Genomic DNA, 121,896 nt, shown 5'->3' with positions numbered 1-121,896 from the left:
GTGTCTTCACATCTTCTAAGTTATGGACGTCAGTCATATTGGATTAGGGACCGACCCTATTCCAGTATGATCTCATCTCAATTAATCACATCTGCAATGACTCCATTTCCAAAGAAAGGCACATTCTATGGTACTGGGGAGGGGGGTGGTTAGGACGTCAATGTATCTTTTTGGGGGAACACAATTCAACCTGTAACAGATGCTTACATAAAAGCATTTAAGTAGTAGTAAACAGTGAAAAGTCTCCCTCTCACAACCCAGGCCTAAGCCAATCCATATAGGGGATTCAAATGGCCATAGACAATTTCAGGACTGAATGTGTGACTAAATGTGGGCAGTACGACATTAGGCAAGATTTTCCTTTGGAAAAGAAGGTTCCTCGATCTTCTGTAAGCTCTTTCTGAATGGAGTGATGTGCAGATGTATACTCTGCAAGTGTTGCAGCCTTTCTGCACTGTGTGGGGAGCCAACCTTAGAATGAAGATGAAAACATCCTTGATATCTTGCTGAGCTGCTGAGTCAAACTGACTCAAGCTTGCATACCACCCACAAGTTATAATAACCAGGACACCTCTTTCACCGGTAAATTTGAGTATTCTTTCACTCTAAGTCCTAATGGATAAAGGGTATCATTAGGAAGTGTATAATCATTTTCCATTGTTTCAGTGTTCAGAGTAATTTTTCATTGTTAGGAATTAAAGAAAAGATATCCTTCTACAATGATTATGGATATTAGGCATGGAAGATAACCTAAATTGGAAAATGTCAAAGAAGAAATAAGAGTTTTATGTATCCTTTGGTTTTCCTTTCATCACCAAAGATGTTGGAACACAGATAATATATGCAATACTTCTGTGCAGAATTTGTATCAACAGAAGCACAATGCCAGCAGAGATGGATTACTTTGTATTTATCCATTCAAAAAACCCCATCAGACTGTGAGAATATATGGGCAATATGTTGTCAATATATATGTCAATATATTGACAACAAAACTATTTGAAAACTTGAATTTTCCCCAACATAAAATCCTTGACTTTGACAATGCTATCGAGTGGCTTATCACCCTTGACTATGAGTTGAGTCCATGAACCAGCAGCATCAATGTCATCTGTGAGCTTGTTAGACCTGCTGAATCAGAATGCAGAGTTGAACAAGGTCCCCAGGTGATTTATATGTACATTAAAGCTTGAGAAACAATGGGTTATTAAATTGTCAAGAGAAAGATGCATTGACAAAGAAAAATCTGTGAAGCTATGCCCCCTGAAACAGTTAAGTTAATTTGCTGCTTCTAGTAAAGTGGTAGCGCTCAACCTTGGATGGTAGAATCACCTGGAGCTTTCATACCTTTGCCAAGGCCCAAGGCAGAACCTAGAACTCGATCAGAATCTTTGGGGTGGGGCGTAGGATCGGCAAATCATTCTATGAAGTCCTCAAGTGATTCCTATGTACAATCAGTGCTGAGTTTTATTAGTGTAGAGCAAGAGCAGAGAAGGAAGAATTATGTTTAATGGGTACAGAGTTTCAGTTTCGCAATATTAAAAAGTCCCAGCGGCCTGTTGCACAACAATGTGCATACACTTAACACTACTGAACTGTACAATTAAAAATGGTTAGGATGGTAAATTTGATGTTATGTGTTTACTGCAATAATATAGGCAAAATCATTCAGATAGTCAATTTAAGGAAATTATTTGCTTTAACATAAATGGATATGTTATTTTAATTTTCAGAACAAGTTTGTTTTGTTCTTTTTATTATAAAAGGGTTTTGGAGGGGTGCCTGGGTGGCTCAGTCAGTTAAAGGTCCAACTCTTGATTTCGGTTCAAGTCATGATCTCTGGGTTATGGGATCGAACCCTGCATCAGGCTCTGTGCACATCAGGGAGTCAGCTTGAGATTCCCTCTCCCTCTTCCTCTTCCTCTGCCCTTTCCCGCCCTCCCACCCCACTAGTGCTCTCTCTCTCTCTCTAAAATTAATAAATAAAATTAATAAATAAACCTTTAAAAAGTAAAAATTAAAAAATTCAAAGGGTTTTGGGTATAATTATGGGTTCACCAATATAATAAAGACAGTTTTTCAATCAATTAAGTATTTCAAAATTGCATGATTTAAAGTATTTTAGACTGCTTTTTACTGAACCAAGTGTTCGGGTTTAATCTTCGTTGTGTATACATTTCTCTCTGCACCTTTCTTTATGTGGCATGAACAGGTCTGTCAGATGATCCCTGAATCAGGCAAAATTCTGTTATAACACCACTTTAAACCACAGCTACCTCCAGCATGAATACCCTTAGTTTTCATCAGATTCCCAGAAAGTCCTGTTCCCCTAAATTAAGACCTCTTGTTCTCAGATGGTGCCCCTAATGGGCACAGTGCCCTATAAGGGTATTCCCATGGAACCCTAGGTATACTTGTATGAATTATCTCAGTATAGCATGCAACTCTTTGTCACTGTCTCTCCAATTAAGACTTCAAGATCTTTAAAACCTAAAAATGTTTCATATTCATCTTTATATCCCCAGCACCTGCTTATATACCTGAGCATGACAATGTATTCAATGAAACATCAATAAACACATGACTGAATGAAAGATCTCCATAACCCCTTCCACTTTATATACCATTGATATTTTGAAAGAGGTGAAATGTTTTCTATTGGCACATCATCTGGAAGGATTAGAGCATGGCAACAGTTAAAAAAGAAAATAGAATTCCATTCCCTTTCTTCTCAGGTGATGTAGTACTCATATGGAATAAAGATCTAAGTTTTCTAGGCTAGACAGCTTACAACTTTTCCTGGAATTCCACTCTCCACTACAGTGATTCCCTACCAACAACAAACATTTCAGAGAATTTTAGAGTGGGAAGCTAAGCTAAGGAACAGAGAAAAAAGAATTTTTTTTAATTAAAGCTTATCTCAGATATAAACTACTATCAGTTACAAACTAAATTGAGTTTAAACTAAAAAAAATCAAAAACAAAAACCAGGAAAGCCAGGGAGCCACTGCCCAGAAAGGAAAGGTGTATGCAGGATAAGGAGTAGGTACCTCTTCTCCACTCTTCTTTCAGGGCAGGCCGAGTAATAAGTACAAGCGTCCTGTTTCTGTAGTAAAGTGTTCCTGTCCTGGGAGCTCACATGTCCAACAGTCACTTTTTTCCTCTGGGATTCTTTTTCCCATGTCTAGCAGTGAGCAATGTTTTCAGGTACAATTAATGAAAACCTTGATTTCTGTTAGAGGGAATTTTTTTTTTCCTGATGTAATAAATAGTTCCAGGAAAGGGTGGGACTTAGGTTTGATATAGCTGCACAATAAAACAATTCTGTAGGCTATAATGTCAGATTCATTCTAAAGCCTAATTTCCCGTGATTTTTAAATTAGGGCCACCTACTTCCAGCAGGACAGGAAGAGCCTCTTCCTCACCAAAATCTGAAGTTGTTTTAGGTCCTCAGTCCCATTAGGCCCAACTTAGGTCTGGCGCTCACCCCAGACCAGTAATAGGAGCTAGCAAATGTGTTACTGTAACTGGCTCATACTGTTCAGGACTAAGCTCTGGAACTGAGGATAGGCTCTACTTTCCCAATCATGTGAGCTGTAGGAAGAAGTTTCTTGAACAAAATGAGAGTTCAGGTACAAGAAAAGAAAGAAATCAATGTGGAAAAGGCAATCAACAGAATGCATCTCACTTCTTTCCCACTTCTGACTGGCTATGTAGCACTAAATGTTTTAGCTGATTACTAATGGCACGCTTTTCTGGCCCATAACCCTCCTTGTACGTTTGGGGTAAGTGACGGCTGCTGTGAGGACATGCAGAAGCAAAGATAAAGTTTGAGATGCTAAATAACTTTCCTAGCTGAACTCAGGACCATTATGTTGACCTCAGTTGTGCACATAAGCACTTCTATCCAGTGTAGCTATTCACAAGCATAGCTCAGGAAAAATGGGAACAGCGAGGGCACAGCAGGTCTCTGACTTCCTGCCCTTATGACCCTCACTTTCTGACAGTGCCTGCTACCCTACTGAAGAAAAAGGCAAGACAGGATTATTGAAATAAGAACCCAGAAAGTGGCCAGGCCAATGGCACAGCAAAGATACTCAACACGGTAAGGGTTTATAGAACAGGGCTATTTTGCTGAGGCAGAAAGCAATTCAAGTAACAGATCCAGGGAACCCAAAAAGGGAAAACAGAACAAACCAAAGGATTCAATTAGGTACACAGTTTATGGATCAGCATTCTTTCCATTACACCATACTAGCTTTGGCAGTAAAAGCGTAACTTTCTCCAGATGGGGTTACCTAAGAAATAGTTTTCATTTTCAAATTCTTAGAATGGATAGTAATGTTTCCACAAGTTTGAATATAAGGAAGAGAAAGGATACCTCTCAGTATCTGGTGCTGTTCAAGTTTTAGGAGAGAGAGAGAGAGAGAGAGAGAGAAAGTAAGTTTTACACAGCTTTCTAGCCTGGACAGCTGACTTCTTTTTGCCTTTATTGGGAAGGACAGGCAGAGAAATATGTTAATTAGACCTCTCCTAAGACTAGGAAAAAACTGAGTGTTCAGTTTTATATTGTATAAAGAGATGTTACCAGGGCAATAAAAGATTCACTTATATATTATTAGAATTCTAAAAGGATCTGCACATTTTGAAAATATTTGTAACAAGTGTATATAGTATTAACTTGCTTGTGTGCACCCTTAAATTGTCTAACATTTTTTTCATACCGGGGACAATACTAATAATTATACTTTATGGGTTGCTGTGAAGGATGTCACCATAAATATGTATTGATATGGATATTTGTGTGTATATGTGTTTCAAGCTGTTTGGCAGAGAGCTGGCAATCAATAAATGGTACATATATACTACACCTAAGCTGACTTGCACACATTCCTTAGTTAAGGGATTAGGAGAACAACAGAAAGTTTTGTGCCTGAAAACTGTGGTATGCTCTGTTCTAAAACAAAACTCATTTTCACTTCAGTGTGGATTTGAGAGAAGCATGTTTTTGAGGGTAAGCTCCGATTTATAACGAGGAAAGTGGTCAGAGGAATGTGCTTATGGGCAAACATTACTGAATCATGAGAGAGTAGCAAGGCCATCATTCCCTTCCAACTTTGGCTTTTCTTGTTTGTAGTAAGTAGAAAAAATATACTGGAGTACAAAACTCACTTGCAAAGAGGTTACTTGGTGTATATAGATTAATACTTTTTGGTTGCCTCTATAGGTAAAAAAAAAATATGCAACGTGCTTTTTTGTATTATCCTAACTTTCCTACAGATAAACTATTACAATTAAATTCTATTTACTTTTTGATTGCCCTTGTTTTTCAATTTAGTTCCTGTAGGAACTAAAATGTATTTTACACATGGTTGTTCTTTCAGAACATGTCACAAGCAGTTTCAATGCACCTAGTGAGTGACACATACTGCTTCCAGATCTCTATAATTAATCCTGAAATGATACCATTTCCATTTCCAGAAATTCTGAAATCTTTTCTATTGACATTTCAAGGAAATAGAGTTCTATCTCCATTTGTAATGGATTACTAAAACAGGAGGTAGCATAGTATATGGACAATCATGAAAAGCAAGATAAGAAAATAATAACCTGTATTTTCTAAACCCCATCTGCATCACCAGATCATTAGGTACGAGCATTTTGAAGGCATGGAAGGAATTAGCACTTCAGAGCTGCAAGCATGAAATGCCACTTTCTATAATCATCTCTTTCTTTCAACTCAGATCAAAACTTCCATCTCACTTAAGGATTTTAAAGCAAAAAGAATCAGAAACATTCCTTTTGGCCTATATCCTTTTGTGTCTTCCCCTCTCCTGACATTCTCCTATTACTCCAGAATTCTTATTTTTCCAAAAAAAGAATAGGTTAAATTTTTACCCCTTTGAAATGTCTCATTGGACCCCTTAAAAATCACTTTTTAACTGTTAAGTGAATTTTCACTTATTTTTAAATTTCTCAGTCCCTAAGGAGCATCATATACCTTAAGTTATTTTAGTTAGAATTCTATATTTTAGCTTTGCCTAGGGTTAGAATTACAAATGGCTTAAAGGCATTTTCAATTTTTTTCAACTACTGGCCTATGCAGCATGCCTAGCTTTTTGAAAGAAATATGCTTTTCAGAGAAATGCCCTAAAATTTTTCATATTCCTATAGACTTACACAATTTCAGAGAAGTTCTCTAATAAAATTTAAATTAAAATTGGGCTCAAAGACTTTCATTTTAATGGTCTCACCCAGATGCTCTGCAATTAATTTCCACAGGAGCTGCATGTTTACAGAGACTTGTGAATCCTGACAACCTTGTTTATCTGTTTGAAGCTAATTTTTTTATACTAGGTTTTACTAAATACGATACAATAAAAAGACTATTTAAGTTTTTTGAAAATTTAGACCAAAATAATGTTAGATCAATTCTGCCTTCACTCAAGTGGTAACTCTAAGGCAGGATTTCTCAACCTCCGCATTACTGACATCTTGGGCAGGATCATTCTTTGCTGTGGGAACTGTCTTGCACACAGCAGAATGTTTAGCAGCATTCCTGGGCTCCACCCACTAGATGCAAATAGCACCCTACCTTACCCTCCCCAACCCCAATTACTTCTCACAACCAAAAAAAAAGTCTCCAGATACAGTCAAATGCCCCCGGGTAGGGGTGGAGGCAGAAGGAAAGCAAAATGTCCCCAGCGGAGAACTGCTGCTCTAAGGCATGCTATTTTGGGCATTGCTACCTATAATTCTACAAGCCTCGATCTTTATTTTTGCCAAGGAGGCATATAATATAAAGTGAAAACAAATGTGGAACCAAAATGTCCTGGCAGAGAAAACATATTTTGAAATATAATCAAATTAAGATTATAATTATAAACCAGCCAGTTTCTGTGCAGCAAGGTCTGATCTCAGCTGAACCTCAGCTAATTTCAAAGTCATTTCTCTATAAAGGGCACCACTCACTTTTAGGTTCGTCCCCAACGTTTGCTTCTTTTCTCTCTGAAGTTCTTTTCTGTAGGGATGGATGTTTTCCTTTCTGTCTGATAAAGCCGCCACACCACTACTCTTTTCTTTGCTTGCTTCACAACTTTGCACCAAGTTGTTTCCAACCTTAACTAAGGCAGAAGAAAGAGAACCAAGGGTAACCAATTCCTTCTCCAAAGTTAATGCCAAACGATCAATTAGGAAATCGACACTTCCTAATTTTAGGTTTTTGAAGAAACAGTTTATAGGGAGAGCTGTGATGAGATTATGAAGGCACTGGAACAAAGCTGTTTGATTCCTGAAAAAAAAAACAAACACAATATTATAAAACTTAGGACAGCACAAAGCAGTTGTATACAACTTACTATAATAATTAATACTCACTTATAAACCCTCCCATCATGAATAAAAGCAATAATGCATCCATGTGATCTCTGATATTATTCAGACTATAGCAATCAAATGTACATATCCTATACCAAGTCAGTTAACATTCATCACTTGCTTCCTGATTAAATTTTTTCTCTGAGTAATAAGATTAATATTATATTTTTTAAAAGTGTCATTGTAGGGGAAAGGTGAGTGGAAATCGTAAAATAATTATTAGGCCCTAATTAACAACAACAAAAAAAGTCAAAAACAAACAACAAGTTAAAACAGCTCTAGTTTCCACATGAGGCCACCTGTTCACTGATGCCATACCAGGCAATGACCTGGACATGTTCCACAGTGACACAGATCTCTACTGTGGAGATGGTTCTTGGACCAAACACATATGCACTAAGTTCTCCGAACATATTCCAACTTGATATGCATTACCTGGAATAGACTATTAAATTCCCTTCAAATGGTGTTCTTTGTTTCCACTTGAAGAGTGTCCCATAGAAACTTCCTGGCCTTTTGCAAAAGCAAATTTCTGGAAATTCTTTGATTACTTCACATTTCATGTGTTCTAGAAGCCACATCTTCATTGAAGTCAGGGAATAGCTGGATGATGTGATTTGAAAACAAGTTCTGTTAAATGCTGTGAGAAGTGCAAAGAGATCTTCCACGTGTTCTATAAAAAAAAAAAAAACATGTCACAAGCTCTGTCATTTAACTGTTCATTATCAAATAAAAAGAGTTCTTAAAATTTTCTAATTCAATTAGGTATATTAAAAAGTACCAACAAAAATTACCTATAGGTTTCTTCTTTGGAAATATCAGCAGGTATTGCCTACTTGAAAGATCTTCTAGACTTAAAAAAAGTCTGCCACACTGAATATAATGATCTTCAGAAGAATTACCATTTTCCCTCTCCCTAATTTGTAGCAGCACGGTGCAACAAAAATTACTGAATGCTAAAAGTGGTGAAAGAGATGTGACAGCAGTAATGACCTGTCCACACTCTCTCTTAGATGACTGTTCACAAACAAAGCTTTCCTCTTCCTTTTCCTCTTCCTTTCCCTCTTCCTCACTATCAACAGTCAACTTGATCCTTTTGGATTCTGATCCTATTTCACATGGCACTGAGCATGGTGCTGGGAAAAATTCTCTACTCAACTTGATCACCCTATTTTGACATTTAATAAGCCGACAGCTGGAGCTATGAGCTTGATCCATTAACAGGGATAAAGTCACATGATTCAGGGACCTGTAAAAAATTCAGAGTTGAGTTGAGTCTAAAACCTCATTCTTTAAAATCAAAGGGATGATTAAATGCTACACAAACAACATTTTATTCTCTTTTCCTAATAAACATCGTTTCAAGCATAGAGTATAGCAGAGAATCAAGTGTATAAGCCAAACACATTTTTAAAGATCCTGTAATAGCACTTTTCTTGAAATAGGAAAGCAAAAACACTAAATACACTCAACTTCAGGAAAATAATTTTCTTAAGAGAAAGGAATGGTAAAATAATGCTAGGTTTTATTTTTAAGATAGGTTTTTACCCCTTCTTTTTTAAACAAGAAAAAAAGAGTTAAAGAGTTAAACTTTTTTTAAAGATTTTATTTATTTATTCAGGAGAGACAGAGAGAGAGAGAGAGAGGCAGAGACACAGGCAGAGGGAGAAGCAGGCTCCATGCAGGGAGCCCAATGTGGGACTCGATCCCGGGACTCCAGGATCAATGCCCAGGGCCAAAGGCAGTTGCTAAATTGCTGAGCCACCCAGAGATCCCCAAGAGTTAAACTTTTAATGAGTTTATTTTGGGTCATAGTTTAGAACGCAAATGACTCTAAAGTAAAAACTGCATTTTATACTCCCCTAAAAGATTTGAATAAAATCTGCTTTTTAATATAAAACATTGTTTATCCCTCAGCAATGATAATATTTGAGATAAAACTGTAAAAGTTAATTTCATGTTTCTATTTATATTTTTTAATATGGCTAATTAGAACATTTAAAATTATTTATGTAGCTTACATTATATTTTTGTTGGACAGTGCTGTTCTAGACCATCAAGATAATGCTATCATGATACTTACAGCTTCAAAGATGTGGTTTTCACTCCAACAACCAAACTGTCATCTATTACATGATACCATATCTTCTCTACTAGCTGTTCTGAATCTTGAAAACAGTCTGCTATCTTTTCATCAAAGGTACAGACAGGATTTTCTTCTTTACCACAAAGAGTAACAAGATGTGCCTTATAGAAAAAACATGTTTAATAACTGATTAACAAAAAACTACCAAATGTGGCAAAACGACAAAAATAATGTAAGTTAGCTTTTAGGCTTCAGAGCTTACAAATCTTAAAATAAATTGTCCTCTATAATATTTTACATTACAGATTATATATAAATCACTAAAACAAAATTTATAGAACTTATATGTAATAACTATCTACTCAGCTTAAGAAGCACGACCTGATTGGAAACAAGATAGGGTATCCAACACAGAGCCAGCCAGCACATAAGCTGGGAATCCATCTTGAAAAATAATCTGACATGTGTCCCAGGCATGCTGAAAATAATCCAATCATTATTAAAGTGACTTATACTAAGCCTATAACTGTAAAATTTTGTATGAATAAAACTGATTATCTTTGGACTGCTGACCAATTATGGGTAAAACTGTATTTCTTTTAAAGATTTTATTTATTTATTCTTGAGAGACAGAGAGAGAGAGGCAGAGGCAGGCAGAGGGAGGAGCAGGCTCCATGCAGAGAGCCTGATGTGGGACTTGATCTTGGGACTCCAGGCCCACGCCCTGGGCCGAAGGTAGGTGCTCAACCGCTGAGCCACTAGGGCTGCCCTAAAACTGTATTCTTAAAAGTCCAGGCCATACTCATTCATTTCTACACACATATGGATTTATAATAACAAACAATAGACATGGTAGAAGGAGGAGGAGCAATAATCATAATTCACAACACTTACTGAATGCTTACTATGTATCAGGCACTGTTCTTAATGCTGCTTGTGATTCAATTAGCTTAACCTTCATAAAAAACCCTAGTACCCTAGGTTGGTAGTATTACCTACATTTTCCAGATAAGGAAAACAAAATACAAGGAAGCTAAGAACATTATATGGTCTCATTCATTTGGGGAATATAAAAAATAGTGAAAGGGAATAAAGGGGAAAGGAGAAAAAAATGAGTGGGAAATATTAGAAAGGGAGACAGAACATGAGAGACTCCTAACTCTGGGAAACGAAATAAGGGGTGGTAGAAAGGGAGGTAGGCGGGGGGTGGGGATGACTGGGTGACGGGCACTGAGGAGGGCACTGGATGGGATGAGCACTGGGTGTTATTCTATATGTTGGCAAATTGAACACCAATTAAAAAATAAAGGAAGCTAAGAACTTTGCCCAAAGTCACATAGCTAGCAAGTAGCAGAGTTGGGATCTGAACCAAAGCAGAATGGTTCCAGAGCCCATCCTCTAACTAAATCATTACTCAATACTGCCCCTCTACATAGTAATTACTGAAAAAAGATATGGGCACTTACATTCTAGTGAACTAAACAACTTCCTATGCCAGTAGCTGTGAGCTTTGAGGCAGGCCATTCATCTGAAACCTAAGGAAATTTTTACTCCCTGCCAGAATTTTTAAAAATAATCATGTAAACAGCCCTAAATAGTACCTTGCACACAGTAGTTTCAGTACAGAAACTTTTAAACATTTCTTCCCCTTTTTTTAATATTGGCAAAATTGGGGTGTCTGGGTGGCTTAGTTGGTTAAGCATCCAACTCATGATTTTGGCTCAGGTCATGATTTCAGGGCTGTGAGATTGAGCCCCAATGTTGGGCTCTGTATCAGGCTCAGCACTGAGCATGGAGCCTGCTTAAGATTCTCTCTCTCCTAAAGGGGAGGTGGGTAGGGGGTTGGGTGACTGGGTGATGGGCACTGAGGGAGGCACTTGGGATGAGCACTAGGTGTTATGCTATATGTTGGCAAATTGAACTCCAATAAAAAAATTAAAAAAAAAAAAGATTCTCTCTCTCCCTCTCCCTATGCCCCTCTTCTCCCTCCTTCCCTCTCTCTCCAGGTCTAAAAATAATAATAATAATAGTAATAATAATAACAATAATAATAATAATACTGGCAAAATAGTTGGGGTAAGTGGAGAAGGGAAACGGGAGACTTTTAACAATGACTTTCATGAGCTTTCCCAAGACACTGGAAATGTAATATAGAAATGCAACATGATGTACCTTTGTCATGCTTCTTACATTAATGGAATCATATTTTGGATCCAAGTCCTCATATTGCTAAGACTAAAAATATAGACACAAGACATAGACTGCTATAAGAACAATCAATCTACAAGGAATACAGAGCTAGGCACTAAGGTGACTTGAAGGAAAAAAATGTAGTATCAAGTTTCTCTATGCCAGCTTTTCTTGATTTATTTGTGACTTTGCTATGTTGTCTTTCTCTGTATGGAATTAATGTGCCTAAACACTACTTTTTATGAAGTCGAGGGAGGCTTTGCTAACTTTCTACATTACTGTACTGACATAAGCAACTGCAAGGTACTTGCAAGGTACTTGCAAGGTACCTAAAGAGTTCTTATTCTGGTCAACCACAAGGAAAATAAGCATAAAATTATAAAAAGCAGATATAAACACTAAAAAAGCATAGCAATTCAACTAGAGGAATAAATACCCTTAGAAATGAACACTGCAACAGACAAAAAGAACAATTATAATACTGATGAAATTATGTATTCATTAATAAAAGGCTGAATAATGTTCTGCATATTCTGTTTAAGAAGAAAATACATAATTCACTTAGGGATAATTGCTATGCAAACTATACAAATAAAAAAGTTTAATAGTTAAATCTTTTGAACAAGACGACTTGTTCCCCCAAGGTTCCCGATAACTGAGATTTTAATATCCTATAGAATAATTTGCAAATTGGTAAAACATTGGCTCCTTAATCCAATATTTTCAAGTCGTAAAAGTCCAGCATTATAATCCCTGCCACTTTGCTTCTTGGATCCACTGAGTAGCATTTTCTAAAATATCCAAATATTCCAATTTAAGTAAATTTTTAATAGCTTGTAGATTTCCAATTCATAAAAATGATAAAATGGTCACATGATTAATTTTACCTTCTCTGCACTTGTAGATGATGTACTATCATCTTTCCCTCGAACCAGGTTTATTAAAGTTTTGTAAGATTTTGAAATAATTTTTTCCTTAACCAAGAGATGCTGCTGCAATTCCTGAACAGAAGCCAAACCAACCTGTAAAGTAGAAAGAAAAACCATTGCCAGAGACAGTTTAAATGAAACCTGACAATATTGTTAATTCAGAACGTATTTTCATCAAATTTGCTTATTAATTCATTTTTCCATAGAAAAGAAGAAAATACTTCTCAGAGCAAAACTACTTTATTTATAAATTTTAAGTAATTATAAAGGAAAATAATACAGCAAGAAACTACAATAGTTTATGTATCAAACTCAAGAATGCCAATGTATGAGCACGCATTTCACCATTGAATTAAGTAATCAATCGATACGAATATGGATGTCTAATCACTATGAATAAAAATCAAGGCCTACCAACACTCCTACCCCTACAGGAAAACTATTTTTCTTGCTGTTGAAACAATTTCTGCTTCCAAAAGCAAAGAAATCACTATGAGTAGAAATGGTCACTTTTAACTTGATACTATTTGAAATCCTGTTCATATAACATCTATAGCAAATGTTAAAGATAACACATAGCCCCCAAACCCAAACTGTCACAAGTTTATTTTTATGCTAATAAACTCAGTGCCTGGGTGGACTCTTAACTATAAGAAACAAACAAAATTTTGCTCTAAACTGGGCAGAGAGTAATCCATTCCTTTTATTATACCAGATAAACAGATTTCACTATTGATGAAACATTCATGAAATGTATTTTGCTACTGAAAATATAAAGCCATGTCATTGAACTGACAGAATCAGTTCATTTCAGATGGATATCTGAGACTGTTTAAGTATTAATCCAGCTCTTAATCTAACATCTTTTCTAGATTGAAAACACAAAATGCATCCTATTTTTCAATCCCTTTCTTTCAAATTACAGTTTAAGTCAGGTAAATTCCTTCGTATTGGTGAACAGAAGTTGGAAAGTGAAGACTAAATTATACCTTACTTCAATTGCACAAAATATGTAAAATGTCTAGCTAATATTTTCAAACTTCATCTGTTGACCTATTTCTGTGGGCTCCACATTATTCACACTCATTTGCTGAGTAATTTGTGAAAGGGAGCTGTACACATGAGGGGGGAGAGCCCAATGGGAGAATGCTGGAGGGGTAGGGAGTAGAAGAGAGGGATATGTGGGCACACTGTCAATGAAGGCACCCTCAAAAATTATCCATGTTCTCTCTTTCCTACTCTCCTCAAAACGCTCCTCACCCCACTCCAGGACTAAATGGTGAATCACTAGACTACTTAAATGTTCCATGTTGTGAAGTTTTGTTATACAACATTAAAAATAACCACATGGCAAAATATTTAAACAGCATGAAAATACTCCTCAACTTCTCTTTCTAGACCCTCAATCCCATTTGCAGAGCCAATAGATTTACCTTTCCAGAAATTTTCTATTAAGGAATGCTTTCTTTCTCTACAAACAAATAAAACCTATCCCAAACCAAATACAGGAGCATACTGCACTGCAGGACACCAAATCTTACTTTGTTGGTCTTTTTACTGGGATCTCTCTCATATATACAGAAGAGGGCATAATACAAAAACAGTCTATAAACTAGTAATGAAGTCAACACCCAAGTAACCATACGCAGTCTACTGTCTATGGGTGCTGCTCGGTCACGAACCTCTCTTTTTCTAATGGAGGCAATATTACCCCGGCCTTTTAAGGTAACTTCCTTGTTCGTCTTCATAATATTACTATCATTGTATGTCCTAAAGAATATTTTTAGTTTTTTGTGTTTTGTTCTTGAACCTTTTATGAATAGAGTCATTCTGTATGTGCTAGGTTTTAGAGTCATCTCATTTGTCGCTAGTAGCTGTCAGCTGTGACTTTCATTGCTCTGTAGTATTCCATCATGACCATACCAGCTCACTTCTCCATTTTCCTACTGAGGAGCATCTGGGTTATGTCCAGACGTGCATGGACTATTACAAACATTGCTGCTGTGAATATTCTGTACATATGTACAAGTTTCTCCAAGATCCTGGTTTCCTCTTTTCCCCTCCAACTGGTTCCAACCAGTTGGAAAATAAATTCCGTTGGGCAAAGAACAGTGAAACAGACCCTGGTTCTAGCTCTGCCTGTCACTTAACCTTTCTGGCTATTTGTTTCCTCATATGTAAAATGGGGGAGAGAGTGTAGACTTGTTCATCTCTAAACAGCCTTCTAGGGGCACCTGAATGCCTCAGTTGGTTAAGCATCGGCCTTTGGCCCAAGTCATGATCCAGGGCTCCTGGGATCAAGCCCCATGTCAGGCTCCCTGCTCAGCGGAGAGTCTGCTTATACCTCTTCCCCTGTCCCTCCCACCTGGCTCAAGCTCCCTCTCTCTAAAGTAAATAAATAAAATCTTAAAAAATGAAATGAAAATAAAACAAAAGCCCTTCTAACACTTGGAAGTATTTTTATCTAAATTGAGAACTAGTGATAACATGTGGATACGTGAAACAAAACGGACATCCAACTATCCCTTATTCACCACTTCCATATGCTCCTGCCCTCTCTGTGTGTTTATTTTCATTCTATGTCTATGCTACCTTCTGAGTAATTTTTTCTAACACAGTTTGGTTTGCTTCTTTGCTCTGCATCTCTTTAAGTCAACTCTTAAACTCCTCTGATGAGACTTTTTATTTCAATGTATTTTTAGTTCATAGACATGCTATTTGGTTATTTCCTGTGAATAATTGCTTATGATGCCTTATTTCTTTATGTGCTTAATCTGTGAGTGGTTCATTTTCTCTGAAAAATTGCTTGTGAGATTTATAAGAAGCCTAGGATAAAATATGCATTTTGAGAGAGGAATTTATGTTTCTTTCTGTCAGCTGTCTAGAGTACTACTGCTTTAGGTTAAACACAAATGCTCCCAAGGCAAAAGTAGCATCAGTTTCTCTGGGTTCTCTCTGGGTTCCAGCCTTTAGTTTGGCCTGATAATTTATTTTTATATTTTCAGCTTTTTTAAGCTGTTAGGGAGACTTTTCCTTTAAGATTTTATTTATTTATGTGACAAAGAATGAGAGAGAACACAAACAGCAGGGGAGGCAGGCAGAGGGAGAGGCAGGAGCAGGCTCCCAGTAGAGCAGGGAGCCTGATGTGAGGCTTGATCTCAGTACTCTGAGATCATGATCTGAGCCAAAGAAAGACACTTACCTGGCTGAGCCACCCAGGTGCCCCGAAGCTTTTAGGGAGATTTTAAGAACATATTTCAAATATGATTTTAACTTGTTTTTATCAGAAGAGTTGGTCCAAATAAATGAGGTGATATTTCTAAAAATCATGCTCTCATAAATTATTTTGGCATCATTTCTAAATTAGTATAAAGACCTACCTTAAAAAAAAAGACCTACCTTATTTTTGACAGCTACATAGTATTCCATAGTTCAAGTATATTATAACTGATCTACCAAACTCCTAATGATATATATTTAGAATGACTGAATTTTATTGTCTATAAATACTATATAAACATTCCCATAAAATCATCTTCGTTTACTCTACAAGTATATCCTTAGAATAGATTCCTAGAAGTAAAACTGTGAGAGTAAAAAGATACGTCCAATTCACATTTTAAAGGCAATAATAATTTTCCTTCTGAAGAGGTTGGGAGACTTTACATTCTCAAGAATACTGTTTCGGAATGAATATTCACACTAAGAAAAATCATGTTTTGTCACTTTTTACAATTTCTATCTAAATAATCTGTCTCTATATATTTTACTTTGTTCAGAGCACAAAAATTTTTAATCAATCTTTTCCTTTATGGTTCTATGCCCACTACGATATTTTATTCTCTATTGCCCACATTCATATCCGCATTCAATAAGCATTTAGTAAATTTACTTTAATAATTAATATAGTTGCAAAAAATTTTTTAAAGAGCCTACAAAGTACAAATATTTACTATCTGGCTCTTTACAAAAAAAGTTTGCCAGTGGTAGAGGAAAAAGCTAAATGACAACACAAGGAAACAGACAAATCCAAAAGGAAGAAAAACTGGCCTGACCTCCTCATTAGTATCATTATAAGAAAGTGGGGAGGGGCATTACTCTAGATAAAAAGACCAATAACATATATAATAATCAAGTGCAAATGTAAACTTTGACCATATCCTGAAAAAAAACACCTATAAAAATATTTTTGTGGCAATTAAAGAGATCTGAGGGGTGTCTGGGTGGCTCTGTCGGTTAGGCAGATGCCTTCGGCTCAGGTCATGATCCCAGGGTCCTGGGGTTGGGCCCTGCATTGGGCTCCTTGCTCAGTGGGGAGCCTGCTTCTCCCTCTCCCTCCACCTGCCACTCCCCCGGAGTGCGCTCTCTTTCTCTGTCAAATAAATGAATGGAATCTTTAAAAAAAAAAGACATCTGAATATGGAATGAATAGTAAATAAGATTAAGAGATTATTATTAATTTTCTAACTGTAATAATACTATATGTTTACATAGGAGAATATCCTTATTTTAGGCAATCCCTGCTGAAAGACATAGAAGTTATAGTATTTGCAAGTTTCAAATGGTCCTACAAAAATGTACATACACATATGCAAACACATTCACAAGTACAGATGAGGGAAATAGAATTTTTTTAAAAGTACAAATAGTTGCATGCACATAAGGACTAGAAATAACTACAGTACTATTCTCTGAACTTTTTGGAATATTTAAAAATTTTATGAATGAAAAAAGGTAGGTTACAAAAGAATATGCATCCTATAATCACATTTCTACATAAATTTGCATATATTCATTTAAAAAATCTACAAGAATACACATGCCAAAGTGTTAAAATGGGTTATATCTCAGTAGTGGACTCCTAGGTAATTATTAGTCTCTTTTTAATATTTCTTTGTATAGTCTGAGTATTTTAGAGGGAATATGCATTACCTTTATACATTTGGAAAAAAAACAATCTTTTTCAGAGAGCTTTATATGGAATATTTGAGGGCTAATTGTTCATTTTCGGAACATGTTATGAATCATCATATTTGATGCTCCTTTAAAAGAGATATTGTGGTATACTGATCCCTAAGACCAGAAAGAATGTGTTTTCAAAAGTGAACTTCATATATTTTATCTTATGACTCACTAAATTTACAGTCCTATTGTAAAAAGTATCATTTTTAGATAATACATTTATAAGTAATGTCACAATAATTTTTAGAGGTACTAACAAGGCAAAGATACTTTGAAATATCATTTTCCCAATCACTGAGTTGCTTACACATTAAGATCCTTTCTTTCAATGTTCTTTCCTTCATTTAGAATAGCACTAACCCAAAAAAGCAAAAACAAAAAGCAAACATAGACACTAACTTTCAATCTTCTTTCCAGAGGTGGAATCATCAAATAACAATTCTGTTCTTTGTCTTCAAATAAGTCATCTTCATTGCAATCCAATGTTTCACTCTAAGAAAAAAATATACTAAAACTGAGATTTTGAAATAAACTGAAAATTCATAAGATTAACAAAATACAATTAAAGTTTATCCAAAGGGCAGTTTTCCATGTTACACACTATTATATAAGAGACAAAAAATATGTATTTTCCCCATCATTTCTTGTAACTGCAAAAAATTACTGAGACTCAGATATCTTATGGAGATCTGAAGCTTCAGGGGTATTATTTCCCTTCTGCCCAAGATCTTAAGATATTATGAACTGTTACTTCTTTTAATAAAGCAGGTTCATTTTATTTTATTCCTTAATTAGTCCAATGTTATTATGTTTACTAGTATAAAACGTGATTTTCAGAAGCAACAATAAAGTTAAAGTGTTACTATCTCTACACTCCAAATTTACACCAAAAAGCATAGTCAATTTGTGTAATATTTATTGAAAGGAGATTCAATGTATAATTTCAAAAATTCAATCTATGTATTTTAAGAGTTTAAAAAGTTTACTGTAAGAAATTACAAATACTGAAACAGTGGGTTAATAGCTTTAAAGTGTTCCAACTTCCTAAGATGGTTCTTAAAGTAATATATAAAAAGTATACAGAACTTACTGAATAGTTTATGTCGCCAAGATCTGTTATTATAAATGAACTCAGGCAACCTGAATTCAAGGAGTCCTGAAAAAGTAGCAGTACTTGTTCACTTCCAAGTCCTAGAAAGTCATCTATCAGTACTGAGCTAATTTTTTCCCACTTAGCAGCAACCTGAAAGAAAGAGGGTGGAAATGGAGGAATAGTATGATAGTGTATTTCCATGCAGTTGTAAAATCTGCTATATTTGCTTTCTTTGTCCTAACTACTAAACTAAGTATAATTGTTCAAATGCAATCACTTCCCTTAACCCAGGTTTTCTGACACGGCCATCGCTCCTCCCTCTTTATTTGTATATTCTTAGTCTTTATTCCTGTTTTTAAAGTAATTGCATATTTTACCCTAAGATATATTTTTTTTAAAGCAGGTGAATATAAATATAACACCAAGGTAAAGCAAAGGCAAGAGCTACAAAATTCCCAGAGTGGCATGATTACCAAAGCAATTTATGAGCACTTAATTTGTGGATATCAGGGCGTAATTCCAGAGTTTTCAATACAGGGCATTTGAAAACTGCTTAGACATACAGAAATCTTGAAGAAGTAGCTTAAGAGGTAAGTCAATAGGGACTTAGGTAAGCACCTTGTGCAAAGGATGATGGTCCTTTGTAGAGAAAGAACCCTAGAACACAATTTCAAGGCAGGAAGGCCAGCCAACAGTTTACATGCTCACTCAGAGTGGCATAGTCTCCCTCTTTGGGTAATGTGTTATTGGCAGTTCTACAGGGTCCAAACAGGGGACCCACTTAAAGTGTATGAGGACTATATTACACTGAATTAATGGGGCACAAGAGAATAGTTTTTCCTTATCCAGGTGAATAAGGGACCTCAGGTAGGTGCAAGTCCGTGATGATAGCCCTAGTCCTCGTATAACATAATAACTACTTACTGAGCTTCCCCTGTGTGCCAAGCACTGTGCAAGACACTTTACAATGTCATTTTCTTTCATTCTCTCGTCTCAGAGGTAGGATGATCCCAATTTCATAAAGACAGAAAATGAGTTCACAAAATTAAACATATTCCTTAAGGTAAGACTAGTAAGTGGCTCAGTTGGAAGTCAAACCCAGGCTTAGTGTGCTCTTTCCATTACCCTGACCCCAATAACAATTATAGGCTATACTAGATGTTTCCCTGCTACCACTTCTGGAAAGGAAAAGAGAGTAGAGAAAGGCAGAAAATGTTACCTTCCAAATAACCTTCAAATAAAAGCACAATATGCTTTTAAAAGATTGCTTTCAAAATAAAATAGGGTACTTTCAAATTACTTTTCTTTGGAAATTGTAATTTATTTATTTGAGAGAGTGAGCGAGCATGAGTGCACACAGGGAGTGGGAGGAAGAGAGAGAATCTTAAGCAGGCTCTGCACACAGTGCAGAGTTAGACGCAGAACTCAATCTCTTGACTCTGAGATAAAACACAATTTCAACCTGACATTTTCACACACACAAACAGAAATACACATACACAAAGTAACAATTCACCTAAAAAAATGGGTGGCTCACTCAGCTAAGGGCCCAGCTCTTGATTTAGGCTCAGGTCATGATTTCAGGGTCAGAGAGATTGAGCCCAGCATCAGACTCCATGCTCAGTGCAGAGTCGGCTTGAGATTCCCTCTCACCCTCCCTCTGCTCTTCCCCCTACTCACACTCTAACTAAATAAAATATTTTAAAAATTAGAAATAGTTATATTAAAAGACAAATAAATATGTAATAATTGTAGCTATATATTTATATATTTCCAAACAACCCAAAGGTTTTATGACTCAAAACGGCAAGGCAAAACCTTTATCAGGTAGTATTCAGATAACTTTAAGAAATAAGAATGATGCAATATATGATTTTAAGTGCAGCACTAAAAATTGTTTTGCTAATAAGACTCCAGGATAAACTCTCTGAAACATATAAATCCTAAATAGGTCTAAGGCTACACCATTTGAATGATTATAAGTACTATACCTGAAAGTTCTTTTTCCAAATGGCACAAGCATCACTGGACCTAAAGGATACGATGAAAAGGTCTCCTCCTCTGCCTGAATTCATAAGTTGAACTGCACAAGGATCTCCAAATGGAAGCTGACAAATACTTTTAGGAGTCCCATCTTGAAATGAAATCAGCTGATTCTTCCGAGTAAGGGCAATCACAGACATTCTTAACTGGTTGTTGACAATCTTAGTTGTACAGACATGCACATAAGTTACTACACTGCTATAAGCAGGAGGGATAATGTATGTATCACTTATTATTTCTTCATTTTCAAGGGAGTATACACAAAATTTGGTATTCCAAATTTCATAATCTGATTTTGAAAGCTTTTTGGTGCAGTCCTCCTCAGATAAAAAACTTGCCTTTGCTCCTAATAAAACCATACCTAGATTTTCAATCTCCCCTGCCCACTCAACAGAGGCAATATTAACAGACACAGTAATAATTCTGCTGGTTTGGGAAGAGATACAGTAGAATGTCTTCACGTGTCTCCATAAAACTAAAGGGCCATCAAGGACTCTTACACCATCCTTCAACTCATGCCTTAGTTTAAAACTCAATCGCTTTTCAAATTTATTGGTTCTGTGAAGAAATAGAAGAAAATATTTGAAGACGTTATTCTTCTTATTGCATTGTATCATAATACAAGGGAGATTGATTCCAGTTCTGTAATCTGACACACAGTTGCAACACATAATTTTTAAATGAGAGTTTTCTTCTTTTAGCATAAGGAATCCAGTAGACTTCTGAACAAATGTTCTTGTTCCTCTGTCAAATACCATTCTCCTGACATGTAATACGGGTATTTTTGCAGGCCCTTTACTTGCAAAATCTCCTTTAGACAATTGAAAAATAAGGACTTCCCCATTATAACACATGAGCATTTCTTGTCTGTCAAATGACATTGCTTGTTTGCTAGTCATTCCACAATATCAAGTCTTTGTGTTGGTCCAATTTTCTTTGTTGTTTTGTTTTGGTTTTTGGTCCAATTTTCAAATGCAAATTGATTGCAGTTGATGCTTTTTTTTAAAGATTTTTTAAAATTTATTCATGAGAGAGAGAGAGAGAGAGAGGCAGAGACATAGGCAGAGGGAGAAGCAGGGTCCAAGCAGGAAGCCCGATGTGGGACTCGATCTTGTGACTCCGGGACCATGCCCTGAGCCAAAGGCAGACCTTCAACCACTGAGCCACTAAGGCATCCCACAGTTGATGCTTTTAAACCTAAAAATGTAATGAGGAAAATTACCATCAAGTAGGCAGTTGAAAAGAAAACACATTTCTCTTTGAGAACTATCACATAAATTATAAATTTTATGAACATTTTTAAGTTTTTTATGCTATCTTAACAATGTTACACTCATCAAAAAAAACCACATCCCAAATATCATTTCTGTACAGTTAAAAGACACAGTTTGCAAACAATGCAAATAACCATATCACATAAGATAACCGAATGTGTTAACAGCATCTATTAAAAGCTGTGGGTGGTCTATTGAAAGTGCCTAAAGACGTTCTTTCTGGTTCAGGGGATTACTTAAGGGTTCTAATTATGTCTCTCTCTCAAACCTACCAACTTAATCTGGTTTTCCCATTTTCTCTTTTCCCCCCAATTTTCTACCCTGTTGACTCAACCCTGGTTTTTTCCTCTCAGCCTTACCCCCTCTATAGTGACAATTCAGTAATCAGTCAGTGACTCAAATTGACTGCTACCACAGCCAGGCACTTGAGATCATGCTTCCCTGAAACAGGAACTCATACAGACTCTATAGCCAAAATAAAAGCCCAGAAAGAAAAATAAGAGATTCTATACCATGGCTTAAAAAAATATCCATAGGAGTAATAGAAATAAATTTTAAATCTTACTTTGTAAAAACAGTGCAGCGTTAGGACCTTAAGGAAGTCACTATTCCTATTCCAAGTACAAAAAACGAGAGAATTAGTAACGTTATAATGAACACAAGAAGTAAATAATAGCTATCAGTTTTTCAGGCTTATAGGCCAGGCACAGCACATAATTTCATTTAATCTTTACGATTGTTCTTTTAAAGTAAGCACTTTTATTATCACATCTTCCAACTGAGAAAACTTTCTTATTTTAACAAAGGCCATAAAATTTTCCAAGGTTATTAACACTAATTGACAGGGGCACTAGATTTGGAAGAGGGCCTCTTTGATTCCTAAGCCTACACTTTTAACTACCACACTGTCCAGGCATATATCCCCTTACACTGAACTCTCAGCAAGGCAACCAGAGAGAAATAGTAAAGTAGAATGAAAAACAAAGGAACACCCATGGCATCAAAAATGGCAAGATCTCATTCTTTTTTGTCTCAGTAATATTCCATTTTAAATATTCACATACACACACAGACACACACACACACCCCATCTTCTTTATCCATTCATCTATTGATAGACACCTGGGACCTATAGGACATTATATAAAGTGAAATAAGAAAAAAATAAATGTTATAGGTTTCCACTTACACATGGAATCTAAAAGACAAAATGAACAAACAAAAAAACCCAACTCTTAAATACAGAGCACAATCCGTCAGAGAAGAGGTTAGTGGGGAAACGGGCAAAATAGATGAAGAATATTAAGAAGTACACACTCCCACTTATAAATAAGTCATGGAGATGAAAAGTACAGTGCAAGGAATGTAGTCCATAATATTATAATAAAGGTGTATGGTAACTATACTTACCATGGTGAGCACTGAATAATGTATAGAATTGTTGAATCAATATGCTGCACACCTGAAACATGTAACATGTCAATTATACTTCAATAGTAAAAATAAAGTTCAAAAAAGAATACAGGCCAAATCTAACTGCAAAATAAAATTACAACAAAAAAGGAACACCCCTTATAGTGAACACACATATAAGAGAAAGAGGCTGATTTCTACTCAGTGGCTATACATGCAGAGTCACTCTTTTAACAGCTATCGAAATCTCAGCATATGCTATGAACTGCACATGGTTGGAGAGCCTAAGGAACCATGTGAATGGTGAGCCTTCTCTGCCTTTTAATAGAAAAATGATTTCGGGCAAGTTATTTAATGTGCCTCATATCCACATATAATGGGATATAATAACAGTATAACCCCACAAGGCATTGAAATTAACTAACATAAACCACTTAAAATAGAACCTGGCACACAGAAAGTGCTCGATAAAGGTTAGCTACTACCCTTGTCATTATCATCATGATCATCATGGCCAGCTCTGGTTTATGTAGTACCTAACCTTTGAAACCTCAGAATAGTCACATACTTAGCAGTTTGTGAATGCTGAAAGGTCCCTTTCCACTATAAGTAACTAACTAACTCATACTCTTTCTTTTCTCCTACTTGTGGATCATTTACACCAGGAAATTCAACTACTTCAGAAATAAAACTAGGTCATTTGCAATTAGGTAATAATGCTTTCCTCTGTTGAATGAAAAACAAACTGCAAAGGCTTAGGTCTTGTTCTTTTCTTATAAAAATCTACCAAGAGTCCAATTAGAAAAAATTATCACTGAATCATCTACAAATTTAACTTAATGTAGCATTTCGTAGAAATGACTTTAATTTAGAGGCAATTCAATTAAAATGCAGACTCGATTAGTCAGCATCTACTTTCAAATTGGAGATGCTGTGGCTTATTGCCTGATTTCCAAATACATCATTTGTTGTAGTTTTAAATGATGTTAACAAATTCTTTGAAATTCCTTCCATCAAGAAGTGGCACTTAATTCTCCTGTCTTTGGGTGAGGGCTGGTCATTATGATTCACTTCTAACCAACAGAATATGGCAGAAGGGACGTGAGATTTCTGAGACTGGGTCACAGAGTATTATGGCTTCCTTGTTGACTTGCTCCTTGGATCACCTGCAATGTGGAAAGCCATCTGCCATATTATTAAGAGATATTCAGGCAGCCCCATAAAATATGCATACAGCAAGGAACTATGGCTTCCTGCCAACAATCACCAAGTGACTGGGGCCTTTTGCCAAAGCCATGTGAGTGAGCCTTCTTAGGATCAGATCTTTCAGCACCAGTCAAGCCTTCAGATGATTCAGCCTCTTGGAGAGAGATCCTGAGTATCAAAAGCTCTTCTCTCAGCCTCTTGGAGAGAGATCCTGAGTATCAAAAGCTTCTTAAACTGATCTTCCTTACTCTAGTCTCTCTCCCCTCAGATCTGGTACCTGTCCCCTACCTCAAAAACCTTGCATGTACCCTCTCCCCCTTCTCAATACATCTATGATCCCTGAATTACTTCCTAGAAAGATAGACGCTAAACACTGAATTGAACATATGAATGACACAGAGACAAAAGATTGCAAACCACTGCTATAAAGTTTGAATCGTGGCATTCAAAGCCCTGATATAATCCTAACCCAACATGCTTTTAGTGTGAGCTCTAGGCAAAAAAGAAACTTATTCTCATGAGTTTAGATTCCAATAGATTTAAATGATTGTTATATGAAAGGTCTTTATTTTTAAATACTACAAAACCAGGCACATTTTAAATGTAAGCTATTTAAAATTGATCACCTTCGGAGTTAAAAATTAGAAGTCATTAATATATTTATGAAGATAAATTTTTCTCTCAAACTTTCTATAATCTTAAGGCTTATTGAATTTGCACCTGTGTACATTTTATTTTATACTGATACAACATCTGCTTTAAGAGAAGAGTTCTTAGTATATGTCATAAAACAAATCTTTAAGCCTACGGACTAAATGGTAATTTTATTTTTTTAGATAGAAATAATATGGAAACAAATGAAACTAAGATCAATTTATGGGTTCTAAAACCAATATAAACAAGCTCTGATTAATCATATCCTGATTATCAGGGCACCAAGCTTACTATTCCAGCCTATTGGTCATCTGACTTTTTACTTATCCTTACAACAGTGGCTTACACTGTTGTGGCTTACACCTTTACAACAGAAAAAAAAAAAACATAACTTAAACCAGTTAAGCTTTACTTCCTATTGCAGCTAATGGGGTGGAGAGGGGGTTGGAAGCAGATTATTTATAAAATACTACATAATTAATTTGAGCTTTTCCTGTTCTGTATTACCATATATCAAAGTTGACTGTATGTATTTTGTGCATAAAAAGAAAACAGAAGAGTATAGTAGGGAAATAATACATGCTAACAAATAATAGTAGGTTAGCAATAAATGATCACCCTCATCCACTCTTCCCTATCATCTTCCTATCAAATAAACAGTGTTCCTTTCAAATGCTAATAAACTCCTCTGGGTGTCATAAATTTCAGAACTCTTCATATAAACTACCTATCTGGTTGAGGAAGATCCTAAAAGAGCACTACATTATCTGCAGATAAAATCTAAAAATATGGCTAAGAAAATATATCAAGTGTGACCAATAGAGAGTATCTTTGGAAAAAAGGTCGAATTAAGACCCTCAACTAAAAACTTCAAATAATAATATTAAACATAATTTTATAAGCATATTACCGATATAGGTACTTCTCACAACATACAGGACATTATTTACCTAAGTAAGTTAACTTGGCTACAGAATAAGTCTGCTTTTAAAATGTTTTTCTACCTACGTAACTGGAAATCATTTGTTAGGGCCTACCCAGAATCAAGCTCCATTTTCCCTTTTCCAACAACACTTAAGTGTATCTGAAATGTAGGTGAATGCTGGGGAATGGTGATCCACTAAGAGAGTTAGGAAAGACTAAGTTAAAGGTTTTTTATGTCATCCTAAGGACTTCTAACTTTCTCTAAGCAAGGATACACCTCTGAAAGATTGCAAAAATAGAAATCACAAGATTGTACTTCTGAATTATAAAAGATCCTAGTGACTGTTAAAGATGGGGTGAGGTGAGAATGGTGGCAGAGCCATCAATTAGATAATTATGAGCTCGTAATTAAAGGGAGAGGTAACTTTGGAAGGCAATTTGGCAGGCACCTGAAATACATATATCCAGCAATTTCATTTCTAGATATGAACCCAGAGAAATAATCCTACATAATAATGGACAAAGACATTGGTCTAGAATGGTTACTGTGCTATTTGTGATAGTAAGAAAAGTAAAAACTTCAATGACCATCAGTAGGGGAATGAATAAATACAGATGGAATATCATAGTATAGTTAAAAGAAACAAATTAGATGTATGCATACCAGTATGGCCAAATCTCAAAAATCAAATGGAAAAAAATTAAGTTGCAGAAAAATGTATTCTCCAGTACATTTATCTAAATCAAAACACTTAAAACAACATTACATATTTTCTGTTTACCTACAAAGGCTACATTCCCTGAGTGCTTCTCTGCGCCAGGTACTATTCTAAGCACTTTGGACTCATTTATTACTCAGTACATTATTATGCTGTAGGCAACAGTATCTCATTCTACAGATGGGGAAACTGAGGCATGGAGTTTAAGGATCTTCTCAAAGGCCTAAAAATAGGAAGCGACAGAGCCAGGATTCAAACCCAGGCATCCTGGTCCAAAATTTCAAAAGCAAAGATTCTGTAAAGATTCAATGCAAATTCCGATCACTGTTTATTGTGGAGAGAGAGACAGGCAATCAGGGTAGGGGAGTGAAGCCAGAGGGAGACTTTAACTATAGCTGTAATGGTATTTTTAACAATGTATTCCATTATTTTCAAACAATGTGTCCATTTTTCCCATAAAAATGTGTAGCATATCAAAAAGTCTTGGACAAAGATTCTAAAGTATCAATTATGGTCGATTATGGATGGGGGAAGTATGGGGGTTTTCTTCCTGCAATTTCTTTGTAGTTTTTTTTAAAGGTTTTATTTATTAGAGAGAGAGAGAGAACGCGCGAGCAGGAGGAGGGGGAGGGGAGAGGCAGAAGCAGACTCCCTGCTGAGGAAGGAGCCCTATGCGGCTGGACCCCAGGATGCTGAGATCATGACCTGGGCCAAAGACAGATGTTTAACCTATTGAGCCACCCAGGCAATCCCAGTATCTCTCAATTTAAAAAAAAAAAAAACAAAAAAAAACAAACCTGTATTCTTGAATTCAAAACGATTTCAATATTTTAGCCGACAACCGTAAAATTGCTCCAGTGCCTTTATAAACCTAAATCTTTCTCAAGTTTAGCACTTCCTGTCATTTTGCTCTGGATAACTGTCATAGGGGCCGCCCTGTGCGTTGCAGGCTATTTAGCAATACCCACTAGATGCCAGCACGCCCCCCTCCCCTCCCCTCCAGAAGCTGCCAAACGTCCCCAGGGAGACAAAATTGCCCCAGGGTGAGAACTACCCTAATTAATAAACTGTAAGATGCCTTGCATCATTTAACTTTCTATACAGCTGCCTTAGTTTACAGATTTCAAATTTATAATCCTCGATAAGTTTCTCGCACTGCAAGTGGGAAAGATGAGGCGAGGGCGAAGAAAGTTTCAAGAGAAATAATTCTACACCGCAAGCCCTTAATACCTAGTCACCATTCCAAAGAGTGATGGCCACAGGCTCCGGCAGACTCGCTTCCACTCCCCTTATCCCGCAAAGATGGGAGTGAAGCCAGCTCCGCCGCCAGCCACAGGTAAAGGACCACGGGCCAGCCCTACCTCACCGCGCGAGGACCTGCGTCCCAGAGCCGCCACGTTCGAGACGCCCTGGGCGGGCGCAGGGTCCCGGGGCTCCAAACCTCCCGCCCGCGCGCTGCATCCTGGGAGATCCGGGCCGGAGGCTGCGTCGAGAGCAGAGGAGGCGGGGTCGGCCCCGCCTGCGGGGAGACGGTTGCCAAGGGAGGCTGAGGGGGCGGGGCCTCCGGGGAATGTTGTGAAGCTAAGGGCGGGCGCAGCTCGCTCGGGCGGAGCTCGGCGCGGGAAGCTCCCGTGATCCGGCGGTAGGCGGAGGCGGGTCCGCAGTGCAGGGGACGTCGAGGGAGCGGAGCGCAAACGAGAAGCTAATGGAAAGCCAGGCTGGGGCCTGGTTCCGCCTCCACACCCAGGCGGCCACATTGGATTGGGCAACGCGGCGACGCTTCCGCCCGCCTCCCGGTGTCACGCGACCGTCTCCACCTCCCGCCCTTCCCTCTCTACCTCCCGGCCCGCGGGGCCAGTGATGAGATTTTCGGACAGGTGGGCAAGTGGCCACGGCGATCGAGATCTCGTCCACGCCCGCGACCATGGCCGAGGTGAGGGGGCGACCACACGGCTGCCGGCCGTCCCCCCAGACCCGGAAGCTTCCTCTGAAGCCCGGGGGCCGTGCGCCCAGGTGCAGGTGGGCTGGGCTGAAGGGAAGCGGGATGGTGCGCGTGGTATCTAAGCGTCCCTTCGTGTCTCCCTTTCAGTATCACGCCCAGAATAAAGCCAAGCTCATCTCTGAGACCCGGCGGAGATTCGAAGCCGAATATGTGACAGGTGGGTACCGCGTTCTCGATGTTGAGGCAGGTGTGCAGCGACGGTCCCTAACTTTGCAAAGATCTTTGCAGGTGTCTCTGGGGAAAGGCTTTAGGGACCATTTCGACCCTCACACGGATAATGCCCTACACGTTCCCAAGGTTTTCTTCTCCATACACGCCATCCACGCTGCTCCAATTGGGCAGGTGATACGCCCATTGCTTCCTAAAGGGTTAATGTAAGTTGGAAATTGGTGAGTTTCTAGCATCTCGAGTTTTGGAACTTGCAGGACACTTTCAAGGCCCACGGCACAGGTGACACTGTCCAGTGCAGTTTCTCTGCTGACCTTTCACCAGCAACAATAGAGAAAAAGAATCTGGAAACGGCCATAATGCTATTCACGTGTACTTAATTGGGAATACAAATTCCTTAGATATTTTGCCTGATTCCACTTCATACAACCCAGTATGCTACCCACGGAGTAGGCCTTCCAGTGCTGGAACAAGTTCTCTTTCATCCTACACTGCACCTAGCTAAAGCACCTATACCAAAGTCCAGAATTGATTTATTGGTTGAACATTATGTGTTCATATGGTTGGACAAATGTCCCAGATACTTGAAACTGATGGCTTAATCCTTGTATAGTGATTTTTTTAAACTTGCAGGATAATTTATTATAAGTCTGAAATGTTGAATCTTGACCCTGCCACTTAATAGCTTTGTTGTCTTTTCTAAGCCCCTGTTTCTTATCTGTGAAATATGAATAATTAGGTTAGGATAATTAACTGAAAAAACATATCTGACTGTCTAGCATGCGGTTAACCTATTGTAGGCTCTCAACGAATATTTTGTCTCAAGTCATTTTGATTGCTGTAGAAGGGGTTAAGCTTCTGCATCTTAACTTTAGGGCTCAGCAGAGGTTCTCTGCAACTTTAGAATGCCCTAGATTAAATGTCAGTGATGACCTAGAACAAATAAGGAAATGTGTTCCAGATAACCTGGTCACTAAATCTTTTCATCCTCCCTGTCAATTTCCTTTACATCCCAAACTTTGCACTAGAGAGTTGCAAAAGCACTTGATTCACTTTTAGCCCAGAGATCTCATTTAAATAATATAGCTGGTTCCAGGAAAGAGATAATTCTAAAATTGCTTTCTATAGAAATGTAATTCTTAGAGTTACATGGTGTATAGTATTTTAAGAAGTAACCCAAAACTTGACCTAATGCACTAGTGTCTTCCCAATAGTCATGTACTTATGCCCAACAAAGGAAGCAGGATATATGTATACATGTGTATGTATGTATATATGTATACATATATGTGTGTGTGTGTATATATATATATATATATATAGTCATAGAAGTTTAGCAATAGAGAAGATAGTAAGTTATCTTAGTCCAGCCTTCTCATTTTTAAAATGAAGAAAGTAAGATCTAGAGAGATTAAGTGATTTGCTCCAAATCCTTGGTCTTAGTGGCTAGGCCTGAGCTAGTTTTCTGAATTTCACCATAGTGAAAATCTTTAGGCAACACCATTGTGTTGAATTAGATCATATCACTCCCCAACTTGAAAGTCTTCAATACAATCACATTGTGTTTAGAATAAAAATCTCAATTCCTTATGGTGGCCTACAATGCAAGGCCATGCATGCTGTAGTTCTTGCCCACCCTTCCATCCTAATCTGTAACTACTCTCCTTGTTTAGTACAGATTTCACCGCTGCCCACAGTAAGTAACATATCACACATTGCAAACTAGGACACACTCACACATATACACATAACTGGAGCAAAAGTTCATTAAAGAATACTTATTCTGAAAACCTATGACTCCGTGTTGCAGTGATCCACAGTTTGAAAAACATGACCAGCCACACTGCTTCTTTTATGTTCTTCCAACAGACTGAATCTGTTTTTATCTTGGGACCTTTCCACTTCTCTTTGTTTGGAAAGCTCTTGTCCAGATAGTGTGCACAGCTAGGTCCTTTTTTTCTTTTCCATCTTGGCATAAATGTATCTGAGAGGCCTTTACTGATTATCAAATAGCCTCCCTGTCTTGTTTATTTTGTCTCCTTTACAGCTCTTACCATAACCTGTAATTATTGTGTTCATTTGTTTACTTGCTTATTGTTCATTTCCTCCGTAGAATGTATACGGGTCTGGGGCAACCTGTGGACATTAAGAGCGGGGACTGACTCACCTCTGTATACCTTGCACAGTTTTCAATATATACTCAATATAGCAATGCTTAAATACATATATAGGGAGATTAATCCAAGTCTGCATTATGAGTCGTCCTGACTCTCCACCCCTCTCCCCAAAGTCTGGCAAAGAGCAGCCCTCACAATATGTTTCATAAAGATGAGCATTCTTTCAAAGGAGAGCACTGAATGCATTAAGTATAAGGAGGGTTTTGACCTGAAATATACACATTCAGGTACATGTGAATGCATGTGAGCAGGTTATCTGAACAGGTATTGTAAATACTAATTTAATTAAAGACTTGCTCGGGAAAGAAAAATAAAAACCTGTGAAGACTTTCTCCCTTTAAAGTATGTTTCTTGAGATACTGCATCTCAAAGTAGGAAAGTAGGAAAAATGGTAAAAAGGTAGTTTTGATCTGCTTGTGTTCACCCTTTCAGGTTTCCTTTTTAGAAATTAACTCAAGTGCTTAGAGAACCTGCACTTTCCTTCTTCCTTTGTCTTTCACTTCACCCTTTCTATTTTCACTACCATTTTTTTTGTTTCAAAAGAGGCTTAAGCTGACTTGAGCAAACATGTGATGTTTTTCCTGAAGGAAAATAATTATCTGCAAATATGTCACTTTAAGCACTGGCTGTACTCCAGAAACCCTTTTGGAGGTAGGTTCTTGGGAATTCCAAGCACATTTTTGTTTCCTTAAAATTAAGTTGCCAATTATGGATAGATTTGTAGCTGGCAAAAGGAATAAAAGTGCATAATTGTTTTATGCATTACAAATGGTCCTTTTTTTCCTCCTTGTTTCTGTGAGAAATTCCATGCTGAGTCTCAAATGAGGAGCATTTCCCGTTCTCTCTTCCTCCTTCTGGTGGCCAAGGCAAGAGACTACTCTCTTGTGACAGTAATTTATTTGGTTCCTCAAATACTCATTCTGCGCTTAATTCTGGGAAGCAGTGTGTTAATAGTGGAGAAAGAAGTGAAGAAGGATAGAGCCTCTTCCTGACCTACTACAATCTAGTAGAGGTGTTAAAACAGAGCTATTAGAATTCAGGCAAATTGTATCAAGAGGAATAAGAGTGCTAAAATCATTTCCGTAGAAGTCAAAGACAAGGAAAAAAATCACACGTGGTTGGGGTGATTGGGTTAGCAAGGAGTGAGAAAAAACTTCATAAAAAAGGTGGTGTTTTTGGGGCACCTGGGTGGCTCAGTTGGTGAAGCATCTGCCTTCAGATCCCATCAGGATCCTAGGGTCCTGGGATCTAGCCCAAAGTCTGGCTCCCTTCTCACTGGAGAGCCTGCTTCTCCCTCTCCCTCTCCCTCTCCTGCTCCTCCTGCTTGTGCTCTCTGTCTCTATTTCTCTATTAAATAAATAAAATCTTGAAGAAAAAAAAAAAGGTGGTGTTTCTCATGAACTTTGGAAAATGTTTGAATTTGGCCAGGTAGAGAATATGATCCAGATGGATCAGATATTCTGAGCTAAGGCACTGTAGTGAGAAGGTACAGAACATGGTCTGGAAGCCATGGGGGGTCCACCTTGATGAACCTTAAGGAGGGTAAGCACACCCACTAAAGACAGCTGGGAATGTAGTGTAGAGAGCTTTGAACAAAAGCGATGTTTCTACTTTAGTGAGTTTGGAAAGCAGTTGAGGGGTTGGTGGGCTTTCTTATTTTAGGTTTGTTTTTTGACTTTACAAGTATATGAATTCATTTAAATGAATTTGGATGATACCAAAAAAGCCCAAAGAGTCCCCCATAAGCTTACTATCCAGAGATAGCTCTGCTAACAGTGGATGCATTTTTTCCATTTTGTTTTTGTTTTTTTAATAGGCTCCACACCCAGTGTGGAGCTCAATGCGATGCTTGAGCTCATGATCCTGGGATGGAGACCTGAGCCAAGATTAAGAGTCAGACACTTAACCAACTGAGCCAGCCAGGTGTCCTCAGTCTTTTTTTCCTATGTGTTAAAAATTTAAAGAGTAGTTAAAAGACTATTGTGTATGTAATTTTAGGGCTTGCCTTTTTTAATTGACACGATCAATTTTATTTTCCGATATTGATGATGTAAACTGTTTTACATTACTATTTAATACTTAGTTCAATAAATAAGAGATCATTTTCTTTTATCTTAAATACTCCCTATTTGGATATTTAGATTTTTTCCAGTTTTTTGTTAATATGGTTTTTTGTGCAGTAGTTTAGATTGTTTCCTTAAGATTCATGTCTAGAAGTAGAATCATTGGTTTCAAGAGTATGAATATTTTTAAGATACTTCATATATGTGTTGCCTTTTCCTGCCCAGAAGTTGCACCGAGATTCATTCCCACCAGCATGTGTGATAGTGTTAACCTCACCACAGCCTTACCCACTTGTCTTGTCGTCGTCATTCCTTAACTGAGGGTTCTTTGTTTCAGTTTGCATCTAGTTACTAGTGAGAGTAAACGTCTTTTCATGTATTTGCATCGATTTGTAGTTTAAATTTTTTTCATCACTATGGCTTCTACAGCTGGTTTGAACTTCTCTTGTTTATGTCACTTCCACTTTTTTCATGTTTTTAATATATTGAAAACTACCCAATCCTTTGTGGTTTCTTTCATTGCTGTTAAGTTAAGTAATTTTCTCTCGTCCGATAATTTCCTAGTCCTTTAATTTTTGTTTTGTCTTGATTTATTATTTTTTACAATTTGAAATATCTCATTTTAAAGATTTTATTTATTTATTTGAGAGGGGGGCAGAGAGAGAGAGAGAGAGAGAAAGAGAAGGAGCAGGGGGAGGGGCAGAGGGAGAAGCAGACTCCTCACTGAACAGGACAGGAAGCCCATAGGACCCAACTGAGCTGAAGGCAGACACTTAAACAACTGAGCCACCCAGGCGCCCCTTGAAATATCTTTTAAGTACAAACTGTATGAAACATGAATGAAGTGAATACCCATATACTTATCACTCAGCCAAAGAAGTAGAGCTTCCTGTGTACTCCTAGCCCTGCCATTCAGGGGCAGTGACTTGTCCTGCATTTGATGTTACTCATTCTCTTGCTTTTCATTAGCTTTACCACCTATGATGTATCCTTCACCAGTACTTCATTAAGTTTAGCTGTTTTTTAACTTTAAATAAAAGCTGAATATATTTTTCCATGACTTGCTTCTATTACTCAAGAGTCATTCATATTGTCAAACATAAATGGAATTGATTGCTTTTTATAGCTGTGTAGTAGTGCGGGGAATGAAAATATCAGTTGATGGATTTGGGATTGTTTCTAGATTTTGCTGTCATGTGCAATACTACTACAAACATTTTTAAATATGTCTGGTGCCTAGACTTTCTCTAGGGCAGTGGTCCTCAAAGTTGGTCCAGGAACTTTAGTTCCTTGAGACCATTTCAAGGAGCTTGAGAGGTCAAAACAACTTTTATAATAACATCAAAGTATCATTTTCCTTTTTCACTGTCATTCTCTCACAAGCATACAGTGGCATTTTCCAGAGTTCACATGGCATGTGGTGATGTCATTGCTCTGACAGCTGATAGAATGTGTGCTTGTGTGTTCTCATGTTTAAAACTTTCCTCAATTCTAATACCTAATAGAGTAACTACTGGTAAATATAACCCATATAAATAAAAAGCTCTTTGGAGTCCTCAGTTATTTTCAAGAGCATAAAAGGGGCCCTGGGATCAAGAAGTTTGAGAACTGCTGCTGCTCTAAGGTTTGCACCCAACAGTGAAATGTGTGGGTTATAGATGAGGCACATCTTCAACTCTGCTAGGTAATACTGAACTATTTCCCAAAGTGATTATACCAGTTTTCATTTTAGCCAGAAATTCGTGAGTGTCCTTGTTTTTCCACACTCTAAAATTTGGTGGTGGTAGTGGTTTTTTTTTTAATATTTGCCCATCTGATTAGGGTGTAGGGATATCTCATTTTGGTTTTAACTTGCATTTCTTTGGGTACCAATGAGATTGAGCATTTCTTCATATCTTTATGGACCATTTGGTTTCTGCTCCATGAAAATCACTTCTTCAGGCTCTTGTCCCTTTGTTCTTCCATACAAATTATAGAGTCAGTTTACCGTGTTTCTGCAAAAAAACAACTATTGTTGGGATTTCAAATGGAATTGTGTTGAATCAGAAAACCAATGCTGGGAGGCTTGACATCATCAGGGTTGTGTCTTCCTATTTAAGAACCTGGTGTAACTGCTAAACTCTTCCGTATTGAAAGATTTGTAATTTTCTCCATAAAGGTTAACTCGCTTTTGTTAAATTTATTTCTGGGTACTTACATGTTTTATTTCTGCGGTTGCTTAAATGGTATCTCTTAAGAATTTCTCTTCTAAACGATTGTTTGTGGTTAACAGAAAGTACATTTGACTTTTTTACATTAATATCCAATTGGAAAGCCTTACCAACTCTTATTAATTTCAATAATTTATCCCTAGATTAGTTTAGAATTTCTGTGTAGACCATGATATCACCTTGAAATAATGACAATTTTCTTTCTGACTTCCCAATTCTTACAACTTTAAATGCTTTCACTTTACACTGGCTGGATCCTTTAGAACACTGTTGAATTGAAGCAGTAATAAAAGCCAACTTTTCTTATTCCTGATCTGAGAAAGATAGCCTCAAACATGTCACCATCAAATATCTCTGTAGATATCCTTTATGAAAAATGAAGAAGTTTTCTTCTACTTCTGGTTTGCTAGTTTGGGGTTTTGTTTGTTGTTTTATCCTTTGTTTCAGATCTTGCATCTGGGATCATTATTGTTTCATCTTAAGTATAACCTACAGATTTTCTTTAATGTCTTTGTCTTCTCTTTTTTCCATTAAGCAATTAACCTTGAAGAATGCCTTTATTTTATTAGGCTGAAAGAGAAAAAGTGATTAGAGAAGTAGAAGAACCAGGATGATCTCTGAGACAATTTCAAGGACAGGATGATTACCAGTGACTGGAAGGAACCTCTATAGGTAAAGGGTACATAGAACAGGGATTGTCCTTACCAACTGCCTTCTCTGGAGAGGAAGAATGGAAGGAAAATGACATTTAAAGTGTAACTACACTATTGGAAGTTTTACATAAGCTCTCTAGATTATGAACCACCAAGGGATCCACTCAGGTTTTATTCATCTTTGCATCTTTAATAACCTAGCTCCATTTTGAGCTAGCATGTGGTGGGAGACCATAAATTAGCCCTCAGAGCTAATGAATTATGTGTTAGCCTCCAATAGTGACAGCTTTTAAAAGATAGGTAGATAGGCACTTGATTTTCTTAAATTTTGTTCCATCTTTAACCTTCTCAAGTTTAACCTTTTAAAATTGTCATGATCAGAATAAGAGGACAAGATTTTAGGAGTTTATCAATTTTTGTCTTTATTTTACATATCTAAAAATACCAAGCCTCTATCATAGAGAATATAAGATTGTAAGTTTTTACATATATTTATTAATCCAATTAATTAATGTGTAGTGTATTATTAATTTCAGAGGTAGAGTTCAGTGATTCATCAGTCTTAAATAATACGCAGTGCTCATTATATCAAGCTATTAAGGCTTAATGTCCATCACCTAGTTACCCCATCCCTCTATCCACCTCCCCTCCAGCAATCCTCAGTTTGTTTCTTATGATTAAGAATCTCTTATGGTTTGTCTCCCTCTCTGATTTCGTCTTGTTTTATTTTTCTCTCCCTTCTCCTATGATCCTCTGTTTTGTTTCTTAAATTCCACATGAGTGAAATCATATGATAATGGTCTTTCTCTGATTTACTTATTTCCCTTAGCATAATACCCTCTAGTTCCATCCACACCATTGAAAATGGCAAGGTTTCATTTTTTTTTTGATGGCTGAGTGGTATTCCAGTGTGTGTGTGTGTGTGTGTGTGTGTGCGCGTGTTTGCATATACACACCACATCTTCTTTATCCATTCATATAAGATTATAACTTTACATGAAGTCTTGAGTGGTAAATTGGTTATGGGGTAAAGAATTGGTAGACCTGCTTATTTTTGAATCTTTATTCTCAGTAATGACTGTTATCAGTGCCTGGCAAATATTTTTTGACTTATCTCTTTAAGTTGTTGATACCTATTCTTCCCATATGTTTATCATGAATGTTAAGTCAGATATGCAACTTTAAAGAGTCTGTTACTAGTATACTGTCACTTCTAGGATATCAGTTTGTATTTAGTCAATTGTTATTTGAAAAACTTGCATGAGAAGAGTGGTTTACAAAATCTGTGTCCTCTGGATGGTAGAGTGCATGAATGATTTTTCCTTACTGAAAATTTAATCTCTAACTAGAGTTTTGGTTTAATTTGACCTCTAGGAGGTAGAGTAGAGCTCACAGAACTTAAAATATTTCCCCGGTAGCCATTTATCAAGGAATGAAAGGACAAAAAATGGCTACATTCCAATCTAAACTATTTTTAGCTGAATTTGTGTTGACTGTAGAGACTTGGCATATATCTATAGAATTTGTTTTATATTAGTTACTTTATATTTAGTAGTTGGGCCATGATTTACATTTTTACCTTTACCATTATACTACTATATATTTACTGATATAGGACATTCATAAACAATTGTTTAAGTTTTTGTACAGGCATCCAACTCTTAATTTTGACTTGGGTCATGATCTCAGGGTTCTGAGATCAAGGCCCATGTCAGGCTCCATGCTGGGTGTGGAGCCTGCTTAGGATTCTCTCTCTTTCTCCCTCTCACTCTCTCTCAAAAAAAAAGTTAAAAATAGAACTACCCTTCAAACCAGCAATTGCACTACTAGGTACTTATCCAAAGGATAGAAAGTGCTGATTCAGAGGGCTACACATACCACAATGTTTATAGCAGCACTATCAACAATAGCCAAATTATGGAAAGAGCCCAAATATTCATTGGCTGATGAATGGATAAAGAAAAGTGGTGTGTATGTATATCTATATATGTGTGTGCGCACTGGAATATTACTCAACCATGAAAAAAGAAGGAAATCTTTTTTGCATTTGCAGCAACTTGGATGGAACTAGAGTGTATTATGCTAAGCGAAATAGACAAATAAAAATAAAATGAGATAAAACAGAGAGGGAGGCAAACCATAAGAGACTCTTAACTCTAGGGAACAAAGTGAGGTTTGCTCAAGGGGAGGTGGTTGGGGACGATGGGCTAAATGGGTGTTGAGCATTAGGAGAGCACTTGTTGGGATGAGCATTGGGTGTTATAAGTAAATGAAGAATCCTAAATTCTACTCCTGAAACTAGTACTACACTATATGTTAACTAGCTTGAATTTAAATTGAAAAAAAAGAAGCTTGGGATCCCTGGGTGGCGCAGCGGTTTGGCGCCTGCCTTTGGCCCAGGGCACGATTCCGGAGACCCGGGATCGAATCCCACATCGGGCTCCCGGTGCATGGAGCCTGCTTCTCCCTCTGCCTGTGTCTCTGCCTCTCTTTCTCTCTCTGTGACTATCATAAATAAATAAAAAAATAAAAAAATAAAAAAAAAATAAAAAGAATAAGAAAAAAAAGAAGCTTAACAAGATCTGAGCATCATGAAGGAAAAAGCAATTAGTCCCTAGGCATATTGTAATGAAAATGTGAGAACACCACAAAGGAAAAAAAAAATCAAACAATCAAAAAGAAGGGACAGATTATCTATAAAGGAACAGAAATCAGACTGATACTTGATTTCTCCTCAGCAACAGTTAATGCCAGGCAACAGGGAAATAATCTCCTGCAAGTGCCAAGGGAAATAGCTCCTCTTCTAGAATATTTAGTCAAAATTGAAGGCAGTGTTTTTTCCAGGTATGCAAAGATGACTGTCCCTAATAATGAAGTACTAGACTACATCATGAATAAGTATACAAAACCCAGAAGAAGGCAGAAAGATCAAGAAACAATAAAAAGCAAAGAAATGGGAAAGCAAATTTGTAAAGAAAAAAAATCTAAGTTAATAGTAAAAAGAATTGTGACAGTATTAGCAGGTAAAGAGATTGAAAGGACTTGTATTATTTAGAAGGAGGGTAGAGATACTAATTCTAGGTTTTGTCAGTAAAATGTGAATATTTCAAATAAGGGTAACCACTGAAATACAGAAATAGAATAATTTCCAAGCCAGTGGAGGAATGAAAAGGCGAATGAAGAAAACATCTCTCCAATAGGATGCAGGAAAGGAGGAAAAAAGCAGCACAGCAACTAGAAAACACAGAGTAAGACAGCTGAAAGAATCCCAACTTTATCAAGTTACCATAAATATAAACAGATGTATACTTAATAACAGAGCAGAATTTTAAAAATCTTAATTGCATTTGTACTTACAAGACACTAACCTAAAATAAATTAACGTAGAAAGGTTGAAAATCAGGAGATGTAAAAAAGTGTACAAAACAGGGTGTACTAACCAAAAGTGATACTGTGTTGGTTGCACTTTTGTTAGACAACATATTTAGGGTGGAAAACATTAGTACATTTAAAAATAGATTATACTGTTATTAAATGGAACCCAGAAAGGGTATAACATTTAGAACTAACAACGTAAATATCTCACAGTATAGCCTTCACATATATAAAGCAAAGGTCCTAGAATTATTAAAGAAATTCAAGAAATCCACAAACATGTTGAATGATTTTAACAAATCTCTTTCAGAAATACGCAGAGCAAGCAGGCAAGAGATTCTTAAAATTTTGTTTTGTTAAGTAAACTCTACCCCCCAACATGGGGCTCAAACTCACGAATGACCCTGAGATCAGGAGTCTCATGCTCTAGCGTTGGAGCCAGCCAGGTGCCCCAAGATTTTAGATTTTAACACAATGAACAAAGATGATCAAAGATATATATGTATGTGTATATATGAATGTATATTCTCTCCTGCCCAACAAATGAAGAATATATATATACACACACACACACACACACACACACATATACATACTTTGGAAAATATATTTGCTCTTGGAGCTTTTGCAAACATTCACCACACATTAAGTCATAAAGGAAGTCTCAAAAATTCCAAAGCAGCTACATCATACAGGCCATGTTTTCACATCGTTAAGCAACTATATTAGAAGTCACTCCCAGGTTTTGCCACCAAAAAAGAAAAAGAAAAAAAGTCAAAATAAGCAGATACTTAAAAACAAATCAAATGTCAGGAAACTGAAATAACACACCTCTAACCCACCAGTTAACAACTTCCCTTCCCTGTCATGTGTGTAATTCTTACCTCTGCTAAATAAATAACCCATGGGTTAGAGAGGATATCACAATGGAAATTACTAAATAGTTAAAGCTGAGCAACAGAATATCTATGATCTTATGTTCATTCATTAGAAAACAGGCCTAAATAAAAATCAGCTACAGATTCAATTCTACAAAATGAACATAAGTAAATACAGAGAAAGTAGAAGGAAACAAGTAGCAGCAGATATTCATGGTGCAGGAAAGAAGATAGTCGATACAATAAACATAAGCTGGTGTTTTGAAAGGACAAGTGAAGCAGACAAGCCTAGAATAACTGATTAAGAGCAAAGGGAAAATGCAAAGACATAGGAGAAGCAAAAAGCAGACATAAAATTAAAGATGTGGTATAAATTTTTTAAGTGATAAGAGAAAGCAATCACCAGCTTTATCACGGTAAGTTATAAAACTTAGGTTAAATAGAAAACTTTGTGGAGAAGAGAAAGATCATCTCACATTGTTTAAATGAGAATTAAAGCCCTAAATAGATCAATTAAAGAGACTGAGTCCAGCAGCCATAGGTCCCTACCACTCTCCTCCTTGCAGAGACGTGTGTGCAAATAGGGCCCAAACAGTTGACTAGTCCCAGGAATGCAAAGATAATAATCAGAAAATGCAGCAGAGGAACTTACCACATTAACAACATGCTTCTCAATGACATTTCTGAATAGGTACAGTTTCAACAATCAAAACCACATAAAAAGGTAAACATTGAAGGGCGCCTGGGTGGCTCAGTTGGTTAAGCATCTGCCTTTGGCTCAGATCATGATCCCAGGGTCCTGGGATTGAGCCCCACATCAGGCTCCCTGCTCAGCGGGATGCCTGCTTCTCCCTCTCCCTACTGCTCCCCCTGCTTGTGTGTTCTCTCTCTCTCTCTCTCTCAAATAAATAAATCTTTTAAAAATTGTAAACATTGAGAAGCCTTTCATGTGCCTTTTCTGTCCCTTCTCTCTTCTCTTTAGCTAACTATATATGTTTTCTCTTTCTTTTTTCTATGCTTACTTGAGCAAACAGAAATATATACGCATTAACAAAATCAAATGAGGAAAAATGTTTATTTCAACAAAGACAGAAACCACACTGGCTATAATCCAACTTTGTGTAAAGCAAACAAAACTTTGCACAAACAAAAACTTTTTTTGCTCTAAGTATATCTTCTAAAAACCTACAAATGTTAGGTTTAATTGTGAAACTTCAAAATAACTCCCATAAAGTCAAGGGAAAGACCATGATCTCTGCTATAATTTCTAAAATTCAACACTATATGAAATAACCTAGTTATCAATATGGCAAGGAAAAGAGGCATAGGGTTTGCAACTCTCGTTATTATTTGCTCATATAGCAACACAAAAATCTCTAAAAGTGCCTCATAATCTAATAGAAGAAATTTGCAACATTTTTTCTTTTAACAAGAAAATTGTGTTACTGAAAAAGATTGAAAGAAGACTTGAATAAATAAATGGAGAGATATATCATCTAAGAAAGCACAACAATATCTCTCTACAACAAACCATAGGTCAGCAAAGTTTTGTTTTTGTACAGCCCTCTCTCTAAGAATGTTTTTTGTATTTTTAAAGGGTTACTAAAAAGAAAGAAAGAAAGAAAGAAAGAAAGAAAGAAAGAAAGAAAGAAAGAAAGAAAGAAAGATGAATTAGCAATCTGTGGCCTTCAAAGTCTAAGATATTTAGATATTTATCATCTGGCCCTTTACAGAAAGTTTTCCAATACCTGTAATAAACCAGTGGTTCTCAGTGTGATCCCTGGACCAGCAGCAGTCAGCATCCTGTAGGAACTTCTTACAAATGCAGATTCTTGGTTCCTGTCCATGCGTTAAGCACTCGGGGAAGCCTGGGTGGCTCAGTGGTTGAGCTTCTGTCTTCGACTCAGGGCGTGATCCCAGGTCCTGGGATCAAGTCCTACATTGGGTTCCCTGCAGGGAGCCTGCTTCTCCCTCTGCCTATGTCTCTGCCTCTCTATCTCTGTGTCTCTCATGAAAAAATAAATAAAATCTTTAAAAAAACACTCTGGGAGTGGGGTCCATTAATCCCTTTTTATTTTATTTTATTTTTTTAAATAAATTTATTTTTTATTGGTGTTCAATTTGTCAACATACAGAACAACACCCAGTGCTCATCCCATCAAGTGCCCACCTCAGTGCCCGCCACCCAGTCACCCCCACCCCCCGCCCACCTCCCCTTCCACCACCGCTAGTTCGCTTCCCACAGTTAGGAGCCTTTCATGTTCTGTCTCCCTTTCTGATATCTCCCACTTATTTTTTCTCCTTTCCCCTTTATTCCCTTTCACTATTTTTTATATTCCCCAAATGAATGAGACCATATAATGTTTGTCCTTCTCCAGTTGACTTATTTCACTCAGCATAATACCCTCCAGTCCCTTTTTAAACAAGCCCTCCTGGTGATTCTGACAGGTGCTGCAGTTTAAGAATCACTGCGGTAGGCAGGTGGCTTAATGCCATCTTAAAAGGTCACCTGCCTCTCAGTCTCTCACTAGATGACTTTACAGCAATTGGAGATTTAGGGTAGGTTGTGGCCTACTAACAGAGGATGCCCTTAAAGAAATATTTTGATATTTCAGCCTCATCACTTCCATTGTTGACATTAACACACTCCGGCCAATAGAAATGGTCCAGACAATGCAGATGCTCTTCCAGGGCCCTGCCTTGACTTTAAGTGGACTAATGCTCAAAGTCCTGGAGAAGTAAGAGGGTCAAGGAGGTTTTAAATTACTATCATGTTTGCCAGTTGCATATTTGCTGCTTTTGAACATCATTATGATATCTAGTTAATAACTGTTCTCTGGTTTTCATTATCAGAGTACTTTTGTATTTTTTCCAACCTTTATCTAAATTTTGAGCACATTTATAATAACTACAGTATACTTACAAGATTTTCTCAACTGATTAATAGGTCAATTGGAATTTAATCTTAGATTCATGGATAGCATTCTACCTTATGTTAATGAAAATTCATTTATATAGTATTTAAAATTTGCAAAGTGTTCTTGATCTTCATAAGATTGTGGGTAGGCAGACCTCATCTCCATTTTACAGAGAAGAGAATCAGGCCTAGAGTGACTTGCTGAGTCCCCATACTTAGTAGTATGGGTCTTCTCATTCCATCACCCTGCCCCCATATCCTGAATCTGGCTAGATGTGTTTTCATATTCGTTAACTTTCAAATACACTTCTGACCTGTTGGTAATTTCACCAGCTGACAAGTACAAGAGAGAAAAAGAAAAGTTAATAATGAAATTCACCGTTTTATAAGTAAAACCTGTATTTATCCTGCAAAACTTAAAAAATGTATAAAAAGTATTTAAGAGACAGTGTGAAGGGGTGTGAATGAGTGTGTGTGTTTGTACACACAGAGGAGAAAGAGATGAACAGCTGAGAGAAAGAAGTCATCTTTACCCTGAAGCATTTAGTACCATCTGAGAGCTGAATCTCCATTGCCATTTATCTTCAGTCCTTTCTCTGCCAAATTCTGAACTGTAGTATGTGTTTGGTGGCGATGCACTGTATAACTATAGGACCAATCTACAGAGCAAAATTCGTATAAGAAGAAATAAATTGTAGCTAGAGACAGTGAACCACAGGTGGTGTGTTGGTAGTTCATTAAGGTTTCTTACAAAGAAGTAGCCAAAATGAGCGTTTTTGCTATTTGGAAGAACTGCAGATTTGGGGCTTAAAAGCTTATCACTGGAGATTAATGTTGGTTCTCAAAGTTTTCCTGGTTCGCAGCAAGATGAAAGTAGTAAGGTTAAGGTGTTATGAGAATATAGACATACATACATGTCTGTGTATACAACTAATCTCTTCCTTGTTTGCATGCTTTAATTATGGAGAGGTAAAGCCAAAATGATGTCATGAGTAGGTGTGGGGACAGAGGCGTATGGGCACAAATGTGTGTTTAATGGCTTTAGTTACCTTTTGAGGGTTCCTCTTTAGTTTATTCCGGTAACATCTGGATTTACCAAAGGACTGGTTTTCTGAAAACCACCTCACACTTGAGGATTTGGTTGTCTGGGGGCTGTGCTTGAAAGCAGCAAATTGTGTTGTCATAAGCACCCTTATTGCACTTGACCATGCTTTCCTTATCTTGAATGTTCAGTTGACTCTCTTTTTCTCCCCGTCTCCTTCTCTCTCTCTCTCTCCCTCCCCTACCCCACCCCTTGTAGTCATTGTCCTGCTCCCCTCAGCCCTCCTCTGTGTCCTCTTCTGCCCTTTCATCCTGCCTCCCTCCCTCCATACAGGACCTCTTGCCCAGTCCTCTCCCTTCTCTGTCTTTTCCCTGCTCTCTCTTTCCCTGTCTGTCCATCTAGAGGTAAATGTTTAACAGGCATTTCATATATAAGTACACGTTCTGACAATAACAGTAATTAGTCATTTTAGTATAAATGGAGATTTCTAATTTCAAAGACCTGCACAAAGCTATATCTACTTTGCATTTAGTAGTAACACACACTGTTTCTTTTAAGGTATCCCTAGTAGTAATACCAGCAGTAGTATTACTAATGATAGTAATAACAATCATGGTTTATTCTTCTTACTATGGCTAATATTTTATTGGGTTTTTACCATTTTCCATGTGTTGTTCTAGGTAAGTGGTTCTGAGTTTAATCTGGACCCTGGGGGATGCCCAGGACTCTGCAGGAGCCTGTGAGGTCAAAACTATTTTCATAATAATGCTAAGAAGCCATTTGTCTTTTTTTTTATCATGTTGACATTTGAGCTGATTACATAGAAGGAATGATGGGCAAAACTGGCTTGTCAGCCCAAATCAAGGCCAGTGGTCTTCATTGTGGGCACTCTCAGTTTAAAAAAAGAAGAAGAAACCAATTTTATTTTAGAAAGCTCCTGATAAAGCAGTAAATGATATTAAACCTTCACCCTTCTGTACATGTCCTTTTAATGTTCTGTGTAACAAAATTGTTCTGCAGGACACATTAAACACTTCTACATGTTTGAGTTGCCAGCTGAATTAGTCACATTTTTCATGGTGAGTAACCTGTGGTTATTCAGACTTGGGTATTTAGCAGAAATTTTCTTGAAAATGAAGAAATCAGCCTGTAATTTCGAGGAAAACGCTGTATTAGTGGAGCAGAGAAGGCTGTGCAGTGTGGCCAGACTGGAGGGTGCTTCTTCAGGGGACAGGTACTCTCAGGAGGCCTCTTAATGTGAAACAGTGTCAACTCTTTTATATCCAACTCATATTTATAAATTACAGAAAATTTGTACTTTGAATACCAATGAATTTCTAAGGAACATTTTCCAGGGTTTACCTACTATAGAATCAGTCATCATATAGATTAGAAAAATAGAGCCCAGAAACCCAAGGTAACACTGTACAAATGCATGATTCATGGTCTAATCTTAGTGCTTTAAACTTTCAAGTACTTTCATATATACATTTTCATCTGATCTTCACACAGCCCTGTGATTATCTAAAGCAGTTTAAAGATAAGGAAATTGAGGGACGCCTGGTGGCTGAATTGGCTCACATGATCTCAAGGGTCCTGGGATCGAGCCCCATGTTGGGCTCCCTGGTCAGTGGGGAGTCTGCTTCTCCCTGTCTGTCTACCCTCCACCCCTCACCCTGCTCATGTACTCGTGCACGCTCGCTCTCAAATAAATACATCTTTTACAAAAATAAAAAGCAAAGATAAGGAAATTGGGACTCAACAAAGAGCCTTTGAATGCACTTTATATTTTCTTGCTCTTTTGGCTATTATCTCTGATGTCTTGAAATAAGAGCAAATAGGAGAAAGAATCTATAAAACTTGGCATCTAACTGGATGCAAAAAAAAAATGGAGATAAAGGAGCCAGGGAATTTTCTGAAGTTCCCACTTGGGCCCCTGGGAGAGAAAATAAAAATAGAGAAGGAAAAGATTCAGTTATCTTGAAAGCCTTTTCACTGGCACTAGTATAACCGGCTTTGGAGGCATCCTAAAATGTACAGACTGTGCTATTACATACAGTCTCTATATGGGAAGTTATGGCACTTTGATTAAAGGGAAAACATGCTAAGTGCCTCAAGAAAGGCTTAGTTTAAGTCCTGGGGCTGTTCACAGAGGGACAGAATTCCTTTTGGGCTCAGGGAAATTTTTGTGGAAGAGGAAGCATTTGAAAGCCTTGCAGAATAGTAGAATCTGGATGTGCAGAGGTGGTTGTGAGGAGACCAGGTTCAGTTACAGAAAAATGGAGCAAGATGTGGAAGGAGTATCAAGTACCATAGCCTGTGTGTAAGCAGATAATAAATTATTAGAAACAATTATTCCAATATATTACAGGAACTGTTGACTGCTGCACACATGGTCAGTTTTCCATTTTGTATTTCATTTTTTAAAATGACATTGCCAGGGCACCTATGTGGCGCAGTCAGTTGAGCATCTGATTCCTGGTTTTGGCTCAGGTCGTGATCTCAGGGTCATGAGATCGAGCCCCACCTTAGGCTCTGTGCTCAGTGTGGAGTCTGCTTTAGACGCCCTCTGCCCCTCTCCCCTCTAAAATAAACCAATAAATCTTTTAAAAAGATAAAAATAATATTGCCGAACAAATGTCTTCTTGAGTACAACTTCTTCCTTCACATGTAAAATTTCCTTTTTCATTGACCAGGGTAAGGGTTTCAAATTCAGGCAACATGATCTTCCTAGATGTTGGTTTATAGTTTTAGAGAGGGTCATGTAAAATATTTTACTGTGGTCTTATTTTTTAATTTTACTATGGCTTATTCAAAGTAAACTTGCTATCTTTGGATAACTTTCTTCTCCTCTGAATTAGAAATTCCATCAATCCTTTACATTGTATTTTCATCTGAACTGCATCCTTCAAGTAGCTTTGTTCTGTAGCTTAGCTTACTCTTGTCTATGTTTTTTTTCTCCTGGCATCAATGTTATTACTCACTGCAGAATTTATCTGACGTGGCTATTTAATACTGCTTTTCCCCTAGATAAGCCAGATAAATATGATCCACGTGATGTTGAAAGGCTACAACAAGATGATAACTGGGTTGAAAGCTACTTACTTTGGAGACATAATGTTGTCGATGAAACTCTGAAGATGCTTGATGAGAGTTTTCAGTGGAGGAAAGAAATGTCTGTTAACGGTAATGCATTCAATTTAACCTTGACAGTATACTGCCTCACGTATAAATGTTAGTTTTACATTTACCAAATAGTGTATTTGCAAATATTCTTGGCAATCATCATAAACACCAAAATATAATGGTTTATAAAAACTCACTAACGCTTTGAAAGGAGCATCTTATGAATGTCTTAAGAGTAGTATCATTCATAGGGAAATTGGATCACCAGAGAGCAGAATTAGATTCAGATTCTTTCACTCAGAGCAGAATCTCTTAATCTGTACTGGTTTAGTTCAATACCATTGAACCATACCAAGATAGCATCATTACTACTAGGCCTAGACACAGAGATATTCTTTTCCTGTTTTGTTTTGTTTTTCAGATGTTTCCTTAATGTCTTTCTCTATTCCCAGGGTCCCTTGTGCTAATAGGTACTCCCTGTAGCAGTGCTAAAAGATTGGGGGGGTCCACTAAAAAAAGTAGGCTTATCCCCAAGGATGCCTATGGCAGCGTTTTCTTAACTTCTTGATTTCAAGACCCAATTCTAGATTGACATTCCCCGCCTCCCCCGCCCCCCCACCAAAGGGGAATTTTAAATCTTAGAAGGTTTTTTTTTTTTTAATAGTCTTCAAGTATATGAAGAACTCTTCACAGGAAAGGTTATTCATTATCTCTCTCCTAAAAATTTAACAGGAAGAATCTGGCATAACTACTGGTTTTGATGAGGTACAAAGAAGGATTTCTTGACCTTGAGGGTTACAAACTCTGGAGTGAGTGAGTCTGGAGACTTACGAAAAAAGTCCACAAATAAATTCAGAGCAGATACTCTCCCCAGTCTTTATACTTGTAGAAAGGATCCCTGAGAAAGAGGAGTATTTAAGAAATAATATGATTGGAAGTATAAAAACCATAGGTCATTTCAACAAACAGTGAAGCATTTATTAATCAAGCAAAGAAATGTAACTCATTTAGGTACAGAATGAACTCTTAAACTCAGCAATAGTTTTTTTTTCTTCTGTGGAATTGCTAGTTTCTAGTGGCACACAGCAGAGATATGGTAAAAGGGTGGTGTGGAAAAGTGAAGAATCTTTGAAAGTCCTCAGGGAACAACTGGTGAATGATACAAAAGGCTTGGTATTTGCTGCCTTGCTATGTTCTCACTCGACTGGACAGACCTTGTTTTGTTACTCCTGCTAAAAATTTGACTTTTTAAAAAAATATTTTCCATTTGCTCCAAGATTATAAAATGTGTTAGACTACTGGATATCAACCCTTGGTAGGAAAATATTTTACTAGAGAAACCCTAAGTGAGTTTTAAGTCAATCCTGAGACTGTAATGTGGATATTTACTAGCATGTTGTCTTGAAATTGTCCAATAGTGATGGTATTTGTTGAAAGCTATTATGAGAAATACAACCAAAACATGGAAATGTGTCCATATAATAATGGCTGATGAGTCAAGGGAAATGGATTTTTTCCCCCATTTTTCTCATCCATGTCTTTATGTAGTTTGTTTCGTTAGTAAGAAACACCACTTTTTATTGCCAGAGGCTCCTTCCAGATACTTAAAGGAGCTTATCTTTTTTTTTTACATCAGACCTACTATATAACATTAACCTTTACGTCATAAGTTTTCTTTTTCAAAGGCCCCTATGTTACAATTACTCATCAGATTTATCCTTTTTTAGACCTGACTGAATCCTCCATTCCCAGATGGTTATTGGAAATTGGTGGTATTTATCTCCACGGTTATGACAAAGAAGGCAACAAGTTGTGTAAGTATGTTTAACTGATGTACTGGCTTTTCAAGATTTTGAGATGCATTTATCTCAACTGAATAATAGGCAGAACCTTCTCCATATGTGGCACACATTAAGTTTCCTACAACTGGGGATCATTAAGGCCATCTTGACGGGGTGTCAGACCCTTAGTTGTATGTACTGTTTGCATTTTGATAAAGTAGGCAGTAAAGGCAAATGCCACATCCTGTAACACAGCCAAAATGTAATTTAGAGTCGTTCTCTTCTAATTTACTGATCTTAAAATTCAACCCAGTATTTTCATGGAAAATGTTTTCAACAGTCGCTGAGGGGTGTTAAGTGGACTTTTCAAGTCCAAGGTCCCACTGTCCCTGATCCCCCCCACCCCCGGTCTTCTCCCCTCAGCTTCTTGTGAAATCTGTGATAGCAGAAGGAACAGTAACCACCACCATCTCTCTGTCCCAGTGACTCCCTTATTACTCCTCCCTTCCCTTGTCCAGAATCCAGCTCCATTTGTAGCAAGGCTGGGAACTGGGCAGGAGGAGTGTCAGAGCTGCGTCCGAGCGCTTGCTTGCCCGCCACCACCCCCCTGCAGTGCGTCGTCCACTCCTGTCTCAACAGTATTCTCCCTGAATTTCCCTCCTGTTGCCAGCTCTCTTTCCCAGTATTCATTTCTTGTTTCTCTCATTCCGCCCCCCGCCCCCCTATCCCCGTCCTTACGAGCGCTTCCCTGGCTTTATGCCTTTCTTTGCTGTTTTTTCTTTCCAGCTGATACAGTCACCTTGGGTGATCTCAAGGACCTTGCCTCCCCACCAACAGTGATAACCCCACCCTGTCCAGGCTACAGGCACATATATGCCCAGCTACCTACTTGATTGGTGCCACCGGGTTGATGGCCGGCCACCTTCAACACAAAAGTGCCTCTGGGCTGCATCCCCTGGCCTGCCCTCCTTCTGTACCACCCAGCCCACACCATGGGCCCTTACCCTCCGTGGCTTCAGTGGAGCCCCTTCTCCATTTCCATCAACTCTTCCTCAGTTCAGAGCCTAGCTGCTTTCCCAGGGCACAGCCAGTTCGGGTTCCTCCTCTGTCCCTTCCATGCTTCACTCGGTGCTGCTGCCTCCAAGGGATGTCTTCAATAGGAAAATCACACCTTAGCATTTGATCTGGAGGCCGTCCAGCCCAGCCCTTGAGCTTCTCCTCACAGCACTGGCCCCATGTTGCCCCAGCTGCCCTGCTCCCAGTGGTTTGCGGCACCCTGTGCCCACGCCCCACACGCACTCCTGCTCCTGGCGCATGCCGTCCTCGTGCCTCCAGCGAGGCTGCTGCTGCGTGGAGAGTGTTTGTTCTCATGCTTGACAGAACCACTGGCCTGCCCTCTTGTTGAGTTCCGCGAAGAGCACTTTTAGATGATTACCATACTGTTTGTTCACCTGCATCTTCTTTTCCCTCTTACTTCCTGGAGAAGTCTGTCTGTTTCCCCAAGGTGGGCATCGTGAGGGCATGATATACAGGAGTCTGCACCTCTCTAAGGTTCTCCCGTGCACACTGTTTCTTATTTATTTATTTATTTATTTACTTACTTACTTACTTACTTATTTCACTGTTTCTCATTTAAAAGAAGGAAGAGCCGTTTTTAATCTGAGAAAGGAAATAAATTGTAAATGAAGAACAATATTAAGGGAAAGGAATGATGTATGTGTAAAATAATATTATAATGACAGATATTTTTCTCCTTCTTATTCAATGTTCTGTTAAAAGTCTGGATCAGGGTGAAGTATCATGTAAAAGACCATAAAACCATGTTGGACAAAAAGAAGCTTATCGCATTCTGGTTGGAACGTTATGCTAAACGAGAAAATGGGAAACCCGTAACAGTGATGTTCGACCTGTCAGAGACTGGAATAAATAGCATCGTAAGCATTTCTTTAATTCACAAGTATCATTTATTGTCATGTCCTCGCCGCCACTCCTCCCAACCAAATATTGTGGGAACTTTGAGCTAACCTAGTTCTGTTTGGGATTGATTCTTTTCCTCCTCCGTTGTGAGTGAAGTTAGACATGAAATAGGATTGGCAAAGAAATACACTTGCTTCAGTATTTGGCATTGAAACTGTGTGTTTCCTAGAAATGTTCCTCATGTGATATGTAAGATGTCAAGGTGAGACATCTACTGTCAAAACTAATAACCTGAAGCACTTAACCCTGTACCTGGCACATAATAGTGCACTCAGTAAATAGCGAGACATGGGGGGGAGGTGTTTGCTTGATCTGGTTAGCTTTGGAAACCAGCTTTCTTCAGGTGATTCTGTCAAACTTAAGAAATAAGTAAAACCCACCAGTCTTTAATTTGGGCCCTTGTGACCTTAGTAACTACAAACCGTTCAGCAGCAATGGGGATCCTTTGGCACGTTTATTATAGCTGTTGTCTCTTGCATTTGAACCTTAGCTACTTCTGGTAGCAGTGAAGTGGCATTCACACACCTGCCTGAAGCAGTAGTGAAACCTTTTTGAAAATCCACTTGGCAAAGCATGTTAAGAAGCTTACGGTGTTTGTGTTCGTACTCTTTGCCTAGTAACTAACTTCTAGAAATCTACTTTAAATAAATACTCCCGAGTACAGAAAAAAGCAGTGTGTACCAAGTGCTTTTTTTTTTTTTTTTCAGAGTGTCGTTTAAAAAAGTGAAAACTTAGGAAAAAAATGTAAATGCCAGCATGGCCAAATGGTAAAATATGGTGTGTAAATTGAGTATGTGTAGCTATATAAAATGGTGTTTTTAAATAAGTGCTGGTAATATTAGAAAATATCTTTTTAAAAAAAAAAATGTCCTAGTGATACCAGCCACCAAAAAAGGAACTCTTAGACATTAAAAAAAAAAAAAAACCCACAACAGCCTAAAGAGAATAATAAAAAAAAAAAAACAACAGCCTAGAGAGAATAAGTGTTTTTTGGGTGGTGGGATCACACATTTTTATTTTCATCCTTATCTCTTTTTATATTTTAGGATTCCATTGCCCTCAATTTTTTCAATCTAGTTGCCATTTTTTTGAGTTTTAGATTACAGAGTAAATTGTTTTATACCCAAAGTCTAAATCAAAATAGATAAATAGGTATCCCATAAAAATTAATCATGATTCTGTCATCCTTTGTGTATGATTGTTTCTAATTATTAACCCAGAATCATAAACAAATGCTTTTTATTGCCAAACGTATGGGCAAGGAATTGTCTTGAACTGTCTGATTTTTTTTTTTTGCCAACTACTTATATGCTATCTCTTTAATTTATAAATAAGGTTTATTTGCATTGCTAACTGTTTAAATCATTATTGTTTTAAAATACCAAATCCTAATTGAGTTATTTTTATATATGACTCCCTTATGATTCACAGAGGATTTAAGTTGGTTATAAACATGTATGCAGAATTGCAAGGCAAAAAAAGTTAAAAATTATTTGTTAGAGTTGGGCCACTAATTGGGCTCTAATCTTTCATCTGCCTGCCTGAAAGACATGGAATCATTTAAAATTACTCAGTGGCCATACTTTAAAACCAGTGTCTTAGAAGAAATCTATTTGTTCCTGATACTTGAACTAGAGAAAAGTATTTCATGGGTCCCCAAAGGGAGGACATTTTATAAGATAATAAATAGTCCTTGAAGATTTCCTCACAGAATGTAGAGCAATAGGTTTCATGGAGCTTTAATATAGTACCCACTAATATACTTACACCAGTGGTATCCTATCAAATCCACTTGAATTAGCAGTAACTTGGGATTTAAAAGCAAGGCTATTCAATTAAAAGATGAAAACAAGAATATTGGATGGAGACTTTTTAGGCAAAGTCTCCGGAGGCCACAGATTATAGAACTAGTTATTTTGAGATACTTGACTCTTAAATACAAATTATTAAACTCGGTGCACAGTGGATATAATGATTAGTTATAAAGGTACTATTATATACTAGGATTTATTCCATAAAAAATACGTAAGACACTTAAGGATGCTTACTTCCAGTTTACTAAAATTAAAGATGCTACAACTCACATGCTGGGAGTGACTCTATAGACTCGTCTCTGGGACAACTCACCTTTCAGTAATTGATGAATTTAAGTTTGCCTGATTATCTTTCATCCTACAGTCCTTTTAAGAAGGCTGATCAGGATTAGTTAAGTCAGTTTGTGGCCATGGAATAACATGGAATGAAGTGATCCATGTGAATAGTGACCCTCATAACTGAATTTCACATTGCTGTGTTCAGTGCAGTAGAACCAAAGGAGAGTTATGTTCATAAAGTTTCCCAGGACTTGGAGTCAATGAAAACACTCGAATATAAACTAAAAAATTCTAGGTTTCTAAATAAGAGGAAAGAAGCTAGAAGCAAAGTAGATCTAGCACACTAATATGTTCAGATTAGCTATTGTGTAAAATATTGATAAAACATTTTATTGAAACTATTACAAGGTGCAGAAACTAGGTTTTAAAAGCAAATATAACAGAATTGATATATGTATTATCACTCCAAGTAGTGAGGTTGTAAAATGTATTGATTTACATTAAACTTAATTGTTAAACAGATTTTTAGAATTTCTCTATAGGGATTGCTTTTAGATCCACTTTATAATGCCATGTTACTTTAGTGGCCTCAAATATCTCACTAGTTTGAGGTAACATGAGTGTTGTTTAAGCACCTGATTTCTTTTTTGTTCACCTGATTTCTTTTACTTGATTTTAGGACTGATTATTATAAGTAGCTTAATAACTTAACACCTTAGAATATAGATATGTATTTATATATGAACTTATTTGTTAAAGAATTTCTTAATTTTTTAACTTGTTTTTAATAGTTTATTACCTTTAGGAATGTGCAATTTAAAATTCTCTGATGTAGATAGTCTTAAAGATTTTAATGTATAATCTTTGTTTTAGGACATGGACTTTGTACGCTTTATCATCAACTGCTTTAAGGTTTATTATCCTAAATACCTCTGTAAGTAACTTACTCCTTTATAAAAATACAATATATAGAAACTATAGACAATAGCTGAGGTTGTTTTATATTATTATAGACTTTAATGCTTGAAGTGTTATTTTCTGATGAGGACCTTAAGTGTGTGCATAGAAGTTTAAGTGCATATCCTAGTAGATAATAAAGGAAATTTTCATAATCATTGTCCTTTGTAGTTTTAAGAATTTAAGTTCTAAACTGTATAGATGACATCCTATAGCACACATACATGTATAGGGAAATAAAAATATACCTTTATTTCCAAGATTATCCCATTTTTATTCATCTTTCAATAAAAAAACTCATTTAAAAGAATATTTACTATATGTAACCTATTACATGTAAGAAACAGATAAACAATATTGATAAAGTATACTGTGTGATAAGCAGTACTCATACACAAAAAACACTTTCTGTGTTACTAATTACTATTTAAAAATTGTCATTAAGAAAACATTCGACTAGCATATACTGCATTTGAATCTGGCATTTAGAGTTTATTTTTAATTGTGATTTAGTGGATTTATCTGATGGTTTCCCTTTGGAGAAATCAAGATTTCTATCCCTCATAAACAGTCATATATTTTAACTCCAGTGAACGAAAAGTGAAAAAAAAAAAAGAGAAGAGACACAAGGGGGATATCAGAAAATGGAAGCTCACAGTCTGCCTACACACACGCCTGGCAAATACTACAATTAAGGTCTTTTGAGACTCCTGATTTAGCTGACATTAAAGCTTAAAATCCCTAAATCATCTTACTTTGGCATGCTTTCACACTATTATTAATGTGAAATAAGGAACAGAAAACAAGTATGATGGATATCAAGGATCAGTGCCACTGCTACCCCTATGCTCTCATGTCTTCAGAGGGAGTATTCATGAACATTTTTAGGTAAAGAGAATGTCTGGTTGGGAAATCTGGCGGATCTGCTATTCCTTCTGAATTCTTCCTGGATCCGCCATGTATGTACCCTGATTCATTAAGTTTTATAGTACCAATCAGTGATCAATAGGGAATCTCTACCTCATATTATTAGCTTGTTCCTCTCATGTACAAAATGAAAATAAAATATCCACTTGTTTATTGAAAGATCTAAGAGTTTGTGAAGAGCCATTTCTAAATAGTAAATATCATTATTATCTTATAAAACATATTTAAGATTCTTTTGAGAGAACTTTTGATAAATTCATGGGTCTGTATAAAGATGAACTGGGACACTATTCATTCCAATTAATTACCTCTAGGTAATGTATATATATTCTACCTACATAATATAGTTTTGCAGACATTAAGTTTTGTAGAATCTTAAATTGATTATGCTTCACAATCTGTCATGAAATCCAACCATTCTTTCATAAAAACTTAAAGTTCAAATCTTGTTAGGCTACCATAGATGAAGGCTGACATATTAAGCATCAGGATACCTCTTTCAAGATTCTTTCTTTCTTACATGTACTTTACTCGTCTTATGTTACTTATAATCATTCTAGGTGGTTCTCTGCCTAGAGAAGAATGAAATTACATTTTGATTCATTTGGAATAGAACAATGAATTGGATGTCAAAACTTCCCTTTGTAGAGATGCCTGGGTGGCTAAGTGGTTGAATGTCTGCCTTCAGCTCAGGGCATGATCCTGGAGTCCCAGGATTGAGTCCTGAATCAGGCTCCCCTCAAGGAGCCTGCTTCTCCCTCTGCCTATTATGTTTCTGCCTCTCTCTGTGTGTCTCTCATGAATAAATAAAAAATAAAATTATAAAAAAACCCAAAACTTCACTTTGTAGAGGTTTCCCTTTTTAGTTCTTTTTCATAATTGTTACTAGGGCTATTTAAGTCTTCATCTAAACATGCAAATAATACTTCTGTATACTTGGAAATTATTGGCTTCCTGGGACTTATAAAGAAAAGGATAAATTTTGTTCCTTAAAACATAATGATGTATTAAAACTGGGGGAGGGGGATGTGTGAGTGGTTTGACAATATAATCTCTAGGAAATTATTAAAACCAATAAATTAGACATCAAAGTCATTTTTTAGTTTTTAAATTTAAATTCAGTTAATCAACATATAGACATTGAAATCATTTTAAAGTTCACTGAACTTCAGCACTAATATGACATGCCACATCCAAAGACTCCACTTAACCATTTAACTATTTTCTTTTGTACCTTTCTGCAAACAACACAAGCAAGAAAAGAACAGACTATTTGCCAAAGTACAGTGATAATGCATTGGTCATTTCCCAAAAGCTACCCTGGGTGGGCCCCTCATCAGTGTGGGAAGTTAATTTGTTTCGAGCACCACTCACACTTCACTGAATTAGAACGGACTTGACCAGCTCAGTTTTTAGTTTGGTTTAGATCGCCAGCTTTTTCTAGACCAGGTAGGTGGAAGTGATATTACTATAGTGGTACTAAATCACATTGAATGAATTTTTTTTGGTCTTTCAGCAAAAATGGTGATCTTTGACATGCCTTGGATAATGAATGGTGAGTATATTACTTATACTTTGCTAAAACAAAATGTTTGATTCCCTTTTTCCCAATTTAGCCATATTTCTATGGTTGTTTAAAAATATATTTATCTAGTGCTTGCTGTGTACTCTCAAGAGGCTGGAGCTAGAACACTCAAAGGCTGTTCCTAAGCAAACCAGGTTAACATTCTGCCCCAAGGCTCTGGGGACATGCATTAGTCTTCTCTAAAAACAGCATCAAGATGTTCAGCCATTCAGGTAAAACTAGAGCCAGATGCCTCAGGTTGTCACCCACAGATGGGGCATGTCACAGAACACAGGCCTTGGCTAGATTTTCTCCTGGGCTTTGAGGAAGAAGGGGGATGAATCTGAAATTTACTCGAAATCTCTGTAGGCACATTACCCTTATATAAGACAGTCATGATACGTTTTTGGTAAAAACTTATTCTAAAAAGCATTGAAAAACACTCTATCAACTTTAACATGATTATAAATTTAATGTTATTTTCAGAATGTCCATTTTCATTTATGTTTGCGAGAGTCAATTGTTATACAGAAAGCAGTAGAGAAAACCAATGAAACTAAACCTTGGTTCTTTGAAAAGTTAAATAAAATTGACAAAACTTTAGCTAAACTGATGAAGAAAAAAAGAAAGACTCCAGTGATTAAAATCAAGAATGAAATAGATATCACTGCTGACCTTATAGAAATTAAAAGAATTATAAGAGATTACTGTGAACACTTGTATGCCAAGAAATTAGATGAATATAGATGAAATGGACAAATTCCTAGAAAGACAAAATACAGAAACAATTCAAGAAGAATCTGAATAGAAGTATGATGAAAGACATTAAATTAGTAATCAAAAAACTTCCCACAAAGAAAAGTCCAGGCCTAAATGACTTCACTGGTAAATTATAACAAAAATATAAAGAAGAATCAACACTAAACCTTTGCATACTCTTCCAAAATTAGAAGGGGGAACACTTCCCAACTCATCTTATGAGGCAAGTATATTCTAATAGCATTACAGGAAAGGAAAGCTAGAGACCAGTATCCCTGATGAATATAGATGGACCAACCCACAATTAAGTACTAACCAAACCTAGCACCATGACCAAGTAGGATTTATCTCAGGAATGCAAAGTTGGTTCAACATATGAAAATCAGTGTTATTCAACACATTAATAGACTAGAGGGAAAAATGCACATGATCACCTCAGACACAGAAAAAGCATTTGACAACACCTAGTACATTCTCATGATAAAAGCACTCAAGAAACTATGAATAAAAGGTGCAAAGAATTGTAACACCTATAGATATAGGGAGACTACAGTAGTCCACACAAGACTACCCTCACTTCTTGACACTACCTGTAAGTACAAGGGGTTTCCAAAAGCACCCTCAGATCCACGAGAATTACTCATAGACCTCACTGAAAGCTATTAGAGTTCTGGTTAATTACAGGAAAAGGATTATTACAGGAAAAAAAATGATTTAAATCAACCAAGGGAAGAAAAACATAGGGTGGAATTCAGGGTACCAAACAGGGAACACATTAGTTTCCCAGCATTTCTTTCCTGATAATTTGTTCAAATTTTCTAGTTCTTCCTGTTCAGGTTTGGTCATTTATATGTTTCCACAAAAGTTTCTTCTAGGTTGTCCAATCTGTTGGCATATAGTTTTTCATGATATTCTCTTATACTTGTTTGTACTTCTGTGGTGTTTGTTGTTAATTCTCCTCTTTAATTTGTGATGTTATTTATTTGGATCCTTTCTCTTTTTGATAAGTCTAGCTAGAGATTTATCAATCTTCTTGTTTTTTGTTTTTTGTTTTTTGTTTTTCAAAAAACCTGCTTCTGGTTTCATTGATCTGTTCTGTTGTTTTTTTAGTTCCTATATCATTTGTTTCTACTCTGATTTTTACTATTTCCTTCCTTCTGTTGGTTTTAGGTTTGGTTTGTTGTTCTTTTTCCAGATTCTTTAGGTATAAGGTCAGGTTGTTTATTTGTGATTTTTCTTGCTTCGTGAGGTGGGCTTTTATTGCTATAAAGTTCCCTTGTTAGACCTGCTTTTGCTGCATCCTGAAGGTTTTGAATCATTGTGTTTTCATTTATTTCCATGTACTTTATTTCTTTGATTTCCTGGTTGACCCATTCATTGTATAGTAACATGTTATTTAATCTCCATGTATTTGTGGTCTTTCCAGATTTTTTCTTGTGGTTGACCTCTAGTTTCATAGCATTGTGGGCAGAAAAAATACATAATATGACTGACCTTTTTGAATTTGTTGAGGCTTGTTTTATGGCCCGATAGGTGATCTGTTCTGGAGAATGTTCCATGTGCACTTGAAAAAACTGTGTGTTCTGCTGTTTTAGGATGGGATGTTCTGAAAGTATCTGTTAAATCCATCTGATTAGGGCAGCCCCGGTGGCGCAGCACTTTGGTGCTGCTTTCAGCCCGGGGCATGATCCTGGAGACCTGGGATCGAGTCCCATGTCAGGCTCCCCGCATGGTGCCTGCTTCTCCCTCTGTCTGTGTCTCTGCCTCTCTCTCTCTCTCTGTCTGTCTCTATGAATAAATAAATAAAATCTTTAAAAATAAATAAATCCATCTGATCTAGTGTGTCACTCAAAACCATTGTTTCCTTGTTCATTTTCTGTTTAGATGATCTGTCCATCAATGTGTCTTCTATTGTATTATTATTGATTAGTTCCTTTATGTTTCTTATTAACTGTTTTATGTATTTGGTGGCTCCCATGCTGGGTGGATATTTATAATTGTTGTTTCTTTTTGGGTTATCCCCTTTATGATTATTTAGCGTCCTTCTTTGTCTCTTGTTAGTCTTTGTTTTAAAGTCTAGTTTGTCCAATATAAGTATTGCTACTCTGGCTTTCTTTTGACATTGTTTTGCATGATAAATGTTGTTCCATCCCCTCACAGAGTTCTCTAAGTTTATTCTCATTTTGCATAATTCTTTTCTCTCTCTTTTGTTCATCTTGATTATTTTCCATTACTCTGTCTTCTAGGTCATTAATTCGTTCCTCTGTTTCTTCCATCCTGCTGCTCATTCCATCAAGTGTGTTTCTCATTTTGTTTATTGAGCTCTTTATCTCTGCTTTTATTCCTTATCTCTGTTAATGGTCTCACTAATGCTTTCCACTCTTCTCTCGAGTCCAGTGAATATCCTTATGATTATTGCTTTAAATTCTCCATCAGGGGGTGCCTGGGTGACTCAGTTGAGCATCCAACTCTTGGGATCTGCTTGGGTTGTGGCCTTGGGATCATGGGATCAAGCTCCATATTTGGCTCCACGTTCAGCCTCGAGTATACTTGAGACTCTATTTCTCCCTCTTCCTCTGCCCTTACCCCTGCTTGCTCTATCTCTAAAATAGATAAAATTTTTAAAAATAAAAATAAATAAATTCTCCATCAGGCATGTTACTTATATCTGTTTCACTTAGATCTCTTGCTGTGGCTTTGTCCTGTTCTTTAATTTGGGGCAAATTCCTCTGTCTTCTTACTTTGTCTAAGTCTCTGTGCCTGTTTCTGTGTGTTAGTAAAGGCAGCTCCATCTCCTGTTCTTCAGGGTAATGGCTTTGTGAAGAAGAGGTCCTGTAGTGGCCTGCTGCATAGCGTCCCCTCTTCCCCAGGGCCTGGCACTTCTGGGAGTGTCTCCAATGTGTGCTCCACATGCTCTGCTGTTGTGTCCTGACCACTTCATCCTTCAGGCCAGTCATCTGCAGAGGCTGTCTTTGCCTATTCAGGGCAGTATCTGGTGCCTAGCCTTCATGTGGCACATTTTAACTAGATGTGCTCTAGTCTGTGTGAAGTGAGACTTATCAGTGTTGCCCCAGGATCCAAGGCCTCACAAAACTCCTGAGTCAGGAAATGCAATGTTGGCAAGGGTTTGGTCCAATCTTCTGGGGGAGAAGGCCTGTAGACCTGGGGACTGAGGCAGGCATGACTGGGAAGGTTGTTTCTATTAGAGCACAGGGGTATAGAAGAGCTTAACATAAGCAAGTTAGGTAGCAAGTGTCAGTGCTGTGCTTGTTCCTGCAGATGGCCCTGTGCTTATGCTGAGGGGTGGGGGGGGTGAAATGGCACCTGCCAGTTTCTTTGTTCCCCAAGGAGTCTCTCCATGAATGCTGCCTGTCTGGGACATGCTCCAAGATGAGCAAATGACCTCCGCACTGTGTGCCCCAGGCGCTCTTCAGATCGCTGTTCCCATACTGTATGTCTGTGGGCTATTTGTCCTGCCTTCTCTCCAAGAATAGCTTCAATGTCCTCTGAGCTCTCCCAGAGCCAAGCACACACTGACCTTTAAAACTCTAGGCTTGAAGCCCTGCTGATTGCAAAAACTCACAAAATTCAGGCCCTCCTATTTTCCAAGCCAATTGCTATGGGGATTTGTTTTCCCCACGTGCTCCCCTGTGTGCTAGTCTATCTCTTGCCCTTCTCCATGACCAAGGCTCCCTCCCCACTGCAGCAGCCACAGTCCATTTCTCTCCCAAGCCACGTCTCTGCACTTCCTACCTTCTTCAGTGTAGCCTCTTCTCTACTTTTAGCTGTGGAGATTATTGTGCCAGTCTTCAATTTCTGGGGCATTTAGGATGATCTGATAATTATCTAGTTCTCTTTGTGGGATGAGGCAAGCCTTAGGGTCCTCCTACTCTGCCACTGTCTTCCAAGATCTCTCTTGAGAAAGAACAGTCTCTTTAATAAATGATACTGGGACAATTGAATATCCATATTCAAAAGAATAAAGTTGGACCTCTACCTCCCTTAATATACCAAAATAAGTTCAAAATAGATCAGAGACCTAAATGTAAGAATTAGAACTATGAAACTCAGAAGAAACCCATAGGAATAAATCTTGGTGGCCTTGTATTAGGCAGTGGTTTCTTAGATAGGACACCAAAAAGCACAAGCAACAAAAGAAAAGAATAGATACATTGGACTTCATTAAAATTTAAACTTTCTACTTCAAAGGACACCATCCAGAAGGTGAAAAGACAACTCTTAGAATGGAATAAAGTATTTACAAATCATGCATCTGATAAGGGACCTACAACTAGAATATATAAGTAGCTTTTACAGCACAATAATAAGACAAATGGTCCAATTAAAAAGGGCAAAAGATTTGAATAGACATTTTTCTAAAGAAGATATGCAGATGGGCAATAAACACATAAAAATATGTTCAACATCATTAGTCATTAGAGAACTACAAGTCAACACCAAATGAGATATTACTTCACACCAACTAGGATGGCTAAAATAAAGAAAGGTAGTAACAAGTGTTGAGGATATGGAGAAATTAGAATCCTCATATATTACTGGGGAGAATATAAAATGGTATGGCCACTCTGGAAAGCAGTTTGGCAGTTCCTCAAAAAGTTAAACATAGAATAACCATATAAGTCAACAATTCCATTCCTAGGTATGTTCCCAAGAGAATTGAAAGCATATGCTTACACAAAAGCCTGTACACAGATGTTTACAGCAGTACTGGTCATAATAGTAAATAAGTGGAAAGCACTCAAATGTTAGTTGATGAATGGATAAACATTGTAGATCCATAAAATGGAAAATTATTCAGCCATAAAAAGGAATTAAATGGGACACCTGGATAGCTCAGTGGTTGAACATCTGCCTTTGGCTCAGGGCATGATCCCAGGGTCCTGGGATCAAGTCCTACATCGGGCTCCCTGTGAGGAGTTTGCTTCTCTATGTCTCTGCCTCTCTGTGTGTGTGTCTGTCATGAATAAATAAAAAGGTTTTTTTTTAAAGGAATTAAATACTGATACATGCTACATGATAGATGACCCTTGAAAACATACTGAGTGAACAGAGCCAATAAAAAAAAAGCGTGGCTGTATAATGGCATTTATATGTAATATCCAAAATAGAAAAATCCAGAAAGTAGATTAGTGGTTGCCAGGGAATAGGGTAGGGAGGATAAGGAGAGATTGCTTATAGGTAGGGGTTTCTTTTTGCTGCTATGAACATCTTCTAAAATTAGATAGTGGTGATGGTTATACAACTGTCTGAAGACACTAAAAACCTCTGATGTGCATACTTTAAAAGGGCGAATTTTATGGTATGTAAATTATATCTCAATAAAGCTGTTATAAAAAATAAGATTTAGCACTTTAGTTAATTCAAGTAGCATAGCTTCAAACATGTCAACTCACAGACTTTTAAAATTGAAATTAATGAAAATGTAAATCTTATGTAAAATTCAAGCATAATTAGCCAAAGTAAAAATGCAGTTTTCTGAACCACTATTTAATTTTTATCATCCTGTTTTATTTCCTGATTTTTTTCATTGATGCCTTTGCAAATTTAATGCAGGATTCCTCTCTTAATTTCTTTAAAATGTATTTAGAATGTCAGAATGGAAACAAGGTTTAAAAAATTAAGTATAAATTGGAATAGCATGAAAGAACAAGATTGTAATTACTAAACAGCTGTGTTTGGTAACAGTGTATTCTTGTAGATTCCATAAATAAATTCCTCACAATTATATAAGCTGCAGGGCTTGGGAGAAAGGCAGAGAAGTTTAGGGGTTAGGATGAAGTTTGAGTCCAGCTCAAACCCACAACGAGGAGGGCTACTTTCTTCTCTTCTTGACTTCCTACTTGAGAAGGGTTTTCAGGTTGGAGGTTTATCAGAAGTGTAAGGAAAAATGACTCCTCCTCAAACCACAGTGCTATTTGATTCTGTGTCTGGGAATCTTAGTAGTAGGGATCATTGACAGATATGTACAGAAGCCAAAACCTTGATACGTTTATTGATGCACATCAAGGTGATTTAATCTTCCTGAATCTTGATGGGACATTTGAAACCCATGACAGATAGTCACAGTGTAAATGCCTATAGGAATTAGTGAATGTTAATTATCGTACCACAGAAAGATATATATGAACAGTTTAGCCCAAACCCATTTCAGAAGACCTACATTAGCACATACAATAAATTACTTGCAAAAGAGAATGAATTTAATGAAGTGACTGTTTTTTCCTCAGCTGCTTTCAAAATTGTGAAATCCTGGCTTGGCCCAGAAGCAGTGAGTTTGTTGAAGTTTACGAGTAAAAATGAAGTCCAAGACTATGTCAGCGTAGAATACCTGCCTCCCCACATGGGTGGAACTGTAAGTATAGTCCTTGGAATATGTTTCTAAAATAAGATTGGATCATGGCACATTAGGCTGTATTCTTTACTCAAGGAAAAAAGAAAAAGCAATATCTTAACATCCAAAGAGAGATCATAGATATTCCAAAATAACACCACTATAGACATTTTTATATGTTTTCAAGTTGTTAAATTTCATTTTTGAGTAGGTTCTATATTTACATGGTTCTAAGCTGAAAAGTATTCAGTATAAATATTCAGAAACAAATAATCAGTAAAAAGTCCGCTATCCCAATCACTCCCTTCGTCTCCCCAATTCCATTTCTTATATTTATTTCCGTGGATCTGTATTGCCTATGTAAGCACTACAGTACATATGTAAGACACATAAGCAAAAATATATGTAACTCTTCCTCCTCCTATCTCTTTTAAACAAGTAGTGTATCTTCACACCATTATACACCCTGCTTTTTTCTTTACAGCATGTCTTAGAGATCATTCCTAATCAACAGGACAAACTGTTTTACTCTTATTTGTGGCTACATAGTATTTCTGTATCTAGAGATGAACCATCAATTATCTAATTTGTAACCATCAGTTACTGATTTTTATGTGCCTTATTTTGCTTCCATTTGTTTACTGTTGAACATTCTTTTCACTTTAAAGGATAACATTATCAAGTTTTTTTTAAATGGTTTCACTACAAATAAGAGACCAGGAATAAGTAAGTTATGCGTTAAATTTTTAATACCAAAAAAATAAAATAAAATAAAATAAATTTTTAATACTACATAACAATGAAACATACTGTGATAATGATTTTTCTAATAAACTGTGAAAACCTATGGATTTGGTATGCTTTGGGTTAACTTGATTGATAATATTTCAGTTGTTTCATTTTTACAACCTACTTCCTGTACTGTCCATCTGGCAAAATTGTATTCAACCAGATTCAAGTGACTAGCAAGATAAAAAGTTTTGGTATATTCTTTTGTTTTCTTTCATTAGAAAAAATTTGAACCAGTATTTTTAATTTGAAGTTTGCAACTTTCCTATTTTGAAGTTTTATATTTTAACCTAGAAAAACACAGTATGGTTCATTTCAGGTACTACCTCAAGTTAAGTGAGCTGTTTGACGGATTTGCGTTTAATAATTTGCCCATAGTATTGTTATATCTTAAAATTAATGGCATCTAGTAAAAATTAGTTTTATTTTAGGGGTAGAAAATATTATCTCCCTTCGCTGTCATTAATGGTATATTTTTTCAGGACTGTACTCAGAATTGTAGTAGGACTACTATTCTTTAACATAACTTTTCCCCAAAATAATACATACACACCTTTTTTTTTTTTAAAGCAAACAGTACCAAAAGACTGAAAAGTACAACAGTTTGATGAAAAGTATGTCTCCCTACCCAGGTTACTGCTCACTGCCATCAGTCACTGTTTCCAAGTTTTCGCTCCTGGAGATACTCTATTTTTTTCTACGTAGATCATGTACCACATATGTTGTTATACTGATTTTTCTACATCGTTTCTTGTTAGGTTATGCCATACTGATTCTTAGAGGTCTACCTGATTTTTTAAACCATTACATAATATTCCATTATATGGATGTGACATAATGTGCTTAATCCATTCTCTTTTGAGGAACTATTAGTTGTTTCCTAGTCTTGCCATTATTAATAGTGATTCTGTAAATATCCATGTAAATAAATCTTGGTACATGAGTGCAGCAGTGTAAGTAGAGGATGAACTCCTAAAGTTAAAACCATCAGGTCAACGGGTATTTGTAGTTGAAATTTTAATAGCCGTTGCCAGTTTCCCTCTAAAGAGATTGTGTTCATTTCCCAATAATGTGTGGCAATACTTGAACCACATCCATGCCAACACCACATACTCTCATTTTTGTAATCTTTGCCAGCCTTGGACGAAAAATACTGTGGTTTTAATTTGCATCTGTTATTGTAAGTGATGTTGAGCATTTTTTTATGATTTAAAATGTAGTCTATTCTTTTTCTGTGAATTGTACTTTCATTTTTTATTGTGTTGTTATTCTTTTCATATTGATTTTTATATATTAACAAAAGCTGTCTTGTTTCTGATACATGTGGTATGTGATTTTCCCAGTTGTGGCTTTAAAGAAAAAATACTTTCTTTAAGGGATTTTCTTGGCAGGGCATTGTGGTTGGTTGGTTGATGGCTGGGTTTTGTTTTTTGCAATTCAGAAATGTTTCATTTTAGTGTGCTCAATTTTTACCAATATTTTTATGCCTGTGAGGTTTTGTGCTATGATTAGAAACATCTTCACTACTTAGGTTTTGTGTTTTGTCTTCTATTTTTTAATCCATCTATGTGTTGTTCTGGAGGTTTTTTTTTTTGTTTTTTTTTTTTTAGAAAAAAAAGCTTATATGGTTTTTTAAAAATATACACTTTTGGAGCACCCAGCTAGTTCCATCGGAACAGTGTGCTACTGTTCTCAAGGTTGTGGGCTTGAGCCCCACAGTGAGGGTGGCGATTACTAAAAAAAAAAAACAAAAACAAAAAAACAAAAGAACTTTAAAAAGAAATAATACACACTTCCAAGTTTTTATCCATCTGAAATTCTTTTTGGTGCAAAGTATGAACTAAAGATCCAAGTTGGTTCTTTTACAGATGGCTAGCCAGTTGTCCACACCATTTACTGCATTTACTGCTCTTTCCCTTTGTGTTTTGAAATGCTTCCTTTTTTAAAAATTTCACTAATTAAGTCTGGGTTTTGGTTTTGTGTGTGTTTTGGATTTCTTTTTGTTTTGGGGTTTTTTTATTTGTTTGTTATTTGCCAGGAGAGTGGGTTTTAATTTTACTTACATAATTATTTCTCTACCCACCTCTTAGCAGGCTGTTATAAAATTCCTTTCTCTTAGGATCCTTTTAAGTATAGCTATCCACCACTAGTAGATGATGACTTCCAGACACCCTTGTGTGAAAATGGGCCTATTGCCAGTGAGGATGAAGCTTCAAGTAAAGAAGATATAGAAAGTGATGGCAAAGAAACCTTGGAAACCGTTTCTAATGAAGAACAAACAACTCTTCTAAAAAAGGTAACTTTCACAATAAAATGAAATTGAGTCACAAGCTGTGGCCTGTGCACAGTTCTATAACTAGCTAGGTAGTTTTGAGCAATTCACTGAACTTGCTGTCCTACCACATCTTTGTCTATAAAAAGAAGAAGAATGGAACTAGCTAACCAACAGTGTCACTGTGCTATATAAAAAGGCTTATTTCATGCATTTGTGTAAAAATAGGCAAAATGCACTTTGAGGGAATTGTTTGTGAAAGTATTGTTTATCTGAGATAAAATAAATTAGGTTAAAACTTTTTATCTACATCCTCTATTTCAGTTATGAAAGAACAGTTACCTTTTTACAAGTCATTAGGGGCTTGATAGAGGGATTAATATATAGAACGAATTTAAAGACTGTAAGGGAGAGATCATGTTATATTTTCTGTAGTGATTGATTTAAGTATGTACTCAAATCTTTGTTAATGATCATGTTCATATATGTTCAATATATAATTTAGGTGTGATAAACATATGTTAAAGATCATAATTTGGATTGAATTACTATAATGTTGGCTTTCTGACCTAATGAACTGCCCAGCTGTCAGCATGAAACTAAATTTCTTTATCTTTTCTTTCTCTTCTTCTTTTTTTTTTTTTTTTTTTTTTTTTTTTTTTGGTTTTTAGATTAATGTGACTGAACATACTTCCAAAGCTGAAGAAAATGAAAAGGTTGATTCCAAAATGAAAGCTTTCAAAAAACCATTGAGTGTGTTTAAAGGGCCCTTATTACACATCAGGTAACAATAGTTGAGGATTTTGTTGGCTATGCTTTTATAATCTCTCAATTATCTTGAAGGAACTGCAAAATTAATAAAACTTCTGTACTGTTTTTCAAACTGTGGAAGTACAAAAATTAAAGGTTATCCAAAGACTCACCTTGGCTTCCAGTCATAATAGATATTGTAGCTACCTTTTTGTTATTTATTCCATTAAATGTGTTTAAAGGGCCCTCATTTCATATCAGGTAATAAAAGTGAATATTCATATATTAACAGTTAATCTGAATGACATAAATTTTCCTCATTTTACTGATACTGTTTGACTTGCTCAGGTTTGAGGATGCCAGAAAAGACATTGAACTAAACATTTATCAGTTTGAACTTCTAAAAGCTAAACTAGAAAAATAGGTTTTTTTGTTTGTTTTTTGTTTTTTTTACCAAAGCCAGATTTCAGCACATGTTTATTTTTGTTTCTGGGTTACTCAATCTAAGATTTAGGGTTGTTTGTAATTATCATTATGTAAAGATCTCTTTCTCACTAATGATGCTTTTCGTTGGTAAAGGCTATCTGTATGGCCTTACGTTAATATTGCTATGCCAACTTTATTTAGTTGTGACCTAATGTATCATTTTCCATCCCATACTTGAAATCTTTCTGTGTAACCGTTTTAGGTATGACTCTTAAGAACAATACAGCCAGACTTTTTTAAAAATCTGATATTCTAAAAAAAAAATCTGATATTCTAATTGATAAGACTGGTTTGTTTACATATATTTTGATTACTGTTATATTTGGATTTATTTCTACCATCTGTGTGTATGTGTGTGTTTATGGGGGCTGCTGGAGGCAGGGGATAATACATACATATTCTGTTGGTTGTGGCTTTTCTTTGCCATTTTCCCCTTTACTGGTTTAGGAGTGATGCACTGTTTTTTCATTGGAAGCCTGTCAAAACCATAGGTCTTGGCTTATAGATGTTGAGGGTTGGCTGGAAGAGCTGGCTAGGGAGAAAGCCAGAGTAGAGTAGGGCGGCTTTTAGGGCTGCAGTTTGGCTCTGCCACTCCCTTACTCTGTCCCCAGGAAAAAGTCGCAGCACTCCTGCTACACAGGCACAGGGACCCAACCAACGTCTGTTTCCCCAGAATGTTTCATGGTTTTTGTGCTGGGTATTGAGAACAGTACTGAGATTCATGACCACTTTCACTTTTCTGTGGTCTATTTCAGATTGGGTTTGAAAAGGAAGCCAGCAACCATGCTAATTTGTCCAAAGTTGAGCAAAGCCCTCCCTGGAAAGCACATCCTTAAAAATCTGTGTCCTCCAGATGAATGTCTCTGATATGCAGCCATTCTTGATATAAAATAAACCTACATATATATACTCTCAAAGTGAAGGACAATGTGAAGCATTCATCTTTTTATCTAAAACAAAAACACTGTTCTGCCCATTGTTTGGAGGCATCTGATACAATTTGACTAATGTAACTGAACTACGCAAACTTTGCCTCCATCTTGTAGTTTTTATGTCATAAGTACTACAGTGGCCAGTAAAATTTGCATTTTTGGGTTCACTGATTTTACTGTTTGACAGATATTTCCCACCTCAAATTTTGTGTTTTTCGTATTCCATATTAGATATGGAATTATTAATATTAATATTCCTTTATTATTAAGGAATTATGTAAGGAATTACTCTGACTTTAGTACATCTCTACCTTTCATTTTAAGTTCTACTTTTCTGTTGGTGTATAAAATTATGCACCATTCTAATTGTTTGTAATTAAAGTTGAAGCAGCTGTTTCTTCTTTGTTTTGATTATCTATAACCTTCCAAAGAGTTTAAATGCACCTCAAGATGGTGCTGATGATAGGCTAATTCAGAATCTTCCTAATTCTCTCTCCTACCCTTTTCCTGTTTTGCTTTTGATTCTTGGGGAAAACCATAGGACTTTTAAACAGCATGCAATGAATTTGTAAGATTAAAACACAAATTATATAAGATAGTTGTTTTGTAATCTTTTTTTGATGAAATCTCCTTATACAAATGAGCAGAAAATACTGAATACTTTTCTTCCAGCTAATGATTAGATTGTCATTTATTCTGAATAATACAAATGCCTTATATTTTTGTCACCACCTAGCCCAGCGGAAGAACTGTATTTTGGAAGTACAGAATCTGGAGAGAAGAAAACTTTGATAGTGTTGACAAATGTAACGAAAAACGTCGTGGCATTTAAGGTAAATATCTGAAAGATACAATAAATCCTACGTGGAAATCTGACAGGGGATGTGATTTTAGACATATCTTAATGAAAAGATTGAGAATTTTTAACTTACACAGTGGTTTTATTTATGATATTTTTAGGCACGTTATACTGCCTTCTACTTTTGACTACATGGCATAGCTTATCGACAGTTTTCCCTGGGATCTGTATTTCAATCTTTAATGAGCCATAATAGGCAGGCTTTAATGTTGGTTGTAAATAAAAACCCAAGGAAAATCACTCGTCATTATATAAATGATTCATAATAACAGTGAAAAATAAAACAATAAAAACTGTATGATGTAGCTTGGAACATAGTTTATATTGGATACTAACCTAACCACTCAGTTTACCACTGCCCCATGTTGTAGGTATTATTTTCTTAAATCATCTATTTAATTCAGATTTAACCACTAGGATGCTCTGGATATTCTTTGAATATCTAGTGTGTTTTAATTTGTGAATGCTATTATAATTTGTCCTTTGTATATAGTTTTTTGAATTTGTATTATTAAATTTAGGCAATTATCAGACAGGCTATTTCATAATTTTATTTATTTAAAAGGAAGGCTAAGTGACAATTGGACTTACAAGTATTTTTTTAAAACAGATTAATATTCTCCTATTGATGGGGAAAAATACGTTCTCTGCCTAACCACCATGGTTGTTTTGTTGACTTTATTAATCACTGTTAATTTTTAAAAACTCATTTTCAAGCTATTTACCCCCAAGAAGCATTTTTATTATGTTATTATTAGATGACTACTGTATTTATAAAACAGGTGCGAACAACTGCTCCAGAAAAATACAGAGTCAAGCCAAGCAACAGCAGTTGTGACCCTGGAGCCTCAGTTGATATAGTTGTGTCTCCCCACGGGGGTGAGTGCTGGCCTGATGGCCTCAGAGCAGGGTGCTGGGGTACCTGGGGCTGGGTAATGAGTCATTAGAGCTGGACTAGTGTCAACAAGTCACCTCGCTGCAGTCTAGGCATCTGTTTTCTCGTGTAAAAATGAGATGGGAAAAATGGTTTAACACATAAAATTGTTTCGATTCATGCCAGTTGAAATTGAATTTTTGAGAAAATCCTTTTTAGAAAAACTTTTTCCTTTTTAAGGTAGTTCCATATTTTTTCCATTGTTTTCTAGAATAATGCCTTAAACCATATGTCCAGCCCTTTGCAAAGGTTCTTGTTTATATAAGTTACCCTTTTGGAATGCAGGTTTAACAGTCTCTGCCCAAGACCGTTTTCTGATAATGGCTGCAGAAATGGAACAGTCATCTGGTACGGGCCCCGCAGAATTGACTCAGTTCTGGAAAGAAGTTCCAAGAAACAAAGTGATGGAGCATAGGTATGCTTTCTACTCACAGACTCAAATGTGATGGGAGGAATGAGAGAGAGAGAGAATCTACCTGCATGGACTAGGGAGGTGCCTGTCTTCCTTCTTATATTTTGGCAGGCGTTTAGGCTTCTAGTCTGAGCCTCAAGTTCTGCAGGGCTCCGGGGTGCCCAGATGAATGAGATATGCAGTTTCCTCAAGGAGGTTGCTAGTAGCAGCTTTGCTTACAGGCCAGTGCAAAAATCTGGATGTGTCAAAATTACAAACATGGATCTGTCCCAGCAGTTGCCTTTGCAGGAACACTCACCTTGTGTACTAGAAAGCGCATGTTGCAGCATTGTTTGTACTAGTAAAAAATGGGAAAGAACCTAGTGATTACCAGTGAAGCAATAGTCAAATGCACTTGAGTCTGTGCAGGAGTACTTTGCAGCTATTCCAAAGTGTGGGAAATCTACCTGTTCTCATGGAAAAATACCTGGGATACATTAGGGGGAAAATCCTGTAACTATATAGCCATAAACAAATATGTATGTGCATATAAAGATATATAGAAAAGGAGAAAGGAGAAGTCTGTGTTGTTTTATTTTGGAGTGTGCTAGTTCTGTCTCCCAGGGTACACTTGTCAATGTCTGGAAACCTTGTTCATTATCAAAATTGGGCCATGGGGTACTCTGGCATCTATCAGAGACTAGGGACACCGCTAAACATCCCACAGTGGAAAGGACAGCCCCCCAAGACAAAGAATGATCTTGCTTAAAATGGCGATGGTGCCTAGATTGAGGATTCTCAATGGTGGGTAGTTAAGGATGGCCACTCTGATGGCATTTTTGTACGTCCTGAAGGGAAAGAGAAAGTAAGCCACTTAGATAACTGGAAAAAAATGCTTTCTAGGTAGCAGGAACCACAAATGGAAAAGGAGTGTGCTTGGTCTGTGTAAGGAACAGCAAGGAGGTCAATGTAGCTTGAAACCAGTAAGGAAGGGTGGAGACAACATGAGAGAGAAGGTCAAAGAGGCAGTAGGAAGGCGGGTGATTACCATAGTGAGGACTTCTGATTTTGAGAAGAAAAACTATTAATTGGTGATAAGCAAAATGAGGAAGTGACTTGGCTTTTTTTTTTAAAGGCTTACTCTGGGGGCTGTATGGAAAACAGGCTGTAAGCAGACACAGGTGAAAGAGTGATAGTACTTAGCACAAATAGTGCTAGCTGCAAGCCCCCACTGGTCTAAGTGCTTTACCCTGAATTATTCACTTTGTCATTAAAATGACCCTGGGAGGTAGGTAGTTCTTTGTCTCCCCCCCCCCCCAGCGATAAATGAGAAGCTACCTTGTAACAGTCGTGGCTGAGTTAAATCTTCAAAAGGAATTAAAAGAAGGAACACAGAGATGAAAGGATCCAGGGTAAGAAGAAAGCTGGAGAGGCAGGCAGGGCCCAGAGGAGGAGCTTGGTCACCATGGTAATACCGGTGGGAGAGCATCGACCTGACCTGATTCACGTTTGACAAGATCACTGTTTGCAAGCTTGTTCACATGGGAAGAGGACAGGTGTGGACCTGGGAAGACGAGCTTTATTTCAGTTGTCCCAGCAAGAGAGGGAAAAAGACCCAGCCTGGAGGAGTATTTAGTGGCCACAGGAGGACAGTCTGGTAGGGACTCAGAAGGGAAACCAGTAGGTGAGCTGTGTCATCCAAGTCTAGGAAAGAGTGTTTCACAAAGAGGAAGAGACCAGTGGTACTAAGTGCTGCCATGCCAGTCATGAAGGGTGAGGTGTGAGTAGCAGCCCTTTGTGACCTCATGGAGGTCATCACTGACCTCATATAGAGCATTTTCAGTTGGCAGGAGCCAGGTTCTATTCTAGAAGTTTGGCTTGGAGGAAGGAAGAATGTGGTATTGACAGAGGGATTGTTTGGTGTAGGTTTTTCAATGGGAGAAGCCAACTATACAAGGTAAATCATTGATAGTGAAATTCCTGAGAAAGCTGAAGCAGGGATCAGCTTTACTCAGGAAGAAGGAAGGAACGCAGATACAGGTTAAGGCTTGTCAATCTTAGTTCCTTATAGCTGTCCGGTCATACCTGACTTTATGCACATCATTTTTCAAATATGACATTCCAGTCAAAGCCTTGATAATATAACCATGCTTCCAATTGTGTCCTATTACAAGGAGAACAGATCCTTATGCCAAAAGAAAAAACCTCTTTCCATGAAAAAATACTAAGGGTTTCTGAATTTTGGAGCAATCAGGTAGGGAGAAAAATTGTTTCAGTTCTGCTTACAAAGGTATAGTTTACCAAATTGCTGTCAGTCATAGATAGCTTATGAGAAGAGAGTAAAAGATTTCCTTAAATCTGGGAAAACCAAACATTAAAGAACAAGCAATAAAAAGTATAGTCATCAGTTCATTCAATCTCAGGTCATTAATTCTTGGTCTGCTTGAATGCTGCTTTTTTTTATTAGTTCTGGAAGTTATTAGAAACCTTTTTTCTGGAGTACTTGTCAGAGTCCTTTCCAGGAATCTCTGAAGATGAAGCACATTTGCAAAAGGATGATAGCTTCTGTAAAACACAAAAAGACTTAAAAATGGCCTTGGTTACAGATCTGATGAGAGTTCATTGTAATGCTTCTCACAAGGAAATTTGGTTATTTCTGTGACGTACAACATTGTAAGATAAGAACTAGAACATTACACCAGGACATAACAGATTTCTAGGAATTTTATACAATTTCTGGAACACTTATCTATACAAATATAATCCAAAGAAGGTTTAGCATTACTTGACAATGCTTCCCATGTAATTTAACATAGCAAGTAAGCCTAATTAGTTTTATATCTCTTTATAAGAAGAGAGCACAAATCTTTTGATATGTTCCAGAGGCCCTCTGAAAAATTCCAGAGATAGTTAAAGATCAAAACAGACTTTATTTAGAATTTGAGTTGGGGTTTGTCAAAAATGTCAAGAGGTTTTAGACACTTGACTAAATGGAACCATAAATCATCATGAAATAATACTTAATTACCCACTTAACCATAGTAACAATAAAATATCAAAGGCACATATAGAAAGTTACATAGTTGTAAGATTTAGGAAAATAGTCTGCTGAAGACTAAAAGAGCTAAGCAGTCAAAGACCTGATGATAAAGATAACGTGGAGCATGAGAAATTATTTTGATAAAACGCACCATCTTTGCTTTCGAGGCAGATTACTTAAAAGCTAAAGAAAAACTTTCTCACCATCTCTTATCAGTAGCTGACTGATAGTCCAAGAAAAGGTTGTCCTTTTAGCAGATGAAATGTTTAATATAAGTACACTATTGATATTGAAGCTTCTTTTTATAACCCTTATAACAAATTCATTCAATTTTAGCCCGGTTGACTAATACAAAGTGGAATTTTCTGTTTGGATATAGACAGTTGGAAAGAGACATTTGGTTTGGTCCTTTATTCTCCTCCCTATTCTGAAATAACCAGCTTTACTTTAAGACAATATTACCTCCATTCCTCTTAATGAAAATATGTGTGCATACTTCATACCTCTCCTGGGCCAAAAACACATCCTTCTTTTCTTGCACACAGAGTTAGTTGTTTCCATTATTATTTCTAGTAATTACATATATGAATTAGAATTCTTAACCCTTAGAAACTGTAATTTCTAGTGAAAACCAAGTGATAAACAAGCAGTTGTGGTCAGTTAAAACCAGCATTCTGTAGATTGGCAAATTTATCAATACGTAATTTCTAGAAGCATAGGCTTCCTCATAGTACAGTTTTTCACCGTGGCACAAAATATGTTTACTAACAGACTAAATATTTTTAGTTGTTCTGTAGTAAGAGGCCAAAAGTAGATAAACCTATGTTCAGTAATGAACATTTCAGTATTTTATCTTATGTGGACATAAATGGGAAATTCACTGACTAGATTAACTCAGCAAAACTAAAGCTTCAAGTTACCAAAGAGATTTGAAACCCTGTTTTTAACTATATTTGAATTTACCTGAAAACTCTTATCCAACCTCGATCTATCCAAATCACTTGTTTCCAACAATTATGCTTGAATACTCATGATGGCTTCCCAAGCTCTTTTTCATGCTGACACATTTTGTACCCAAGATAACATGAACTGCTTGAATAGTAAACTCCAGTAGAAAAAAAAAGTTGCATGTCTGCATTATATCTAATATGGATAACTTTGAAGACATGCCTATTTTAATTGAACCAACAAACTTAGCTTTTATTTTACCTAGGATTAATCTATATCACATGAACTTGAAAGACACCTAGGTCGGTTTTTATATTTCTAAGAGGTTTAAGGGATACTTAATTTGGTAAGTACTTATTTTTCTTTAAGCCAATCAGAGAGAGCTTTTACAAATTAGTTTTTGTAATACTATCTGGAGGTAAAGATTACACATCTGTAACATACATATATATAGACACATACAAACATGCAGACACGGAGACCTTTCAACTATAGCTCTAAAATTTCAGCCATGAATCAAGTACAGTAACACAAACCTCTGGCAGTTGGAATTAGTTTACCTGCTCAGATGGCTGAAGGCTTTTTACTACTTTTGTTTTCATTTGCCAAATTCCCAAATAACTCCCTTTTTTCCTTCTGATGAGAATCACTTCCCTGAAGTTTGTATTTCAAAGAGCTAGCTATCTAGTCCTAGAGAAGATAGGGTAGAAAATTTATACCTCAAAGGCACGGAGAAAGTCTCAAGGAGTTTTGGGGGTGTATTTGCCAATTATCAGATATCTAGAGGAATTACTATTTCTGTATTCCTTCTTTTTCTTAAGCACAGGATGGTTCTGTGTCCAGCATCCTGATCTTCTACAATACCTACATGTATTTTGAGATGACTGGGGGAGGTTTTAGGATTAGTAAGGTCAGGTGGATTTTTGAATTGCTTCCAGTGCTGTTATTCTGGTTTTGTAAAGATTTGCAAGTCAAAGACAGTTGCTTTTAATTACTCAATTCCATCGCAGCCTGAATGGTATCAAGGGATCGATACCACCTATGCAACTACACTTTCTTCAATTTGCTCTATATCAGTAGAAGATTTCCAACTAAGATGGAAATGAAGTGATTTCTGTGTTCTGAAGCTTCAGGGTTTTTAATGCGCTATGCCTTTAAAAAGTTTCTATAAAGTATTCAACAAAGGCCTTTATGGGCGGGGTGGGGAGCTGTACTGTTGCTTCTAGCAGCCCCCAAACATCAGCCATCAGTTGATCCACTTCCTGAATATTTTTAAGAGGGCCTAGGAGAAATTCTGGTCATTTCCGATAAGAGTTTTTCCTCGGTGTGTGTGTGGGAGGGGGCATGTGGCTTGTCTGAGAACTACAGTATAATCATGGATGGGAAGAGAGAACAACCCTTATTAACAGCAAGTCACAGTCCCTGTGAGTGGTGAATGAATGGCCACTAATCTTTCTTACCTCTTTTCTCAATTTGCTACGTATCTTCTGAGCAGGGAGGTACAAAGAATTTCATAATTTCATCTTGCTAAGGAAGTCCCTCAGGCTAGCAGCCATACTCCTTCATATTCTCCTTTCAATTTGGCCTTTCCAGAAATACCAGTAAGACTATGGTTTAGGATGAGAGCTCTCTCAAAATTTTTTAAACATAGCAGCTTTTCCATTCAAAAGATCCATTATCTGACATTGACAAGTAGGGTCTTATATTAATCTCAATAGCGACTCAAGCCAATAGGCCTTTTTATGGTGTAGCCATGGACACAAGAGGCATCCCCAAAGATGTTGCAAAAGATGCAGTCCTGACAGGATCATGGGAGATGGCATAAGAAAGCAAAGACCTCCATTGCCACAAGTGGTAAGAATGGTGTGGTGAAAAGGATATCTCTAGTTTCCCACACAGTTGAAGACCCTCTAATCCATGGCATCAGGGAAGTGCTTACTGGATTGGACTTTTCCAGCACTAATGACAACAAAAGCTGAGATGACAAAGACCCCTCACGACTGGGGCCCCTAATGACAAACTGCCCTGAGAACTGGCACAACTGGACAAAGAGGATGCTCCTATCACCTTGTGCCTCCAATATCCCCAGCCTGGTCAGCCACCTGCTGGATGCCTATGGACACATGCATCCTCCAGCTGACAGAGACCAAAAAGAATATTCTTGCTGGTCACAAAGCCCAGCTCTCAAGACCTAGAACATGATGAAAGGAAGACCTCATTTGACCTATTTCCTTCTGCTAATCTAAATTTGGCAAGGAAGGGACAAGGTGAAATTTTTACCTTTCTCTCTCGACCTGGCACTAGAGTGAGATCCAGGAAAGTGGACTTTGCTACAAGTTCTTACCTTTGCCAGCTTCTGCCAGTTTTCCAGGATCCCGTCTGTAGGCTCCCAGGCGAGGACAGTATCTCAGCAGGTCCCATCGTAGGTTCCCAAAATGTAGGAGAGGAAAAACCATTTCTCATCTACCCTGCTAGGTTCTTGGCAGGCACCCCCCACCCCCGTAATAAAAGACAGATTAATAGGAACAAAGCAGAAGTTTAATAACATGTCTAGCTCCTGTATACATAGGAGATACCCAGGAAAACAATGAAACTCCCCAAAGTGGCTCAAGACACCACCTCCAGCTGAACACCATCTCCAGCTGAAGACAAGATGTTGGGGGGTAAGGGAGGCAGGAAAAATTACAGTCAACAAGGGTAAGATCAGTAAGCAGATCTAGATCAAGAACTCTTAACAGAGAAGGGACCAGAGACTTTTGTCATCCCCTCTTCCTGGTACGGAGAGGAAGACATCCTTACAGATGGACATTTCCTTCCCTTCTAAATGTAAAGGTTTTCAGAGCTTTTCTTAGGTCTGCTGTTTCTTAAAAAAATAACCAAAAAAAATAAATAACCAGCTCATAGATAATCCTTATGCCAGAGAGGCATATTTTGGGGTGGCAAATTCTGCTCCCCTTCCAAGATAAATACACACTGAGCTGCTACCTTACATGTATCTGAGGAGAAGGAGGAGTGCTCTCATCTTGGTTACATAAACTTCTGTGGTTCATTTTATAGTTCACTTCTATAAAAAAGTTCATTAAAAATGTTAAGAAGTTCTGTTTCCTTTGGATTTTCATAGGTTAAGATGCCATATTGTTGAGAGCAGTAAACCAACCACCCTGACATTAAAAGACAGTGGTTTTAACATGTCTGATAAAACCAGTGAGGATCTTTATCTACAGGTAAGTGTTCTTTCTCCGTAACTAAAACAAAGTGGTTCATGCTAACCAATATCAGAAATCCACTTTCCCCTGCTCATGTAAGGAAGTCCTTTGGCATAGACATGACAGAAATGCTCTTTTCTTTGTGAAGGGAAGCCAAATCCGAATCGGTAAGTGGTGAGTGACTTTTGGAGATCTATTAACTTTGTAAAAGCTCTGGCCATTTTAATTTGGGCAAGGTCTGGTGCTTTGCGGGAGTAGCAAAGAATGTGATCTCATGAAAGGGGTACCATTTCAGTTTGAAACAGATGGAGGGGCTCTCTTTCTGAATAGCTGCTTTCGGTACCTCCGGGAGGTGATCGCTTTGCTCTTGCTCAACTAGAAAAGTAGACCTTTCCGAAACAAGAGTAAGTGGGTGCACGTCTGCTCACCAAACAAATATGATCCCTCATCGCGTTTCCAGCTCCCAGCTGTTCAGGGTAGACGGACCCCATCCTGGAAATGTTTGGATTTCTAATATCCCTATGGACTGTTCACATGATTCATGTACTGTTTTACTGATATGACTCTTTCATCCTTTTCTCCCTCTTTAGCTCAATCGTTTACTAGAAAGCAATAGGAAGCTTGAAGACCAAGTTCAGCGTTGTATCTGGTTCCAGCAGCTGCTGCTTTCGTTAACAATGCTCTTGCTTGCTTTTGTCATCTCTTTCTTCTATTTGTTGTACAGTTAAAGAAGTGGCATTCAGTGGCAAACATGGCTCTTTCATTCATTAGTGGGAAAAAGACCCAGGACTTCATGCTACTATAAAAGTGTCGCACATCTGTACTTCCTGAAAGGAAATGTGCAACACTTGGGAACAAATCCATGTCTTGAAAATAAAGTCTGTTAGCATAAGGAAACACTGGAGAAATGGATTATAAGAGACTATAGCTGTAGTTAGCCATGTCAAGACATATCCGTGTGTAAATTAATACTTTAGATATAATTTATTTTTTCCTTTTGATTTGACTACTTTTCAAGTTTAAGTATATATATATATACAGTAGCTGAAAAGTGTAAGTAACAAGCTTTCTCGCAGCCAAAAAACGTTATCTGCTTTTTTTTAATGACAAAATCATTATAGCTGAGCCAACTTACTAGCTTTTCTATACTATGTATATAGAACATGTATATTGGAAAAAAAACATACTTATACAGAGTAATTTCTGTAAACATGACTTTGTAATTTTGAGAATTACTTCCAGATGCTAGTCAATATTCTTTGGGTATGTAAAACTATTTAATGCCAAACCACCTTTAGCCTTTGTTTCTTATCTGTCTTCCTTAACAGTCTGCCTTTTATTAATCTTGGACTTTTTAATGAACATTCACATTTAGGTAGAGTTTGGGAAACTATGCTTGGTTGGGTTTTCTTTGAATTCTGTTAGTGACGTGGAGAAGAAAAATCCTTCGGGTCCCACCTTCCAGTCTTTTTTTACATGGTTTCACATTGCTCACTGTGGCTGGACACAGATCCATCTGTCTCATTTATCAGAAAGGCCTACTCCCCCATTGTACCATCTTCACCCGAACTCTATTCTAAATGAAAAGAGTTAAAATTTCTTTGAAGAGTTTGGTTTTGAGATGCATTTACATTCCCATTCCTTGTTAAAATTAGCCACAAGAAGAAAACTCGACAAAAGGCTAGAGTATCTATAAACGTGAAAAAAAAATCAAAAATCAAGTGTCAAGTCTCTATTTCAGAGTGAAAAGTAGAACTCATGATCCATGTGTACCACCTTCAGGCCAGGGCTAATTGACTTGCTTGACACTCTGCCCTTGTCTCAGTAATCCCAAGGGTGATCCCTAAAACTCCTAAAATGATAACGACTTGCAGGGGCAGAGATGAATGAAAGGAGTTTGTTTTCTCATTTATACAGCCAGTTTCAGTCCGTGTTGGTTCACGTGTAAATCTACTGGATATGAAAGAAAAACAAGTCTGCCTGTTAAATAAATGTTGAGTTTTGATTGAGCCATGCTTGGAGAATTTTTTATTCTGAAGTGTAGTGTTGGCGGCTTTCATCTGGAGCAGCTGAGGATTCCAGAATGGAGTTGTGAAGAAGGAGATCAATAGAGTCCCTTCAAAATTGGCCTAGCAATAAAACCTTAAAAGGACACTGGTCTGATACTTTGTCTTAATTTGGGTTTTTCTGTTGCAGTTTGCCACCTCCAGACGTGAAAATGACTTCAGTACACCCTAAGTAATACCTGTACTCTCTCCCTGTGTGTGTGTGCACAGCGGTCTCCCCTTATATGTTACATTCCCTGCTTTAATATTCTCTAATCCCAAAGTATTTGTGTCTGTTTTTTTGTTCCCTGGCAAACGAATGGAAATCATTGGTCAGAATTTGAAGTGTGCAGTCCTAACAGTGTCCCTTTAATGTTTCCTATGAAAATGACTGACTCGCCAAATTGTTCTTCCCTGATACCTGGCCAGTTTGATTTTAATAACCTATCTTGTTAATGTCTGTGTGTCTATTAAATGTGACTATGCAAGATTACTGCAAACTAACTCTAAAATCAAAGGTATCTAAACTTTTTTCTTGCCCTAACTAATCACATATTTACATTTGATTTTACTGTCTTTTGATTTTCTTTCATCACACTTTGTATGATTATTACTTTGAGGACTCTGATAATTATTTTTTATCTTGTCATTAGCTGTTCATGACCAGATTACCAAGGATCAACATTTAGATTTAGATTGTTTTCACTTGAGGATGGAAATTAATAGACTTTCCATGAAAATATTAATCGAATAGCATTAGGTTGATCTGAAAAGTAGCCTAAAAATGCAATTGCGGTTAAACCTAGCCTCAAATTTCATAACAATACCATAACTGTTTTATATCTTGCCACTAATTTTGACTGGATTTAATAGCACTTTATTGTACAATTGCAAAAAAAAATATATTGCTAGAATTGTTGCCAGTGTAATTTCTCTAATATTCTGGTGCTTTTCATATATTTTCAGTATTTTTATTACTATATTGGTATTTTCTTTGTATAATTGATCAAAAGTACATGTTTTCTATTTTAATATGTTTTAGAAAAATAATTACATTTATGAAATAAATATCATCAGGAAAAACCTCTGGTCTCTAATTGATAAAGCATCTTAAAAAAATCAATGTTCAGGCACACTCTGACCTTTCAAAGATCACATTAATTTCTATTGGACCTGCTTTGCATTTTTATAAGGACAGTGCTGTAAGCTTCCAGAGTTACAATTGTGTTTATCAGGTGAACCTGTCCTTCGTGTGTCCCGTTTCTCCTCAACCCCAGTCAGAGTCTAGCTACTCTTCAGTGGAGCTCTCCGTTTTCCCCAAACTTAACACCAGACTCACTGTCATGACTGGAGGCTCCATCATGGAATCTTCCCGAGAATTGCCCAAAGTCCCCTCAAACCTAGTATACCTTCCAGCCTGCCAGGTACCAGCAGGAAGCAGGCTGTGGAGAGAACATCCTACCCGGCTCCTGGGTACATGGAAGGAAGTCCCCATGGAAAGCACCCACAGGCTGTGGGTGTGGTTGGAAGGGGCCTGAGGATTATTGGTGTAGTCCCCCCTACACCACCACTGGAAGGTAGCTCCCACAGGGCAGCTACCACTCCATAAAAATAGAAGGAACAGGACAGGTCCATCTTCTAAACTGAGAAAGAAGGAGAAATACAAATTGATAAGAGAAACTCAGAATAGAGCTACAAAGACAAAATGATAGTCTACCAAGAAGCACCACGTCTACCTAGGACTGTGAGGCTGGGCCCCCCTTTCCTAAAAGAATTTTCTAGAAAACAAAAGCTCCTGTGGGGAAAGTTCCAGCGAGGGTAGGATTGGTTCCTTCGCACTCATCTTCCTCTTCCTCCCCTAAGTTTGCACCAACAACTCAAAGTTCGCTGATGTCACGGCACCACCAGCCCCCGGAAGCATAGGGCTCCTCTTCTCTTCCTGCCCCGGAAAGACAGAATGAATGTTGTCCCATCCATTCCATTGGAGGCAAAGGTGGTTAGGAGTGAGGGCTCTGTAGTAAGGCCAGTGGGATGCAGCTGCCCTCCGAACCACCTGCTACCTGTGTGACAGCAGTGTTAGTTGAACTCCTTGGGCCTCAGTTTCCTCATCTCTGAGGCTGATTCCTAGTGCTGTGCAGGACGACTGTGAGAGAGAGAGGAAATAATGCACTTTAAGCAGCCATACAGAGGCTGGCCTTGCTTTGCTGCTGTTGCCCCTGCCACCTTCCATCCCAGCTTTTTAGAACTTTCCACACTTGGGTTGATCTTACTGAATATCCCACCTCACTCAAAGTCAATCATCAGTTCTCCAAACTTCCCCTATTTTATACTCCTACCCTTGCCTTCTTACTACTCCACTCTTAATTCTAGTGCCCAGGGAAAGGGGCATACTTTAGAAGGGTAGTGATGACTGGCTGCCTTGAATCCTGTGAAGGAGTATCCCTTCCAAAGAACACTTGGTCAGATGTTTCCTTCTACCATTGCACCCACACTCTTTCAAAACACCACACATGCACACTCATGCACATGCACACACACACAATTGATCTTGCAATACTCCACCCATAAGTTTCCCTTAAATTTGTAACAATTCAATTAAAATATCACATAGGATCCTTCACATCTTTATAATTTTGCCCTCCCATTGAGTAAAATTACCTCCCTGTAATGTCTAAAGATTCTCTTCCTCCCTGCTGGTGTCCCCTGCCATGCAAAATAAAACTAATCTCCTACATATGCGGAAGTATTTGAGACAACTGGTTCAACTGGCAAGAAGAGGAACTTCTCGACCCATAGGGGCAAAATAGGTGCACATTTTCAAGTCTTTCTGAAGGGAGAATTTGAGTGGCCCTTCAGACTGCCAGTTGCTCCATGTGCTTCTGTCCTGAACAGTCTGGGAATATGGAATAAGGTCTTGTGTTTTACACCTAAGGAAACCAAGGGCCAGAGAAATAATTCTCTGTCCCTAGGTCATGTGGCTGGTTGCTTTCAGAGCCAAGAGTTGAACTCGTCTCCCAAGTCTAATGCTTATCTGTTTTACAATCACCCAGAGTGGCCAATCTGAGTGATAATTTAAAATGTCCAAAGGACAGTCTGAGAACTTTACCTTCACCAAATGGCAGGAGAGGAAAAGAGAAGACAAAGTCCTTAAAGAGAAGCAGAGGTGAAAAGACACAATTGCCCCTCAAGACCCTTGGCTGGGAAAGTAAGTTTCTGGGTATTTTAAGCTACAGACCATACTTTGAGAAAGGTTTGAAACCTATGGGTTGATTGATGTATTGATGTACTCTTTACTTGGATGGAGGGTTTTGGCGGGCACCCTCAGCCTTATGAGAGGTGTATCTAGCACTCCAGAGAAGGGCACCCACTAGCTGTGTGGCTCAGAGTTGTCTCAGCCACAGTCCAGTGACCTCAAGGAGTCTTGTGTTCAATAAAATCAGAGCATTTAAGTGTTCTGTTCCCATGTAACAAATGACCACAAATCTACCACCTGAAAAACCACACAAATTATCTCAGTTTGCACATGTTGAACCTACCACAGTGGGGCTGGGCTCTTGGCTCAAGGTCTTACAACACTGCAATGATGCTGTCAGCCGCCAGCATCTCCCTGGAGGCTCAAGTGGATCAAGATCCACTTCCAAGTACCTTCAGGTTGCTGGCAAAATCCTTTTTCTTGAGACTGTAGGACTAAGGTCCTGAAGTTCTTGCTGGCTATCAGCCGGGGACCGCTCTCACCCCCTCGAGGCTACTCCCAGGTCTTTGCTAAATGGCCTCCTCTATAGGCAGTTCACAACATGTCTGTTCTCACTTACAATCTCTTTCAGGAAGGGCCCGGTTAAGGGGTGACCTGATTAGGTCAGGCCCACCCAGGACAATCTCCCTTCTGATGAGCTCAGAGGTGACTGATTAGGAACCTTAATTACATCTGCAAAATCCCTTCTGCTGTATGAGCTAACTTGGGTGATGAGAGTGCTAGCCCATCAGACACTAGCTCTGGCCCCCCACTCAAGGGGAGAGGGTTACGCAGGGTATGTTGCATGGGATCTGCAAGCTCATCCAATCTGGCCCCTCATTTTGCAGATCGGGGAACAGAAAACCAGAAAACTAAACCAATCTCACCCAGTCTAAATGACTGCTTAGAATTCACAGATGCCCCACACATGAAAGAAAATAGCTCAGAATTGTGTTAAGCTCCGAATGACAGGCATGGAGACAGTAGGTCTCTATCCCAGTTGGCTTTCTCCAGTCTCTGCTTCAGCGCACACATGTATTCAAACTTTTGTCAATAAACTTAAGGGAAGGTACGTAACCAGTATTTTTCACATTTGTTCATTAACCCCCCAAGGAGTGGATCATTCTAGAGCTGTGAGGTCGTGTGTGTGCGTTGAAAAATTTCACTAGTTTTTGGAAGTCATCTAAAACTGTCCTCCATGGACTTGCTATTGCCTCACAAAATCAGACTTGATTTCCCCTTCTGTCTGTGTAGGTCTTCTTGTTTCTGACAGCAAGAAACCTCCAAATTACTAATCCTATGCCTGGCCCCTTTTGCTAGATCAGGGACGATAAAAAAAGAAGTGAATCACTTGTCTTTCCCACTCCAATACTCCTCCACCTTTTCTGCACCAAACCCTCACTCTAATACTAGCATACAGATTTCTTCAGTACAATTACTATTTGCAGTTAGATTTGCCCTGGATTACTTTTGCCCGCTCATAGGCAAATATGCTTGAACAACTTGAGTCAAATACCAAATCACTGTTCTCAGTCATAAACTAAATGTCAAAAATGTGTTTTGGGTACTTTTCCAATATTCTAACTCCAAGACTCAAGCTACTTCCTTTTAAGGGAGTGAAGAAGGATGAGGTTATTATTAGGAGCAGTAACAATAGTATGACAGTCTCGCAAAATTTAACTTTTTTAATGTGGCTGAACTAATAAGTTGCTAAAAAGGTAAGGTAAAAGGAAATGGATATAAAAAGCAAAGCTTCCTTTCATATTCAGTGTTTACTACGCTGGGATCACTTAAACTACTTAAGAGCTTAGTCATTAAAGGTGGAGGTGTATCTTATAGAGGAGTTATATCTGAAGTCAGTGCTTAGAGTAAAACTGACTATACTCAGAATTTCCCCTGAAAATTCATTAGGAAGTTGCCACAATAGAGATGGACATAGTAACTCTTCTCTTGGTGAGTCCAACTCTTCATTTTAATACCAGATAAAATACTAAGTTGCCTTTATTTGGGAAGGGGGTGTAGTAGAATAAATACATATATTGTGTCTACAAAACTAGAATCACCATCAGCGAGATTCTTTTAAGAGGCAAGAGAGAAAGGAGAAGGAGCAAAAAGAAAAAAACCCGAAACATTCACGTCTACCATTCTACTTACATTGGATGGAAAAGACCCTCTTGATTTTACGAGTTGAGGGCCAGCTATAAATAAGGTTGCTCACACAGTTGAAGCCAAATTCAAACTGAAATCTGGTCTCCCTCTTAAACATCTTTAGGAAGGGTCCTCACCACATCTCCACTTCCACCTCGCTCCCTGTTATGTGATTCCGATTTGGGGTCTATTCCCATCACTCCAGAAAAACAACACTTGTGAAGGTCCAACAATGACCTCCTTGTCACTTCATTCAATGGGCCTTCTTCAGTTGGAATTTGAAGTGAGTTCTTACGGCAGCATTTAGCTATACGAACTACCAGGTTTCTGCTTTTCTTCTCCCACTAACACCCTTTAGTGTCCTTTACTAGCTTATCTTCCTCCACCATCTTTAAGATGTTAATATTAGAACTGAGCTCCCTTTCCTCTCTCCCCATAGGTGATCTCCCCAGTATCCAGGGCTGCAATTAGCATTGGTAAGCTATTAAGCCTTGGACATTCTAACTGGACCTCTTGTTCTAAGTCTAGACGTACATATCCACTGTCAACTGAGCGGTTCCAGATGTCCATCACAAAATGTCAAAAACAACTCTCAATCTTCCCCCAGACCTGGTCTTCCAGTCTCATCTCAATGAACAGCACCACCCTCCATTTGTTTATATGAGCTAGAAACCTGACCTTCACCCTTGACCCCACAGGGGCCCTCCACTCTGCGCTTCTCTTCCTTCTCCACTGCCACTCCCCTTCTTTAACTCACAGCATCTCTCCCTGGACTTCTGCAACAACCTCCCAGGCAATACTTGCACATTCCCTTTGGCTCTCTGCAGTCCTTTCTCCATGTGGCATTCACAGACATTCAGTACTCATTGAAAATGCACATCCTATCATACCACTCCCCAGATTAAAACCCTCAAGCGGCTTCCATGGCTCTTAGCCCATGATTACACTTCCTAATTTGGCCTACCAGCTCCTGGAAGATCTGGCTCTTGCCTAACTTGATAGCCTCACCTTCCCCCCTCTCTCCCTCTTTATGATCTGGTCCTGTATAAATCAAACTAACACCATCTTGATGAAATCCTCCATGATGACCATTCTGACCTAATGCCTTCTAGAGCACAGCCCCATTGCCACGTTCTTTCCTTTATTTAAGCACATCCTTAAGTATACCCTTCTGATTTGCCTTGGAGATATGACTAGGACACTCATCTATTCTCAAACATTATCCTCCTACATGGTATCCTAGCATCTGCTCCACAGCCTCTAGGGCTATAAAAGCAGGTCTTATGGGAAGTGAGGTTGTATAGATCTACTTGTCTTGCTGCCACCCAAGATGTGCTTCTATCTATAAATCCCCTTAGTAAGCCATTTCTTGTCAAGCTGGACTTGTCAGCCTTTTTCTTCAGTCTTACTGCTCTTTCAGCCTTCGGAGGTCATTTTGCATTATACCTCCTTTTCATGGAACAGGTCCCACCACTGCCTGGAATTCTCTATCCCAACCTCCCTGCCTCACCTCCTCATGGTGACTCTTAGCTCATCATTTGTTCCAAACAACAACAAAGAAAAATTGACCTCATAGATACAGAGCACAAATTGGTGATTGCCAGAGGTGGATGGTGGGGGGATGGAGGAGGCAAAATGAGTAAAGGGGGTTAAAAGGTACAAATTTCCAGTTATAAAATAAATGTCATGGGGATATAATATAGCGGAGTGGCTTTAATTAACACTGTACTACATATTTGAAAGTTACTAAGAAAGTAAATCTTTTTTTAAAGATTTTATTTATTTATTTGACAAAGAGAAAGTACAAGTAGGGGGAGCAGCAGGCAGAGAGTGAGTAGCAGGCTCCCCAAGGAGTAGGGAGCCTGATGCAGGGCTCGATCCCAGGACCCTGGGATCATGACCTGAGCCAAAGGCAGACACTTCACCAACTGAGCCACCTAGGAACCCCTAGAGAATAAATCTTAAAAGTTCTCATCACCAGAAAAAAAAATTGTAACTGTGTGATAATGAATGTTAATAAGATTTACTATGGTGATCATTTTGCTATATATACACAAATATGAAATCACTATGTTGTACACCTGAAACTAATATTTTATGCCAATTATACCTCAACAAAAAATAAAATATATCTCTCATTCAAAGGATGTGGTTAGGTTCCATTAGATATTCCCATGATAGGGGATCTCTGGGTGGCTCAGTGGTTTGGCGCCTGCCTTTGACCCAGGGCGCGATCCTGGAGTCCCAGGATCGAGTCCCACGTCGGGCTCCCGGCATGGAGCCTGCTTCTCCCTCCTCCTGTGTCTCTGCCTCTCTCTCTATGTCTATCAAAAATAAATAAATCTTCAAAAAAAAAAGATATTCCCATGATACCAGCACGTTTTCTTCATAACACTTATTACAGCTTGTATTCAGATACTTGTGTGATTCTTATTAACACTGTTCTCTCCATTGGACTATAAACTTCTCAAGGGAAGGAATAGTATTCACCACTGATTCTCCAGCACCTAGCACATACCTGCCACACGGCTGGAGCCTACCTGGTGAGAAGCAATTACTTCCTGGGGTTTAAAAAACAGACTCCTCTGGGGGCGCCTGCGTGGTTCAGTCGGTTAAGCATCTGACTCTTGATTTCGGCTCCAGTCATGATCTCAGGGTCGTGAGATTGAGCCCCAAGTTGCTCCACACACAGCATGGAGTCTGCTTGAGATTCCCTCTCTCCCTCTGCCCGGCCCTCACCCACACTTGCACACACTCTTTCTCAAAATAAAATCTTAAAAAAATATTTTTTAATAGACTATTCTCAAGTTCTAGGCTAGCCTTTACCTTCCTTGTTTCTAGATTCCACCCCCCATACACATCAGTGAATTAAAATTTATCAAACACAGCTTAGGCAAAGTAAATAACTCGATGCTGTAGAGAAAATATCAAGTGGAAGAGATGGTGACTGTTTCCAAAGAACCTAGAAGAGCTGGCCTGCAGCCCTGCTGGGAACTGTACATCAGAAGGGTCATTTTCTCTTCAAGCCTTGCAAAGACGTTCCTTCTGTCATTTGTCATGGGCTCACTGGAGCAGGAGAGTGTTTGGGCTCACCCAAATGTTGAATAAGCAGGGAGCTTCTCCCAGTTTTTCTTACCCTCCTTACATCACAGCAGAGAGGACTACAGCTCTACCAATACCACGCCACAGGGGCTCTCAAGTGCCATTCACTCTGTTTACAGGTGCGTTTCCCAGAGGAGATCCCTCAGACTACTAATTCCATCATTTACTTTGGGCCAAAAAGTTTCTATTGTCTTATCATTTTGAGGAACACCATGTTAAAAATAAAATTTTCCCCCACAGAATTTCTCAGAATCTTGAGTGTACTGATATGCATAACAAATCTGAGAATATTATGTATTTCCCCAATCATTGAAAACCACAGAATCTGGGGCACCTGGGTGACTCAGTGGTTGAGTGTCTGCCTTTGGCTCAGGGCGTGATCCCAGAGCCCTGGGATCGACTCCTGCATTGGGCTCCCCACAGGGAGCCTGCTTCTCCCTCTGCCTGTGTCTCTGCCTCTCTCTCTGTGTGTGTCTCTCATGAATAAATAAATAAAATCTTTTAAAAAAAACATGGAATCCTTCTCAAGCAATATATTTTGGGATTAAGTATCCTGAGAACACACCTTGGAAAACACTGTGTTTGGGAGTTTTAACGCACATTGAAAGGATCCTGTAAGCACAGCCTGCGACAGAAATTTAAGTTGGAGCCAAAGGTGGTCTTTCAAAGTTAAAATGCCAGGACACTTGCAAATAAAGGAGGGAGTACTTACTGATAAAGCTCAGTATAGCTCCTCATATTCTCCCTAACTTCCATTTGTAAAGTTAATTAAAGATGGCAGAGTGTGTATTTTCACTAAAAGCTGCCTTCAATCTCAAAGACCTGTCTGTGGATTCGCATTTCCACATTCCATTTTACTCCTTACAGCTAGTTTGTATTTTACTCAGAGCCAGACTGCCTATGTCTGACTCTCCCTCCCTTCTTATCCCTACCTGCCCCAATGTTTGCCTGTTGCTTTTCTGTAGATCAGTTAAATATGTGAAACGTGTTTGCAACTCACTTGGATGGAAGCTCAGGAGAGCCCATCAGCCCTCTGCTCCGTGGGATTTTAGCCAAACTACACATAGCTTTGGGCCTAACTCATGACCACCTCCAGTTACCACCTGGAGGCAGTTACCACCTCCAGTAAACACATCCACCTCTGTTGGCTTTCCCTCACTAAGGGTAAATCCAAGAAGACCTCAGGGGGCATTATGAGAATCCTAATTTAGGGGACTCTGTTATAGACATTAAATGTAAGTATGTTTAAAATTAATGGCATTTCCTAAGTGCTGGCAGACTTGGATATAACTGCACATAATCCTTTTCATCTCAGCCTGCTTCTCTGTGTTAATGGCATTGCCTTTTTGAGTCTTCTTTTCCATCTTCGTATTTCTCTGAAGACAGAAATTCTGCTGAGCATCTCACTTCATGCCAGTAGTGTTTTCTTCTTCACTTACATCTTTCAGTTTCAGTGGAGCTGGTACTGGTCTTTGGCCTCTTGTACCTATTAACCCTTCCATTTCATGGCTTAAAAATCAAGACACAGTTTTGTTAGATTCTTAGGGGAGAGAAAGAGGACTCTGTGAGTTATCTATATATAAATGCATTTTATTTACCCCCCCACACACACAACTTGCTATACCTACTGAATCTAATATTTTAACTTGATTATGGTGAAATTCTTTTTATTGCCCACAGGTTATAAATTTTGTATTGTATTTTCCTGTCCTCCAGTAAACAGCGTGTATAATAGTAGTACACTATTTGCCAGGCAGCCCCTAAACAAACATGGCTTGAATCAAATGGACTAAAGGTTCAAAGTTTTATGGTTTCAGATAGGTACAAGGACAGAAATCTGCTCAGTTGCCCCTTAGCAATGAGCTTAGAAAAGCCAATTGATTATGATGGAGACAGAGGCACCAAAAAAAGACCACTTTTGAAGTAGAGCCTGGTAACCTTAAAGAGAAATCAATAAGGAGTCCTTGGACCTTTTCAAAGTGTGTTCAAAGGAATCAGGGATTCAATGAAAAAGGAGCCAAAATCTGGTTAGGAAAGGCTGGGACAGGGCTGAAGAGTCTGCATTTCAAATGACCTAGGTCATGCTGATGCTGCAATGCCCAGTCCCTATGTTGGCTAACAAGGCTTTAGAAATGTTAGAAAAGACCATTTCAAGTCCTATCCCAGATTTGCTGCATCACAAGTTGCATGTAGACAAGATCCCAGGTCCCCAGGTGGTTCATATGCACATTAAAGTTTGAAAAGCACTGATCTGAAGGACTCCTACCTTTTATCCCAAAGTCCTTTTTCCTAAGGGCTTCCCCTCACCCACCCCCACTTTCTTTTTTTGACTATTCATCATCCCCTTGGCTCCAACAGTTGTGATTAGGAGCTGTATGATCTTTTTGTGAATTTTGCTAACTAAATGGTTTGTAGCCATTTGTGTTATGTATGCATATTCTTTAAAAGGAATTAAATACTGAGTGTTCTCTAGATGCTATATGCTATCCTGGGCACAGTGTCACAAAGAGGAATAAGATGTGGTCTCCATCCTCAGGGAATCACAGCTTTCAGGTGGGGCAACACTACCCAGGTTTAATATATGAAGCATCACTTACACAAAAGGAGATAGTTTTGTAATGAAACTTCTTCATTTTATACTTTGATAATTAAAAGGATGATACTGACATTTTCCAACTGGTCATGTCCCAGAAATCCATAAATTCCAGGGCTAGTTACCTTAAGTAATCCTACGTGAACCTAGTACATCCTGGTAAAAACATTCCATAGGTAAGAACTCCCTATTAGCAAATAGCACCAAGAATTCCAACTAGCAAATCTATAAGATTTGCTCAGGTCATTTCTCCCTGATGTGTCCCCAGGGTGGGAAAAACTGGATTGCAGATCTGGTCGGTCTTTTCTTCCCACTTGCATAGGTGTATTGAGCTGGGAGCTAGCTGATGAAGTGTACTGTTCAGAGTGCAGGGTTTGTAGAATTGAGATGATAGGGGAGACACATTTTTAAGAGGCTTATGTGGAAAATAACGGATCTTATTCTAACAAAAACTCATCCTGGAAGTATAGCATCTGAAGCAGGGGAGGCACTCAATAAATATCTGTGAAATAAATGAAGAAGCAAATATGGGATCCCTGGGTGGCGCAGCGGTTTGGCGCCTGCCTTTGGCCCAGGGCGCGATCCTGGAGACCCAGGATCGAATCCCACATCGGGCTCCCGGTGCATGGAGCCTGCTTCTCCCTCTGCCTATGTCTCTGCCTCTCTCTCTCTCTCTGTGACTATCATAAATAAATAAAAATTAAAAAAAAAAGAAGCAAATATGCCTTAGGGCAAACAGCTTAAAACACTAACCATAACACATCCCTAACATGGGTCTTGAGGACATTAATGATTAACCCACTTACATACTGGCAGGAGCATACCCCTGTGCATGGTTCATCTTGCACAGTCAAAAATGCTGGGTGTGCCCTAATCTCTATTTGGCAGAGTTCAGTTGTTAGAACTGCTGGTGTGATCACTAGTAATAAATGGCTCTATGTTTATTCTCATATCAAAAATCACTTTGATATTTAGCTTTGCAAAACTAATTCAGATGTTTAATGTTCCACTGAGAATTAATGGATTCACTTAATGTTTGAAAACCATTAGCACAAGAGAGTTTATTCTGGGGACCAATTATTCAACATCCTGAAGCTCTCCAGGGCACATATAAAAGACACGTCAACAGGTGCCATTTACAGCTTCCTAACACAACAGGATGGTCCTTGGAAACAGAAACTACTACCCAAACTCTCCCATCAATCATTCCTATTAAGTGAGTAAGTTTCATTTGGGTGCTAATTAAATGGATTTTGCTTTGCTGGATCTGTGAAATCACAGTTTCTTATTTAGCTCCGTTAGCTAAATCATAACTCTACTAACTTGTTTTCCTCTATTTTCTATTAAAAAAAAAAAGATTCTTGAAACTAGGGCTAACTACCAAGGATTCCCAGGATGGGAGAAAAGGGCAGGGCTTATAGATTACGATTAGACCCAAAGAAATGCCACTGGAAAGCAGATGGGGAAAGAAGAGTTGTTTTGTGTAGCATGACAACTTTGCCTGCCACTTGTAAAGTGAGAACAAAAGGGCAAGTTTGCTTCTACAAATAATTCCACAAAGAGTCACTGAACAAAAGCAGCCACTCTCAGGCTTTGCTGCCAACACAAAGATTAGATGCCCTCTTCTCAAATGACAGAAGTGCTGGGTTGTACTGGAAAGGGCTCTTGATTCAAAAAGCCCTTTGAGTAGACAGTAGGATGTTCAGAATATTATGTCAGAAATTCATCTGTTCAGATATGGAAATAGGAAATACGGGACCTTTGAAATTCACATATGCCTGCAAATCCAGGCACCTCCCATAAATACTAAGAATGGTTTTGAACTGTTAAAAACAAGACATCAGAACCCAAATGGAGGTGCTTATGCTAAGCCAACACATGATGAAACCAAGAACTTTCATTACAAATTTGGTTCTCCCAGAAATGGAATCTTAAACCAGGCAATCAGGAATTGCCTGCTCAGCACTAGTTAGGTAAACTTCCTGATAGACACCTCTGTCATCCCCGAAAGGAAAGTAAACTTGCAATAACCAACCCACCTTCCTTCCTTCCTTCCTTCCTTCCTTCCTTCCTTCCTTCCTTCCTTCCTTTCTTTCTTTCTTTCTTTTTTCTTTCTTTCTTCTTTCTTTCTTTCTTTCTTTCTTTCTTTCTTTCTTTCTTTCTTTCTTTCTTTCTTTCCTTTCTTTCTTTTTTTCCTTTCTTTCTTTCCTTTCTTTCTTATTTCTTTGCCTGGTATAACTTCCTTAATCCTACTCCTTTCACTACCTAGACCCCAAGACTTGACCTTTATTGCCCACTGGCTTATACTCATCGACCTTTGTCATGCATTTTTCCTTAAGCTCTTCTTTACAACTTATTTCTTAACTCAGGCAAATGGAAACCAAAATCACTCCTCAAGCAATAGTGACTGCTCTGACAAGACCTCCAGCCAGCCCTGACCACCTAGACCAGTTTGAGCATAACTCCTGACCCATGACTACACAGATGGACCATGGAGTAACCTCTAAAATGACCGACAATTACCTCCACCCCATTATGACACTAAAATTTCCACCCAAGGAGGAGCACAAGCCTTATTTACATAATATACAATGTATGTATAAGCATGTTTCCTTAAGGCACACTTGCAACCTTATGCCTACTTCTACATATGATGACAAGGATCCCTTATTTTAATATTCATCTTAGATACCACCTCACACCAGTGAGAATGGGGAAAACTAACAAGACAAGAAACAACACATGTTGGAGAGGATGTGGAGAAAGGGGAACCCTCTTGCACTGTTGGTGGGAATGTGAACTGGTGCAGCCACTCTGGAAAACTGTGTGGAGGTTCCTCAAAGAGTTAAAAATAGAGCTGCCCTATGACCCAGCAATTGCACTGCTGGGGATTTACCCCAAAGATACAGATGCAGTGAAACGCTGGGACACCTGCACCCCGATGTTTATAGCAGCAATGTCCACAATAGCCAACTGGAAGGAGACTCGGTGTCCATCGAAAGATGATGGATAGGGATCCCTGGGTGGCGCAGCGGTTTGGCGCCTGCCTGTGGCCCAGGGCACGATCCTGGAGACCCGGGATCGAATCCCACATCGGGCTCCCGGTGCATGGAGCCTGCTTCTCCCTCTGCCTATGTCTCTGCCTCTCTCTCTCTCTCTCTCTCTCTGTGACTATCATAAAATTAAAAAATAAATAAATAAATAAATAAATAAAGATGATGGATAAAGAAGCTGTGATCTATGTATACAATGGAATATTCCTCAGCCATTAGAAACGACGAATACCCACCATTTGTTTCGACATGGATGGAACTGGAGGGTATTATGCTGAGTGAAGTAAGTCAATCGGAAAAGGACAAACATTATATGGTCTCATTCATTTGGGGAATACAAAAATAGTGAAAGGGAATAAAGAGGAAAGGAGAGAAAATGAGTGAAAATATCAGTGAGGGAGACAGAACATGAGAGATACCTAACTCTGGGAAACGAACAAGGGGTAGTGGAAGGGGAAGTGGGCGGGGGGTTGGGGTGACTGGGTGATGCGCACTGAGGGGAGCACTGGACGGGATGAGCACTGGGTAATATGCTATATGTTGACAAATTGAACTCCAATTTAAAAAATATAAATAAATAAATACATATATGTACTTATATATAAAATGTAAATATAAATATAAGTATAAATATAAATATATATATGTATATATACACACACATACATACATACATCTTAACCCTAAATAAAAGGAACTCATCCATTGTTGCTCAGGGAGTTGTTGCTTTGGACGTTATTGCCAGTGATCTCCTTATTTCTTGCAAATTAAAGTTTACTTTGTGCCACAACTCTAGTATATCTGTGACTCACCATGGAACCCACTCATGTTGGTTCAGTAGCAAATTCAGTGACGCAGATGAGACAGTCGTCCTGAGGTTCCATCCCCTGGCTCTGGTTTTCACCGGATGGAGCAATGGGCCATGGCAGCTCACACAGGCTAACCCATTCAAGCTAATGGGGCTAAGAGGCAGATTCTTTGGAAGGAACTCTCCCTTCTTGGTACTTGTGACTGCCAGCCTGGCATTCTGTCCTCACCTGAAATCCCATGGCCACTCTGATTACTTTTTACTCAGAAGAATTTCTGTTGCATAAGTTACAACAGGTCTACGGCACAGCTCTTAGAGGTAAAACTAGAGTTGTCTCATGAAGTCTAGGCAAGCTGGCATAACAGAATACTCTGGAGAATTGACAGGGCCCCTCTGGTAAACACACTGGGGCACGGAACACTCCATTAGAGTCAAATCTAGACATCCCCAGGTGACAGAAGATCAAAGGATCCAGGTATTCAGGGGCTTGGATGCTCCAACCTGGTCGAAATGGGAGTGATCTAAGACAGACTAGTCTAGGGCGTGGGAGATTGAAAAGAAATCTCTGTCCTACTTGGTTGTTTGGTCTCTTTGTTGTTGCTCCCTGTTTAAATCTCCAGCCCAGCTGCTTGGCCCTTGTGTATCTCCTCCTTCCCTTACAAACCTGGACAGAGGAGGCAGCAGCTGGGAGCATGTACTGAAAGCAGGCAAGAGCTCTATTTTTTTTTTTATGATAGTCACACACACAGAGAGAGAGAGAGAGAGAGAGGCAGAGACACAGGCAGAGGGAGAAGCAGGCTCCATGCAGGGAGCCTGACGTGGGACTCGATCCCAGGTCTCCAGGATCGCGCCCTGGGCCAAAGGCAGGCGCTAAACCGCTGCGCCACCCAGGGATCCCAAGAGCTCTATTTAATTGGTTAAAAGACAAGCACTTGTAAAACACTGGTGATTTTAAAACTGAGGAAGATAAAAGCTAACCCAAATGTTCTTCAGCTTCACATGATCTGGGATAATCTTTGGTTAATTAAAATAGACAGGTCTCTTGGAGTTATCAATATCGAATATACTATTAAACTTGTATTCTATTTGAATTCATTAGTTACATCCACGTTGTATCTACTGCAGTTTGTCAGCAAAAATGACTGAAAAGGATGGTTGATTTTGTCGGCCTCATGAAGTTTTCATGGGTAATTGCGAAGAATGAGCACACTGAATAGATAAAAGTGGTTTGTAGGTAAACTTTTAAACAACTTTCAAAAGCTTTGGTAACCTGAAACTTTGAAGTTTTGCTAAATAAAATGATAAATTGGGTTGAATTCACTGGATACTTAAGTCTTTTCCAAATAAGATCGGATACTAAAGCATTGGTTACTGAATGTAGGTTTGTCTGCTTTTGGCTTCTTGTTGCAGAGAAACAGGACACTTGAGTCTGTTAGTGAACATGTTTTATGCTTTATTGAAAATTGTCTTATGAATAAAGCATGTTTGTAGAAATTGTGAAATATATTCATTTGTTGATCTAAAGAATTCTGGTACAACAAGTAATTCGCAATTGATTACTAGTTAATTTTCACTGAGACTAAGGATTCTCAAAGTAAAAATTCTGATAAATGTAATTGAGACCGCTAGCAATAAGGGAAGCAACTCTGTAAGTAAGAAAAGTTAGATGTGTTTTTGATAAGATATAAGGAATGGGAATACATTTTTGTTGAGGGAAAGTACGTAACTTTGTCCTAAAATTAAACTGATTACTTAGGCAAAGAGGCTTAGGACAATATCTGAATGTAAAGAGTTGTAGGTTTGTGAATGAAAAGCTTTAGAAAAGAACTTTATGTGTGGTCAGGAGTAAGATCGAAACGAATGGATTTTAAAAGCACAGTGGTATAAAATTGAAAATCTGCTTTTTGCTCTATTAAAAAGACAAAGTTGGGATGCCCCTGTGGCTCAGCATTTCAGTGTCTGCCTTTGGCTCAGGGCGTGACCCCGGAGTCCCCGGGATCGAGTCCCAACATCGGGCTTCCTGCATGGAGCCTGCTTTTCCCTCTGCCTCTCTCTGTGTCTCTCATGAACAAATAAATAAAATATTTTTAAAAATTAATAAAAAGACAAAATTTTCTTGAATTATTGATATGCTCTTAATAAGGAATTATAAAGGAAGTTTTATTTTTCCTATTCATTATCTGCCCAGAAAGCCAAAGTTTCTATGTTTTGTCTTTATCTCGTCTTTGATTACTTAGGAGCACCAAAACACTTCTTAATATCAAAGGAGCTGTTTTGCTCACAACTATAATACCTTCTGTAATATCTCTTATTGCTATCTTGATTAAATATAAAGTTTATAATACACTGTAATCCTATTTAGGCATGCCCTTTAAAATCTTCTGAGGCTTTTAAAAAAACTTCTCAAGATTTGAATTCTAAATGAAGTCTTTTGTTAGTTCTAAGAGGGAAGTTTATAGCAATACAGGCCTACCTCAAGAAGAAAAATCTCAAACACACAACCTAACCTTACACCAGAAGAGCTAGAAAAAGAATAACAAAACCCAAAACCAGCAGAAGGAAGAAACAGTAAAGATTAATGTGAAAATAAATGATCTAGAAACTAAAAAAAAAAAAAAAAAAAAAAAAAAAAAAAAAAAAAACAAAACAATAGAACAGATAAATGCAACCAAGACCTGGTTCTTTGAAAAAAAAAATCAATAAAACTGATAAACCTCTAGCTAGAGTCATGAGAGAGAGACAGAGACAGAGAAAGAGAGAACATCCAAATAAGCAAAATCACAAATGAGAAAAAATAACAACCTATGCCACAGAAATACAATTATAAGAGTATTATGAAAAATTATATGCCAACAAATTGGACAATCTAGAAGAAATGGATGAATTCCCAGAAACATATAACCTACCAAATCTGAAACAGGAAGAAATAGAAAATTTGAACAGACCAATTATCAGCAATGACATCGATAATCAGTAATCAACCCCCCCCCAAAAAAAAAAAACTCCAGGACAGACAGCTTCACAGGTGAATTCTACCAAACATTTAAAGAATTGTTAACACCTATTCTTTCCAAATTACTCCAAAAAATAGAAAAGAAAGGAATACTTCCAAATTCATTCTATGAGGCCAGTATCACCCTGACACCAAAACCAAATAAAGACACCACAAATAAAGAGAACTAAAGGTCAATATCTCTGATGAATATACATGCAAAAATCCTCAACAAAATACTAGCAAACCAAATTTATGGGAAAAAGTCTCTTCAACAAATGGTGTTAGGAATACTGGACAGCTAGCTTCATGCAAGAGAATGAAGCTGAACTACTTTCTCACACCATATACAAAAATAAACTCAAAATAGATTAAAGACCTAAATGTGAGACCTGAAACCATAAAAACCCTAGAACAGAGCACAGGCAGTAATTTTTCTGACATCAGCCATAGCAACATCTTTCTAGATAGATCTCTTGAAGGAAAATAAGTTAAAATAAACTATTGGGACGACACCAAAATAAAAAATTCTGTATAGCAAAGGAAACAATCAACAAAACTAAAAGGCAAGCAACCTACTAAATGGGAGAAGATATTTGCAAATGACATGTGATAAAAGGTTAGTATGCAAAATATATAAAGAACTTATACAAAAAAAAGAGCTGATACAGCTCGACACCCCAAAAAACAAATAATCTGATTAAAAAGTGGGCAGAAGACATAAACAGACATTTGTCCAGAGACAACATTCAGATGGTCAAGAGACACATGAAAAGATGCTCAACATCACTGATCATCAGGGAAATGCAAATCAAAACTACAATGAGTATCACCTCACACCTGTCAGAATGGCTAAAATCAAAAACACAAGAAATAAGTGTTAACAAGGATGTGGAGAAAAAGGAAGCCTCTTTCACTGCTGGTGGGAATGCAGTGGTGTGGCCATGTGGAAAATGGTATGGAGTTTCCTCAGAAAGTTAAAAATAGATTTACTCTACAATTCAGTAATCATATTACTGGATATTCATCCAAAAAAATACAAAAATACCAAATCAAAGGGATATATGCATCCCTGTGTTTCTAGCAGTGTTATTTACAATAGCCAAACTATGGAAGCAGCCCAAGTGTCCATCAATAGATGAGTGGATAAAGATGTGGTGTATATACCATTCTAAGACAGAATGAAATCTTGCCATGTGCAACAATATGGATGGAGCTAAAGAGTATAACAGTACATGAAATAAGTCAGAGAAAGACAAACACTATCTGATTTTACTCCTATGTAGAACTTAAGAAACAAAACAAATGAGCAAATGAAAAAAATAGAGATGGGGATGAAGAGCACACTTATCATGATAAGCACTGAGAAATGCAGAGAATTGTTGAATCACTGTATCATACACCTGAGACTAATATAACACTGTATGTTAACTATACTGGAATTAAAATGAAAAATGGAAAAAATAAATGAAGTCTTTTGATGAGGCCTGTTTACTTGCTATGTTAAATTACATGGGAAACATTGTCAAACAAATGAGGATATGCCTTAGGTTGTGTTGTATGGGTAAATGCTTTAATTGTTCCAGAAATTATATGAAATCCCTAAAGGTTTATTTAATATGTTCTGATATAAAGTCATCACTTGACATTCTAATTATTGAAATGTGTGTCACAGATGTAGCTGGATTTTCTTATCAACTGCACTATAATGAACTTTTATCAGATCTTTAACCATGTCCATTTTTGAGTTTTTCTTTCTCATTTATAATTATTGTTCTGATGCTCTTGGAAAATGTGTTTTGTCTTCCAGAAGATTCATGAAAAGAACTTTGTAACAAACACAGATGTGTAACAAACACATCTTATATCTTTAAGATCATAAAACTGAGTAAGAATTTCCAGAACTAATGGTAAAGCTGCATTCAAACAGAACAAGAATTAGCAACATGGGATTAACTGAATTGAGGACGACAATTATAGTTTTTATGACTCTTGTTTGCAACATGGCTGGTTCTCTAATGCTTGCTCTTCCAGATTTTTTTTCTATATTAAATTTATTCTTTCCGGGATCCCTGGGTGGCACAGTGGTTTAGCGCCTGCCTTTGGCCCAGGACGCAATCCTCGCAATCCTGAAGACCTGGGGTCGAATCCCACGTCGGGCTCCCGGTGCATGGAGCCTGCTTCTCCCTCTGCCTATGTCTCTGCCTCTCTCTCTCTCTCTCTCTCTCTCTCTCTCTCTCTCTCTCTGTGACTATCATAAATAAATAAAAATTAAAATAAAAATAAATTTATTCTTTCCAAATAAGACTCTATGAGTTTGATGGAAACCAGAATTACAAGGAGATAACTTGCTTTCCCTAAATGCTTTTTTCTACTGTATGATATTAAATAAGATATTAAATTGTCTTAAAATGATTCTTTTTTATTGAAGTTTGATTTGCCAACATAGAGCATAATACCCAGTGCTCATCCCATCCAGTGTCCCTCTCAGTGCCCATCACCCAGTCCCCCCATCCCCCCAACCACCTCCCCTTCCACTACCCCTTGTTTGTTTCCCAGAGTTAGGAGTCTCTCTTGTTCTGTCTCCCTCACTGATATTTCTCACTCATTTTCTCTCCTTTCTCCTTTAATTCCTTTCACTATTTTTTATATTCCTCATACGAATGAAACCATATAATGTTTGCAAACTCTCTCTTCACAGATGACACGACTGTACATAGAAAACACAAAAGACTCCACCCCAAGATCGCTAGAACTCATACAGCAATTCGGCAGTGGGGCAGGATACAAAATCAACGCCCAGAAGTCAGTGGCATTTCTATACACTAACAGTGAGACTGAAGAAAGAGAAATTGAGGAGTCAATCCCATTTACAATTGCACCCAAAAGCATAAGATACCTAGGAATAAACCTAACCAAAGAGATAAAGGATCTATACCCTAAAAGCTCTTCCAGATTTAAGGAAGTTTTCTCTTATGATATCTATGATTTACAGAAATATTGATCAAATATTCCTTTGTGAACAAATGGAAACATTTTAGCTTTTCTCTCTATCTGAACCCTCCAGAATTCTGAAACTCTGAGTATTCTTCCTTTGATGGCAATTATAGTTATTTGCATAAGTTCAATGAGAGTCTGTTTTCCTTGGAACAGGGCATCATTGGAAACACTGATTAATTTACCAAGGTTTTGACTGGAAGATCATATTTGAGAGAGACACGCATAGACTCAGGTATGACCAGACAACTTTAAGGAACTAAGGCTGACTTTATGGAGCCAATAAAACTCCTTGGAAATGTTGGCCTGATACCTTGCTTACAGAGTTCCCAGCGGCCTTACCAAGTGAGTAAAGAATGTCACTTCCTGGCAAGTGCAGGAACTTCAGGACATCTTGGGGACCCCAAGAAGAAGAATTTACTCAAATCTATAGGCATTGCAGGCAAATCTGATGGCAGGTATTTGGTTTGGCTTCCAACCTTGAGGCTATTAAATGTTCTAGCCTGAAATCCCTTGTAAAAGTTCCAGCAGATTAAGAAAATTTACATGGTCCATCACTATTCTTGCTGAGCTTATACCAGTAATTGGGCCAAATGTGCTGAGACTGGACTTGTTTTATAAACAAATTAATCTTGATCTGGCTTTGATGGAAATGAGGGTGATTTGAGAGAAAAATTATGTTTCAATAATTTTGTGGACGTTAAATTCTAGTTCTCATTGTCTCAGTGTTTGCAGTTTGCGTAGAAAACTGGGCTAGATTCTGAACTCTTCTGGTTTCCTCAAGCATCTGACCATGACTCTCCAGACTAAGGTTCTAATTTTCTTTCATTCTCTTGACTTGGTATCACTGGGAACTAAAACTTCTCTTTTTCCTGAAGCCCTGCAAACTGAAGCTGGGTGACCTAAAGCTTTACTTATGAAGGCTCCAGCCTTGCATTACCTGATTTTGACAAGCTGTTCGATGTATATGTACAAGAAAGGTAAAGAATAGGGGATCCCTGGGTGGCTCAGTGGTTTAGCGCCTGCCTTTGGCCAAGGGCGTGATCCTGGAGTCCTGGGATCTAGTCCCACATCAGGCTCCCTGCATGGAGCCTGCTTCTCCCTCTGCCTGTGTCTCTGCCTCTTTCTCTCTCTCTCTGTGTCTCTCATGAATAAATAAATAAAATCTTAAAAAAAGAAAGGCAAGGAACAGTTTCAGTGGTATTAACCCAAATGCCGTGGCCCTGAAAAAGGAACAGTCGCTCGTTTTTCTAAACAACCAGACTTAGGGTGGCTAGGGTTTGGCTCCCTTGCCTAAGAGCTATAGCAGCCACATGGCTCTTTATAAAAACTATGATCCAACCTATGACTGGACCCCATATCAGGTCTCTAGTTTTCTGGAAACCTAGGGACATCCGTGGCTGTCCCCAAACAGAATGTCACAACATCAGGCCATGCTGATAGAGCTACCATCCTGCTCCCCGATCATGAAGTACTTAATCAAATTTACTCTAGCTTCAAAGATCTTCAGAGTGAACCTCTGTCCAATGCAGAAATTATCTGGCTTATAGATGGCAGCAGTTTTATGGGAAATGAACTAAAAAAAAAAAAAAAAAGGCAAGCTATGCAGTAGTGTCCCTAAATGCTCTTGTAAAGGATAAAAGACTGGCCCCAAGCATCTCAGCCAAAAAGGCAGAAATAATTGCACTAATCACAGCTTTAGAACTGGGTAAAGACAAGGTGCTAACCATTTACACTGATTCTAATTCTAATTATGCTTTCTCCGTAATTCATGCCCATGGAAGGAAAGAGGACTGCTATAGCAAGAATAGATAAATTAAATATGGCAAGGGAATCCACAGGCTGCTAGAAGCTGTACATAAGCCTAAGAAAGTGGCAGTGGCTCATTGTAGAGGCCATTAGAAAGGATATTCAAAAGTAACAAAGGGAAATAATTTAGCGGATGCAGCCACAAAAAGCACTGCCAGGCCTGGAGAGAGTTTGTAATTACCGCTAATTTACTCTCTACCACTATGTAAGTTTATTCCAACCTACACCCAGGAGGAGATAGAAGAGGATATAAAATAGGGCTATCACTGGTCTCTGATAGAGAATGGATGCTAGACAGCCATGGGAGAATCTAGGTACCTAAGCAGACTACCAGGGCCTCCTTAAGAATGCACATGACTTGGGGAATCCCTGGGTGGCTCAGCAGTTTGGCACCACCTTTGGCCCAGGGCATGATCCTGGAGACCCGGGGTGGAGTCCCACATCGGGCTCCCTACATGGAGCCTGCTTCTCCCTCTGCCTGTGTCTCTGCCTCTCTCTCTCTCTGTGTGTGTGTGTCTCTCATGAATAAATAAATAAAATCTTAAAAAAAAAGAATGCACATGACTCAACCCATTACAGTAAAGAATTTTTATACCTATGGTTAATGATGATTACAAGCACCCCAGAGATGAAAGAAATCGGGAAAAATAACAAACGCATGTGCCTTTTCCCAGACAAATGTTATATAAACTCAGACCTCCGTTACCCCTTCTAGTTAGAGCAATTCAAATCCAAGGGACAATGCCAAGGGAGGATTGGCAAGCAGAGTTTACTGTAATGCCAGCGGCCTCTGGAGGGTTTAAATACCTTTTGGTGTTTGTCGACACATTTACTGGATGGATTGAGGTCTTTTCCTGTAGGACAGAAAGAGCTAATAATGTAATGAAGATCTAAAAAAGAAAAAAAAAAGACATACTTCCTCGATTTGGGTTGCCAAGGCCAATCCAAAATGGTGACAGGCCAGCCAACCTTCATACCAAAATTACTTCTGAGGTAGCCAAGGCCTGAAAAGTCAAGTTGACATTACAGCCTGCTGGAGGCCTCAATCTTCTGAGAAGAGAAAATGTGCTAACAGGACCCTAAAAAAGATACTGGCAGAGTTGTGCCAGGAAACATAGGAAAAATTGATTAAAGTTACTACCAACACCTCTCACTAGAATGAGAGAGTTGCCCCAAAGGGCAAACTACAAGCTCAGCCCATTTGAAATGACTTCTGTGAGGCCCTTTCCAAATGTCTCTGACTCCTTTTCACCTCCAGAGATTTCTCTAATATTAAGCATATAATTAATCTCCAAAAGGTGGTGGGTACACTCAACAAATACAAAAATTTTTGCCCCCTGAAATTAAGCTTCATTCATAAGGACCTAGGGATTTGGTGTACATTGAAACGTAGAAAAATGGGTCACTCCAGGACAAACTATACCCTGTATGGACAGGGCCCGGCCTAGTACTACTAGCCACACACTCTTCCTTAAAACTAGAGAGAATTGTACCATGGATATACCATACTAGAGTAAAAAGGCATATACACCAGAGGCCCAGGAAGAAGGGCTATAAGTACCAGATGGCAACAAATATCCCTGGGAGCCACTCTCTGGCTGACTTGAAACTTCTGTTCCAGAGACACTCACAAGATTAGAGCCTCATTAAATACAGGTTGTCAAATTTAAACTATAATAATCTCTATCTGTATGATATAGTTCTGCTTTTCTGGTTTCTTCAGCTTTATTGTTGGCTTCCAGGCCCCTTAAATAGATTAAATCATTCTCTCTGTGACTGTTGAGTAATCACTGCCATGGCTTATTGTTAATACATGGCAAAATAGATCATGTTCTAATCACTTCTACATTGGTCTGATTTTAAAATGAACACCTTCTTGAGGCACCTGGGTGCCTCAGTCAGTTGGGCATCTGATGCTTGTTTTCAGGTCATGGTCTCGGGGTCCTGGGATGGAGCCCCATGTCAGGGTCCGTGCTCAGCAGGGAGTCTACTGGAGATTCTCTCTCTCTCTCTCTGCCCCTCCTCCCCGCTCACTCAACACACTCTCTCTCTCAAATAAATTCTTAAATTAAAAAATAAATAAAATGAATACCTTCTTGAGGTTAGTCCTAGTCATTATTATCCTAAAAATGTGAGAAAGCATAGACACACTAAAGCATCCCTGAAAGCTGAATTCCCTAGTAAATATCAGTAGGATCATAGCAAAGAAAAACAAACTAAAGAACTGTTGGATATGTCACCAGCACCCACAAACCAAAACTGGGTGGCTTGTATTCCACCTGACACAAAATGACTGTAACATTAACTTCATCATGAGCTCCCCTCAATCCTTTGAAAACTCCCCCTCCTCAACTATATAATTAAGCCATTCCCACAGAGAAATTCAGCATATCCATCTTACTCTAGTTATTAATGATACAGAGAGGAAAAGAATAGGACACTTCAATTGCACCTCAAAGCAAAAGCTGTGCTACCCACGCACTCCTGAGATAGGTAAGGACAGCCAAGACCCAATCCTGTAGTTCCTCTTACTTTTAAGGTTAATGATAATTGTTCTCCAAAAGAAACCCATTGGTATCCAGTAAAGAAATACCACAGTACTTCTGGGACATGCAAAAAAAAATTAATATGGAGCATGAACAGGACTGCCAAGCCTAGGGGATATGGGGAGCTTCTTTATATACCACCCAAGGCATTTAGAATGATGGCCTGGGATCAAGTAAATTTTGTAGTTACCTGTAATGGACCCTTGTCTCCTGCATGCAAAGGCACTCCGAGCTGGAGGCCCGCACTGCTTAACTGGCTTAACTCAAAAGAGGCCCGCATAGCCAGTGTATCCTCAGGGTATGTCTTTGTGGATCACCCCATCATAAACTCCCAAGGGACTCATCACCAACTGGAACTTTTATTTCCCCCCTTTTTGTTGTGGCTCATGTATGCATTGATGATGTCCAATTTGTTTGACAATGTACTTTGGGTCTAATGAGCCCCAGAGGAATTACCATAGATAATCATACTCAGTCTTCACATAGGGAAATAAGAGCCCTAGGACTGATTCTGGCTGGTGTTGGACTGGCTGTTGGACTAGTTGCCCCTTGAGGAGGTTTTATATGTCATAAAGTTGCTCTAAGGAACCTAACTGATGCCAGAGAAACTTTGGCTAAAAATACAGAAAACGTTCTCAAAAACTTAAAAATTTTCCAAAATTCTTTAGCTGACATAATGCTGCACAACCCATTAGCTCTTGACTACGTATTAGAAGAAGGAGGAGGGGTATGTACAGTGATGAATACTTCATGCTGCACCTGGATTAATACTTGAAGTGAAATGGAAATAGATGTTTAAAAAATCTTTGACCAGTCAGCCTGGCTATATATGTTTAATCAAAAAAGAAGATCTCCCAATGACGTCTGGCAGGCTACTAAAACAGCTTTACCTAGTATGACATGGTCTCTCCCCTTCCTGGGCCCACTAATAATTCCACTGTTCTTATTGCTGTTTAGACCTTGTATATTTAACTGTCTGGTACAATCTGTATCTATCATGTATCCAAATACATGGAGGCTATGAAACTACAAATGGTAGTAACACAAGGATATGAGCCCCTTGGGGTTAAACTTGGTAACTCACAGACATAGCTAAAACTAGCTGAGGTAAAATTCTGCACCTCAATTGATCCCTAGGGCTACGTCCATGTCCAGCAGGAAGTAGCTACAGAAGATAGACCTTCACGCTGTGCCCCACAAGAATGAGCCCAATAAAACTAGAAGATGGATTTGTCATCAGCTAGGCCCCAAGACCTGACCTCTATTGCTCAAGTCATTCTGAACACCCAAGGAGTCAATCTGAGGACTGAGAGAACAAACTTTACAACTAGAGGGAGAAAAGAAACCACATCATGGAAGGTAGGAGGTGCAGAGACATGATGTGAGGGAGAACAGAATCGTGAGTGCTATGGAGGAGAGGGAGCCCTGATCACACAGAGGGTGGAGAGGGGGAGAGAAAGAGAGCCAGGGAGCCGCCCACAGGGGATTACACAAGAAAAACACTCCTCCAAAACCACTGATTGGGAAGAGAGGGGCTGATGATTGTGGGGTTTTGTAAGCAATGGAGCTCAAAGACTGAGGTTTTAGAAGTTTTCACCAAGGCAGGTGCAGAGCTTTCTGGGCATAGCAGTGCTCCTGTAGAGAAGGAGGGCAGAGGCTTGGGAGCAGACAGCTTGGTCTGAGGATTCCCTGGGTCCTCATTCTTGGAGTCCATTTGAGAGAGGTGGCATTGCCACTCAGGAGACAGAAGAGCTGGCAGGCACCACTGTTCTGCCCCATTCCCTAGCACAGTGGCAGAGACACCTGCTGAGGGCAGCTAACCTGGACACTGGCTTTTTGCTGTGCTTTACTCTAAACTCCAAGCCCCTGCTCATTCATGCAACTGCCCTTCTCAGATGAATCAACACCAGCCACAATATGGCAACACCCTCCTCAGAGGATCAGCACAGGTCTGTGCTGCACTGGATCTCTAAAATTTAGAATTTTGAAACTCAGCTGGCATGCCCGAGATAAAACACAGGAGCACCATGCTCTGGGTGGGCAGACAGCCCAGATATGGACAGGGTGAAGGCAGGGATCTGAGGAATTCCCAGGACACATGAGGGGAAATGGTTTGCTCTCCTGGGAGGGCTGGGCACAAACTCCTCTCTCCAGGGAAGGAAGAGTGGGCTGAAGCCCTTTTTATACCCTGCCCATCAACAAGGACAGACTTCAGGGCGCAGCACAACATCCATGGTGAAGCCTTGAGCCACTTACACCAAGTCCCATCCCCTGTGATCTGCAGGTGCCTTTTTTTTTTAAACTAGAGCAAGCATGCCTGAGAGCCAGAGCTAGCAGTGGGCCACTCCCCCAGAAGACCAGCACCACCCACCCTGGTCTACACACCACACACACACCAAGTCTACTGACCAAAAAAATGCTGAAAAGCTTCAGCTCTAGTGGAAACAGGATCTAGCCTCTTTAGACAAGCAGACCAAGGCACACCTAGTTAAAACTTGCCACACACTGAACAAGGTCCAAACACTCTCCACTGCAGGCAGGGAGAAACTCTCTGCAGAGGACTGCCCTGAGAGCAAGGGTAGCCAAAACACAACAGTAGAGTGCACATTGCATACACCAGAAATGCTACCTGAAGGTCCAGGCCCTGGGCAGTTTGACCTCTTCTTAATAAAGCCATTACTCTCAGGAGCAAGAAACATAACAGGCTTTCCTAACACAGAGAAGATGACAGAGGCCTACACAAAAAGCCAAGATGGGGGAATTCATTCCAAAAGAAAGAGCAAGAAAAGATCACGGCCAGGGATCTAATAAAAACAAATATAAATAATATGCCTGATCCAGAATTTAAAACAATAATCGCAAGGATACTAGCTGGGCTAGAGAAAAGCATAGAAGATGCCAGGGAGTCCTTTACTGCACAGGTGAAAGACCTAAAAACTAGTCATGCTGAAACAACATATGCTATAACCAAGATGCAAAACCAATTTGGATGTAATAACCACAAGGATGGAAGAAGAAGACAAACAAGTAAATAATATAGAAAATAAAATTATGGAAAATAATGAAGCTGAAAAGAAGAGGGGAAAAATACTGGATTATGAAGGTAGACTTAGGGAACTTGGCAACTCCATAAAGCATAACATTCATATCATAGGAGTCCCAGAAGAAGAAAGGGAAAGGGGGCAGAAGGTTTGTTTGAGCAAATTATAGCTGAAAACGTCCCTAATTTGAGGAAGGCACCAGTCATCCAAATCCAGGAAGCACAAAAAACTCCCATTAAATTCAACAAAGGTCAGCTAACACCAAGACATATTGTAGTAAAATTTGCAAAATAGGGAGATAAGGAAAAAAATCCTAAAACCAGAAAGGGAAAAGAAATTTCTAACTTGCAAGGAAAGAAAAATAAGGTTAGCAGCAAATCTATCCACAGAAATTTGGCAGGCCAGAAAACGTGGCATGATATATTCGATGTACTAAATGGGAAAAATATGCAGCCAAGAATACTTTATCCAGTGAGGCTGTCATTCACAATAGAGGGTGAGAGAAAGAATTTCCCAAACAAAAACTGAAGGGGTTCATGACCATAAAACCAGCCCTGTAAGAAGTACTAAAGGGGACTCTTTGAGTGGGAAAAGAGGACTAAAAGCAACAAAGACTGGAAAGGAAAAAGGAAATCTCCAGAAACAATGCCTTAATAGGTAATACAAAGGCACTGAATTTGTATCTATCAATAATCACTCTGAATGTAAATGGACTAAATGCTCCAATTAAAAGACATAGGGTAATCCCAGCGGGGCCTCCAAAAGAAAAAAAAAAGACATAGGGTATCAGAATGGATTAAAAAAAAAAAAGACCTATCTATATTCTGCCTTCAAGAGACTCATTTTAGACCTTAAGACACCTGCAGATTGAAAGTGAGGGGATGGGGGATGCCTGGGTGGCTCAACTGGTTAAGCATCTGCCTTTAGCTCAGATCATGATCCCAGGGTCCTGGGATGGAGTCTCACATCAGGCTCCCTGCTCAGCAGGGAGTCTCCTTCTCCCACTGCCCCTCTCCCTGCTCATGTGTTCTATAATAAATAAATAAAATCTTTTTTTAAAAAAAGTGAGGGTACGGAGAACCATCCATCATGCTAATGGATGTCAAAAGAAAGCTAGAGAAGCCATATTTATACCAGATCAACTATACTTTAAACCAAAGACTAACAAGAGATAAAGAAGGGCACCACATCATAATAAAGGGGTCTATCCATCAAGAAGATCTAACAATTGTGAATACTTATGCCCCAACTTGGGAGCACCCAAATATATATACATCAATTAATAACAAACTCATTGATAAAAATACAATAATAGTAGGGAACTTTAACACCCCACTTAAAGCAATGGACAGATCTTCTAAGCAGGAAATCAACAAGGAAACAATGGCTTTGAATGACACACTGGACCAGATGGACTTAACAAATATGCTCAGAGCATTTCACCCTAGAGTAGCAGAATACACATTTTTTTTCAAGGGCACACATAACATTCTCCAAAGTAGAGCATATACTGGGTCACAAATCAGGACTCAATGAGTACAAAAAGACTGAGATCATGCCATGCACATTTTCTGACTATGAAGCTTAAGTCAACCACAAGTAAAAATTAGTAAGACTACAAATACATAGAGGTTAAAGAGCATCCTATTAACTAGGAAATTAAAGAAATAAAAAAAATACATGGAAGCAAATGAAAATACAATAATTCAAAACCTCTAGGATGCAGCAAAAGCAGGCCTAAGAGGGAAATATATAGCAATGCAGGCCTACCTAAAGAAGCAAGAAAAATCTCAAATATACAACCTAACATTACACCTAAAGGAGCTAGAAAATGAATAACAAATGAAACCTAAAGCCAACAAAAGAAGGGAAATAATAAAGATTAGAGGAGAAATAAATTATATATATAGAAACAATAACAAAGGGGCACAGTCAGTTAAGCGATCGACTCTTGATTTTGGCTCACATAATGATCTCAGGGTCCTGGGATTGAGCCCTGCATCAGGCTCTGCACTCAACAGGTTGTCTGCTTCAGGAATCTCTCCCCTCTTTGGCCCACCCCCATTTGCTCACGCTCTCTAAAATAAATAAATGAATAAAATTTTAAAAACAACAACAACAAAACCAGTAAAACATCAATGAAACCAGGAGCTGTTCTTTGAAGGAATTAATAAATGGTAAACCTCTAGTCAGACTTATCAAAAAAGAAAATAGAAAGGACCCAAATAAATAAAATCATGAGAGAGGAGAGATCACAACCAATACCACAGAAATACAAACAATTGTGAATATTATGAAAAATTATATGCCACCAAATTGAGCTATGTGGAAGAAATGGGTAAATTCCTAGAAACATATAGACTATCATTAGTGAAGCAGGAAGAAATAGTAAATTTGAACAAACCCATAACCAGCACAGAAATTGAATCAGTAATCAAAAATCTCCCAACAAACAAAAATGCAGGGCCAGATGTCTTCCTAGAGGAATTTTGTCAAACATTTAAAGAGTTAATACCTATTCTTCTCAAACTGCTCCAAAAAAATAGAAATGGAAGGAAAACTTCCAAACACATTCTATGAGGCCAACATTACCTTGATTCCAAAATCAAAGACCCCACTACAAAGGAGAATTACAGGCCAGTATCCCTGATAAGCATGGATGCAAACATTCTTAACAAGATACTAGCAGATCAAATGCAACAGTACACTAAATGAATTATTTACCACGATCAAGTGGGATTTATTCCTGGAACAAGACGGGGATGTCCACGCTCACCATTGTTATTTAACATAGTACTAGAAGTCCTAGCCTCAGCAACCAGACAACAAAAATAAATAAAAGGCATCCAAATTGGCAAGGAAGAAGCCAAACGTAAACTTTTCACAGATGGCACGATACTCTATGTAGAAAGCCCAAAAGACTCCACCAAAATTTTGTTACAACTGATGAATGAATTCAGTAAAGTCTCAGGATACAAAATCAACATACAGAAATCTGTTGCATTTCTATACAATAATGAAGCAACAGAAAGAGAAATCAAGGAATCAATCCCATTTACAAATGCACAAAACCCATAAGATACCTAGGGATAAACCTAACCAAAGAGGAAAAGATCTGTACTCTGAAAGCTATAGAACACTTATGAAAGAAACTGAAGAAGATACAAAGAGATGAAAAGCATTCCACACTCATGGATTGGAAGAACAAATAGTGTTAAAATGTCTATACTACCCACAGCAATCTACACATTGAATGCAATCCCTATCAAAATACCACCAGTATTCTTAGAGCTAGAACAAACAATCCTAAAATTCGTATTGAGCCACAAAAGACCCCAAATAGCCAAAGCAATCTTGAAAAAGAAAAGCAAAGCCGGAAGTATCACAATTCTGGACTTTAAGCTACATGACAAAGCTGTAGTCATCAAGACTGTATGGTATAGGCACAAAAAACAGACATGTAGATCAATGGAACAGAATAGAAAACCCAGAAAGGAACCCACAACTATATAATCAACTAGTCTTCAAAAAAGTGGGAAAGAATATTCAACAGAAAAAAAGTCTCTTCAACAAATGGTGTTGGGAAAACTTGACAAGGACATGCAGAAGAAAAACTGGACCACTTTCTTACACCACACACAAACATAAATTCAAATTGGATGAAAAACCTAAATATGAGACAGGAAACCACTGAAATCCTAGAGGAGAACACAGGCAGCAACTTCTTTGACGTCAGCTGTAGCAGCTTCTTACTAGACACGTTTCCAGAGGCAAGGGAAGCTAAAGCAAAAAATGAACTTTTGGGACTTCATCAAGATAAAAATCCTCTGCACAGCAAAGGAAACAATCAAGAAAACTAAAAGGCAGCCTACGGAATAGGAGAAGATATTTGCAAATGGCATATCTGATAAAGGGTCAGTATCCAAAATCTATAAAGAACTTATCAAACTCAACACCCCAAAACCAAATAATCCAGTTAAAAATGGGCAGAAGGCATGAATAGATATTTTCCCAAAGAAGACATCCAGATGGCTAACAGACACATGAAGAGATGCTCAACATCATTTATCATCAGGGAAATACAAATCAAAACTATAATGAGATATTACCTCACACCTGTCAGAATGGCTCAAATTAGCACCTCAAGAAACAACAGATGTTGGGGAGGATGTGGAGAAAGGGGAACCCTCTTACACTGTTTGTTGGTGGGAATGCAAATTGGTGCAGCTCCTTTGGAGAACAGGATGGAGGTTCCTCAAAAAGTTAAAAATAGAACTACCCTATGAAAACCAGCAATTGCACTACTAGGCATTTACCCAGAGGATACAAAAATACAGATCCGAAGGGGTGCATGCACCCAGATGTTTATAGCAGCGTTATCAACAGTAGGCAAACTATGGAGAGAGCCCAAATGTCCCTTGACTGATGGATAAAGAAGATGTGGTATAATGTATACAATGGAACATTACTCAGCCAACAAAAGGAATGAAATCTTGCCATTTACCATCACGTGGATGGATCTAGAGTGTATTATGCTAAGTGAAATAAGTGCATCAGAGAAAGATAAATACTATATAATTTCACTCATACGTAGAATTTAAGAAACAGATGAACCTAGGGGAAAGGGAAGAAAAAAGCCAATGAAGAAAGGAAGGCAAACCATAAGATACTTTTATTTTTATTTTTTTTAGAGATTTTATTTATTTATTCATGAGAGACAGAGAGAGAGGCAGAGACACAGGCAGAGGGAGGAGAAGCAGGCTCCATGCAGGGAGCCCGACGTGGGACTCAATCCAGGGTCTCCAGGATCACGCCCTGGGCCGAAGGTGGCGCTAAACCGCTGAGCCACCCAGGGATCCCCCATAAGATACTTTTAACTACAGAGAACAAACTGAGGGTTGCTGGCAAGGAGATGGGTGGGGGATGGGCTAAATAGGTGATGAGCACTGGGTGTTACAACTAAATTCTACTTCTGAAACCAGTATTACATTATATGTTGACTAACTAGAATTTAAATAAAAACTTGAAACATGCATACATACCTAAAATCTTGACCCAAGAAGGAGCACAAACCTCATTTACATAATATACAGTGTATGTATAGGCATGTTTCCTTAATGTGCATGGGCAGACTTATGCCTGCCTCTACATATGATGACAAGGATCCCCTATTTAAATATTCACCCTAACCCTACATAAAAGGAACCCATCTATCCTTTTTTAAAAAAGATTTTATTTATTTATTCATGAGAGACACAGAGGAAGAGGCAGAGACATAGGTAGAGGGAGAAGCAGGCTCCCCGTGGGGAGCCTGATGCAGGACTTGATCCCAGGGCCCCAGGATCATGACCAGAGCCAAAGGCAGACGCTCAACCACTGAGCCACCTAGGTGCCCCAGGAACCCATCTATCCTTGCTAAGGGAGTCTTGGCTTTGGAAGTTACTTCCAGTGATACCCTTATTTGCTGCAAATAAAATCTACTTTGTGCACCACTCCATCTGGCCTGTGATTCATCAAGGAGCGAACTCACATTGGTTCACTTATACTTTCTTCTGCTTGTAAAAGTCTTTCATTTTGTGTAGCTTCTTGGAGCTCTTTTCTACTAGACTAGATGCTGCCATTCATTAACCATTGAAAAAAGCCAGTAAGATTTTAAAAATTTAGTCAGTTGAATTTTTTTTAACAAAACCTAAAATGATATAAAGAACATACAGTGACAAAAATGTGAAATATTTAAGTGAAAAAACTATATATAAGCATATGAAAAATATAATTTAAAACTTAATGTTTAATCTTTTGGGATGAGGGAGGAGGATAAAAAGAAAACATACTGAGTTAATGGCAATTGTATCTAATGGTAAATAAAGTATGGCTTTTTTCCATTTTTTCTCTTTTCCAATTTTTAGAAATGAGTTTACAATATCACTAAAATTTTATTAAAAAGTTTAATATATAGAAACAAATTATAACTTATGTTATATAATTTCTTATTTGATACCTTAAAAATATGTTTAACCAAACATCAAAAAGCAAAATTACAAAGAATTATCACTGGCTATTAACAAGTAGCATAAATACGTTTCTAGCATAATGTCTGACATGTTACAGACACTCCATGTCTGACATGTTACAGACACTTCATGTTTCCATGTTCATTCTCTTTCCTTTTCAAATGGACACTGCTCCCCTTTCATTTTTGTTCATCAAAGCTAAGATCTCAAAATCTAAATTATTGTTTCTGGTTCTTTAGTTCATGGACTACAAATAATGATAAACCTTAAGTCTCTAAAGAATCTTCCTATATTAAGTTGTATTTGCTAAAAGTAAACAATTGGGACTACATCCAACTAAAAAGCTTCTGCACAGTGATGAAAACCAAGAGCAAAACAAAAAAGCAACCCACCGAAACAGGAGAAGATATTTGCTAAGGATAAAGTGTTAATATCCAAAATATATAAAGAACTCATATAAGTCCATGCCAAGATAATACAGTTAAAAAATGGACAGAAGATCCAAATACACATTTTTCTGAAGAAGACATACAGATGGCCGACAAGTCCATAAAAAGATGCTCAACAACACTGATCATCAAAACCACGATGAGAAAGTACCTCATACCTGTCAAAATGGCTTATATCAAAAATACAAGAGATAACAAGTGGTAGAGAAAAGGGAATCCTTGTTCACTGACGGTGGTAAGGTAAACTGATGTAGCCACTATGAAAAATACTGGGAGGTTCTTCAAAAAATTAAAAATAGAACTACCATATGATCCAACAGTTCTATCTCTGGGTATTTACCTGAAAAAAACAAAAACCGCAGTTCAAAAAGATATGTGTACCTCTACATTCATTGCAGCATTATTTACAATAGACAAGACATAGAAGAACCTAAATATTTACCAACAGATGAATTGATAAAGAAGATGTGGTATATATATATATACATCATGGAATATTATTCAGCCATAAAAAATGAAACCTTGTCATGGATAGACCTTGAGAGCATTATGCTAAGTGAAATACCTCAGAAAAGAGAAAGACAAATATCATATGATCTCGCTTACATGTGGAATCTAAAAAAATAAAACAAAACCAACCCAAACCCACACCACTACCAGGTTGCCAGGGAGGAGAAGGGGATCAAATGTACAAAATTCCAGTTATAAAATAAGAAAGTCACAGAGAAGCATAGGGAATATAGTCAATAACACTGTAATAACACTGGATGGTGACAGCCAGTAACTACACCTCTTGTAGTAAGCATTTCATAATGTATATAAATGTTGAATAACTATGGTTGTACACCTGAAACTAACATGATATTGTATGTTTAACTATAATTTTTGTTTTGTTTTGTTTTATTTTTATTTTTTTGTTTAACTATAATTTAATGTTAGACTATGATTCAATTTAATACAAATAAACTTGTATTTGCTAGACAGTGATCCGGGCACCGCTTAGAACTTCAGGATCATTCTGTCCACTTAAGCCAAAGCCCTACTCTGCCTCTAATCCCTGACATCAAACAATACCTGCCCTTTCTACCTTCTTGAGGTCATCTGAAATTGCTCACTCTCTCAAACCCTGCTTGCTGTTCCTCTAGAGCAGAAGTCGGTAAGTTTTTGCTGTCAAAGCCCAGAGAGTAAACACTTGAGGGTTTGTAAGTCCAGATAGTCTCTGTTGAAACTACTCAACTCTGCTGTCATAGACAGAATGCAGCCAGAGAAGAACAGAATTTGTCACCCTCAAATGTGCCTCTGTGATGGGAGGATTATTTTGAGCTGATTATTTTTTGAGCAACAGTAGACACAGGACAATCTTGGGAAACACGGATGTTGACCTTTTCCTCAGGGACACTTACATGTATAAAGGAAATCACCATTTATAAGTTCTCACTCTCTGTACTAGGAAGAGATGAGTAACTCTAAATCTCCAGAAACTCTTATCAATGGAGAAGGCACGGACTTAAATCTGCATAACCAAATCTGACCATTGCTTATTGTGCTTTTCCTGGTAACCTTCCATAACTGGCTTCCTGCCCAAGCTTCAATCTTTTGTCTGTAGCTGAAATTGGTATTTAAAGTAGTGGCTTGGCGGTGGGGAGGGGGGCACCTGGTTGGCTCAGTCAGTTAAGCATCTGGCTCTTGGTTTCGGCTCAGGTCATGACCTCAGGGTCGTGAGACTGAGCCCCGTGTCAGGCTCCACACTCAGGACAGAGTCTGCTTGAGATTCTCTCTCTCTCTCTCCCTCTCCCCTGCTCACATGCATGCGTGCTCGCTCTCTCTCAAATAAATAAATAAATAAATAAATAAATAAATAAATAAATAAATAAAAATTTTTAAAAGTAGTGGTTTGGGCTATTTCAGGGAGTTTTACTCAGTTCTCCTGCATCTCTCCTATGTGTACAGAAGGTGTACATGTTATGAAACTACTGTTTGTTCTTCTCCTCTTAATCTGTGTTTGATCATAGTGTTCTCAGCCAAGAACTCAGGATTAAAGGGAAGATGATTTTCCACCTCTACGCAGACATAAACAATATCTAAGTTTATGGCCTTCCTATGTTGTAATATCATTTTGTTTACAAAAATAATTAGCGGGCCAGATTTGATCAGACCAGCTTATGGTCTATAGTTTGCCAACTCCTACAGTATTCATCTGCCTCCTCACTGGTCTGCCTACTTCCAGTCCTCTTTCCCCACAACCTGCTCTCTCCAATACTATCAGAAGGATCTTCCTGATATGCAAATCTGATTATGGTGGCATCTTCCAGAAAGATATGGATATCAAATATCGATTGTCTCACTTACTTTGGCATAGAGTTCTGATTTTTAGGTTAGTCCATGGCAAACCAGAAACAAAACAAAACTACAGCCCCCTTTGCAGCAATGTGTAAACATGTAACAAGACCTGGCCAATGAGCTGTATGAAGAAGTGAGGTGTGGGACTTCAAGGAAGGTTTCTTAACTATTAGTAAGTGGCCTATCGACCTGGAGTGCAGATGTTCTAGGTAGAATTGCCACAACTATCATGAAGATGGAAGTCCTGCAGGAAGAATGGCAAAGATGGGGCACCTGGTGACTCATGTAAGTGTCCAACTCTTGATTTCGGCTTAGGTCATGATCTCAGGGTCATGGGATGGAGCCCTGTGTCAGGCTGTACACTCAGCAGAGTCTGTTTGTCCCTCTCCCTCTGTTCCTCACCCTGCTTGCACTCTATTTCTAAAACAAATAAATAAAATCTTAAAAAAAAAGAATGGCAAAGATAGCAGAGTTCCTGGTGTTTTGTGGTTAACTACCATTCTAGCCTAGGCTGCATATTGCTGAATTTTTCTGTAGGGGAGAAGGCAGTAAAGGTATATCTTGCTTCAGCAAATACTTTGAATTTTACATATGTACAAACATAATACTAACAAATACTAATACAAATTAGTATTTGTATTAATACAAATACTAATGATTTGCCATTCTGGGCTAGTCATAGGAGTGCTTTCAGTTGCAAGTAACAAAAAAAAAAAAAAAAAACAACAAACAAACAAATGCCATCTGGAGGAATTGTCTTCTGGCCTAGGTTCCACAGCCCAACAAGTCGGGGCTAGCACTGGCCTTTCTCCTATAACCAAGACGGCTGCCACAGCTCCAGGAATCACATCCCCATTAAAGACAGAAAGAAATGGCAAAAGGATCTGCTGGCCATACCTACTATTTTAATCAGGAAAGCAGTAGCTTTCTCAAAAATCACCCTAGTAGATTGCCAGTGAGGTGTTCCACCCTTTCTACAGCTGCAAGGGAGTCTAGAAAAGCCAATATTGAGCTACATGCTCGTCACCTGGGACCTATTGCAAAGGCAGGCAAGAGTTCCAGGGGATATTGGTTTAGCCAACCTCCAGGGCCTAAAAACCTTATAGTAATTAACCATATCTTTCAAGATAAAGGTGCCAATAAAAAATTTAGCCTTCATATGTCTCCAAACAGTGCTTCTCAGGCTCTACTGAACTTATAGATCCCCTGGGGCTCCTGTAAAAATGAAGACTCTGATTCAGCAGATCTGGGATAGGGCCTTAGAGTCTGCATTTCCAGAAAGCTCCCAGGTGATGCCATTGTTACTGGTCTTTGGCATCATACCTGGCCTGGAAAGAACTGACAAGGGCTTCATGATTTGATCCCTGTGTTATTTTTATAGCATCATCTTTTGCCTCCTTCTCTCCACCCAGCTCTGTGTTTTACTTTCATTTTCCTGAAGGGTCATGACCAACTGCTGTCTCCCATGAAGCACCTTCTGTCTGAAACATGCTCTCAGCCTCTCCTGCTTCACCCGGGGGATTGTTATCCATACCTTGGGTCCAGTGGATATCACTTCCTCGGGGAAGATGTTCTGTATGCCACTACCCTCCCTCCTGGGTGGAATTTCTCCCTCATCATCTTTGGATCCCCAGGGCCTGGGTCACAGTTATTGAACAAATACATGTTAAATGAATCGACGAATGAATCAAAGAAATGATGCACTATCTACAAGCCAAATGCTGTCCCTTAGCTGGAGTCTCCATGGCCAGCTTTTCCATGGATCATAGCTATAAATTATCATGCTTTCCCACAGGCATTTACTTCTTTTAAAAATTAAATAGAAGTCACCAAGAAAACCATGAAAGCTAACCCAAATCATATAATCTAAAGCTAACAAGAGCTGAACATACGAAACATAAAGACTTAAGGACTATTTCTTACTAGGCTGCAAGGATTACTTGATTTAATGCATTTTCTCTTTCTCTAAGTCTAATGTCCTCCAAATTAGTGTTTCTGAGGACTGGGCCCATCTACTCTTCATTAATGGTCCACATGAGAGAAGTACAGAAATCGAGACTAAGCAATTGGAAACCTTTTTGCTAACTTTACAGAATAATTGTATTTCATTTCACACCAACCATAAAAACAGTCGTTTGCATTTTATGCCTTTTTGTTACTTTAGTTTTTAAAAATATTTCACTTTTATCATGCTTCAAAATGTATTGGTTCACAACAGATTAGAAATTTTTTCAAAACTGTTCCTCCCTACAGATAACTCAAGAAGCACAGCTCAAAATCTTCTAATTTGGGTCAGACCATCTAAAGCAGTGGTTCTCAACTGGGAGTGATGTTGCCTCCCAGGGGATATTTGTCAACGTCTAGAGATAGTTTTGATCCTCACAGCTGCAGAGAATTGGGCCAGGTTCTGCTGGCTTCCAGTAGGTAGAGACCAGGGATGCTACTCAACATTCCACAATGCACAGGACAGCCCCCACCACAAAGAATGATCTGGCCCCAAATGGCAAGAGTACTGAGGTTGAGAAATGCTGATCTAAAGATCTAAACCCAGAATCTGAAACCAGGTTATGGGTAAAGACTATTTTTCTTTTGCCTCTTCTCAGCTGATGAGTTGCTTCTTCCCATCAGAACCACAAACAGAAAAACCACATGCTCGCTCACATGCTTACATAGTTAGATTTAATAATAACCTTCTGCTCTTCTTAGGGTCAAAGATTCTTCCCTCTTCCTCCTAACACCCTTGATTCCTTAATGGATGAATAAAAAGAGAAGCACAATCGGATTATTCTGCCGCAAGAGAGTCTCATGCCTGTTTTCCCCTTTCATCAGTTTTTCTCAATCTTGCATTCAGAATGTGTGTTAGGACTAATTTGAAAGCAATGCGGAGATGTTCATATTACAAAAACTTCTCTGCTGACCCTTCTGGCCACCATCTCCTATAGGATTAAATTAAAACTCTTCCTGTTGGACTTGAAGTTGCTGTTCAAGTTGTTTTTTGGAAAATAACTTTTCAAACACATGTAAATAGGCTCTCACAAGTTTTGCTGAAGAAAAAAATGAAGCAGTGTATCTACTGTTGCTTATGCTTGTTTGCATTGCTACTAGAAATTATTTAATTTCAGTTCTCATTCAATGACTTGATCCTTTTTCTTCATTTCTTCATTCAGACTGGCTATTTGTAGATAAATATGGTCATTGGCAACTGGGCTAATATCTGTATGTGAATAATTAAATTGAACCGAACATATTTCCTGAAATTCTTTTATATAAACGAGGTCTGCAATCTTTATTGAAGCCATCTTAAAAATAATCTTCCTTCTCTTGCTGTTCCCTGGTATTATTTTTTTTAAGATTTTTTAAAAATTTGAGAGTGAGAGAGAGCGCGCAGGATGAATGAGAGAGAATAGGAGTTGGGCGGGGAGAGGCAGAAGGAGAGGGAAAGCAGACTCCCTGCTCAGCAGGGAGCCTGATGACATGGGACTTAATCCCAGGACCCTGGGATCACGACCTGAGCCATCCAGGTGCCCCAATATATCATTTAATGAAGGTGACAAACCTATATATTAAACGTTATCATTGTTGCCTCTTTACACATGAGGAAACTGAGGCATATAGAGGTGATGGAACTTGGTCAAGGTTATAAAAGTAGTGAGCAGTAGGGTTAAGCTTTAAACTCAAGCACACTGGATCCAGAAGCTGTAATCCTACTCAACCTTCCTCTCTTGCAAGTTAAAAGTCATGTAAATAAGAAATTCAAGTAGAGTAGGAAATCAAAAGCTATCATTTGGGTACTTTCAGGGTTTTCATGAGAAGCACTGCATGGCGACTAAGGTAATGAAGTTCCACGTCTTTCAGACTGCATTTTACCAATCCTTGTTCCTCCCACAGATTAAGTGGTCAGTTGGTATTGTAGATTTGCCCCGCATTGGAAGCTACGTAGACACTCAAACTAACCATGGGATTATTATCCTTCAGCCCAGGACGTGATCCTGGAGTCCCGGGATCGAGTCCCACATCAGGCTCCCCGCAAGCAGCCTGCTTCTCCCTCTGCCTGTGTGTCTGCCTGTGTGTCTGCCTCTCTCTCTCTCTCTCTCTCTCTCTCTCTGTCTCTCATGAATAAATAAATAAAATCTTTAAAAAAAAGAATTTTCTAAAACTTCCCAGATAATTCCATTATGTAGCCAAGGTTTCTCCACCAAGGCAAGGCAACATTGACATTTTGGGCTGCATCA

General features: G+C 38.2%; 2 protein-coding genes across 3 annotated transcripts; one reads left to right on the top strand and one right to left on the bottom strand.

Annotated features, from left to right (window-relative positions):
• Positions 1-4,204: 4,204 nt before the first annotated feature.
• Positions 4,205-28,432, bottom strand: FANCB (FA complementation group B). The gene is made up of 11 exons (XM_077888184.1): positions 28,232-28,432; positions 23,365-23,416; positions 22,520-22,565; positions 20,629-21,877; positions 18,635-18,787; positions 17,944-18,036; positions 12,541-12,675; positions 9,461-9,624; positions 8,172-8,626; positions 7,813-8,050; positions 4,205-7,291 (listed from the first exon to the last, which is right to left on the bottom strand). Exons 4-11 carry the CDS (start codon positions 21,577-21,579, stop codon positions 6,880-6,882), a joined length of 2,601 nt encoding a protein of 866 aa, XP_077744310.1. The 5' UTR covers positions 21,580-21,877; positions 22,520-22,565; positions 23,365-23,416; positions 28,232-28,432; the 3' UTR covers positions 4,205-6,879.
• A 63-nt stretch (positions 28,433-28,495) lies between these two features.
• Positions 28,496-81,626, top strand: MOSPD2 (motile sperm domain containing 2). Of its 2 annotated transcripts, none has more exons than XM_077888185.1 (15): positions 28,496-28,803; positions 28,960-29,029; positions 47,386-47,541; positions 49,209-49,295; positions 51,042-51,196; positions 54,206-54,266; positions 56,733-56,771; positions 63,788-63,912; positions 66,800-66,976; positions 67,624-67,736; positions 69,857-69,953; positions 70,762-70,858; positions 71,199-71,328; positions 78,414-78,516; positions 79,089-80,652. In XM_077888185.1, exons 1-15 carry the CDS (start codon positions 28,795-28,797, stop codon positions 79,224-79,226), a joined length of 1,557 nt encoding a protein of 518 aa, XP_077744311.1. In that variant the 5' UTR covers positions 28,496-28,794; the 3' UTR covers positions 79,227-80,652. The 2 variants fall into 2 exon arrangements, with proteins under 2 accessions (XP_077744311.1, XP_077744313.1); XM_077888187.1 differs by lacking the exon at positions 79,089-80,652 and adding an exon at positions 80,695-81,626 and having other exon boundaries at positions 28,497-28,803.
• The last annotated feature ends 40,270 nt before the right edge of the window (positions 81,627-121,896 follow it).

This window comes from Canis aureus, chromosome X, assembly GCF_053574225.1.
Source record: "Canis aureus isolate CA01 chromosome X, VMU_Caureus_v.1.0, whole genome shotgun sequence".
Taxonomy (NCBI): Eukaryota; Metazoa; Chordata; class Mammalia; order Carnivora; family Canidae; genus Canis; species Canis aureus.
This window is presented reverse-complemented; position numbering and strand designations above follow the sequence as displayed.

Bases quoted from the DNA above. Each gene is read 5' to 3' on its own strand.
- MOSPD2 (XM_077888185.1), top strand. The intron at 49,296-51,041 runs GTAAGTATGTTT...TTCTGTTAAAAG, and splicing joins CAAAGAAGGCAACAAGTTGT to TCTGGATCAGGGTGAAGTAT. The intron at 78,517-79,088 runs GTAAGTGTTCTT...CTCCCTCTTTAG, and splicing joins GTGAGGATCTTTATCTACAG to CTCAATCGTTTACTAGAAAG.
- FANCB (XM_077888184.1), bottom strand. From the start codon at position 21,579: ATGACTAGCAAACAAGCAATGTCATTTGACAGACAAGAAATGCTCATG. The intron at 18,037-18,634 runs GTAAGTTCTGTA...TTTTTTTCTTAG, and splicing joins TTGGCGACATAAACTATTCA to AGTGAAACATTGGATTGCAA. The intron at 9,625-12,540 runs GTAAAATTAATC...TTTTTCTATAAG, and splicing joins CATCTACAAGTGCAGAGAAG to GCACATCTTGTTACTCTTTG.